Consider the following 144,179-nt stretch of genomic DNA (forward strand, 5'->3'; position numbering starts at 1 on the left):
CGGTGCGCATGCAGTACGGAGAGCATTGCGGTGCGGTGCGGGACGGGCTGGCGCCCCGGGCCCGGCTCCACTAGGTGGCAGAATGCCGAAGGGCTCCGCGCTGCTGTCCTGGAGCCCGGGCGGATTTAGCCCTGCCTCTACGTATTGTCTGAGGACATGATAAAATGCGGACAGTTTCCTGGAGTCCTGCCTGCCCCGCGTTTCTTACTGACTTTGTCATTAATAAAGCAGAATCGGGAAGGATTCGAGGGAGGTCTGAGACACAAAGGAGCCCGGTACGGTGACAGGGTAAGAGGGCACTTCTTGTCTCGGCAATCTACTAGGAAGAATTGCCAAGGCAAAGAGGAATGCTTTATGAAAGCGCTGCGGGGTGTTGCGAGAAACGGTGAAATTGAAAGTGTCTGCAAACTTTGCAAAGAGTAACAGCTGGTTAAATTGTAGTGCAAGGTATAAGTCCTTAGGAAAGTACGTTCGCTGCTTTACAGAGCAAGTTTAGAGGGCAACGGCTGCATGATTAAGAAAGCATGGCCTTTTCCATTCGTATTTTTTAAGTTATAGAAATGAAAGGACACTGGAATGTGTAAATATCAAATAAAGCATCAAATAAAATTAAGTCTTCTACAGAATTAAATCACATGTTCTTTTTTCTTGCTTCTTGTCATCTTTATCTCTTTTGAATATGCTTTCTGCTGCGCACTATGAAAACAGTGATTTTGTTTGTATGTCACACACACATAAAGCTTCAGAAACAGCCTTAGTGTTAGATCTGGGTTCTTGGGCTAAACTTACTAAAGATATAATTTCAGTTCCCATTCGTCTCGGTTCAGAGGGCCTGACAGAGAACTTGAAAAACTGAAGCAAGTGTATTTTAAAGTAGGTGTGATCGCGCTTGCCTCGCACCTTTCCCTGAGCTGATCTCCCTCTCCCTTACGCCCTTGTGCCGCTGCGCTCGCCCGCGGGACCGCGCACAGGCATAGGGGTGGTGGAGGGGGCTTCTGGCCCCGGGTACCCACCAAGGCCGAACCCCGCTAAGCTGGCCTCGGCTCCTGCGGGTCACGGTAGGTTGCAAGCAGGCGCCCTGTGTATTGGGACAGGCTCTGCGGTGAGGAGCTGCGCGCTCGGGAGGGCGAGGGGTGTCCGCGCTCCGACGGGGCTGTCCTCGCTGCGCTGGACCGAGGCCAGAAGGCCCGTCTGGAGGGGTGGTTTCCCCGCCTCGGCACTTGGTCAGGAGAGGGGTTCAGTGTTGGGGAGAGGCTGGAGAGCCGGGGTGCGTGACTCGGGAAGATGAGTCGGCAGGTGGAGATAACGGGCTGGGCGAGAGCCGTCGGGGAGCCGGGGAAGAGAGGGTGCGGGGGGAGCGGCGGGGCGCGCCCGGTGCGCGGTGCCGGGCGCGGCGGGGAGGCGGGGGAGGAGCAGCGGCGGCGGCAGCGCACGGGCTGAGGCCCCAGCCCGCCCGCCTTTGAACCGGGGCAAAGCAGAGGCGGGGAGAGGGGCCGGGGCAGGAGGCGGACGGTGACATCAGAGCGGCCGGGCGGATAAGGTGGGAGAACCGCAGGAGCGGAGTGGGCGAGCGAGCGAGGAGTCAGCGATTAGCGGCTGCCTCCGGGTCCCCGCTCACCGCACCTCACCGCACCATGCAGAGGTCTCCCCTGGAGAAGGCGAACATCTTCTCCAAACTTTTCTTCAGGTGGGAGCCCCGGCGCGGCGGGACGCGGGCGGGCGGGGGCAGCGGGCCGGTCTGGGCAGCGGCGGCGCGGGGAGCTCAGCGGGGCTCCGCGCCCCCCGCCCAGGCCACTCGGTGGAGAGGGGCATCGAGTACTGGGCACCAGTTAGCTCTGGAAAGGTCTGTAGGGAGAGCGATGGGAGTCTCGCTTGTTGACGAGATCACTCTTTTTTTTTTTGTTTTTGCTGGGGTTTTAGCACCAGGAATGGGCTCTGGCAGGTGTCATAAACCTTCGCTGGACCCGGACAGATGAATTTATGACATAATTTGAGCAACCTTTGGTAATTGCTCAACTAGTTAATCTGTTATTTCACTGTAAACTTCGAGAACACAGTGGGGTGGTAGGGAGCAGAAGGGAAATGCTCTCAGAACAAGGATTCCTTCTGTTTGGCTGTTTGAGTGTTTAGCATTTGCTCAGTGTGCGAGTGTAATATATGATCTTACTGGAAACAGTTCCTTGTAAGCCTTGAAAATGTTCTCTTACAAGTAAACTTCCTAGTGCCTTTTCTTTCTAAAAACTTCAAGTAAAAAGAGCAGGAGCCAGTACCAGTGCCTGGGCACAATGTACTTTGTAAGACAATATGGAAGCCTGAATACGTCTTATGTGACATCGCTAGAAATGACACTGTGAACTGGAAAGAGCAAATAATCTTTTTGGCATTGGCCCACGCAACACCGGTTTTGCCAGAGTTCCCCCTTCTGTTACTGGAGGGTCTTTTTCATGGCAGAGAAGGGAGGGAGGAAATCTTGTGTAAGGTGTGAACATGGTAATTGAAATGAGAGTGCGTGGTGTAAAACTGTAACATTGTCATGAGGTCTCTGCTTGAAAAATGGAGGGCTTTTAGCTCACTTTTAAATTCTTTTGGGATAGCTTTCAGCAGGTTGGTCTGTATGTTTTTTAAAGTTTCTTAATGGTAGGGAGTCTGTATGAGTCACTGTTTGCCTGCCTCCCCCCACCTTGGCTCATTTTAGCCAGATATGATAGAGGGGGATGATCTCAAATATAACCTGTTCCTAAAGTTTTAAAAACATCCAGGTAAAAGTGATGATGCTATAGGTGTTTTCCAATGGTGCTGCAGTGGGAAAGAAGCCGTGCTTGCTGTCAAATACTGCTAGAACCAGGAGCATAAGCAATTACAAATTCTCCATAAAAGATGCTTCAGTCAGTGCTCCTGCCAAGTATAAGACAGAAATCTGTAGGAAATAAGTCTGTATATTAATTTAATTGCTCAAGGGGCCACTTGCTCTATTTAATTTTATTTGTTTATAAAACTTCTATCAGAGTACTGTTCTCCTAGAACCTAGGATGCTGCAGGTGTGAAGAAAAAAATCCAATAAAGCAAATATATTTCTGATTCCTACCATAGTGAAAGTTTCCATGTCTGAAACCAGATGCAGTTCATGCTTATTAAGTACATAATTAACCATCCAGAAGCCTGAGCTCGTCTTTAAAATCACAGTCTTTAAGTCAATTGAATGGTGTTTTAATCATGCTTATCATGCATGACACATTATATTGTACCAGCTATTGGTCAGGTGACTGTAACCAAAGTGATGATAATAAAGCATAGGAAGTTAAGGAGATATTCATGATGAATATTAACTAGAGCAGAGAAATGGAAAAAAGATGTATGGAGAGAGATTGCTTCTTTTCAATGATAATGAAATAGTTGCTTTCAAATACAACACAGTACATGTTTCAGTGAAGTAACTTTTATAAGAGTCTGCTATGCATTTATGTGGGAAGTACCAGTCTGAATATAATGTGATAAGTTGAAAGTCATGTTAGCAGAAGTGATGTTAAAGTATTAGCTATTATTATTCGGGAAGTCTTGCTGATAAATATATTACTACTATTTAGTATTGTACAAGCTGTTATCAGCTATAAGTCTGTAAACCTATTGGCAAGGTTTTTATTGCTTCATAATCTATCCTGTTTGTGCTGGAGAGATAGGTTTAAATGTGTTAAAGTCAGAATGTAGCTATTTGCTCATAACTGAATAATTTATACATGTTTCAGTATTCTTTGTACCTTTTTTCTTAATTCTTTATGCCAAAAAAAAAAAAAGTGAGAAACTGTCTTGGTATACAAAGAGTAGTATCTTATAGAAAGTGTTACCTTTTTGTTGTATTAGTGATAGTGATAGTACTGGGGCAAAAAAAAAAAGAAGATAATTGCTAGGAGTGGTTATGATAGAAAGTAATTAAAATTTGAAATTAACCTTCATCCTAAATTTCAAATACTTTTGGTTTAAACACTGAGCTTTGGTGATTAGGAAACAAGGTGTGAAAGCAAGTGGTTTGAGATCTTCTGTTAGGGGCACACTTAGAAAACACTAGATACTGAGAATTTGGCGTCTCAGAGATTGTTTTGTGTTTTGTTGTATTTTCCTTATTACATTTTCAGAGTTGATCTCTTTTGTTCCCAACCACATGCAAGACATTGTTTCTGTGCATTGGCAACTTTTTACCTTGCTTAAAGAAAACAGAGTTTTATGCAGAAGCAGTCAGATCATCATATGATTAGCTTCATATACATTGTGCAGCTTCACTTTTGTCTTTATAACCATTACTTATTTTCTCTTGGAATTTTGGAGTTTTTCAGGGTCAAGGCCATACCTTTTGTCACAAACAATATCAGACTACTTTGCAGTCACCTAGTTTTTATTGAAGATTAACTGAGATCAGGAAGTCTTGTTAATTAATCAATTTTTATCTGAGAGCTGGCACACAGAGTTATTGCTGGAGTTTCAGAAGTGGCTGCAACTATGGGACTATTCTGACTTTATTACTTTTCTTTTACATGTAAATTTAGATATTACAATACAAGTTCTCAAAAAGTAATCCTTGTGCTTGTGTCCAACTCTTTAAGCATATACTTTTGCTTTGGTACCTATCAAACGTGACAACTCTTGGCAAGACCTAGTACTTTAGTGCCTGATTCATTATTAAATCCAAATGAGAAATACAAACTAACCCAGCTTTTGTGTCAAGTCTTCTCATGGATTCAATCAATCAGATCTGCTCTAGTTGCTTCTTGCTTTCCAAACCAGAGAAAAAGAAATCTATACATTTATACAGCTGTCCAGTGGTTCCTAGAACAATTTAGCCTGCAGGGGATAAATGTTGGATTCATTCTTCTGCCCTCCTGTGTGTGTTGTGAGGGCTAGGAAAAGGAATTCAATTCTACACCTCACCTCTTCTAGGAAGTAGGACCAAGTGTTACCAGTGTTTGGCAGTGAGGGTGTTTTAGTTCTACACCTCACCTCTTCTAGGAAGTAGGACCAAGTGTTACCAGTGTTTGGCAGTGAGGGTGTTTTAGTTCTCTATCTCTGGCTCAGCTACTTTTTAGAGCATAAATCAAAAGTGATTCTGTACTCTTCTGAAAAAGAAACTTCTTTGCAACTCCTAATTCCTGGTGTGAAACTTCTTATGTAGTCTGCTAATAACCTTTAAGGTGGATAACAGAATTCAGGACTTAAGGTTTGAAAGTACTTAGCCTGTATGCTACAATAATGTTATTCTATCACTCTTTCTAGTTTAATTCAGTCATAATTTCAAGTTTAAGAGTGCCTTGTACAAGATAATTTCTGTCTTGAAAAGGTATTCTCATGAGAATTAAATTGATTCCCTTCGGAGAAAGGAACTAAAGCCAAACGTTCCCTAGGCAGTGCATGCTCTATCCTTGAATTGCATATCTTAGCATTTAATGCCAACAAGTTGCTTAGGATTTTCATTATTTAATTGAGAATATGTGTTTTCCTTGAGAAGTTTGGGATTTAATGTGTGCATTTGTACTCAAATTTTCTCCTGAAACTGTCTCAAGTTCCTAAAAGTCCCAGATTTTGTATAGGAAACTTAAAGGCCTAATTCATGTCTATAAATTTCACTCTGGGGGCCAGGTGTCTCGAAATTGTCATAAACAGTATGTATTTGGAGCATCCCTTAACAACAATACCTAACTGTAGCATTTTGGTCATCTTTCCTCTTTGAGTAAGGAGCCTCTGTGTACAGTAGCAGGTGGATTGTATGGCACAATGTTATGCTCATTTGCTGGGGCAGTCATCTTAGACACTTATAAAAAGCAATTTTTCTATAGTATATTTTTAAAGCCCTGTATGTGTCTAGCCCTGATGAGCTGCCTTTCACTGATCCCATGCAATCATAAATCCTGGCTGTTAGTGATAGCCAAACACAGATGCAGCTGCAGCACAGATTATGGCCCTGTGAGCCTGCCTGATCATTTGTCTGTTGCCACAAGCGGTCCTTGGAGATCCACTGGTCTGCCAGCCCTTCAGACCTGTCTAAAACAGCAAGGTGTCAGTGCTTCTGGAAGTCAGATGGTTCAAAGATGTTTGTGCAAATTTTGGACACCTTTTGAAAATTTGACTTCTATTGCTATTTCCAAGGTAAAATATGAAACTTGAAGTGAACTGGAGAAAGGATGTAGGGTCTCCTACATTCAAGTAATTTCAGTCAGAGGAATACCTTCTTTAACAATAAGGCTAAATTGTGTCCTTGGCTCACCCTGATACTCCATCTTTGGTCTAATGACCAAAAATGCAAAACTGGCATAGCACAGGGACCTTCTCTGGCTGCTTTATAACTCTAAAGCACAGATGCCTAGGTCAAGTTGCATCTGACTTCTGAAATATATTTAAAGTCTGTTTTCTTCCTGAAGGAGGCAGACTTACTATCTTGATATTCAAAATGAATTATCAAGCATTTGAACTATTTTCAGACCTTTCTGTACCTTGTTATTTTCTACAAGCTTATTTGATTTGGGTGAGATAGAAAGTAATCCATCCAAATCCTTGATTTTTTTTTTTAATACTGTAGGCAATGACATGGTTAGTAGATTTATTATCTGTATTATAGAGGCTTCTAAATGCGCTAACAGAAATTTGAAGTCCGCTGTACTAAGCAAAATATTTGATAAAGAAGTCTGTTTTGAAGATCTTGAAGTCTAAGCAGATAGCACAAAGGATGGGTTAAAAAGAAGTTTCCTTACTAGTTCTGTAGAGAAGAAAGTGGTGTATACAAGGATTGTGATTTTTCCTGGAAGCATGTGGTGGAATCAGTGCAGTCTGCCTGAGATCTCCTGTCCAGGACTTTGATTGCACAAGGGTATTTCTGGTGTGACAAATTTATTTCAGAATATTTCTGCAGTGAACGATTATCACCTCTTTCATACTGAAATCTTAGTCTCTGAATATCTAAAGTTTTGGATATGCTAAATTTCGAAGTGGTGAGAATAGTGTGACTTACTGCAAGAGGGTTCTACAGCTTGCTGTTATGTTGGTTTATCTTTTTTCCCTTCACCTACCTCCCCAGCTTTGCAGCATATGTGTGTAGGTATAGCTGTGGAGGCAGGATGGTGCCAACTTGACATCCAGGTAATCATGTGTCACATTATGTCCTCTGAAATAAGTAAGTTAAAAGTGAAAATTAACCTGTATATAAGAAGACACATTGAAACATTTTGCCATGTGAACTTGTAGATGGAGTTCAACTGCCTTCCGTGAGAGTGGGGGTATGCCTGGGTGAGATGAGCAAGAACTCAGAGGCTGTTTACGAATCACTCCCTCTCTTATAAGCAAAAGGATCTGCATGAGTTTTTCAGTCAGCAAGTTGCCAATCCAAGGCTGCATTGTCTTGAAGGTCCCCAAATTAGGAGAGAATAAGTAGGCGTTTAAGACATTGTTTTTCAATTTAAACCAGAAGCCTCATGACTGTCAGATATAGGTAGGCATCCTTCCTTCCAGAGAGGATAGGCAGGAGGGAGAATTGATCCTATAAGGCAGTGCTTGGGGTGGGCTGTTGCAATACAAATGTCTTGACTCCATGGGCAAGGTTGTGCCTGAGGAGAAAATCCTAAATGACAGCAGGTAAAGGTACTTGGGTTTAGGTATATTCCCATATTTGAATGTTGGTATTTATCCTTTATTGTTTTCCCCAACTTTTAAAATGAGGGATGTGAATCTTTGTTGTATTGGAGTCATTCTGATATCTCACTTTAACTTTCACCTTAACTCATTTTAAAGTTAATCTGTAAATTCTGGAATGCATTTATTTCTCTAGAGGTAATAAATACAAAGAAAACAAAAGCACTAAGCTCCCCCCACTGTTGCTTTTCTGAAAACCCAAGACTGTTTTGGAAATCAGAAGATATGAGGCATTTTCTCATTAGTTTACAAGGATCATGCTGAGGAATAGCATCATCAAATACCCAGGATACAGAGAAAATGGCAAAGAGCAAATAGTAAGAGAAGCAGCACCTAATTCAGGATTGATTCCATATTACTGTAATGGTAATTTACATTTAGATACTTGGTACTAAAATTAAATAAAATGCAACTGTGTTCACCTGTTTGTTTATACCTGACCACATATAAGTCATTGGGGTTGGACCAAATTATAATTTTGAAAAGGGCCATTGCACCTGATGTGCAACTCTATGCTATTTTATTATGAAATGTATCTTTAAAAATGCATGGCTAACACAGTGAAGTGCTGAATTGGGTGAAATTTGTTTCTATCCCTTAGTGGCATGTCTGGGAGATTTTAAAATTCAATTAGATCATGAATAACACTGCTCTGCAACACTTTTGCTGATGCAAACTTGCTGTAATATTCTTTGTTCTTTCAAAGGGCTAGAAGAAAATAAGTCTTTCTCTTATTCTTGCTGTGGGATATATAATTGAGAAAAAGACGGAAGATGAAGAAACATCCTCTCCTAGTCAGTCTAGCTGTAGGTGTATGCTGAAACAGCCTTAGAAACTTTGTTCATAGCACATCATCACCACTGTTATTTTGTTAGCTTCTTTAAAGAAATATTTTAAGCATATCTTGCACTTGACTTAGGTACCTAAACAATTGACAGATTTCAATACAACTAATATATTCTGATGGTATTCTAATGGTATCCTTCTATCTTGCACAACCTAACCCCTAATGTGCTTTGTTTTCTCTCAAAAATAGCTCTCAGTACTTCTGCAAACTGAAATATTTTGATTACCTTATTAATTGTAAGGAAAAAGTATTGAATTTCTGTTACAAAAGCATTTAGAGATTAGATAATAATTTGAGTAAGTGTCACTTCACAAAAACGGGGCATAAAAAACAAGCCTTCCCCAAGAATTGCTCTGGAGTAATCCTAATTAAGATTTGCTATTGAAATCCTGGGGTTTCAGCAGAACATTGATTATTCTTAAAATGGTGCTGCTCACAGCTAGTGGCAGAGTCAATAATATTGCAGCTAAATGTTTTCCATGTCAAATGGAAATTTTCCTCATGGGAAAGAATTGTTTATTAGCGAAGAAATTAAAATCTAAATTTTTGTGGTCCGGGGGAAAACAACAACAAAAAACCAGAAATCAGTAGGGTCTGAATTTACCTTCTGTTGTTGAAACCCTGCAATAATTATATTTTAAAATTAAACTGTATTGCATTTTTTTGTTTATAAAGGGGGAAATGCTAAAGTTAATATGGTCTTCAGAATATATAGTATGCTGTTTCAGTAGGTTACTATTCAAAACAAAATAACTGCAACCCTACTCTGTTGAGAGTAGCCAAGGGGCAGGAATAAGTCTGTTGTGCTCCATGGGCATGCTGACTTGTCCCATCTGTTAGCAAGGATCACAAAAAGCTAGGGTCACCTTTTACAGCTGCATTACAGGGTGCTCAGAGAAAACAGCTGGTGGTGCAGACACTCTTCTGGAGAAACAGTTTGGGGTGTAGTAGAGCTGGCACTTCCAGTATAAAGTCGGCAACAATTTACAATTTGCTGCCACTGCAGTGATGCGTATCTTTTGTGAGAGGATGGGAGTGCAGAGCTTCTGACAGAGTCTGGTCAGAGGGACTCTTTGGGAGTGTCTGAGATCTATGTGGTACGTCAGCCTTTTCTTGCAGCTGGTAAGAATTCATGGCTCTACAAACATGTTGTGAAACTTAGGCTCCAAAGCATCATAATTATGGCTTGATTATGTTCCTTCCTCCCTGCCCCCCCTTCCCCCCTCCTTAATTGTTAGGAGGAAGGATAAGTTAAAGCCAGAGGCACTTTTCGTTCTCTCTCCATGGAATTTTAGGTCCAGTTCCTTAGGAGCTGCAGTCACTATGCTTTATTATATTGTGCACAGGTATTAATGGTTTGTAGAGGGGAGTGAAACCATGGTTGCCTTTATGCTGCTCAGTAGATGTTGCTGTGTTGTGCACAGAGAAGCTGTTGAAATGGTAGCAGTCTGATCAGTGACCGTTGTAGGACAGCTGCTCTGTTTTGCTGTTCTTGGGTAGCCCAGCACCACTGTTCTGTTACTGTCTCAGCAACCTGTGCTTGATTTGAAGAGCCCAATGGAGCTAGGGTATTCCTGTGCCTAGGAAGAAGATCTGGGCAGTTGGCTTAGCAACACAGATGCTCCTTCTGTCTTCAGTGACATGCAAAGCAGCCTTAAGGGAGAGTCAAATCCTATTGACAAATTGTCTGTGTTAATACTCTCTGGAAAGCCAAAGACATCTGTCCTATTGATACAGTTTGCTTGAGTGGGATGAGTCTGAACATGCTGTAGAAAGCAATAGCTGTAATAAGAAATCTGTTACATACTGCTTAAGTAAATGACAAAGAAATGGTCATTAGAAATCTACCAAACAGTATGTTATATATACATATATATATATATATATATGATTTTTACGTATCAAGTTCTTAACATATTTTTTACTACAGGCAGTAGATAATAGATGTGGAACTTGCCTTCTTTTCTTCTTTCCTACTGTACCCCCTTGAAACTTGTTCCCTGCTGGGTGTCGTATGTGTGTACCCATAATAACATTCCTAGTTAGTGGCAAAACTCTCACAGCACTGCAGGTTTCTCTGTGAAAGGGTTCATTAAATGCCAGCCAGTAATCCGATGGCATTTGCTAACATAATGCTGTAAAGCCAATCTGTTTCCCTTCCTTCTTGCTCTCTTCCTTTCAGAATAAATTTCTCTCTCTCAACAACCTCAGGAGAAAACTCAGCATTAACACTGACCAATCATTTCCAATAAGCCAAAAAAATAGAAGAGCCATATTCATTGACAAACTCTGAGCTATGTCACCTAGTGTTATGGAAACATGGATAACTACAGGTTATATTGTCAGTTAAAATAAATTCATAGCCATTTTACATTTAAAATCTTTGCAAAGAATCTAGAATATAATGGCAATTTGGATACTATAGAAATCTGGCAAAAAATTGGTTTTATGAGATATTTATGTATTTTAGGTCTAGTATATTCCTTTTAATAAGATACAAACTACCTGCCACAGCTCTTGACAGCACAGCTCAAGCAGCTGTTGAAAATCCACCTTGAGACAAACATCATGTCAGGCCAACTCCTCCCACGATTACTACTCCAACCCGAAGCCACTTGGCACAGTGCACAAATTGGCCAGGTCTAGTTAGGGTGGGACTTCCAAGCAAGGCCAGGGTAGCTGGGAGATGAACAACTCTGTGCAAGCTGTGCCAGCAGTTTGCATTAGGAACCTGGCTGCAGACTAGGAGATCCCCAGGGGAAGGTGTCAGCACTGCTCCTTTAGCTGGCTGGAGGAGTTTATCTAGCACAGTTGCAGCTACCATGATGAGCAGTGAGATGAGGATGAGGACTGCATATGACTGTATCAAACATTGACTTGGGAGAGGAGGGTAGCTTAGGAATGACATAGTTTTGATGGCAGTGATAAATGCACCTGGTTAACACAGAGTTAAGCACAGAGTAAAACGAGGGACATTTCTAGAAGTACAGTAGATCTGCTAAGCATGCTGCCTTCCCCAAATGATAATACAGCCACTCAGCTCACTTTCTAAATGCAGTCACATTTTGTTAGTTCAGGCTGTGGCAAAATGCCAGGGTAGGTGTTAATCAAAACTATAAATAAAATCAAATATGTGGAGGGAAACAGTGTAATAAAAAAGTTTTCTCAAAACATACAAAGTGAAACTGTAAGGCACTTATCTTTTGTCAGGTTGGGGATTGCTTATTGCAGTATCAAAGCATTATTAAGGGGCTCAGGAAGGTTATTACTTAGCTACAGTGTTGTGAATTAAAGAAGTTGCCTAGGAAGTACTGTTACTTCCTTGCATTGGCTGCAGTAGTGGTTTTGTGTCTCATAACTTGTATTCATTCTGTCATTACTGAAATATCTACATATACAGGACTTCGGTGAAGCTGGTTGATGAGAGTTTCTATTCCTGAATGACAAGGATTAGCCAGTTCTCCACGAGATGTTCACAAAGCCAATAGCAACTGGCCCTTTCTGTCTTCAGGAGCTGGCAAAATACCAATCAGTACCTGATACACCACTTGCAGTTACCGTGAAAGACTTTCACATAAGTGTTACATGAAATTCAAAGGTTTTCTTCTAATCCATTTTATCCCTGAAAACATTGGCCCTTATTTCCAGTAGTTGTAAAGTTTATGGGTGTTTTACCATCGCCAAATGGTAAAATGAGAGTCCAGTGACTCTCCAAAGTGGACTCTCCTAGCTGCCTTCCTATAGCATAGCATGAATCACTTGTTATTTCTCAGCTACAGTGGCGTGAAAAAGTGAGCTAGAAGTCATATGATTCATCTGAAACCATACTATTATTGCAGAAATGAAGGATACTCCTTCCGTTTCTTAGAGCATATTCTCTTTGCAGTGGGTGTGATATAACCATGCACTTGAGAAATATCTTGGTGCTTTACTGAATTATGGGGATTATAGACTGGTGTCTCATGTAATTCAAAGCTTCATTAAACATTCAAGTGTGCATGTGTGTGCACACAGCTGCACACAGGTAGTCTTCATCTGTTGTGTTAAGGTCTTTTTGCACTTTTGTAGTGTTTAATGATGTTCTTTTACCTTTGTATCAACTTCTTTGCACCTTCAGAGGCTGCAATTGAGAATGTTGATTACTTGGTGTGTATGACGTGTTCTTACAGGCATACAGGTAAGCATATCCAATAAGCTGTTTTCATTTTCTAAGTGACTTTGGGAAACATTATTGCATATATATTGTAATTTTTTGGTTGTTGTCTACAAAAACAGTTTAAAACAAAAATTTTGAAATAATTGAGGTTTTGCAGAATTTTATTATAATCATGAATCATGCAGGGTTTTTTTACAAACTCTGGTTTACATATGGAAGTATGATAGCAATCAACCACAAGCTACTTCTTTTGCAGGCATTTCATTATTTTAAGGAAATATTTTTTATCAATGACAGTAAAGCAGAAATACAGGTGGTTTCAAAATACACCATTAGTTCAAAACAGTTCTTATGTTTTGATCTAGTCTTTTGCTTTCAAAAAGATTTCTGAACACAATTTGGTGAAAAATTTTGTATAAATTGAACCTTGGGGATTCATAGGCCTTTTGGAGCTGAATTGTTTGATAAAATTAGTCATGGCTTATAAAGATTTTCTCTATAGAATAGACATTCAGAGTAGTCTTTTTCTGCTTTGTTTTATTTCAGCATGCCCTTTAAACTGGTATTAAAAATTTAAACATGACATTTGACAAAACATGCAAAATATGTGTATATAATGGACACAATGAAGATCTTATGAGGAGTTCTGTGCAAGATCTGTGTTGTTAAGTGCATACAGCAATGTAAGATGTCATAGAATCATAGAATGGCTTGTGTAGGAAGGAATCCTAAAGATCACTGGGTTCCAACCACTTTCCGCTAGACCAGGTTCTCCAAGCCCCATCCAACCTGGCCTTGAGCACTGCCAGGGATGGGGCATCCCCAGCTTCTTTGGGCAACCTGTTCTAGTGTCTGGCTACCCTCACAGTGAAGAATTTCTTCCTAATGTCTAATCTAAAACTCCCCTCTTTCAGTTTAAAGCCATTCCCCCTTGTCCTGTCATTAGATGGCCTTGTAAAAAGTCCCTCTCTAGTTCTCCTGGAGTCCCCCTTTAGGTACTGGAAGGCTGCTCTAAGATTTCCCCGGAACCATCTCTTCTCCAGGCTGAACAATTCCAACTCTCTAAGCCTTTCTTCATAAAGAGAGGTGCTCTATCTTTCCAACTCTCTAAGCCTTTCTTCATAAAGAGAGGTGATCTATCTTTCTAATCATCTTCGTGGCCTCCTCTGGACTCACTCCAACAGGTTCCTGTATTTCCTATGCTGTGGCCCCAGAGCTGGACACAGTACTCCAGGTGGGGTCTCCCCAGAGCAGAATAGATAGGAATGAAACTTACGTATCCACTTTACTATAGTTCTGATTTATTATTTGTTTATATGGACATAGCACATAGCATATCTGGAAATACAGTACAAAGATTTCAATCCCCTGTTCATTTGTCTCCTACTGAATCAGTAGGAAGTTTGGGGCATGATCGCACCCCAAAACTTATAAAATGCAGGAGTTTCACAATTATTCTTTTAGTATTATATTTGTCAGTATAGTTTTGTAAATACAATGCAGGGCTGCACTATATTTTGTCATATATGTGTGGGTATGTGAATGCATGTGCACTTGGACATACTTGGATGCTGTGGATAAAATATTCAGGGTGAGACAAAGCAACTCCAGAATTAATGTTGGAAATGTTTCTAACCTTTTTTTTTCTTTTGTATTTGCTTAGATGGACAAACCCGATTTTGAAAAAGGGTTACAGGCGACGGTTGGAGCTGTCAGATATTTATCAAATCCCTTCTTCAGACTCTGCTGATAATCTATCTGAAAAACTGGAAAGGTATGAAAGATTAATTAAATAAATTTGTTTCAGGAGGCACATTGCAATTTTCATTACAAAGCTTTTTGATGAAATGTTTGAATAGCGTTGGGTGCAAGCTGATTGCACACAGTTGTACTTTGGACGTGACTGGGATCCCTGGTGCAGATGTACCACCTAGATGGTCTAAATTACGATATACAGGTACCTGTGATATCTGCCGTTGATCACAAAATCACAGAATATGCTGAGTTATAAGGGACTCACAAAGATCATCAAGTCCAATTCCTCGCCCTAAAGAGGACATCCCCAAGAATCACACCATGTGCCCAAGAGTATTGTCCAAATGCTTCTTGAATTCTGTCAGCCTTGGTGCTGTGACCACTTCCCTCTGCGTGAAGAACCTTTTTCTTCATGTCCAACCTAAATCTCCCTGACACAACTTCAGGCCATTCCCTCAAGTTCTGTCGCTGGTCACCTCAGAAAAGAGACCAGTGTCTGCCCCTCCTCTTCCCCTCATGGGGAAGCTGTAACTGCAATGAGGTCCCCCCTCAGTCTCCTCTTCTCCAGGCTGAACAGACCAAGTGACCTCAGCTGCTCCTCATATGGCTTCCCCTCGAGGCCCTTCCTCATCTTTGTGGCCCTGCTTTGGACACTCTCTTATAGCTTTATATCTTATATTGTGACACCCAAACCTGCCCAAAATATTCAAGGCGAGGCTGCCCCAGTGCAGAGCAGGGAGGGACAATCCCCTCCCTTGCCCAGCTGGCCATGCTGTGCCTGATACCCCCCAGGACAGGGTTGGCCCTCCTGGCTGCCAGGGCACTGCTGCTCAAATTCAACTTGCCATTGACCAGGACCCCCAGGCCCTTTTCCATGGTGCTGCTTTCCAGTACCTCATTCCTCAGTATGTCCGTGCATCCAGGGTTGCCCCATCCCAGGTGCAGAATCCAGCACTTTCCAATGCTGAACTTCATATGGTTGGTGATTGCCCTGTTCTCTGATTTGCTGAGGTCTATCTGCAGGGCCTCCCTGCCTTCAAGGAAGTCAACAGCTCCTCCCAGTTTTGTATCATCTGTAAACTTGCTCAGTATCCCTTCCTGTCCTGCTTCCGAGTCATTTATGAAGATGATGAAGACCACAGGGACAAGGATGGAGAGCCCTGTGGAGCTCCACTAGTGACAGGTCCCCAGTCTGACATCACCACATTCACTATAACCCTTTGTGCTCAGCCCATGAGCTCACCCACTGCATAAAGTGTTTATCCAGCTGTGGGATGGACATTTTTTCCAGAAGGATCCCGTGACATAAAGTATCAAAAGCTTTACTGAAATCCAAAAAGATCGCATCTACTGTCTTCCTATGGTCAGCTGGGTGGGTTACCTTGTTGTAAAAGGAAATCAGGTTTGATAAGCAGGACTTTCCTCTCATGGAGCCGTGCTGGCTGTGACCGATGACTGTGTTGTCGTTAAGGTGTTTTTCCATAACCCCCAGAATAATTTCCTCCATAACTTTGCCAGGCACTGAATTGAGACTGACAGGCCTGTATTTTCTGGGGTCTTCCGTCTTGCCCTTCTTGAAAATGTGGACAATGTTTGCTGGCTTCCAGTCAGCTGGGACTGCTCCAGATTCCCAAGACTGCTCAAATGTCATTGAGAGAGGTTTTGCAATGACATCAACCAGCTCTTTGAGGATTCTTGGATGAATCCCATTAGCCACCATAGATTTGTAGGGATCCAGCTGGAGCAGCAGATCCCGCACAATTTCAGGGTGATGAGCGAGGCTAGACTCAGAGTTTCAATGTTGGTTCCCTGGAAAGGGAGACAGCAGAAATACTGTTCTTTCTTCCCAAAATAACCTTGTAAAACCTTGGTTTTCTTCAACAAAATAGCATTCTTATTTTCCTTTGATACCACTGTAGACAGACTACTTGTTTCTGCAGAAATTGTACTCTGAATTTTGTCATTTAAGCTTTTACTATTTACCCTATTTCTGTGGGTCCTAATTTAGAAATTGTGCTGGACTTGTGACTAACTCTTACAATAGAGATGCCTAAATCCATTCCCTCTCCACCAGCTGGTGGTGTAGCTTTCACTGGTGTTTCAGGGCAGCTTACATCTGCCCTGTTGTGCCCACCCAGTCAATTGTAATTGCACTGTGGTATAAGTATTCCAAACCAGTGGAATTTATTGAGAACATTGGTATGCTTATGCATTTTGACAGTTTATAAATGAAATATTCTGGTTATCTAATATTCTGTTGAAAAATGAAGAAAATAATTAGTTGACGAAATTCTCAGGAGTGCTTTAATCTGTGAGTCGAATTTTTGCTGAAATATATGTTCTCTGTACACAACATTGCTTCTGATCTAAAATTTATTATTGAGAAGAAAGTTATTGTCCCAGCAACAAGGTTAAAAATAGTGCTGTGCAGTAGAAAAGTCACATTTTTGATGCTTTGTTCGTGCTTTCTTTTTCACAAGACTGGAAGAGCTCCAAAACGTTTATTTGCCTATTATTGTACTTTGGTTTTAAGTACAGCAGGTTTCTTTAAAACATACAACGTGACCTTTTAATGAAATAATTCCCTGCGGGGTGATGTATGACTGAGTATTTAAAACTACCAAATATATGGCTGAACTAGGTTTGAACTTTTATTGGTCTATCAAGTCCATGAAGAACAGATCCTTGGGGTTTCTGCAAAGCTTTCTTTCATTAGCCACCTTAGCTAAATCTCCTTGGATATACTTGAGTGAATTGAAGTATGTCACAGACACAGACCCGTGTATTTGCTCATACAGCTTAATGGTTCTGGTTTTGGTTTCTTTTCAGAGAATGGGACAGAGAGCTGGCAACTTCAAAGAAGAAACCCAAACTCATTAATGCTCTTCGACGATGCTTTTTCTGGAAATTTATGTTCTATGGAATAATTTTATATTTAGGGGTAAGAATTGTTCTCTTCAGTAAGGTTTTAGTGTTCCTTAAATAGATCCAAGTTTTAGGGACTGCTAAATTAATACAGAATATTGTGTATTACTTACAAAGGTGATAAATACAGAGGTGTATTCAGGGGCTTTCATTAAAAAACGTTTTTTCTGATAATATCTTAATATTTTTAAAACATACATATTAATAGTTTTCAAATGTTTCTAGTGCTGTTAGTGCTCCCAAGTGTATGATCAGGAACTTGATGTGAAAGTCTGAACTGATTATGTTTATCACCTTTCCAGCATGTTAGCTAGGATTACCTTGACTTACTAAATGCCACCTGTTTGTTTGACAATCCTATCACTGGAGTTAAGAGCTGTGAAAATAATTTATTGCTAATGGTTGTCTCACTAGGTGTGTTGTGTAGCCAGACTGTAAATCTGAAAATTGCTGTTAACCAATGTGCACGTTAAATATCTGTGTTACTTCCAAGTTTCTGTGATTGAGTGGTAAAAAAGAGAGTGTATCACCTCTATAAGGAGGGGCAAGGCAAGTCGGGACTAAAAGGATGTTGTGAGGGAGAAAATTAGAAGGGCTAAAGCCAAATTGTAACTAAATTTGGCCACTGCCATTAAACACAGCAAAAAAAAGGTTTCTATAAATACATTGGCAGCAAAAGGAAGGCTAAGCAGAGTGTCCATTCTTTGAGGGCAGGGAGTAGTGTAGTGTCAGGGGGATACCCTTTAGGTACTGGACCCTAAATTGTCTTTGTCCAGGTAGGGCAGTTAACTATCTAGGACAGGGCCCCTTGCTATGTATGTATGATAACCCTTCTCTCTCCGCTCTTTCACCATTTTTGTCAGCTCTTCTCTGGGATGACATCTTGACCCCTACTCAATCATGTCTTTTATGTGCTCCTGTGATGTCATTACTGCCTTTAGATTTTAAACTTTTTTTATTCACCAAGCCAACAACTCCTTATTCATGATAGGTTTGTTTGTAAAAAAAAAACCCAACAACAAAACGGTTCTACAAATGTAGCCTACCATACACTGTAATAGGTGCACCTGCAGAGTCTGCCAGCCGGAACCTTTGCACTAATGCATTCCTGTTAAAAGTTAAGCAGTGTCTGAGGGCTTTTGCAGGCAGTCTTGAGGATAACACCCTTTCCCAAAGTTTAGGCAGTGTGTGTAGGGATGCATGTGCAGGGATTTATCCTTGTGGACTTTTTTAATGGAGTACAATTTTAGACTGGGTGAGGACAGAACAAGACTGCAGGATTTTTGAGTCATATTCTTTGGTTGTGTGTATGGGGTTTTTTAAAAATATCTTTAAGAAATCACAGATATGTGCAATTAAACACATAGTAAACGAATCTGTGCCTTTCACAATGAACATGGAAAGATTAAATCTTAGTTTAATTTCTTGATTCTATTAGCATTAGTCTTCATTGTATTTAAAGCTTTTTAAATTGAAAGAGGAATTGTAAAAAAACCAAATTGCTCCTTAAGCTGCTGGTGTTCTTTGCAGGGCTTGCTCACGGAAATTAATGGGAGCTTTGCCATTAATTTGAAAGGGGACAGGATGTTGTGCCATACTGGCATAGGTGTAACCAAGTTGTGTGTTCTTTTGATCTTCATTTTCCTTTCAGCTCTTCTCTTGTCTAATCTCTGAGCTGTTTTCATGACATCTTTCTCGGACTGTGGTTTAAACTCTGCTGACATCCCTGCTGTTTGTGTAGTTGTCCTTTCAACTGGCATCACAGCTTTGCTCTCATTAGGTCTAGCCTTTTTTCCATCTCTCCCTTGTCCCTGATGCGCTGTAGGTAATGATGTTATTGCAGGGTGGACACTTGTGCTCTGGCCCCCTAGAGTACTACAACTCCCCCTCATAAATAGTGTTATGTTAGGCCCATTGAGTTACTGCACTTGATGTATTTGCTCCCTTGCTGTTTGAGACAGTTTCCATTCCTCACCCCATCAGAATATGAGTCTTGCAATTTAAAGAGAAGGTGTTACAGTGGTGAAAGAAAAATCTTTCTTTTTAGCTTGATACCTGCTAACTAACTAGGTACTTTGCTGTGAGGATCAGTTTGATTCTATTTGTATTTTGGTCTTATGTTTATCGCCATGAAATTTGTATTTCCACTCAGGCACAACAGCTGCTAACATTAACTTTGAAGTGGTTTTAGTATCATATCCCAAAGGACCCTAATGAGGATTTCCTGAAGTTCTTGCATATGGGTCACGGGTGTGAGTGAGGAGGCAGGGAGGGAAGCACTTCTTGGCCATATGCCAAAAAGAGATGTGCATTATTGTCTTCAAATGCAGAGTGCTTGAACATATGGGGGATACATGTAACATAAAAGTTGTTTTTGCGTAAGAATAATCATACCCGGTCAGATTAGCACAATACCCTGTGTCATAATCTCATTTCTCTTCAGATCTTTGCTCTTTTAATTAAGATTTCTGTGAGGGGGACGTTTATGGGTTTCTCAGTGGCCTATGATGAATGCAGAGGGAAGAATAAGGACAGGTAAAGGCAAATGACTCTCGAAAACGGAATTTTCTGTTAGGTGTACAAATTCCATTCTTTTTTTCAGGCAGGTTGTTCTAATCAGTTTATTAATATTTATATCAGTGGGTAATTTCGAGTTTACAAGAGGAGAAATGAAAACCAGGTAGTTCTGCTTTGATTTGTATGTAGACTAGATAATATCTTTGGTTAGCAAGCTGATAAATCTCCACTGTAAACCAGTGGACTTTTATGCCCCATGAGATAGCGTATGACTTGGCTTATTGCCAGCACTATTCTAGTCTGTAAATCTTCTTTTTTTCCAGCAAGTTCGGAATGTATGCAATACATTTATAGTCACAACAAACACAGCAGCAGAACATGTCATTTTCACTGGAATAAAAGTAAACACAAAAAAAATTTTGCAATTTTAAGCCTATATAGAAAAGCTTATCTTGGAATCTCCAAGAATATGAAAGCACTGTATTGTCCTTGAGAGGTGAATGTTTTGTGAGTTTTGGGGAGTCTTGGTTTGACGCTTTGGGATGCATATGGTCTAAGCACAGCTGTCTTGGGTCATGTGTTTTTTAATAAACACTCCTCCCTTTGCCTACTAATAACACTGAAGTCTTTGTCAAAGCTGGTTCCTGATTCACAGCATTTGTGTTGGGGAAGAGTGGTGTTGGATTTGGGTAATGTAGCACATAGTACAGGTATGCTGTTTGAGATGTAAAATTCTACCTCTTCTGTGGAAAAAGTGAATGTTGAATATCAGCTCCGCCAACAATGACATTCAAAAGGGATTACAGTACAGGTTATAGAAGTACTTGGGATTGCTTTTGTATAAGAGAACTCAAAGGAGACGAAAAAAAATTAAAGGGGATTTATCTAATCTATTTATCACAGTAGAACATTAATTACAGCTAAACTTCACCAGTTCCCTTCTCTGAGTCTCAATGGTGCTCTGTGTGGTTTTCATCTGGAAGGCAGTACTAATAATTTCTTGGCAGAATTTAACACATCTCTATAAAAAAGAATTCAGTAGTGTCTTGTTACTTTGGAAGTATCAGATGCTTCCTGCTGCAACACAACAGAAAGAAGGATAAGGAGATGCATTTAAGTTCATAACACTATGTAGTTTTAAACTGAACATAACGTGAAGCAAGTGAAGCAAAGGAGCACATACATACTTCATGTCCTCCTGAAGCTCATGCAGAAGACAAAGCAAAATGTTAGACCACAGCACACGGGTGATTTTTGCAGTTCTTTGGGAAAGACTGGGTGAAGAAAGAGGAGGCAAGAGGCAGAGATGGAAAAAGATGAGGTTAGAGGAGTGAAAATATGGGAATGATGGGGTAGGGAGGGAAATGGAAGGCATAGGTGAGGTAACTCTGGTGCGATTTAATTACAATGGCAAAGGAGACTGAGGACAAATGTAATAGCAGAATAAAGTAAAGTCAGGGCTTTATCAAATCATTTGGATACCTTGTAGTTTAGTGGTTTGACCTTACCTCTTTCTCTTCTCCTATCCTGGTTCTCTACTGTACTGCTCATCCCTGGATGGGAAGTGCTGGGCCTCCAATGCAGGAGGGACTGTTTTCTTTCTGGGACTTTTGTTAAATTTGCCTCCCCTACCATTTACTCCCTCTCCTCCTGCTTTTGTTAAGAAACTGGATACTGTTGAGTAGGATGAATAGGATGATCCAATTATTTATACTTTTATTCTGTTGCTATTTCAATTTTTTTTTTTTTTAGCTGTATTCTCACTGTCTTGTGAGAATGGTGGTGTTCATTTTGGGAGTTCCGAGGCTTCTTGTGTCCTGTATGTCCAGTAAAGTGCAGTGAGAATTGTTCCCTAGGGACCAAAACAGAGATCCAGCCTGGTAAACTGGATTCGGCTAGTCCATTACAACTCTGTAAAGTAAATGTGGAAGCTAATCTCAGTTGTCACTTCTGTAGAAAATGATCAAACAAAATTTATGAGCTAGATTTGCTTTGGTGGAGTTGCAGGAGCATCACAGACTTAGACAGCAATGAGTTGTCTGCTCTCCTGTGCAATTACTGCAATTTTCTGTGGTTTGCACAGCAAACAGGCCTGACTTCCTCATTTAAGATATAAAACTTTAAATCTCGTTTGGTAGGACTTGAAATTGAAATGTTAGCCATTTTGAAAAAAATTAACAAACTGCTGACCAAAATTATTTTTCTTGTTTCCCTCTACAGGAAGTCACCAAATCAGTGCAACCCCTTCTTCTGGGGAGAATAATAGCTTCCTATGATCCGGACAACTCTGATGAAAGATCCATAGCCTACTACCTGGGCATTGGCTTGTGCCTTCTCTTCTTTGTGAGAACACTAGTTATGCACCCTGCTATATTCGGTCTTCATCATATTGGAATGCAAATGAGGATAGCCATGTTTAGCTTGATTTATAAGAAGGTATTTGTTTCATTTACACTCTAAACCAAGCCTCTGTCAGTAGCCTATGTAACTTTTAGGCTACTTTGTTGAAAGATTGGTAGTTTTGTTAAGGTACACAAAGTACACAGAAGAACAATGTGGCTAACAGTTTCTGACAGCTCTCCATTCCCCAGTCCAAAGACTTAAATACCTGTCTACAGCTGGTTTGACTGAAATCAGTCTCTGTGAGTTCAGACTTGCTGGATATTTGGTGAGATACCTTAATTGTTCTACCACTGTGCTCCTGTTAAAAATATTTACTGCAAAGGAAGAATAACATGCTGGTGGCCAAAGAATATCTTCAAAAGAGAATTAAAGGTGAAGATTTAAAGAATAAGTGTAACATTGAAGGGATTGAGTTTGAATGATACTGTGTGACATCTCTATAGCATGAAGAGTCAACCCATCACATGTTCAAAAATACAAAGATTTAAAAAGTAACTTGGTTTTACCAATACCCAAAGCAGCTAATTTAAACAAACATGTTAGTTATTCTAGTATAAACTCACTGTGAAAGCATCTTTCAGAAATATTTGTCAAGAGGGACAACAGTAGGAGATTTTTGAGGATGCACAGCAGCACACAGCATGCATGCTTAATTAAAGCTTGCATTTGCATATATATATCTATATCCATAAAATATTCAACAGAAAGCAAGGATTAAGTCAATAAATAAATATTTTTAAAGCAATTTTAATGGCTATATTGAATTCAAGTGACATAAATAACAAGTTTAATGAGACTTTCTTTATAGCATAAACAGATAAATGGATTATTATTTATACTACTGTACCATTGCTTATCATTTTTATATTTATTTATTCTGTTTTATGGAGATAATTTAGATGACCATTTTTATATGGTTTTGTTTTCTTTTACAGATCTTAAAACTGTCAAGCAGAGTTCTAGATAAAATAAGTACTGGACAATTGGTCAGTCTTCTTTCCAACAATCTGAACAAATTTGATGAGGTGCGTCATCAGTTGTTTAATTCGCTTGGTGATCCATCAAATACAAATGTAACCCTTCAAGCTATTCATGACAGATATTAAGGAAGGAAGGAGCATAAATGAGGAACTACACTGAGTGCTCATTGTAGACTAAATGCTCATTCATTACTTTAAGAAAATGTGTTGGCACATGGTCATAGAAATGCTCATTCTGATACTTATGAAATCCTTTCTCTCCTATGCTGATTAAAAGAAGAAACCTAAAGAACAGCTACATCATAAAAACATGTTTGTTCTGCAGTCCAGTGAAAACCTGCCAGGAAATCTCTGGGTTAAACAGTTGGTTTCAAAGAAGTCAGAACTTGCTGGTTCAGTCTTTCCATCCTACTTCCTGATGACTGTATCATTTTACTAAGGTGATCCAGTCCATTTCTGTCATTGAACAAGCAATGAGGTTCAGCCCCCTGTTCCTATTATTACCCAGTCCACTCAAAGGGATTGTTGATTGAAGACTGTGTTAGGAAGTCTTAGAAGTCTGTCTTAGAAAATCTTACAGAGTCTTCTGTAAAACTTCTCTTTTGTTAGACTACAGTAAATCCCTGCTAATGCCTTTAGGAACTGGAAACTCTATGAACTTCTGTTCTTTATGTGTGTTTAATTGGCCCTTTGGTAGTATAAGATTTTCTTCCCATGAAAGACACAAGATCAGAGAGACTGTAGAGACGTGGCTGGAACTGCAGGGTGTATTTACTTTAAGCACTGTATGACTACATAGAGTAATGCCAGCTAGTGCTGCGCAAGGCAAGTGGTCTGTCATTGCAGCAGTGTGGCTGCAGTAACACAGACTCCTGTGCACCTGATCACGGGATTCACTCCAAACCTCCTGAATGCGAAGGAATGTGACTGAGGTAGGCGGCAATCTGCTTTGAATTGGTTGTGTACAACATACATCTCTTCACCAAAGTAATATTTGCCTTCTGTATCAGATTAACACCCTCAGAAGATTCTTACATGTATTTTTCTCATCTTACAGTGGTTGAAAAGCCAGCATTGATGCCAAATTTTGTTTACTTTTACAAAGCTGTGACTTTTCCTCATGCATATACGTAACAAAGAGACAATTGCAGATTGAACTTTGCCTTAGAAAAATCAAAGTTTAGGTGTGGAATGTATATGTATTGCTGCCCTGTCATCATAATTAACACCCAGAATGCTATGTGCTCAGGATCAAAAGTCCTCCTTTATAAACTTGTTTTTCTGCTGGAAATATTTGTACCATTCTTCATTACATTTCTCAAAGTGTCACTTTAATGACTACTTCCTTTTCTTGTAGTTTTCAGAGCATGTCTCTAACTTTTATTATTGTTTTCTACTGTGGCCTTCCATAGGGTCTTGCTTTGGCTCATTTTGTATGGATTGCACCATTACAAGTGGCACTGCTGATGGGGTTGCTCTGGGATATGTTAGAAGCTTCTGCATTTTCTGGACTTGCTTTTCTAATAGTCGTGGTCTTATTCCAAGCCTGGCTGGGACAAATGATGATGAAATACAGGTGACAAGAATGTTCAAAAATATTTCAATATATTTTCCTGAAACACATTGGTTTTAAGAAGTTTAAACCACTTGATTAAGAGACTCTGGTTATAACATTGCATAGGATGAGTCCAAAGAGTGTTTTCTGTGTACGGAAAATTACAAACAAAACTTTACTTATTTAGCAGCAGGTGTCTAGAATTAAAAAAATGAAAAGTCTAACATGGAGTAAATAGCAATAAAATTAGATTTAGCATTAAATCTAGAATTTTTATAATTAAAACTCCTTGCTCATTACTTGATTTATTCTTTTTAGAATTCACATTTTCTCCTTTTAAAACAATTACTGGATTTATAATAATTCCTTCTATATTCTTCATAATAATTCTGTTAAAGTAAACATTTTAAGTAGAGGCATATATGGAAGCCGTTTTCATAAGATATAATGGGATACAAGCTAACTATGCAGGATGAAAAAGATGAAAATTAACCTATTGCCTTTTTACTTTGTAGGAATAAGAGAGCAGGAAAGATCAATGAGAGACTTGTCATCACCTCAGAAATAATTGAAAATATACAGTCAGTTAAAGCCTATTGTTGGGAAGATGCAATGGAAAAAATGGTTGAAAACATCCGTGAGTAAGTGTGCTCATTTGTTACACAAATTTTTTTATGTGCTCAGAAAAAAAAAATTAGGTGGCTATGAACATCATCTGTGGTCATGTTAGTTAAGAGGTAAAGCAACAACTATTAATCCTCAATAAACTAACCATGCATTCCCACACTGCAGCTTGGATTTTTGTCCCAATTTTTTTTTTTTCAAGTTTACTATGGAGGTGAGAGTTTTTTGGTTTTTTTTTAAATTTACTTCCTCATTTGTTATAATGATGTTTCAGTGGTTAGTTTGCACTGGTAAAACAATTGTGGGATGTGTGTTTGTTTCTGGCCAACCCTGTCCTCATCTTAAAATAAAAAGCCCTTTTGTGACGGTTACTTAAGGCTTAACAGACGTCCCTATTCTGTGGTGAAGGAAACAATATGAATCCTCTGCTGCCATTTTCTGAGAAATGCAATAAAGCTGGTTATAAAATTTGCATACAAGCTGTGAAAGGAATAGATTCATGTATTTATCATGCACATTTACATTAACATTTATTGTCTGTAGATGGCCTTGTAGAATGCTTATCTCCTCAATTAATATAAGGATTGAACTGTAACTACCAGACCTGAAAGAGAAAGGAGGTAAAAGTTAGCTGAGACCTGTGAGAAGGAAGTCTTTGTTACCAGCAAGAAGTCCTGGGGAAAGGGAGGAGAAGTGACATATTGATTGATGGGTGATGCTGCATTAAAGCTCTCCCATGTGTCCTGTGTGTTTGTTTAGTCCTTTACAGAGAAATAAAATTCTGTGCCAGGTGTGTGATTGGGAAAATAAAAGAAATATAAGTGTCACGTTATCATGTAAATAACAGACATAAAATTATATTGTTCCACAAACATCTTCTTGTTCAGCTGCTTTCTGAAAGACAATCCAGGCAAAGAGTTCTTTACCATTAGAATTTGTAATTATTTACTATAAACAATTAGAGAAAACTCAGTCTGAATCCAGGTCATGAGTGCTAGCTCAAGGATGGAACTAGTTTAGGATTTGCCTGATGTCATTAGTCACATGTATTGCTTTTAGGAAATTTGTGAGCACATCATGCTAGCAAATCCTCTAGAAATTAACTAAATAAACTCTAGTCCACAAACTGGTCACAGAAACCTGGAAATTGGACTGTTATTTTATTATCTATATTTTCTATAATAATTTATAGTAAATTTTGTAATGCTGCAGTTAATTTTTATTGTATGATACATGGATTTTTAAAAGACAAGAATATTACAAGATCAGAGTACTTCTCCTATGAAGAAAGGCTGAGATAATTGGAATTATTCAGCCTGGAGAAGAGAAGGCACTGGGCAAACCTTGTTGTAGCCTTTCAGTACCTGAAGGGGGTCTATAAGAAATCAGTAGCGGGATGTTTTGCAAGGGTATATAGTGATAGGACAAAGTCTATCTGCCTTTGTACTGAAGGAGGGTAGATTTAGATTAGATATTAGAAAGCAGCTCTTCTCTGTGAGGGTATTGAGGTGCTGGAACTGGTTTCCCAGAAAAGCTGTGGACGCCTCATTCCTGAAAGTGTTCAAGGTCAGGCTGGATGGGGCTTGGACCAGCCTGGTTTAGTGGAAGGTGTCCCTGCTTACAGCCAGAGGCTTGGAACTGGATGATCTTTAAGGTTCCTTCCAACCCAAACCACCCTATAATTCTATGATTCTTCTGTACTTTTTTGCGTCATACAGCAGGTCATTTGGTGAAGACATCACCAGAGCAGGTCAACCCAGGAATATCAGTTTCAATTGAATTTGGCTGCTGAACCAGCTCTGCCAAACCTCCCCATCATTTGGTTTGTTAAGGTGCTAGGAAACAAGACCTTGTGCTTGAAGCCATGTCTGTGTTTTAGCCAGTGTGTTATAACTCAGTCATCACAAAACCATTTTTACATGCTGCCATTTTCTGATACAAGCCAGTTTAATCAGCTTCAGAGACACCAATATGGGCTGTCTACTGTGTGCCCTCTTAAGTCTGCACTGAAAATAACTGTTCATGACAGGTGCCTGAATAAACATACCTGCACTCCTATGGGCTATGCAATGTATTCAGAGGAGCAAAAAAACACCCCAGCAAACTGTTGCTCTGAACCATAGCACAGCACTGGAAGGTTGGAAGTGTCTGTACTTTGCCAGCAGAGACACATCTTTATGTAAAGCGAAGGATCTCAAGCTTATGTATTTAGTACTGGTTTCCTGCAGCATCACTGCAAAAACAGGCCTACACTGGCCTATACTCTGTGTATGCACAAGGCTCATAGGGTCCCTTACATCTCTTTCCAAGTACCCATATTGCATCAGCAGGACCTATCCCAAGCAAGTGTGTAATCTACAGAGCTTTCAAGGCAGACAGAAACACCTCGCAAAAACTTTGGCTTGTGGCTGCATCATTCTGTGGCTGGTACTTGGGAACATACTGAAAAGGGTTAGTGCTTTTCATTCTCCCTCTTTGGAGCAGGGCTGTGTTCTTCAGCACTGGGGGTCTTTTTGATAGCTTCTATCCAGACATTTATGTGGGACTGGATGAGCACCAAGTCCCAAAGTCTTTGTTATCCCTATTCGGTGCTGCCACTTGCAGTTTCATACAAGCTCTGGAGGGACTTAAAAGGCCTTTTCTCCCAGGGAGTAGCTCCATCATGGTGGTGACTTGTGTGTCTGGCTATTTTATTCAGCCTTCTCTTGTGAAATATAGATTTAACAAGAAATGCTAGGCACTGTTCCAAAACGGGCTGAGCTCAGATTTTCTGTCAGGGATTTTTAAGTTCTCTTTGGCTGACAAAAGTTGGTAGGATGCTGGATGCACATAGAATTCTCATGCATATGTGATGGGCAGCTGAAAGGGTGTTTCACACAGCATCTATGTGGACGAACTTTGGATGCAGACAGTGGGTCAGTATAAGAAGACACATAAAGATTATGGTGCTCAGCCTTGCAACACCAGGTCTTGCCATCGGTGATGTGACTGCAAACTTCTGCATGGTATTCCAGTGGTTATAGCACTCACCCAGTGAATGGGCATCGTGGGGTCTAGCGCCATCTCTAGCCCCTGTTAATTGCTCTTGCAGGGGAGCAACTGCTCTGTCACTGCAGCAGAGGTGCTTCTGTCCAGGCAAAACTGAGCTGCAGGGCACCTGGGGTATGTGAAGTGAACAGAGTCAAAATGAGAGCAGTCTCTTCAGCAGAAGAGAAATCTTCAGCACTGTGAGTTAGAGCTCTCAACTCAGAAAATTATTTATATCCCCTGGATTATTTATCTTTTTGTTTAATAGCTTGCTATAAGATGCATAGACGCTGTGGAAACAGCTAGGAGTAATCACTGATTGCGTTCCTGACTGCACAGGAGTCAGTAAGCTTCTCTGTAGACTGAGCTTTTATGGAGAAAGGAAGGTGGAGAGCAGACTCCTTGCCTTCCACCTCTTCAAACTGGGGTTAAGTGACACCTTAATTCATGGGTGAAGGTGTTAGTAGGTTGCCACGCAAAAGAAGGTGACCTTACAATCAGGTTGTCTATTGTAAGGTTTTTTTATGGTAACATATAGTTAATCTGGTGTTTCAAAGTATCTTTTTTCTAGCGGAGTTATGCATCTAAATGACCAGATAAGTATGGGATGATCCTTCTGGGAGTGCATCACATACAACAGTGTTAGATGCTGAAGGTTGGTTGTGCCAGGAACTGCAGAGGCTTGTGGTTTATTTGGTATCCAATCATGACAGATATTGTTATTTTCTCTGACATCTCTGAACACTGATGTCAAAATTTGACTCTGATTATTTGCAAGGCCCAAAAATAGTTTGGAGTGTTACTTTATAGCTGCATTTCTAGAAAATAAGAAGGATGAGTGAGCCTCTGAGTTAATTCTTCTGCCAACAGTTCCATCCAAAATATTCGTAAATTGCAAATTGTGACATCCTACACTAATTATTTGTATTTTTTTTTTAACAGAACTGAACTGAAGCTTACCCGTAAAGCTGCGTATGTGAGATATTTCAACAGCTCAGCCTTCTTCTTTTCGGGCTTTTTTGTGGTGTTTTTAGCTGTGCTTCCGTATGCTGTGATTAAAGGAATTATTCTCCGAAAAATATTTACCACCATTTCTTTCTGCATTGTTCTTCGAATGACAGTGACCAGGCAGTTTCCCGGCGCTGTACAGACCTGGTATGACTCTATTGGAGCAATAAACAAGATACAGGTAGGGTACATAGACAAAAATCTTCCCAAGTACGTAAGCTAATTCTTTATATCATGTTATCTTGTCAGCTGATCAACAAAAGCACACAGCATTTATGCAGACTTTTTAAATATATGTTGCTTTGACTAAACACCATGAAATGTCATTATAAATCTTGATATTGTTCCCCAGGCAGCATAACCACAAGAGTCTCACGCTACCTGCTTGCTGCTTTTTTTTCAAAACAGTGACATTTAGTTAGTTATTCTCATTGCAGAACAAGGAACTTAATAAAATCATGAGTTGTGATGCTTAAGAGATGTTTTTCCTTCAGTAAAGGAAGTTAAAAATTAGGACATGTTTTATATAGCATGGCTTCCAGGAGTCACAGATCTTGCAGTCACAGATCTTCTGTTTTTCTAGATACTAGTGGCAAGAACAGCAGGAGATTGTGTGTTTTATGCAGATGTGCATCTCATTCATTATGAGTAGCAAACATAATTAAGGTACCAGTCAAATAATTATTACCCACCTTACCTACTGAGATCAATTGCTCCTGTACCAGCATGAGACTCTTATCTGCAGAGTCAAATCAGAGTGGATTCTCATTAACTCCATCTTTTTTATCTGCTGTTCTGAAATTATTCCCTAGGAAAAGAATTCTTACACTATTTGGGGTGAAAGCTTAGACCTTTTTCATTACATATTTATAGATGTGGGGTGTTTTGTAGAACATAGGTTTTGTTATTTTTAGTATGATAAAAATAACTAGTACAAAACTTAAAGATCTTAATCAGATGTCTGAACCTCAGTCTAGAATAAGAAATAAGTGTAGGATTTTTATGGTTTTCAACTGGGCAGGAAATTCAAGAAATCAAGCCATAAACCTTTCTATTTGACGTTCAGAAGACTGCCTTATTTGGTCCCATTATAGGCTTTTCTTGTGCTGTCAGATTCCCTAGGCATTAGTGGAAGTATCCTGTCTCTCCTGTTTCCTGGAAGAGTGTGTCCAATGCCCTGGACAGAGTCACAGAATTGGCAAGCCCAGTTGCCACACCATTGCCTTCACTTCACTGAATGCTTGTTTTTGGAGATTTTAGCAAATGGGTGCTCCAGAATCCATAAATAATCATCTCTTTGTGGCAGGTTCAGTAAAGTCCCCATAGACAGACAGGACAGAATCCCAGAACACTAAAGTCCTTTGCTAGTCTTAAGAAACATAAAGAATAATAAACCACTCACACATCTCTCTGATTTAATTTCCACATCAGTTTAGAGAGTTGACTGGGCCAGGTATATCCCCTGGGTCATTGTATTTTCACATGTTTTCTAGACCATGTTATTTCAGAATCAGTGTGCTCTCTCTGGCTATCACTGCTCCAGGAACTCCACTGGATGACCCCTTTGTCATGAAAGCATAGCTATAACTTCCTTTTTTTTTTTTTACATAAACCATGTGTGTTTTGCTTTACAGTTTTTCACTTCCTGCTCTTTTAATCATCTGCATTTTCCCTTCTTCTTGTTCTGCTTCGAAAATTTGGAAGTGTACTGTTGAGAACTGATTTCCCCATGAGTCTGCTTAGTTTTTCCACTGTATTGCCCATGTAGATCTATTTGCTTCCACATAATTTAAGAATGCAGAATTTGGAGGAGACGATATCTACAGACTATATAGCCTTAATAAAATAATGGAATAGAGAGGCTGTCTTTCCTACATTAGCATAGGCTTACTCTTACTTCCTAATGCTGTCCCAGAAGTCAACACGAGCACTGGGTTGCTGACTTGTGTCATTTGAAATTACACTACATCAGTGCTGCACTTGGCAGGATCATTATCTGCCTTTTATTTTTGTTGGTAGAGAGATCATTCCAACTCTTTTAAACTCATGTCGTTTTGGAAAATGAAGGTAGCAGCATGTAGCTGCTTTGTTTCACTGTTTACCAGAGTGCTACCTTCTACATCTTACTCCAAAACCAAAGCTTTATTTGAAAAGGGTTAAGGTCAGAGGGTGATCTTGCCTGATACAAGTCCTGAAAGCAAAACAAGTGCCAAGTTTTGATATTCTTTCTAAATCAGAACCAAATGCCCTTATGGATATGTTTTCACTAGCAATGAAAGAATTGGTAGGTTCAGAAACATTTCCTTCTGCATCCAAAACATATTGTATAATTTATGTTTATGCCTCCACTGAAAGCACTGCAAAAGTGCCACCAGAAATATTAGTGCTGTGTGTAGGCAAATATGTACTGCTTTGTGAGATATGACCTTGTCCCTTACTGTTTTATCTGCTTTCATGGTGTTTCTAGGATTTCTTGCTGAAAAAAGAATATAAAGCTCTGGAGTATAATCTAACAACCACTGGGGTTGAGCTGGACAAAGTAACAGCTTTTTGGGATGAGGTTGGTACTTTTACCCAAAATTTATTAAAATACAGAGTGTTTTTTTTTTTTTTTAATATTTGCCATGATGCTCTCTAAAAAGAGCAGCCTACACGCTTTCATTTTAACTTGCTTCAGCTCTCAGCAGGCAAGGAATACTTAGTAAGTAATTAATGCATGGTATCAAATTATCCACAGTCAAGAACCTTTGGAAGAAACCTTTTAGTGAGTGTTAAGGCCTGTAATAAGTAGCTATTACTGATTTAAGCCAGCTTGAAAACAGGATCAGGCTGTGGCATGTATAAACATTGGAAAACAGTTCTATAATAAGCAAATTTTGTTTGTGTCCACAAATTTAGGCACAAGTCCAGTACCTACATTGAAAAATATTTAAGAATATTTAAGAATATAATGAGTATTTTATTGATAGGCAAAGGAACATGAGAAAAATAAGTTCATATGTTTTCATAAATCCATACTATGATATACATCTCTGCATATGCATGTTTTATTTATTTTTTATGTACATCAGATACATATCTATGTATGTTGCAGGGAATTGGAGAGCTGTTTGTAAAAGCAAACCGGGAAAACAACAACAGCAAAGCTCCTGGCACTGACAGCAATCTCTTCTTCAGTAATTTTCCACTTCATGCCTCTCCTGTTCTTCAAGATATAAATTTCAAGATTGAGAAGGGGCAGCTATTAGCTGTTTCTGGATCTACTGGAGCTGGCAAGGTATTTTTGCTTCTGCTGGTTGAACAAGAGTCCTGATAATTATAAGGAATGATACTGTGTTGTTACCTGTATTGTTACTGTGTTCTTATTATCCTGTGCTTGCTGCAGAAATGATGGCTGCCGGAAAAAGTATGGATAAACTGCAGGTTTCACTAAAATAGTTATTTGAAGTTTTATTCTGTGGCCAATATGAGATAGAGTTTGCTGGATATTTTTTGTAATAGAAGGTTACAGAATTATAAGGTAATAGCAATTTAATGACAAAATGTTTTCCCATTGGAAGTAAAAGGAAATTTTACAGGAGTAATGCAGACTGAAACCTAAAGTTAAGGCTCAGGGTGAGAATCTCCCTGCCTTAAAAAAAAATGAAGAATATAGCATAGATATTCAGATGGCTCAGTGTGCTAGAAAGTTTTTTTTTTCCCTGCCTTGCTAACATTTTAAGGAAAAATTTGAACACAAGATAGTTCATAACCTGATAAGCCTGACAAGAATATAGCCAGGTATGTGTGCCCTGGACATGTGGTGTACCTGATCACTTAGCTCTGGTTCCTACAGTGCCTCCTTTGGGCTTCCTGAGACCCATGTGAAAGCCTGGGGAGATGCTGCTGAAACTGGCAGTTTTCTGTGAAAAGTTGTGGTTTAGATTATTCATCATTTTATTACCCCAAAACGTTATCAGTGCATTTAGTTTGCAGATGACACAGCCAATTAACATCATTAATATGAATGAGTTGAACTGTGATACTCTTATTCACTTTGAACAGCAAGTAATTAGATGAGTCTTTCATCTTCACTGGGTTTTTTGAGGAGATGTGAATGTTAAAACAAATTTTCATTATGCTTCTCCTGTTTAACAAGTTATAGGTGAAAATATTATGATTTCATTTACTTACATGGGGTAAAATCTTTGGTCTGTTGGAATCAATGACAAAGGACCCATCAATTTCAATATGATCAAGGCTTCTTATTTTTCAGTAATGGTCCCCACAAGAAAGAGAAAGAGACTCAGAACATGAGATTGTTCTCAAGATAATAAATTAAGATGCATTTTACTGTGATACTTTAGAATTAACAGAACAGTTTATCTATGGCTATTGCTAATGCTGGTAATTGTAATATAGAAATGTGAACTACAAAATGCTGAAGGATATATGTATATCTCCTTTATTCTGCTACACAAGAAATTGAGGAAAATTCAGATTACACTGAACAGCTTATATGAGTATATACATACCAAAAAATTTGCACTTTTCAAGGCAATAAAAATAAAAGCCTTATAATATTATCTAAAAAGTTACAAAAAATAAGGTTCACCTCCCACTCACCACCCCCTACAAAGTACTGCCCTTCCTTTACAACTTCTTAATGTAAGGTTCCTTCATGTTGCTTGAGGCCGTACTGTATATTCCAGGAATTGTCAGGCCTGTGAAACAGTCTGAGCAACTATTTTATCTATAACAGGTATGAAGCCTGACATCAGCTCTTTAATATCGCTTCAGTATTAGATAGGGTTTGTTTTGGTTTTGTTTTGTTTTTTAATTTGTGTTATATGGCACAAGATACAGTGTACAAAACATACCCAGCAGCTGTCCTTTGCAAGATTGGAAGCTTCCTACTCAGCATTTTGGAAAAATCAGATTCTGGTATAATGGAAGGAATCTCGTGAGACTCCCCCAATATATTGTATAGCTTGCAAAAGGATCTCTGGGTTTGACAGCATGAAACTGTGACTTAGACAGATTTTTTGGATCTTTGGCTGTTACGTCCCAACTTTGTTGACTGTTTATTAATGATAAGAACACCACTGCAATGGCTCTGTAACATATTTTTCCATGTATTTCTCAATTCTATTCTTTGATCTAGTAGCCAATGATGTGTGACAAGGTTACTACAAGCTACTGATTAACTTTGAAATTATAACATGTCAGTACTGAAATTGCAATCAATTCTTTTATGGAGGGAAATAGTAAATATACTTAGGTCATGCATTCACGTAAATGAGTTAACAGTTGCAGAGGAAAATTCAGATCATACTGAGCAATTGTATATACTTACACAAAGAAATTGCATTTTTCAAGGCAATACAGATAAAATACTTATGAGCACTAGCAAAATGTTAAACATGAATTATGTTGTACAAAGAGCAAACAAAATAGTCACTGATGATGGGAAAAATCAAATAGCATTCTCTATAAATACTGGTACCTTCTGTCTGTATGTGTTTCACAGATTTTCACCTTGTAAAATTATTGATAGCTTCATTAAAATGACATACTTTTGCAGCAGCATGCCTTTTTTACAAGATATCTTACACAATTTTTATCGTTTATTAAATTAAGTTTCTCTCATATTAGAGGCCTTTCAGAATCACATGTATCATGAAAATCTCCACTAACTGCCATTTGAACTAAATCAGTACTTGCAGGAACACTCTTGACAGGACAAATGTGCCATTTAAGTGACTTAGCAGAGTGATTCTGACTTTGTTCAACATTTCTTTGTTGTAGAGATCTCTGACATACTAATCAAATGTTAATATTTTTTCAGACTTCTCTTCTGATGTTGATAATGGGAGAATTGGAGCCTTCACAGGGTAAAATTAAACACAGTGGAAGGATATCCTTTTCACCTCAGGTGTCCTGGATCATGCCTGGAACAATAAAAGAAAACATAATTTTTGGTGTATCTTATGATGAATACCGCTACAGGAGTGTCATCAAAGCCTGTCAATTAGAAGAGGTTAGTCATCTAGGACTTTTAAGACCTGTGACCCAATCCAAGTGAAAAACCCCAAAGAAAAAGTCAGGGAATGGGGCTAGGTGAGAAATTTCTGAGATTTAAGGAACTCAGCCTGGCATGCCAATTTTGTGGAATTACAAGTCATCTTGTTGCCAGCTGCTTGGAGAGACACTGACACTGACAGTTATGGTGGTTTACACAACTGAAGCTAAGTAAGCTGTCTCAGACATTATGTGGTGTCTGCCTTCTCAGCCTTCCTTGCTAGTTAAAAAACTGAGTAAACACACTGATGTTGAAGAAATTATGTACAAATATATTATTCCTACAATTTTTTGTCACATTTCTTGTGACACATCTTCTTTGTCACATCTGCATTATTTAGTGAAAAATCTTGACTAAAGTTGGGATTTTTTCTGTGTATACACTAAAAGTTCTTACACTGGAAATAATTTCAGGATCGATCCTTATATGACGTGTAGCCCACAATGAGTACAATCACGTTAAAATGTCTTTGTATGTATTTCATGTTGACAGAGGGTAGTATAGGAAAATATATTTTTCACATGGCAAGATACAAAAGGAGCCAGTATTTGAAACCTTTGCAAACTTTGCTATGCCTTAAGATTTTGCCTGTAATATGCAAATAGAAACAGTAAATATTTAACTGTGCTGAATAGAATTTTTCTTTAGGCCACATAGTGAAAGAGATTTTTCCTTAGCACCAGTAAAGCAAGACACTATAGCCAGTCTGTTTGAAAATAAGATAAGGTTACTGCATTTTATTTCAGAGCAGGGTATAGTTAAGCACTGAAGTAATATTTTCCTATCTGTTTCTGGCCATAACAGCTTATGTTTGGATTTTTAATTTAGTTTGCTGGAATTCTCTTTGGTAGCTCCTCAAGACAGGAGAATTAACTACTTCTGTGTCAGGCTTTCTGAAGACTTGTCCTTAACCCCAGTTGTGAAAGTTGTAGTTAATGCCAAAGCTCCAAGAAACAGCTGGCTTCAGCAGTTCAAAACTGCCCTTGCTCAAGGAGGCTTCCCAAGCCAGGTCCTTCCTAGAGCAGCAGGTGATTAATGGTGACTCAGTGCCTCAGTGCTGGTGGGACAGCTTGGTGTCTCAGTGGTCATGGGATGGCTCAGTGTCTCAGCAGGCTGCAGCTCCTTTGTTCTCCAAGCAGGCTCAATCAAGCCAGCTTTCATCAGTGTTGGTGCAGCTCTGTGCAGAATGATATGCTTCACTTCCTAGCAGGGCTTATTATTTGAGATCGGGTTTGATACTTTTTTTTTCTTCTGGATTGAATAAATTGGGCTGGCCTGAAGAGAAGTCAGAATAGTCTGGAAGAATGCCAAATGCATTGCTATTATTATGCTTTCTTGTCTTGTTAGCTTTCATGTATTACCAAGCAAGACTCAGTATGGCAGATTGAAGGATGGGTTTCAAATACTAATTCCCTGTTTATTCCCCAGTGCAACCTTTTCGGGGTTTATTATATTAGTGCTTTGCATTGGAGTTGGGTGTGTGTGTTTGTTCTCCTTCTTCAGAAAGGAGAAACCAAAGGGTTTTTGCCTAAGTGAGTTCACTCTGCCCCCTACTCTGCAACCTTTCTAGGTAGTTATATATTCCACCTAAAAGCAGGCCTGCTGAGTCTAGTTCTTATGTGGAACCCTTAAGAAACAAAGGATTGGTGATACAAGAGAGTTTATTTCCTTATTGCGTATATGCTCCAAGTCAGTTAACATACAGCTCTTAACAATGGCTAAGTCCAACTTATTTCCAAGCTCCATACTCACCAAAACCTTTTTGGAATGCAATCTTCTTTGACTCAGTGGACAAATAGATGTGTTAGTAAGGCAAAAAGTAACATACCTGTGAAATGCCCCTTTTACTTTGTCATTTCCACCCTCAACGTATAGAGGAAGCAAACTGAAGATCTAGTCCTAAATTTGATGTCTTTTCCCCTTCTTTTTTATTAGCGCCAATAAAATGCTGCAGGTTACTCTGTGTGGGTCACATAATACGATTTACGTGGCTTTGAGGCTTCCAGACACACAGTGAGTAGCCTGCTCTTGTTTGCAGCAGAACAGGATGCTGAAGCTTGGTAATGTCATGCAAGGTGCTTTCCACTTTGGTTTAGGTCTATAGAGATATGCAAATGATATCACAGAGTTGTAACTTAAATAATTTGGGGTGTATGAGAACTTTCACAAAAGTCAGTGCTACATTCTCCTGCCTGACTTTTTTGACTGGTATGTAGTTAATTTACTAAGGAGTTATCACTTACAGCCTCTTTAGAGTTGGTAAGTATGCAAAGTAAATTTATCTCTAAGTAATTATGAAAGATGGAAAGTGCAAGTAGGTATTTCCCAGAGCTTTACATACATTTAGGTGTCCAAGAATAGAATTTTCCCTGTATGGGAAATTAGATCTTTATTCAGAGGTTAGAATGTGTTTTATGTTAGATTTTTATTCTGTAAAGTTGTAGAGAATGTCAAATCTGTTTATGTCAGCCATTACCTAAACAACAGGTTTGCTTTGGTATGTTTTTCTTGAATGGAAGAATTTGTTATGTTGTTCTAAAAGATATTCCAACAGCTTTACTTTTTGTTCTATTTGTGTATGGAGCCATCAAAAGGAAGGTTAAAAAGATGATTTCTTCTCCAGTTAATTTTGATTAATCACAAAAAATGTTACTGAAAAGCAGTGAAACTGTGAGCAACAAAAGGATTTTCTTTTATTTCTTTTATGAGCTTACATAATTTTATAGCAGTTTAGAGTGCTGAAATGGGACATATTTTGGTCCAAGTAGTTCAGGTAGCTACATTTGTACTTCCTTAACTCTCTTAAGAGATTTCTCTCTTCAGCTTCTTAGTCTTGTTGCCTTGATGCAATTCACCTACCTTCCAGTTGTGCCATTGTACCTGTTCATGATGTAATGTGAAACAGAAGGTGAAGATTAAAAAGAAAATTGTTATGATATATTGGAGATCTGCATACCTCATAATACTACACCAAGATAGTTTGACAGTGTGTTGGTGTAGGGCACAATGCACTAGGATGTCAGTCTCTGCCTGAGTTTACAAGCTTAATTAGTGTATACGTGTCTCTCAAGCATCCTTTTTTTCATGCATGGTGCGGCTGTTGTCTCGCCCAACGCCCCTGACACAGGTGCGTGACCGGGTGGTCAGATGCAGGGAATTGTCGTGCAGTAGACACTGTTTTGAGTCTACGTGTGGGAAGCGTGTGTTTTAATGGTGCTCCTCAGAGTGTAGTCCCACTTGATGACACATGTGACAGCAGTAGAGTGTCATCGGTTTCATTCATGGTCCCTGGTCCTCACAGCTCTTCTCTGTAGCGTTCTCTGGGACATGGGGATAGCAAAGGCAAGGGACACCACAGTGCAACCCTATCTGAGTGTATGAGATCCAAGCTGCTGAAATGATCCATAATGAAATACAGTCATGTGTTGAAGGTTCAGTGAGGGAAGTTTGTTAGATCTAAGTACCACTGCTTCTCATAATTTCAGGATGTCACTGTACAGGTACATAATACTGAAGAATCATCAGGAGGGTTCTCAACTGCATCTCCATGCATCAGAGAAAGTATGCCTAAGGGTACTTTTTAAACTTCTCTTTTTATGTATATTTTTTATGGTAGTGTAGCTTGTTTTATATGTCTAAAATTATTCAGAACTGGATTACAATTACATTTCTTGATTATATTTTTCCTTTCAGAGTAGGTAGGGCATCAGAGGAGTTAAAATCATGTTTTACTATGTTGTAGTCTGCAGTTTGTAAATGGGAAGATGTTAAGAGAAAAGCAGTAAAAGGTGAAAGAACAAAAAAGACTGCTTTGGAGTTGAGATAAAGGGACTGTAATTAAGAGCGACATTAATGTTCTTGATATCCAAAAGAAACAGCCTTACTGGCAAAAATTCTTTCCAAAAGCCTAGCACACACTGAATATGACTGCAATGACATGTAAGTTGTGTGTAGACATGGCCCATATTTTTGTGTGATGCTGAGCTCAAGGGAATGTCAATACATTTAAATTACATGATACATTATGTGAAACATCACAGTAAAAAGTTTTCAAGATGCATAGGATAAGGGCTACCTGTTCCTTCTCCACTGCTTCCTTGCTCTTTTTTCCTTTTCTGGAGAAACAGTGATTATTTTAGCAAGCAAGAAAGCAGGATGAGTGCCTAATTTAATATGTCTTCTAAAATTAAGGTCCCAGTAAGCAAATAAGAAACTGAAGGCATTCACCTCCTAGATTAAACCATTCCAGCACAGATCAGTAGTCCTTACCATTTGTCCTTTATTTAGAAGCTTTTATGAAATTAATTCTTTTAATGAGAGTACTTCTGAGTTTGTGGGTATTACCTCTGAAGTCTTATGTTGGCATGATATAATAGAGAGAAGATGTAATAGGTATGGATTCTGAGTGCATTTTCTAAAGGCAGTCCCCATAGGCAAGTTTAAAGGTACTCAAAAAGTAAGATAAGATGAATAAGTGCCTCAGCAGCACTTTTGACGAAGTGGTTTACCCTTTTTATCAAGTACCTTTCACCACATTCATAATAAAAAATTATAGCAAGAGAGCGTGAACTTTTGGCAACACTTCAAGTTAAGGACGAAGTATATAGTAAAAGCTACTGAGAGATGTGAACTTCCTGAGTTTGTATGTCTGTGGAAACTTGCCACTAAATTTGAAGTAATTCTAAAAGTATGACTTCCCTAAGGATTATATTAATTGGAGGTTGTATTAATGTAATGGCAGGGATAACATGAATATAAATGGAAATTTGTAATATTTAATTTGTAGGGGGTAATTTGGTTTGCAAAATCCTTTTTACTCATGTTATGAAAAATGGGACAGGAATGTGACTTGATTTTCAGAATCAAGGTAAGGTTGAAAAATCAGTATTAATAGCCTGCTGTATGCAGGGTATGGGATTTTTGTTTGATGTTAGCACTTGATAAGTTAAAAAGTCAAAACCTTTGGACAGTTGAAACAGGAATTTTCATGTTTAAATGCTGTTAACATTGAACAAACTCATCCTAAGAAAAGGCATTCCTCCAGTCAAGACTACAGAAGCAGGCCTGTTATAGTTATTCATGTTTAAAAATAAATAAGCATCGTATCACATTTGAGTGGGTCCCGTAGTTCATGAGTTTTGAAGCCATACTTCCATGACTTCCAGTTTTACCTTTCTGTTATATAAGATAGATATTTTTCCACCTAGTTAATTCATTTGATCCTTCAGCAGTTACCTAAGAGGCCATAAACACATAATGGCAAACTACCTTTGAGAGATTACCACTCTCTAAGTAAACACATGTTCTGATTTGAGAGACACCAGCTGCTCATGAATGTAATGTTTAACACGGCATGCAAATAGAGGAAGTGTTTCCGTGTGAAATTGAACTCTATAGTAGTACTAAAGAAATTTGTGGCTACATTCTGTGGAGCCGGGTTTACAGGGAGTGCAGGAGATTCATTTTCATCTAATAACTAGATTATGGAAAGATTAACTACAGAAAGAGACAGTCAATAGGCCAATCCCAGGTTTGTGTTCCTGTGTGTTCAAAGTCTCCTTGCAAAAGATGATGTCTGTCCCTGGGTGAGAAGTTCACTGCAGTGTCAAGGATACCCCAAAACGGAAACACGTCCTTGCATCCCACTGTACTGCTCCAACGCCTTTTATCTGTGTTGATTTTGGGTTGGTTGGTTGGTTTGGGTTTCGGTTTTGTTTTGGTTTGGGTTTTTTGTCACATGACTACATCAGTAGGTGTAGAGAGGTTATTATGTCAGTGAGTAAAATACTTTGTGCCCTGATTTTGAGCCTTGTTTTCACAAGGGAAATTTGCAGGTTAAAAAGTGTGTGGAAGAGAGGAACAATCAAGGGTTCAAGTCCAGAACAGAGTGCTTTGTGGTATGTAATTCTCTACAAGAGGGTATTAAATGTTAGCTTGGTTATTTAATCAGATACACTTCCACAGTATAATTATGTGAGAGCAAGTGACTTGACTTGTCTTCACAGATGGGGAGAGCCACTGTCGAGGTGAAGTTTATCACATCTTAATATAAACAGCTAAAAGAGTATAAATGCCACTTTCAGACAGAAAGTACACATAATATGTCACAGATTCACAGAATATTCTGAGTTGGAAGGGACCCACAAGGATCATCGAGTCCGACTCTTAAGCCCATACGGGGACTCAACCCACAAACTTGGTGTTATCAGCACCATGTCAAACCTCCCACTACCGAACCTCCCACCATTGCATCTCAGACATGGGGGTAAAAAGCTGGCTACCTTTATGCTTTTTCCACTCTACACTGGTGTGATCCACTGGCATATGCAGACTCTGCTACTTGAAATTCTTGTCTGTGGCTCAAAATCATTGGCAGGTCAGCTGTGAAGCTGCAGACACAGTGAGTTTGCTGGGTGGAAGTTATAGCAGGGGAACATTTCAATTAGAACAAACTCCCAAATGCACGACTTCAAGAGGTTTATCAGTGATCACATAAATATGTATAACAGACCCCCCTGGCAATGTTCTCTGTTGATATAGTTTAATTAAAAACCTGTTTCAGTCAAGACAGCTCTCTCCACCCCTTTCCCTGTCTTAGGTACCGGGCTCTGGACTGATTACCTTGGATGTTGTCCTATCTTCTGTGTCTTTTCTGGAATCATATTTAATTCTCTTACCCTGCGTTTAACCTACCCACATGCAGTGCACTGACTACTTCATGTTTCAAAAATCTGTTCCACGGAAATATTTCACCACAGAGAAAGCAAGTTTTGCCAGCATTCATGTGAGTTTTGGGTGAGCCTGACACTCTGTTCAAGGTCACAAACTGTTGCAAAAACAAAGCTTATGCTTTTGGATCATGAATCCTTCAAAAAGGTTCAGCTAAAGTCTAACAGAAGCCTTGGCTTATGGAATCACAGGGAGAGAGAAGAGAGTGACCTAAATAAAATAAAATTTTAAAGAAACCTGATTTGAAATACTTTAAAGAAATCTGGTTTTCTGGCTTCATTCCCAGGAAAACGAGGATTCAAGTATATTCAGGCTGGTTACCTAAAAGCCAAGATACGAGAAATTATTGAAAATTCATCTTTTAAAAAATCATAGAAGTGTTCTGTGGTAGGTATGAGTCTGGAACACAAGCCTTGATTTCAAAACTTTAAAAATTCAAGTTTTTCAGTTTAGTTCTTATCCGTCTTATTTCCAACATTATTTATTTTCTGAAAATCAGGACAAAGGAAAGCTATACTTTCTGCAGAATGACATTTCTTGTTTGTTACCTAAAGATTTTTAGTAATCACTGAATTCAAATCCAGAGGTCTGTTTCAGTTACATTTCTACCTCAATGGTATATTAGAATTGAATATGATTGCTTGGAAGTACACAAATAATCATGTTAGTGAGAAAGTAGGTAGCAGTTAATTTTCCCGTTATAACTAAAGAGAAAAATTATGACATAGAGTGGAATGGTATTGCAACTCCTGCTTGAAACCCCTGGTGCTTCTTCTGCTTAACTTGTATTCAGCTTTTTATGCAATAAAGATTTCAGTATTTTTCTTCAAATTTAGTGCAAATAGTCAGTCTACAGAAAAGGAATGGCAAAGTGTATTCAGAGGCAGTTTCTCTAATACACAGAGAAAAGATGATGATGATGATGAAAAAGGGACTACTTTGGTAGCAGTGAACAATGTTAATGGCAATGAAGAAAAGGGAGGGGATAGAGATGACTGTAGAGGTGACTGTAATAAAAACAGAAGTGAAACAGAGAACTGAAATAGAGTGAAGATGAAATGCAGAGTCAAGACTGCTGCTCTGTTCCATCAGTTTCATGACTGTTTTGTCTTTTATGAGGGAAAGCAGAAGAGAGATGATCAAACCCCACATAATTAAGGACAAATTTAAGGAAGAAAAAGAAGTCACATAAATAAAATACTCAGGTACTATAATTAGAACCTCTTGGGCAGTTTGAGTAACTTTGGATATACTAAGCAACTCTTGGTTCTTAGAGACTGTTCTCTGTCATGCTTTATTATCTTCATTGTTGCTAATGATTTATCAAATTATTCTGATAGCAATTAATCTCTACAGAAAAAGACTTGGAGTGTGAAGTCCATTCTGGAGTTTCCTTTTTTAATAATAAGCCCATATTTCCTGTTCATCCTGAAGCTGTTCTGGCTGTATTCTTCTTCATCAAGCCTGAAGGTATTATGAGGGCCATCCCTTTGCTGCTGAGGTAGATAATATGGCATTTACACTGCAAAAAATGCAAATAGCTATTAAAAAGGGTACCTTCTCCTTGAGTGTGCAATTTGAGATTTTTTTAGCTTCTGATATTAGAAGCATCCGCAAAAGTAATTAATGTCTGTGGGATCTGTAGGGGTTTTCATGTATGAATAGTTACCAACAGGTTTCTCAATTTAAGCATTTAGAAACAGATATGTTAACGAAAATCCAGTGGCTACTTCATTAATATGCTGAGTCTTGTGCCGTTCAGCATCATTACATTAGGTTTGTCCCTGGCTTGATTTCACTTCCTGCATAAAATGACAGCAAGGATGTATTTGGACTGGCCCTACGTACTTTTTTACAATAGGTCATGCATGTTCCAACAAATAGCATTGTGTGTCTATTGGACTTCATTACTTTGTTTACGCCTTTGGAAGAAATTACTAAACAGTTTTTAATTGTTATAATTACAGCCTGAAAAGTTCTTTGTCTGTTCCATGCCATATATTATCTTGAGGTGAAGGGTAGAGGAGAGCAGAAGGGGAACTCATTAAAAGTCTGATTAAAATTCCATGTTGACACACCTGCAAAGAAATATATCTGATGAAATCCCACTACCATTTAAAGCAATGGGAACCCTGGAATGAATTTCAGTAGAGCTAGGATTTTACCCTGTTTGCAGGAGAAGACATGCTGGGCCCAGTTCTTCCCCTGGATTTTTTCGGAAGGAGTAAAACCAGGAAACAGCAAGGGCACCAGCACCATTACAGGCTGCAGTACTGGTAGAAATGGGAAAGAGCTGAAATCAGCTTAGAGATCTGGATATTTAACTGTGGAAATCCCTATGTTAATGTCAAAGTTACAGATGAATAACATGACTCCTGCACACATAATGTGACCACAAGTGATCTGACCAGGTTGTCTCAAATAAATGCTGGAAAACATTTTATGCCAGAATTTCACTTGTTATCTCTAAATACTTCATGACCTATAGGAAGGTGTTTTTGTCACATTCAGAAAATTTTTCTTAAAAACTATTGCTGGCACATTCCTCTTTCAGCACATACTTGAGCTGTTATGTTAGTGACAGGGATTTGCTTGTGTGACTCCTTTTACAAGAGGGAAATAACTAGTTAACGTAAGAATAATTTAAAAATCACCTGCAATAGATTTTCCATACATGGGAGCATCTTGATTTTAAGGTCAAAATCCTCTAAGTCAGGAAGTAAATGCTATTATCAAATTAAAGAGTTTTTGAGAATCTCCCATTTCCTGACAGACCAGGCAGTGAATTTCTAGCTCTTAAGTGGCTGGACCCTTCATCTGTCACTGTTCCAGGTCTGAACAGCATTGTTCACTCTGTTCCTGAGGTCAGGGCAATTTGCAGGGGAGGAAGAAGGAAACATTTTTTGGAAGGACTTTTATTTATTTATTTATTTATTTATTTTGCAAAACCTCAGAGGCCTGGAATGCCAATAGGTTGCCCAACAGAGAGTGATCAACCATCAAAATCACAGCAGGAGTCATCAAAATTGGATTGTATCTGGCTTTGTATGAAATACAAACTTACAGAGGGCAGCTCAACTTAGAATCCCAGGTAGTATTGCCCTGACAGTGCTTCAGGTATCTTCCAGTCCAGAAGCCATAGGATTTCTGTGGGTGCTGCAGAGGGCATGCAGACAGCTGAGTTCCTGTCTGCCTCATGGCTGCCTGGGGGGATGAGACCCCAAAACAGGATACCCCTTCCAAAGCACGGCCTAAAGATTGCTCTCAGAAGCTCAGATTTTGATGGATAATGCATGCCACTTTTTCCCCCCAAAAGCTGCGCTGAAAAGAGAATATGTGTGGTGCATGAGAACACTGGAGATGGTTTTGTCTGGTACTGGATGCCTCAGTCAGCTTCCTTGGCTGTGGGGGATCCCTGCCTTGGGAATGGGAAGATGTGCACAGGCAGTATGGTGCTGCTGAGCAGTGATCACAGGCCCTGGGACCTCCTGGCATAGTCAGGGATTCCCACTCACTGCATGACAAACTGCCCTGAAGTTGTATCCCCTGGAGGCCTAGGTGCCATGAGGCACAGGAAGCTCATCCAGCCTGTGTTTCTGGGAAAAGTCCCTTGAAACTACCTCCACCATAGTGATAGTGGTGTCACTGCATTGCCTTATGGATGTAGGTCCGGTAAGGCTTGAAGGCAGAATTAATATTTTTTGTTAGAGCAACTCTAGAAGTAGAAAGACTAGACAGCCTTCAGGCACACGAGCCGTTCTCCTGTCTGCTTGTCTCCACTTCCATGAATTTCTGTGGTTTGCATGCATTATGAATTTCAGAGCTAAAAGTACTCCTCTCAAGAAAATTTTTGTCTACCCCTGCCAGTAGGACACAAGAGTCTCCTTTTCTCCTTTCTGTGTCTCATATGAGAGTGAAATGGTATTTTCTGCTTTTACCCCTGGCTAAAGATTTGTTTTTAACATAGTTATGAGTTCTAAGTAACTTACGGCCCAAGCAGTGGAACTTGGTTCCCAAACCTTTTGCAAACCTCGAGCATTCCTGGCTAGGAATTTAGTCAAGCCTTTTTTAATGAACCTGCCTGAAATATATATTTCTCTGGGTTTTGAAGAGCTCAGAAACAGAGTTTGCTTCTTGCTCTCCTTAACTTCAGCAGCAGGTGCATTTATCATTACTTGACAGAGCACTTGAGCAGTTACTATCTTGGATTGACATTGTATGAAGGTTCATTCCTTGCTTTTATGGAGATTAGTATTTGGACAAATATTTGTCTTAAGATCTTGCATCTCATGATTGCTTTCTGCAATAGAGTGATATGTTTCTCTTATCACCATTTCTGATTACATAAACAAATGAAATAAATAAACCTCTGTGGGACTTTTTTTTTTCTTACAACTGCTATCCAACCTGTCTGTACATGACTGCACACTATGCTTCCATCCAGTCTGTTGCTTGAGTTTCATGGATATGGAAAATTCTGATTCTTAAAAAAAATTGTTAACAGGATATTTCCAAGTTCCCAGACAAAGACTATACACTGCTGGGTGAAGGTGGAATCATTCTGAGTGGAGGCCAACGAGCACGAATCTCACTGGCAAGGTGAGTATTTTCAAGTAGTGTACTGTTCCACATATATGGAATGTATTATGACTAAGCATTTAAATACATATGGACTGTGTCCTGCTAAATAATTATCCTCCAGATGTATCAGGAACTTGATTTTGCTATCAGAAATCTGAGTTTTGCTATGCAATTCTGTTTATGATACACCTGCATATTAATTTCCTGAATTTTAGAAGTTTGATGTCAGAAAAATGCTATGGCTTAACATAAGATGAATGTTTCCCTCCCTGATGCAAGATGCCTTTGGAAATTCAGACCTTTAAGTGTAACTTTTCATGTACTGAAGAAACCCATAGAAAGATAAAAATAAATATTCCAAGACCTTTCCATGCTATGACATTTCTTCAAAGTGGCGTATATATCAATATATATACCCTGTCTGCAGGTAAATGGAAAAAAAAAAAAAAAGGCATATTCCAAAAAATTTTGCTACCACTTTTGGGCTTCTTTCATGAGAAGAAGAAAAAGTGGAAAGCTGTGACTAGTCAGTACCTATGAATAACTGCCTTGTCTGTTTGACCTTCCAATGTTAGTAAGTAATTCTGAAGGTCTACAGAACAATAACATAGGTGTTTGTCTTATAAATTAGCTATGTGTTTCAGCAGAATCACTTACCTATTGTCAGAAATCCAGTAATGACAGCTCTGATGTGTCAAATGGCCCCATTTGTTTCTGTGCCAAGTGCAAATTGTGTTGGTTCCCATGCCCAGAAACACTGGGTAGAAGTAAAATCACATTATAGTGATCCGTACTGGCATCCTGTGAAAGATGTGCACATCTGTGTGATGCTAAAAGATGGGATCATTAAAATAGAGAATCTTTCAGTGTGTGTTTGTGAGACTGAAGAGGCATATGGATTGTTCTGGTTTATGCAGTAAGAGGAGAGAGGAGGGGAAGAGCAGGCAAAGCTTTCAAAGCATGTAACCCCAGAACAACAAAACCCACTTAGATTTTCATTTAAATGCAACATGGACTGTTTCCTCGATGCTATGGATAATCACGTCTGGCACTTTTCACATGGTCACAGCTCATTTCCTGGAGGGTCTCAGAACTTATGTATTTATTGTCAGCTGTAGAATAGTAATTTTTAAAACAATTGCATGTCATAAAGACAGTGACTGTCTTATATTTTGTTCAGGCTCCAGTCCAAGCTCAGCGTGCTACAAGGTGTGCAGGTATTGAGGTCTGGGTTGCAGATGAAGCTCTGAAAAGTCAGAGGTGTAAATTTAGGATTACAGCCCTGGGTTGTACCTAGGTGATAAGCTGGTGATACACTGGACATTATTTTCTTGAACTGGCTGCATAAATTTATCTGGTGTAGTCTGTGCAAAGTCAAGTGAAATGAGAATCCATGATGGCAGTGACATCAACTAGCTGTCAGGTGAAGCAGGGGAGAGATTGCGTGAGTCCATCTTCCTTACAGAGCACTGTCAGTGCCTGCAGCTACAAGCAAGGGAAAGAAAGGACCAAGGGAAAAAACCAGTGCATGTCCTGGACTTGAGTCAGCCTGCTGGCCTGGTACCCTAAAGCCCGCAGCTTTGTAGCTACTGAGTCTAACACACAAATTATATCAATGAAGCCCTGCAAACTTCTTGCTGATAAAAGTGCCCAGAACAGTGTGAAATTTGTTGTTGTGCAGCCACTACATCATAATGTATGCTCAGTGAAATCCATCATGTTAGAGGATTTTTCAATAAAGTTACTTGTTTTATTAACATAATACGTAATTATTGAGGGCTTTCTCTCTTGGTGGTTAAATATTTTCACACTATTTAACATCCTTTAAAAAATACAGAAATGCAGCTGTCCAGATTTCTTTACTAATTATACTCTAATTAATATCACATAATGATTTTCATTCTCACAGAGGAAGGCAAGGGGTCTTTTTAAACTTCTATTCAAATTATTGTTTAAAAAAAACCTCTTAACCATAGCTTTAGGTCTCAGTGAGCCATGTCCAGGTACATACAGCTTAAGGTCCTTTTTGATGTCTTCAACTGGAAATATTGTAGTCCCTTTGCAAATAATGTTTGCAAGACCATGCCTCACTAATGCACTTGTTTTTGCTCACCATTTTTTTTAAAAGTACGTTTAAAACTAAGTTCTGAGACCTAAGTCTTTTCACATGTTTATTTACATATATGCAATATTCCCTCAGGCAACACTAGATGTTACAGTAGATACTAAATTCCCATTGAAATGGTCATTGTACTGTAATGGGAACTGTCAGATTCAGGCCATAAACAGATCTTTAGGGTAACCTGTGTAAAAGACAGCTTTGTTTCATTGCACAAAAATTAATGAAAAATGGAGTTAGTTTGTAATATGGTCTGCAGAAAGAAAAGGCTTTATTGAAAGATGTCTTGTAAGCACATTTCATGTTAATCTCCATCTCCATATTGATGCTGTAGAATGTCTATAAATTAAAAGATTTGAAGCATTCTTCTTAAAATGTATTTATTTAAATTTATAAGAGATGTGAAAGTTAATTTCATTTCCATTTTTTTCTGTTCAGAGCAGTGTACAAAGATGCTGATTTGTATCTCCTGGATTCTCCTTTTGGACACTTAGACATTTTTACAGAAAAAGAGATATTTGAAAGGTATTGTATGTTTTGATAGATTGTATTTAAGAATCTCACCAAGCAGAACAAAGTAAAATGAAGGGTTTTTAATAACAGTACAAAAATACTGAAGTGATCAAAATTATACCTGTTGAGGATGTTTATTTTTAGGGTTTCTCATAGTATTTTTTGTATTGTATTTTGTGTTAGTGGTTGGACAATGCACTGTGTGGGGAACAAGCCTGTGTCGAGTGTGAGCATTAGTGCTCCCTCTTCCATCTCAACATATTGAGCCTGCTGTAATCTCTTACTCCCAGTGTGCGTGGCTTTATATCTGACATGCCTTTGTACCAGAAAGGCTTTCACTTTAAAACAACTACCTGCTTTGTAAGTATAAATTTACAAAAAGCTGTATTTTGTCCTATTTTTCTAATCACTGATCATTGAATCACCTGGAACAGCCTGCTGAAGATTGGCAGCAGATTGGCTGAAGTCAGAGACTTTTGGCTTATCCTTTTGATGAAAACAGTAAGGACACAGACTGCCATCCATGAGCTTTTCAGCCACTGTAATTCTGAAGTTTTGAAATTGAAGTAATACTCTTGAGTTTGGTAGACACAGACCTCAGTAACCCTACGATGAAAAGAAATACTTCATGATGAACTGCTTTTTGGATTGACCTGAAAATGATTAAATTTTACCCCTTTTTTGGTTCCTGCAATAAACTGCTCATGCTTTACACATCTCAGCTTTACCACCTCTTTTGCAGTTTGAGGGAGCACCCAAGTCCACTCATACTAGGAGCTGGGCAGGTAAAAGTAAATGGGAAGGGATAATAGTATCATTTAATCATGAGAACAAAAAAGTCTAAATGTTCACGCTTCCATCTTTTACAGCTGTGTGTGCAAGTTGATGGCGAATAAAACTAGGATCTTGGTTACTTCAAAACTGGAACATTTAAAGATTGCTGACAAAATATTAATTTTACATGAAGGGGGTTGCTATTTCTATGGAACATTTTCTGAACTTCAGGGTCAACGGCCAGACTTCAGCTCAGAGCTGATGGGGTTTGATTCTTTTGATCAGTTCAGTGCAGAGAGAAGAAATTCAATCCTTACTGAGACTCTCCGACGATTTTCCATTGAAGGAGAAGGCATGGGATCACGAAATGAAATAAAGAAGCAATCTTTTAAACAAAAATCAGATTTTAATGACAAAAGGAAGAGCTCCATAATTATTAACCCCCTTAATGCAAACAGGAAGTTCTCAGTAGTGCAGAAGAATGGGATGCAGGTCAATGGGATAGACGATGGCCACAATGACCCACCAGAGAGGAGGCTCTCGCTGATACCTGACTTAGAACCGGGGGACATGGCTCTGCTGCGGACTGGCATGCTCAGCCCTGACCCTGTGCTGCAAGGGCGGAGGAGGCAGTCGGTGTTGAGCCTGATGACGAGCACCTCCGTGAACTATGGACCAAACTTTTCCAAAAAGGGAAGTACGACATTTCGGAAAATGTCTATGGTGCCTCAGACAAACCTGTCTTCTGAGATGGATATCTACACCAGGCGTGTGTCTCGAGACAGTGTCTTGGACATAACTGATGAAATCAATGAAGAGGATTTGAAGGTGTGTGTTGATTTACATTCATCTTGGGTTTGGTTATGGTGTTGGTTTAGTTCAATATACTCCTCATCTGTTTTTCCTTCTTGAAAAGGACTTGACTATTTCCTTCCTAATGCAGTATTTCTTTATGGAATATGTTTTTTGAATATCTCTGAAAAATTTTAAGCTCAAGTATCATCCTGAAATCATTGAATTCCTCAAAAATTTATTTTGCCTTATTTTTTGCTCAGCTTTGAGTGCTATCTGTAGGGAGTTTCAATACAGAATATACATCTCCTGCACTTTACCTTTCAGATTACTTAGAATAAAATGAAATTTGAAACCATAACTTGGAAAACCATAGTTGTAAAACATTTATGTAAAATTCACCTGTGAAACATTAAGGCTCATGGAAAAAATAAAATACATTTGAAATACTAGCACAGTTTTTAAAACTGGACTTTGATCAAATTTGATAAATTTTTCAGATTCCTTAGTTCTTGTGTCCTGATGCAGATAATAAATGGAGGGGTAAGCTTGATTTTACTCTGGTTTTATGGATGTGCAGAAAAAACCAGAAGGTTGGGTTTTATACCAAAAACTGCACCAAAATTTCTTTTTTTCTAATACTTTCAATTGGTTGTGATGGACTAATTTCATTTTAAAAAGTGATAGCTGATTTTCTGAGGATAGGAAAATTTTCTGGAGGAGTTTCCTAGGTAGAAACAGATTTGCAAGAAAAAATTTAAATTCATAATTTGCTGAAGCACCGCCCATTTTTTCTTTCGAGTTCAGCAGCAAAAAAAAATCTCAGCATGTTTACAAATTTACTCTAAAATCACAATTGTAATTCCCATTGAAAGAAAATAGCTATTGATTAATAGTTTTTTTATTCTGGTAGTGCTGGACAAATCTCAGCTTCTCTCGTTGTCTGAAAATTTCAAATAATCTCTCGGTTGTATTTTATAGCAAAGATGGCTCAACCAGTCAGTACCTTCCTCTCCAGCCATTATCAGCCAATTTAATGCTTCAGCTCAATTATATGCAGTGAGTTAGCAGAAAGAATGATAGCATTCATATGTCAGAAATTTTTATACAGAGATACTATTATCATGCTTACTATTATCTTACTGATTTTTTGACAGGAGTGCTTCAGTGATGATGCTGAAAGCATGGGTACTGTTGCTACATGGAATACCTATTTCAGATACATTACTATCCACAAAAACTTGATTTTTGTTCTGATTTTGTGTGTGGCTGTCTTCTTAGTTGAGGTAAGAAAATCTGTGCTTGGTGTCATGTTGCAAAAAATGATGTTTGTTCAAACTGTTCTTTGTGAAGAATGGATAAAGCATCAAGACTTAAACTCATGTATGTATGACTTATTGACAACTGCTGTTAAATTAAATTGCAGTGAGTTTTCTACTGCTTAGATGAGCATTTCTTCACCGAAGTTAGTGGTTAGTGCACAGCAGCAGAAGACCCAACTTCTCAAATTATCCAGGTTATTTTCTGCTATGTGGTACCATAAATGGGAATTGTTGCCCTACGCAAGTCTCTTGTTTGCAGGTGAATAATCTTCCATTTTTCATTAAAAATTATCTTTGCAGTGTCTTGGGGACTTCACAACAATAATTGCCATAATTTTTTTGATGAGCACATACATAATTTCTGGAAAATTGCTTTGAAAATGAGTTACTAGCTTTGCTCTTAGTGAAAGAAGAGTAGTGAGTAAGGCAGAGTGCTGAATGCCTGTGATGGCAGTTAAAGATGGAAGGGGTGTTCCTGCAGCCTGCAGAGAAGACTTTTTCCAAGGATGGTGTAAAACACTGGAAAAAGTACTGAAGAATATCTGGCTGTTCATGGACATTTGACTGTTTTTCATATAACAGAAATTGCCTGCTTTTTGTCTTGTGTCTCAATTTAGGAAAGATATTTAGCATATAGAATCTCATAGTGTCCTCTTCTATAGTGAATATCCCAAATCAAGTATTTTTCAAAGGGAAGGAACATGTTTCATAGTGGGAAATCAACTAGACTGTATTCATATGTCAACTTATAAAATATGGTGCCAATTTCTCTTGGTATTTTTCAACATGAACTGAATGAAGAGAAGAATCCATTAGGAATATAGGACTAGTTTCTGGCTGATTGTCAGCAAAGGGCTTTTAGCAATTTTGCAGTGAAATTCAACCTTCCTTCTCTGGAGAAAGATGTGGCTGATGGTATTCTGCATTTACTCTAATGTTATGTTGCAGGTGATTTAAGTTAGTTCTCTTGGACCAGGAATAAATCCTGGAGCTTAGATCTAGTTTAACATCCTAGACTTTTAAACCAACTCCAGAAACAAGACAGTATTTAGATGTGTAGCTCTTCTTATCATGTAAGTTTTTTTTTCATGATAGTGGAAAATGGCTATGTAAACAACAGCAAAGCTGAATGTGAGTTTTAGAGGCAAAGAAAATGTTAACTTTAAGGTATATCAGATTTATTCCTGTATATTCAGCATATATTTCTTATGTTGATTACACATTTCTGCTTTTATTTTAGACTAAAGCTTTTTTAAACGGTTCAAAAGCCTCCTCTTCTAATTGAAAAAAAATCTTATGACAAAGAATGTTTCCATATGCTTTAAATTTTCCAGTGTGACTATTGTTGAAGTAAAAGCCTATTGGTAAATGAATGGGCTGGTAGATACCCAGCCTTAGTCCAGTCTTGAGCAAACCTCTGTGTGTGAGCTGAAGTACCATGCCAAATGTTTATGTTGTCCTGTGCTAACAGTTTGTACCCTTCCAACCTGAGACAATGAAGTGAGGCTAGTGATGAACATTCAAGAAATTGAAAGTGCTGTTTTTACAGCCTTCAGGTCTGGGTGGTGTAGGAGCTTTGGGGTGGTTCGGACGGCGACGGGGACAGTGACGAGAGATCTCTATAGTCAGATCTTGGAACATGCGGTTTATTGCAAAGGGCGTGGGTATAGGGTCACTGCTTAGAGCTGCAGCTGGCAGCTCTGAGCAGGCCCAAGAGAGCAAGAGAGTAAGCGGGTAAGAGAGAGAGAGAGCGAGAGGAATGAGAGTGAAGAAGTAGTGTGTGTGAAGAGAGAGTAAGAGTGTGTAAGAGTAAGAGAGAGAGTGAGAGTCTGCGAAGAGTGTCTGAAGTTCTGGTTACAATACAATAAATCATCTTCTGTACTGAATATTCTAATTGTCACTAACCAATCTAATACAAGATACAAATCCTATAGCATTTACATACAGCCTATAAGAGTTCTTATATTACCATAGAGTGTTACATCTTAACTTCTAAAAACTACTCTTTGGACCCCTTCTGCTGAGCTAGTAGGGTCTGCTCTGACCCTTGGACCTGCCTGCAAGCAGAGGGTATTGTTCAATCAAGAGGGGATTACCTTCAGTCGGCCATACCATTGTTTTCCAGTTGTTCAGTAACTAAGACTTGGTAATTCAAAGGTGGCTTTCATTTCGATGTCGCCTGTAGTTTTCATATTCCCAAAATCTTTTGTCAGGCAATCATATTTATAAGGCTTTCCTGTTTCATCTTCCCCAACAGGTGGGACTACTGTAGAAATTTCAGAGATGCTGTTTTAGATTTTGAATGGATTGCTTTGTATTGCACGTTCCAAGGTGAATCCATGCTGATCACCATAAATAGGACATCAACTGTACATATTTCCTAGGTTTGCAAGGTGTATGTTGTGTAGCTCTCTTTAGCAGCTCAAAACTGTGTCTCCTAGATGTAATACCCAGGGACTGAACAGCAAGAAGAGCAGTTTTGGAAGGAAACACAGAGAAAGGCTTTGTAAAACTATTCTGTGACAATATTACCTACCATCATCTTCACAGCTGAAAAAACTCCTCTGTTATGAGGAGTCAAGATGAGAACAGAATTCTGTTGGGAGATGTAAAAACAGTATCGTGAAAGAAGCCTGATTTTACAAATACTTGAATTCGGGACCATCATGGTCAATCTTGAGTTATTTACTGTAAGACCTGCAAAAGTTAGTGGGTCCCAAAGAGAAGACAAGTTTTCTGTTGGGGTATTACCACAATACATTTCTGTACCAGTGACATAAAAATGTATGGGAAGAAATTGTAAAAACTGTTTCAACCCTTAGAAAAAATGATCATAGAAATAGAGCCAACTAAAAATGTGATAGATTAGACGAAGGTCTCCAGTATTTTGATGGACAGACAAGAACATATTACAGACTAAACTCTTGTTGAATGCTGAACCATCTTACAATGGTTCTTAAAAAAAGGGTTTAATTCTACATTTATAAACTATTGCAATAGATTATGTGTAAAATTATGTAAATTATTATGTGGAATTATGTGGAAAATTATGTAAAACTAAGCAGCCAAGCAATATCAATCAAATGAATATACCAAATGTAGGTATCAGCTAGCAAGAACAACAATGCAAAAACAATAATATTAAAGGTTTGACATTCATATTTGAATAGCTGCCTTTGAAGATACTTTAGTCTTCTAGGGTCATTAAGAATATTAATCTTTAAAACTTAAAATCTGTTAAGGCATACAGTTATCATTAGGAAGGCATATCATTTTATCATACTATTAACAAACCTTTGTTAATAGTATGATAAAAAACAATACAAGAATATTTAGACACTTGAGAGTCTGATTGTCATACAAGTCTAAATGTAGCTTTCCTGGTGGGATGCACAGCATTGTTTCCGTGGAGAGAGAAGCAGATATTACAAGGTTTTTGCTTCAAGTAAGTTTGACTTCCACCCATTTATTATGCTCCCTCTAAAAACAGGTATAAAGTCAATGAAAAAAGATAAGTGAGAAAAATTACATAAAGTGATAGGACAAAATCTGACTGTGTTTTCTTTGGTCACAGGTAGCTGCTTCTCTTGGTGGGGTATGGTTTCTTCAAAAGTAAGTAGTGCTGATAATTTATTGAGAAACTGGGGTCTCCTTTTTATTAATTTTTTTTCTGTAAATAATGAATAAATTCTGCCAGAATTCTATGTGCATAGTCACTATCTTATAGTCAACAAAATGGTTCATAGATGGAAAATCTAAATACCTTGTGCAGATGGTATCTGGTATTTCTTTATGCAATAACAGTCGAATGGTTTATGCCTTGTTATTGAGTACACAAGAGTGTATGCAAGATTTTCCTGGGTCAGCTCACTCTAGGGATGTATGGACCCAATTATCTTCAATATACTGTGATTCAGAGGTGCTGGGTAAGACTTTTGCTTAGGAACATTTTAAGGGAGCAGTTTCTGTAAGACTCCATTTGTAAAATTTCCTCTGCTCATCTATGAAGAATTCCCAGAAGTTACAGGGTCGGCAGCTGAAGGTTAAAACATACTGAGTAGTGAAAAAGCCAGTGGCTTTTCCTGTGTTAATGCTTTTAATCCCTGTTTTTGTCCTGCAGCAATGGGTCTGTGTGTTTGAGTATAGGAGCATATGGTGACTTAGGTGATGGAGGTGGAGTGATTTATGTTGATTTCCATCTACATTAAGTCACTAAGGGCTTTGATTTTTACAGTATACCTAAAGCATTTTACTTCCATAATAATTCAGTTTCTTCAAGACTTAAACTAATTTTTCTGCTTAAAAGAAGTGGATATAATTTCCTGGATTATGTTTGATTTGTTAGTGATTAAACAGGCAGTAGATTTGCAAGAGACTACCAGAGCAAATAATAATTTATATTTCATACATACATGACAGTATTTTAAAAATTACTGGAAATATCTATGCTAACCATTATCATAGTTTTAAACCAAATGGACACTGGAGTACTGCTTGGTTTTGTTTAGTAAACAAAAGAGAAAAAGCACACAATTTCCAGTAATGCATTTATTTTTCATTTCCATCACACAGGTCAGCTTTGAAGGCAAATTCAACACAGTCAGAAAACAGCACCTCTGGCAACCCTCCTGTGATTGTCACTGACACTAGCAGCTACTACATCATTTACATCTATGTGGGAGTGGCAGATACCCTGCTTGCCATGGGAATCTTCAGAGGTTTGCCCCTTGTGCATACACTTATAACAGTGTCTAAAACTCTTCATCAAAAGATGGTGCATGCAGTTCTTCATGCACCTATGTCAACATTCAACTCTTGGAAAGCAGGTAACTGAGATGGGAGGTGATTGACTTATCTGTGCATTTGATTTCAATGAAATGGTTTTCACTATGTTAAAGGGCACTGTTGCCTTCCATTTACATTTTCAGTCAAGCAGAATGTTAGAAGTTTGCCACGTAAGGTAATTTGTGAATCTTTTAATGAAACTTGATTGCACTTAAATGTGACATATTTCAGTTGTCAATTCTGATTCTGAAATATCTCTCTGTAAAAAAGAAATTTGGGGGAAATAAACCGTTAACTGTTCTAGGCAATAAAAGTAGAATAACTTCTAAAGAATAGACTTTGTCAAAAACTGCAATAGAAAAGATGTAGTCAGTTACGTCGTGAGTGACAAGGAATCAGATGTGGATGATGAACAGAGCTTTTTTAATGAACAGTCCTACCAAAATGGCATAAAACATCAGTTATTGTGAATAATGGTATGCATATTCAAATTTGGGAGTTGATATAAAGCTCATTATATAACTGGTGCAACAAGTTCCATCTCCCACTGTACATGAAACTCCTATCTCGTACGCTTCTTACTGGTAAGTACTAGATTACAGGAGACACTGCTAAATGATGGTACAACAATGGGCTTCTCCTTTGTTTTCCCTTATACTCTTAACTTTGTTGTTACATGATGTTTAATACAGTAATTCTACTCAGACATGAAGAAACTGGTTACAAACTTGTGCAAATGCTGATGTGCAAATTACCTGTGTATCAGCAGGGCCTGCTGAATAAGGGGTACAGACCTTATCCTTTGTGCCTCTGTTTCTGCCCTTTTTAGTTGTTTCTTTTTTTAATTACATTTTCCTGGCTTTTTTTTTACCAAGAGCTGAAACAGAAGTTGTGTAGCCAAATTCCTCCCTGGGGAAAGAAACCGTAGCTCCACTTAACTGTAATGGAATTGCTTGTACTTAAAAAAACTTAATATTTTGTATTCAGAAACAGTTGTCCCTTTTGTTAAAGTAATAAATGTGGGATTTGGGGGGTATGAAAATGTTTGACTTTTTTTTTCCTTAATCCATAGGTGGTATGCTTAACAGGTTCTCAAAAGATACGGCAGTGCTGGATGACTTACTTCCACTTACAGTATTTGACTTCATTCAGGTTTGTAGAATAAAAGTTGTAACTTTTGCTGTCTTGTAGCCATGTAATGTTTCAGCTGTACATCTTGCAAAAGAAATCATATGAATTTTTTCGTTCTATGTATCTATTTACATAGCTGCTTATCCTGTAGGTCAACTTTATTGCTTCGTTTTTGAGTACTTGCCTCTGTGTGTACATACCTCCACTGTTTATGCAAACCACTCTTATGACTCAGGCTCGGAAGTATTTTTGCCCTGCAGACCCCTACCAGACAAGTATCCTTGCTGCTGCCCACATTCAACTGTAAATCATACAGGGCATTCCTTAGTTCCTCGTGGGTCAAGCTTACTATTTTTTGAATGCTATTCTTTGATTACATTGAGTCACTTTCGTAACTTCCCCTCCTTAAGCTCTTCTGTTCCCAGTTTGCTAGCATAACCCTTAGTTTACTTCTCTTCTGCTGAATATATTATTGACTTTTCTGTTGTCTTCTCTGGAAATGCCAGCCTTTTCTTAGGTAGAACTTGTTCCCAGAACATTTTAAAAATAGGAGCAAATCTTCCCTGGCGCTCCTGTTCCTCTCTACATTATTAAGGTGATGTACAGACCCAACCCAAACACTCTGCTGTATAGATTGCCTATCTCCATCTGTGAGTTTGCCTCCTTTATGGTCCCTACCAACATGATGATCTGATAAAAACAGAATTCCTTTCCCTATATCTTTGTGAGTAATTGATAACTTCAACTCATGACTTCAGAGAGGCCAGTGCAGCTTGACATGAAGAGATTCAGGTACATTACAGCTTTACTTCATGTCCTGCTGGTGTCATGAGGACCTGCTGAATGAGTAAACATGGACATTGGGACTCTGAATCAGCAGTATAATCTTCAGCATCAACAGTAGTTATTACCGTCTCTTCTGATATGATGATTTTGTTTCTGATATTTTGGATCTAGCATGGGGATGTTGTTCCACAAGTATGTTAGTTTGTCTGTCTCTACATTTCAAACTTTCTACAAGAAATTGACTAGTTTTTCATGTTTTCAAGAATAAGGAAAATCCCAATATTTGGCTTTTCTGTTCTGATGCCTTTCAGAGGTTTAGCTATGCCCTATTGTCCCATAGGTTCACGTTTCTCTCCTCAGTCTCAGCTGCAGAGGCTTCTAGACATGCGTGATAAGCTGCCCTGTCTTTCCGGGTTCTTCTTCTGAAGATCATTGAACCTACCCACTGGCTTGAATAATTTTAACAGTCATTCCTTCACAATAAATTCTTTCTGGTCCTCCATAGATTCAGACTTCCATGGACTCTGCTAATGAACAAAGTCAGATTCCTCTGGAAGATACAGTAAAATTATAGATAGGACTTCTTCCTTCTGCTGGTTGTTGAAGGGTCACAGAACGCGGAAGGGACGTGGGGACCTAGGATATGGAACCTCTCCAACCCATCTGTTCAAAGCAGGTTCAGCTGAAGTAGGTTGCCCAAGGCCAACCTGGATTTTGCTTATTTCCAAGTTCTCTGAGTAACGTGTTCCAGTGTTTGACCATTCCCATGATAAAAGTGCTTTTTCTTATGTTTAAATGGAATTTTGTGCATTTCAGCTTGTGCCCATTGCCTCTTATCTTCCCAGTGTGTGCCATTGAAAAGAATTTGTCTCAAGCACATATGGTCCACAAGAAATACCTAGTAGTGTCTATATAAACAGAATATATTTTTAATTATGTAAATCATAAAAAACTGCATATACAGAAACATGTATATTTTATAAAAAGATAATAAATACCAGTAGATAGTTATACAAAGCCCTCTCTTAAGGCTAAACCCAGTTCTATCAACCAGTCCTCGTTTCTTGGAGATCCTTCATGTGAGATGCTGCTGGCACATACTGCTTGCCCCTAAGGTTTAATATGGTCACACTCAAAAATTCTTAGTGAACTCACTGAACATTTATGCCTGTGATCATGACTGGTTTTCCCTAAATAATCAACTCCTGTTCGTTAATCAAATTGGCTGTTGCAGTCATTGCCACCCTGAATGCTTGCTGAGTTGCTCTGTCTACTACCACCCACATTTTCCAAACTGGGAAACAGCGGAATATGTCTCCCCGTCTGGCCTCTCTCCCAGGGCTGAAAGTTCAGCATCTGGGGCACTGCAGCACAGCACTGTGGCTCTGAACTGGGCTTCATGAGCCCGCTGCTGCCATTCCTCAACTATATGCCAATACAGCTGGCTTGTGGTTTAGATTTTTGTTTCTGCCTGTTTTGAGGAAGTCTCGTCATCTGACTTTAGACTCTGGAGTTTATGAGATAACATGGAGTTTCATATTCAACTTTAGTGAAATAACTGTGGGACCAGCAGTTAGAACAACATGGCATCATGGTGACCTTCACAAAATTTGAGTAAATGACAGAAACGGGAATTATAACAGTCACTGAGTGACTGTAATCTCAAGTAATGTGAGAGCTGTATAACTTGGCTCAATATCAGTTGAATAGCTCATTTGCTTCTTAACAATTAGAGAGAGATACAAGTGTTACTAATTTCTGAAGTTTGAAGTAATGAGTAAACACAAATCCATTTTTGCATTGCTACAGACCAGTGCTAAACAGCCTGCACAAGCATAACCCACACGTATCACCATTCCTTTAAGAGAAATGAGGAAAACAGTGAAAGAAATCGTAGAATCATAAAATTGTTTGGGCTGGAAGGGACATTAAAGATCATCTAGTTTCAATCCCCCTGCACAGGAAAGGACACTTTCCGCTAGATCAAGTTCCTCAGAGCCCTTTTCAACCTGGCCTTGAACACTTCCAGAAATGGCTCATCCGCAACTTCTCCGGGCAACCTGTTCCAATGCCTCACTACCCTCACTGTAAAGAATTTCTTCCTAGTATCTAATCTAAACCTGCTCTCTTTCAGTTCAAAGCCATTCCTCTTTTAGCTAGTTCAGCTGTAATGTAATTTTTTTCATAAAATGTGATGCTGCTATTGCATTGCTCAGGTTTCTGATGAAAAAAAGATGGTAGAAAACTTAGAATGTGCTTACCTGTTCATGAAAGACCTCTAACTTTGAATACTGGGAACTTAAATCCTTCCTTGAGTTTATGTGGATGTAGTAGCATAAGCACCCCCTGCGTGCTTTTTTCTAATGTGAAATTAGTTTTGCTTTCCATCTGTTTCTTTGCTGACTGGTCATTTGCAGTGATGTTTCAATGCAACGTTCATAATTTTGTCCAAAAAATTGTCCATTTACAGTTGGTTTATGCTGGTAAGTTTGTAGCTTGAAGTAGTTGTTTAGTGTTAAAAGTAACACCCTGATACAAATCAGAACTTTGCTATTCTATGTACACTGATACACTTGGTTTTTGTTAGATTTAGATATGAGACAAAAACAGTCTAGGTGCTTAAGTCTCTTCTAGAGTAAAGATCAAGACCAGATTAGCTAAATCTGTCTGGAGCTACTGAGGATGAGGTCTTAAAATGGTAGTAGTCTCTGGTAGGTTAAAATAGATTAACTCTGAAACAATTTTGTTTCTTTTGAGTCTTCTGACATCTTTAAACACCTTTTTATTTCTCCTGAAACTGCTAATTTGTCATACTACAGGTTCTCTTACAATTTATTTCCTGTCTTCTGATCAGGACAAGCAGTAGTGCTAGTTTCATATATGGGTTACAGTCCCTTGAGCAAGCAAAGCAGTACAACTTCCCACTTTTTCTGATCCTCAGCAAGACTGCTTTGCCCAGAACCTGCAGGAGAATGTCACTCAGCTCCTGACAGTCTTGCACACCTAGTCCAGACAAGACAGGTGGCTGCAGATATTGCAAGTGTCATTCTTAAAATTGTTAAGTGGAGAGTGAGTGCCTAGCTGCTATTGTTTTTGTGTGGCTTCATATTTTAGAAGCCTGCAATACCGATTGTACTACAGAAAACACTTCTTCCATCTTTTAGAAATATATGGCAGCTTATTGCAACAGATTATGGATCTGGTTGAAGTTATTCATAATCTTTTCATGGAGGTTTGTTCTCAGCTGCAAATCTTCTTAGGTTAGCGCTTTATGTTTGTTGAAACAGTACATAGCTGCCATAGAAAGGAGATTCACCACCAATCTCTAGTCTATAAAATTACAAGTTTACTATATCAATAGTATTTTTCTTTCATTCTACAGTTAATACTGATTGTGATTGGCGCTATAACAGTAGTCTCAATATTAGAGCCCTACATCTTCCTGGCATCAGTGCCTGTGATAGCAGCCTTTATTCTGTTAAGGGCATACTTCCTCCACACTTCTCAGCAGCTGAAACAACTGGAATCTGAAGGTAGGAGCAGCAAAATTGGTAGACTTTTAAATCCACAACAAATCAGTTGAGAAGTGATTCACCCTTTCTCCTCTTTTTTGCCTCTTCTGCAAGATGACATTGTCTTTGGGAGCAGAACTCGTATCTCCTTAAAGCCAGGGCTGTTACTGATCCAGCCAATACTGAGTGCTCTGCTGCCAAAGAGGAATAAAAAAGGCCTTTTTAAAGATGGTCTTTATCACCACTGCAGCTGAAAACAAATAGAGTCCTGACATACAGTTTTCTTGAGAGTAAATGTAACTTGCAAAATTGTGGTCAGACTTGGTATGTACCCTTTGAATTTGTTTCTTCGTTAGAAAAATTTTCAATGGATATATCTTGATCACAAAGATCTCTTATTTCTGAATAAGTTATTTGATAAATTTCCTTCCTCTTCCCCCATGAAGAGACTAAAATGTTCCAAATAAAATTGAAAACCTCATTTAGAAGTATGAATTTGCAGACCATGCACTGTTGCCTGGCTTTGCAGATCCTCAGCAAATCAGTCCTAAGTCTTAAACAGTGGTGATTCTCTTCCCTTAAGTGTAATTCTAGAGCACCTCAGATCTAAATTTAAATTTCTTTGATGTTCGCAGGGATCCAGCATTGGCTCACCACTTTTTATGTAATGCAAGATCTGCTTAAAATTACCATGTCAGTGCAGTTGAATCTGGAGCATTAAAGTACTCTGCCTGTACTAAAAAAGCTTCATATGATGGAGTTATCAAAATTGCAGGAATTAATTTTGTCTGGGGAGGAGCAGCCTTTCTTTTCTGTGGCATCTTACAGAAGGCCAAGAGCTTCCCCAAGTAGATATGAGACAATTAGTTATGTGCTAACTATGAAGAATTATTGTCATCCTTCCTGTCAATAAACTGAATGTAATTTCAACCCATTCTTGGAAAGACTTTTGTTGTATATCCTTCGTTAGGATTACTCCAGTCATGTACTTTGACAACGTATGTAAATTACACACTGATGTTACAGTAGAGCATGGGGTGGGTGTTTGCATTATATCAGAGGTATTTGCTTATGCATGTTTATGTTGTCCTAATTTAAACACTTTGCAGCTCGGAGTCCAATTTTCACCCATCTTGTTACAAGCTTAAAAGGGCTGTGGACACTGAGAGCTTTTGGGCGGCAGCCGTATTTTGAGACCTTATTTCACAAAGCTCTGAACCTACACACGGCAAACTGGTTCCTCTACCTGTCAACACTGCGCTGGTTCCAGATGAGGATAGAAATTATCTTTGTTGTCTTTTTTGTTGCCGTGGCATTTATCTCTATCATAACTACAGGTATGGTAACTTTACCCGAAAACTGAAATGGAAGTCTGCTGCTTCTTTTTAACAGCTCAGCTTTGGGAAATTCTGAGAGAAATAAATGGTTGCAAAATTTAGCATGCATTGATTTAAGTATGTCATAGTAGTAAACACAATTTAATTAAAATAGAAATAGCACCATTATTACCTGCAGTCTGATATTGTAGAGGACTCATTAAAAGGATTAATCTGAAAATAATAACAGAAGGGACAAAACTTTCATTTTCTTGATTGTAATTGCTGTAAAATTATCTCGTGTTTGAAACCACATTACTGTTCTGAGAAGCTTGGATGTTGATCACACCTGTATAGCTCAAAGGTTTTTAATAAATAGAAGTTAATGTTCCTCTCACTTGAAAATGGCTAAGACATGAAAAGTTTTAATAATCTTTTAAAGCCCACACCAGAAGAAATTGTCATCCATTCTTTAATTCACAACCCACTGATGTATTTTTCTATGTGAAGTTTTGCAAATTCTATTCAAAATCCCCTGAAAAATGACTCACCACTCCTAGTAAACACAGTATATGAATGAGAATCATGCAATATCTTACTTGTATTTGAAGTGGTGCCCATGAGGTGTAGCCAGCCTCAAACAAGCAAAAAATAGGAGTATGATGTCCCCAGAATGTTAATAGTTCATTTCTGTGGAAAAACTCAGATAGAGATTACTTCAAATACAGTTTTTTATTCACTATGCATTTGTTATGTTTGGGCATCATTCTATGTCTCCAAGTTTTATGCTGGACTTTGTGTGCAGGATCTGTTTGCAGTTTCAGTACTATGGTCACTGATGAACAAGAGTTTGATGATTTTATGGAGGAGGTTTTTAAATCTAACGATATTCAAATTTCTTTCAGCTCTACTTCAGTGTTGAAAAGGAGTTGTATAAGAGCTTGCAATTTATCAAATATTGTACAGTTTATGAAATGCTATCCTCTATTTATGTATAAGGAGCTCTAGCTTTCATTACATTTAAAAAAAAAAAAAATCAGCCACACAAATACTTCTGTATGAAAATAGGCACTTGCAGTACTTCTGTTACTAAGGAGACTTCTAGTTCCCCTACCATTCATAGGAAACAATGTTCCCTGCTGTCCTTCTCATTTCGCACTTTGTGTCCTTAGTTTGGGGTTTTTAGGAAAACCCTTTCTTGTGTTAGTCTTCCTGGATGTATTACCTGAGAAAAGGAGTTAGAAACACTTTAAAAAATATTACAATTTGTCATCTTGTCACCATTGTAACCTTTACTGTTATAAATAACAGGCCCTTGGAGCAGCACTAAATTCCTTTTCTTAATTTATCACCTTTCATGAGGAATACTTTGCTTTTATTGCTTACTTTTATAATTACTTAGATAAAAAGATGTCTATAAGCAAAACAGGAGGAGGTTTGTTGAAGAAAACTATATAAAGGATGGAGAAATCATAGAAAGCCATTTGGCTTAAATTCTCAATTCCATTTAACATGTAGTGAGGTTGAAAATCGACAGTGTGGTAGATTAAATGCTTATGTTGTATTGTATGAAGTCATAAAGGAAAATCCCTGGAAAATCCCATGCTTGTTAGAGCGTACAATTAAAGCTAAAGAATATACATCTGCATCTTTGTGCAACACTAAGGAGAACGTCCTCTTTTTGTCCAAGAAATGAAAATGTAAGCCATTTTGAATTTTAAAGTTGTTAGCTGTGTGTGGTGTTTTAATTACATAAGAGTAATTTCACAGATTCATATGTGTTGGAAAAAGGAAAGTCAAATCAAGATTGCAGAGATGTGATTCTGTTTACAGCTTAAGTACCAAGATTTAATTTTTTCTTCTGCCAAAGCAGATTAGGGTTTCTAGTGAATTCAGTGCCAAAGCCAGGTGTTTAACTGTGATTTATCTCTTAGTCCTTTTTATGATTAACAAATCCATGTTTTCTCCATGAAATAAAAGAGGAGAGAGTATGAATATGCATTTTAAGATATACATGCTAATTTTCTGATTTCTAATGGCTTTTTATTTGCATAGTAATTGAATGTGTTTTTCTCTCCACAGGTGATGGACCAGGTACAGCTGGAATTATTCTTACTTTAGCTATGAACATCATGGGAACCTTGCAGTGGGCAGTAAACTCAAGCATAGATGTTGATAGTTTGGTAAGCATAAAATGTACCATGCTGTGCTTTCTTTGGAGGAATTGCCTTTTTTTGTTGATTATGGTTGTGCAGTGAATTATCTTCAGAGCTGAATATCACGCAGATGTGTCAGAAAAGTTTCCCTCATATGTTTGATAGCAAAATACTGGCTTTGGGACAGCACAAACTGAGTTCTTCCATGAAGTTTTCCTGGTCTGGAATAGGCAACAGCAAATACTTGCATTTGAGGATTCAGATTGCAGATGTAGCAGTGATAGGAAGACCTCAAAAAGGCTTGGGCTGTTTTGTTATGATTATATTTCCTGTATTTATATATATAATATAGCTTCCTTGGTCTGCTTAGCAGCTTTGCATAGCAGATCATGATGGATGTTTTTGAGTTCCTTTCACCCATTCTCAATAGTGATTTAAAAATCTGTCCTTGACTTCCCTAGGAATCTTTTTCTGGTTTTATGTAAAATGCCCTCTGACATAAGACTTTGTAGTTGTATGTAATTCTAATAGGTAGGATTTGGTTTAAAACAGAGTATTTCACAAGGTTAGCCTCTCATTGCCAATTTGTTGAGGTGTGAGAAGCAGACAGGAAACTTATAAAAGAATATGTTTGTTCTTACAGTTTTCATCATACGTTAAGTTAAATGTATGAAAATTTTAGATTTTATTTTAAAATGTAATAGTTACTTATCTCTTTCAACTTCATTCATTCTAGGATTTATTTTAGACAGAATTTATGTAACAAAATACCATATTCTTATAAACAAAAAAAAAAAACTGGGGAAAAAAATCTCCCACATCCAGTCTTACCCACTCTGAACCCTAAATTAGCTTCTCAAGCCAACCATTTCAGTATTGGAAAACAAAAATATTACAGCAGATCTTAGAGTCCATTAAATCCTGATTAGTTGAAATGAATTGTCATATTAAAAATGTATAATTGGGGCAGATGGTGACAATTTGCAAGTCCAAAATTAATTTTTTTTCAAATAAATGATTCAACTAGATTCATCCTGAGAAAAATCATTAAGAGCCTCAAAACTGGGAATTAACCACTTACAGCATCTAACCTCTTGTTTGCATATGTGCCTGCTGATAGTCGAGAAAGCTGATGGCCATTCAGCAGTGTTTCCTATCCACCAAATGTTTTATGCTAGCTCTTTCATTGCTTTGTTAGAACGGCCTGTCTTGAAGGGCAAGCACTTTGTGAAAGGCTTCATTGCTGTAACTACAAGACCTGCTGAACAGTAGTTACGTGACTAATAATGAAGTAAAATGTGATGTTGGTAAATACAGAATTTTTAGGGTTGGGAGGGATCTGTGGAGATCCTCTTGTCCAACCCTCCTGGCAAGGCAGGGTCACCTAGAGCAGGTGACGCAGGAACTCCCCACAGCTGGGGATTGAATATCTCCAGAGAGGGAGATTCCACGACCTCCCTGGGCAACCTGGTCCAGTGCTCTGTCATCCTCAAGGTAAAGAAGTTCTTCCTTATGTTGAGGTGAAACTTCTTGTGTTTTAGTTTATGGTCACTGCTCCTTGTCCTGTCACTGTGCACCACTGCAAAGAGCCAGCCACCGTCCGACTGACACCTGCCTTTGAGATATTTATATGCGTTAATGTGATCCCTTCTCAGTGCTCTCTAGACTAAACAGGCCCAGCTGCTGCAGTCTCTCCTCATAAAAGAAATGCTCCAGACCCCAAATGATCTTTGTGGCCCTCAATTGGACCCTCTCCAGCAGCTCTTTGTGTTTCTTGTACTGAGGAGCCCAGAACTGAATACAGCACTCCAGACGTTGCCTCACTAGGGCCGAGTAGAGGGGCAGGACCACTTGGTGGCCATACTCTTCCCTATGCACCCCAGGCTACCACTGGCCCTCCTGACCACAAAGGCACACTGCCAGCTCATAGTCAATTTGTCATCCACCAAGACTCCTTCTCTGAAAAGCTGCTCTCACATAGGTCAGCCCCCCAAAAACCACAACAGCAACAACAATATTCATTCACTCGGCTCTCATTTGTAAACGCCATCCCCTGTAAGGCAGAATGTGATCACTCTAACAATCTGTATACAAATCATGTGTGCATATTACATAGCTTAATACAAACTGAAGGTGTTTCACAAGAGCAACAGGAAGCCTTACTGTAGGATTCCGAGGGTGCTGGACACAAGAGTGTTTTAATAAAGAAGAACTTCCCCTTTTTAAAAGTACAGTCATGTTAAAATGTCACCTATTAGTAGCAATAAGAAAGTAACTCCCTTTCCCTTGAAAAGGAAGTCTCAAGTTGCTCTAGACATTTCTGAGTACTTTGCTCTGTATTAAGACAAAGAACTGTACTGGAACACTGGTTATGTTATGTTATGTTATGTTATGTTATGTTATGTTATGTTACTTACAGCCTTCTAAGGTCCATCATTTTATAGGTGGATCCTCTGGATATATTTTAGCAGTGGATAACTGCCCACCCTCTTGACATGAATTTTTAGGTATCCCAGATGAGAAAATAATAGATATTGCTGGCAGGATGGTTTTCTTCACATTCAAAAGCTGCTCCTGTGCACAAGCAGATAAAAATAGCTGAATGGTGTCAAGATAATAAAACTGCTTCACTGGGTGGTACAGATGTTTTATTTCCTACTCTGTAGTCTCTGCATTTAGCACTTCCCTCTTCAAAGTATTTTACAATTACTTGGCTAAAGATGTTTTGCAAGGGCTTGCCTGACTTAGTAGTCTATTTATTTATTTTTCTGTCAAGAGGTAGTTTGAAGCTCCCTCCCCACAGGACCAGATTGACTAGAATCGACACATCTCCACATGTCTCCAGTTACAGATACGCACGCACCGCTCTAGTTGACATCACTCTTGTCCTTCCTTGAGCAGCTGTGATATCTGTGTTTACAAGCCTGCAGAAAAGCATGCCTGAGTGAATAGCCCATTTGTAGGTAGCAGTCTTTGGTTGTCATATAAGCTGGAGTTTTCTGCAAGTGGTTGAAAGCCACGTCCAAAGGAGTAGCTGCTGAACTTAGTACATAATATAAAGCTCCCACTGAGTTGTTTTACAAGACATGCAAGGTACAGGACATCAGTGAAATAAATGCAAACAAAAGAACAGAAAGACAGGGGAACAGGGAAGCAAGATCACATGAAAAAGGAAAAAATGTCCTGAAACAGTTGCTGGCCAAACAGATGGGTAGGTGGCAAATTTGATTTTATTCCACACAATCTCCTTCTTGAGCTTTCCATGACACTGGCACACAGATTGAAGAAATCTGAGTTCCTAGGTTAGGTTTTATTTCTACATACACAGATATTGTCTTTGAAGCAATTTTTTGTTGAACAGATTTGGCTTTAAATTAAAAATCCCTATTGTCTCTTAATACCCCATAATGGTTTACTGGTTTTGGCATTTCATTCTCTACAGCCCTGATACTTTGTCTGCTCTGCCTTTATTTAAAAACAAACAACCAAACAAACAAACACCCCCCCAAAAATCCCCCACACTCCCCCCCCAACATATGTGGTCACTCTGATAGCAATCGACTGTTTCATTTAAAGCCAAGAATTAGGCTAGATTTATTGTTTCACTTTGATAATTTCTGCTAATATCACTTTAGTTGGTTTTCAGTCTTTTTCTTATCCTTCTAGGCAGTCTTCTAGTATTTTGAAATTTTTTTTTCCTTTATAAGGAAATGGAAAAGAATTTTTTCGGTAAGTGCTGCTTTCACAGATAAGCATTAGCTAGTCCCAGTGGACTTTTTTAGTGCTTTATAACCTCCTCTTTCACTGATGTATATCCTGCAGTAGCAGTGCTTTAACTGTGAAGGACAGTTCCTTTTATCAGGGAAAGAGAAAATGCCATGATTTTACTGTTGCCAAGATTACTTATATAAGGAGATATAAAAAGAAACTGCCAAGGAGATATTAAAGCCAAACTTGCTAAGCCTCACAGTGCCCAACCTTGTACATCAGAGATGCTGAAGAGTTGAAGTAATGCAAGGTAGAGAAAAGGACCAAATTTAAAAATACAACTGTGAAAAATAATGGTGCTTTTAAAGCTGATTTTCATGCTTTTATATTCCCATACTATTTCTCCTTTAACCTGTTCAATTGTTTTCTTTTTATTTTTTAATCTAGGGCATGATCTTAATATGGTTTTTTACTACTGTTTGCAGGAAACCTGAGAACACTGTTAATTTCCAAAGTTTAAGTAGAGTAAATACTTGACTGTAAAATCTGCATCAGAATGGCAGTCTTTAAAGTGAGGTGTTGGTCTTCTGGAAGGGAACAGAATGAAGAGAAATTTTTTAGACCATTTTCTTTTCTGCCTGCCTGCATAGCAGTGTGAAAATGAGAAAAAAGTCAGTAGAAGTTTTACATGAACTAAGTAGTTCATTTTTTCAGTTCCAAAGAAAAGTATAAGTCCTATAAGTGCACCCAAAATGTAACAGCAGATGATGTAAAACCATGGTACAACCATATGTTCTGCCTACAGAGCCAGTTTTGGCAGTGACTTAATGCACAGGGTTTTGTACCACATGAACCATTGGACCAATCTCCCACAGGATCTCCCAGCTGCACACTGCGCTTTCCAGGCAGCGTGTTTGTGAGGAGGTGATGTCTTGCACCACAGCCATTGAATACTGTGTGTGTCTGGTCTGAAGAGAGCCACTGTTCTCTTTTTAGGAGAAGATAACACAGAGCCTGATTAAATTAACTGTATTAGCTTACTTGTAAAAGAATGACTTCTTCCACCTTCTGGAAATATGTGTTATATAATTATGTTATGGATTCTCCTTCAAAGTTAAGAAGAGTTTAAGTGATATTAATTAGAATAAATTAAAGAATTTGCAGTGCTATTAAAATCTCTGTAAAATACAATCAGGCAAGGCTAAAAATAGTGTACTATGCTATAGACTTAGGGATGAAAATAGTAAATATACTCCTTTGTTCAAAAGTACTAGTTAAAGAACATGAATATAGCTGGCACAGTACTGATGGGAATAATGGATAAGAAGCTTGCTGTCACCTATCCTATACCTGTCATTATGAATGACAGAATATTTCTACCTGTGAAAGGAAGAATGGATATTTTTGTAAAATGTTACTGACATGCTACATTCTGCCCAGATTTAAATCATAATTCAAGCTATAGAACAAGGAATTCAGAATTGATTTTAAAATTATTAAACTGTCTAAAATATCTGCATACATAACTGATAAGTCTGTCATGAGAGCTAGGACATTGGGATTAAATTTTCTTTTGTGTAGAAAGGCTCTTCATCCAGCTGGCTTCATAGCAGACATTAGACAGTGTGTAGTGCTATGATCTCTTGGGCAGTTATGGGGAATCTCTGCCTGTACGAGCATTCACAGTTCTTGACGAAGCCAAGAAAGACCTTCATTTCTAAAATGGCTATATTTCTATAAAGCTAAGTTTTGTGAAAACAAAGGTACTCTCAAACACCTATTAAAATAACTGCATGGTGCTCATTGTGGGATTTACTATTGACAGTCAGGGAGAAAATTGTCAGCCGGATCCACGGTCTTCCCGTTTGTATCACCAAAATGAGCTGGCATATGTACGTGAACATGATGATGACCATGCTTTTCCATCTTGCACAGTGGTTGAGATGGAAATAAGAATTGACAGGCTTGTGTGTTAGCATGCTTTTTTAAACTTCTGTCACAATTAGGTTTCAAGATGCTGAGATGTAAACTATGATCCCAGAAGTCCCTTGTATTTGCTTCAACATAGAAAATCTACCTAACAATGTTTCAATCGGGATTGAAGAGCAAAAAGGAATCCTACGTAACATGTCAAGTAGAAGCACTTCACAGAAGGAATATAAAAGCAGTTAAACAAAAATTTACAGAGGGTTTTCCACGATACCACTAAATAGAGACATATTTCTGAGAATACAGATTAGAGATCAAATGTTGTTTACAGGAAAAAGTTTTTGTAAAACAAGGAATCTAATTAATTAATTAGTTGGACTGGGGAATTTAGGTACCTGAATGTAAACGGAAGTCACGTCTTTTTCAAGTAAGGAGCTGAAACTTGTTTCCTGAACAGGAGAAAAATAGGACATTTTGAAGACTCCAGGACTGCCAGCATGAACAACATTCTCTGTCAGTATGGTAGAAATTACAGCCTCTACAGAATGGATTTTAATGTTAACCTAAACAAGCTATGTGTTGGAGGTCAAGAAGTAGATAGAGAAGAGAAACTTAACAAAATCAGAGTAAGGCTCATAATCTGGATAAATACTTGATCTTACTTTTCACTAAAAAGGCAGTGTCTAATCTGTGATCTTGAAAGTGGAGCAGAAGGTAGAAATGGGATTTATAATATCTGAGGTGGGAATTACATGCAAAACCAGCTAGAACCTGGTCTCCCTAAATATCCTGTAAAGTTTGTGGAGGGACACACACCTGTGACCACCTGTGAGTCAATCCATCTAAGATCAGAGTCTTCAGCTAGGGATGTTTGGGTTCTGCAGTTGGACATTTCACTTAAACATGTGAAACCAGACTGGAACAATGCCATCCATACCAGGTAGAGCAGACCTCACCTCCAAGTGTTCAGGAAGAACTGGCCAAGAAGCTGGAAATCTGATAATGGCCACTTCAAATATATAAAACAAGCTGGCAGTGGTGGTGGCATGTGATAAAATAACAACTGTCAATTTTTTGTTGAGAAGGAGAAATGAGAAGTCATTGATACCACCATCAGTTTGTTGGTGTGATAGCAGCAGTCTTCAGAAACTATTTTTAAGACTTAATTGAAAATGTGGTGCTTGTAGATTGGAGTCAGGTTTGCTGACACTAAGGTTGCATCACACTACCCTCATAAATGTGTCTGATGATTTATTTTCCGGACAAAAGTAATGTAACAGATCTCATTTGCCTTCAGGAAAGCATTGACTGTGGCTCTGTTTCAGGAATTATATAAATGAAGGATATAAGGATTATTACAAGACCTGTAAACTAGTTAATGAGTTGGTCAGAAAGGAAATGGCATTAAGCTCTAAGTATTAACCTGTAGGGAGGCTACTCAACAAAGATTAGATTTCTGACTGAGCTCATTTTAATCTTTTTTAAATGCTCTCAATAAAATAAAAAAGTGTGTTGAAGAAATGTGCCAAAGGCAGAAAGGCAGTGTTGGCATAAAGATCCTGGGAGTTGAAATGTATTAGGTGACCTCAAATGGCAGATATTAAATAGATTTCAGTAACAAAAGTGCAAATGCTTGAATTTAGGGACTGCTAAGAATAACCTCAGTTTTAAGTGAGGATCTTGGTTAGAAATGGCTGAAATGGAGAAAAGCTTGGCTGACCACCCCTCAGTCAAACATTGACTGTAAGATGAGACTGTGAAGATAATAGTGTATGATCCTAGGATGTGTTAATGCAGCTATTCCTAATATAGATAGGGAAGTACCAAGGCATTTGTATAATGTCCTTGTGAAACATTGCCCAAAATGCTGTGTACATTCTGGTCAGACAGGAAAGCTTGATTTGAACTGAGCTGTTTGGAGAAGGAGAACATATATTAGGAAAGAGGCTTAAACCTGGATTTTCTTTAGTCCTGGAGAACAAAGGATGACCAGATCTAAGGTATCCCTCCATAGATGAATGGGGAAAGCAGATAGTAAAAGGAGCTCTTCAGAATTTAAAATTAATAAAGTTATAACAGCAAAGTTGTCCATAAAGTAAAAAATATGTTTTCTGACCACCCGAGCAGTGAAATTGTAGTGAAGGAGAATATTTATTTATTGATCCTTGACCCATTTAATACAAGTAAGATAAGAGGATCCTTTCTAGTCCACATTCTTTTGAAAATTCACCAAGACTGCTACTAGCAACTTCTGTCTGAAGTTCATTAACTACAAGACTTTATTATTTCACCTAATACATATAATTACTGATACAAAATTCATTATCATGGAACTTACTACTAATTTTTTTAAACTATAATTTCTCATAAATACTCAAATGTTACTGTCTGATGATTGTTCCTCTTTACTTAATGCTACTGCTTTGCATTTTTCAAATTCCATGCAGTCTGCTGATCTTTGGAGATCAGTCATTGTTCAGAGAACTTCAGGTTTTGGTCAGCTCCATACCTTCCTGAAGGAAAGAGTTTAAGTGACCCATGTTGTTTTTATGATTATCCTTTCTTTTCATAAATACAAGTCATCACTTTTCAAAATAGATATTTAAAGGTAGAAAGAGCTATTATGTCCATTTATAAAGGAAGCAAGAGGAATCATATGTTGGGCCAATGTCAGTAGTGTAAGTGCAGTGGAATCTAGAGCTCTATACAAGAAGCAGTGTACCTTTGAAGATTATATCATAGTATAGCTGTTGTGGTTTAAGACCATTTAAAGAGATGGACACTCTAAAATGAGTTACCTCCCCTTCGTTTCAACCAATCTCTTTCCACCAATAAGGAAAAAATGAGTAGATTTAAGTGAAAAAATAAGAGTTTACTAACAAGTGAAACAGCAATGGGCAGTAAATAATAACAGTAAATAATCACTAGCTACAAAACTGTTAAATCTCATGAACCGCACAGGAGCAAAGAGACACCAAAATGCCACGGTACCACCCCTCCCAAGATGGCAGCCCCCGCTGCTGGCTGTGTGTACGGAGACAAAGGGAAAATGGCACCAACTCTCTCCCCCAAGATGGCACCCTCCAGGTGACCACGCAGTCCAGGAGACAAAGGGGAAAATGACGCATAAAAAAAACCCTCCTGGGAAGGGGGGAGCTTACAGAGCTGTTCTAGTGGCAGGTGAGAAGTGCCAGTGCGTGGGGGTGTCAGCAGCACTGCCGCCTCCTCCTGCTGCCGGCCGGACTCTGCCAGTGCTGGTGCTGGTGTGCTCTGAACTGTGCGTGTGTCGAGAGGAAACTGCTCTGTTGGTGCAGATGTGGGGTGACCCGGCCCCCCAGGACCTGCTCGAGCTTCACTGGCAATAGAGTTTGCAGAGTTCACTCCGAAAGCAGTTTCTAATTGCAAAATGCAGTTTTTCTGAGCCGCTACTGTTGGAAGCCCAGAAACCCACCGGAAGTGGAGCCTCCGCCTTCAGAAACGCTGCCAGGCGCAAGAGGGACTCGGCTCGGCTGCCCTGACCTTTTCAAGGGACCAGCACCTCCCAACTGCCCCGTAATTCCAGTTCCAGCCACACCGGGTCCTAAAGAGACATTAACAGTTTTTGGGTACAGATAGGTATGGAATTCAGTGATGGTTTGGGTTACTCGTGACAGTAGCTTACACAGAAAATAGACTCACTGTTATGGCTAGGAATTAGGAACAATTTTATTTCATTTGTTTTGATAGTTCAGTATGAATTATAATTAGAATAGTGTTTGTTTTGATTTGTAGATGCGGTCTGTCGGACGAATATTTAAACTCATTGACATGCCAACAGAAGAGACAAAAAGCACTAAGCCACAGAAGAATAATCAGTTTTCAGATGCCCTTGTAATTGAAAACAAGCATGTGAAGGAAGAGAAGCACTGGCCATCTGGGGGCCAAATGATTGTGAAAGACCTTACAGCAAAATACGGTGAAGGAGGAGCTGCTGTACTAGAAAACATTTCCTTTTCAATAAGTTCAGGGCAGAGGGTAAGACACTGTTTTGTTGTGTTTTTTCTTCTGTTAAGCTTAAGTATAGAATTGTCACAAACCTATTCAGTGACTAAAGAGGATTTTGAGTCCGACAAGGTTTTCTAAATTAAATTGTTGCAAAACAAAGTATCTTCTAAAGTAACTGAAGAACAGAAATTACTTGGGATAAAATACATATGCAACAGTTTTCCAAGTTGTGTTCCTGTGCCTGAAATTCTCCTGGTGTGGAGAGGGAAGCTTGCTGGTGAGTGCAGGTGCTGGGGACAGCGTGACCCAACGGGGCAGGGCACGAAAGAATACTGGCTGCCGTGCCAAGGGTAATGCACCGCTGGCTTCAGCGGCCGGAGGGTGGAGGTGCCGTCTCACCCATTCCATGAGGGCTCTACGCCACCCTGAATTATTATATTACAGACCGTAAACAGCTCTATTCTTTAGAGGATTGACAAACCTCTGATTAATCTTCATGCGTGTTTGAGGTTGTGTTTAAGAAAGAGCTTTGGTTTCAGGACAGCATTTAGGTAGAAGTTTAACACTTTGCTTCAAGTTCATGCTAAAGGCCCATCCTTGGTGGAATAGGAAGAAAGGCTTGTGATTTCCTGAGCTGAAGCCATACAGACGAAGAGGAGATTTTAACTGACCCAGGTAAATGAGAAAACAGGTTCAGTGATAGCTCCCTAGCCTTGACATGAGGCACATCTTCACTCCTAAATTGGATAGCACCATCTTTGCCAAGTTTGGTAGATTTGTCTTGGTTTACATGAACTGATTGTTTCATCTACTAAGTTTGAGGGCACCAAAATTTTGGACCCAGAGCTCTGACTTCCTGTACCACCATGCTGAAACCACTCTGCCTTTGAAAGAGAGACACCTGTGATTCCTGGAACATGGAGATGCAGGTGCTGCTGCAGGCTGGGGGATTTACTTCCTGGAAAATCCCTTGAAGCAGTGGAGTAGGGAAAATAAAAGATACTTTTGTACTGTACAGAGAGAGGGTAGAGCAGTAAAAACAAAAATCTTTTTCTCGAGGGCTGTGATTCAAGTTCAATAATGAACCCTGGACTCAGGTGCTCCTTAAACTGGAGAGGATTTGTCTCTATCTCATAGGTAGTACAACAAGCAGGAAATGGACGAGCTGTCCTCTGCTGAGGGATGGAATGGAATGGAATGGAATGGAATAATCATCTAGTCCCACTGCCTTACCACTTAATGACTGTCCAGAAGTTAAAGTATCATCAAGGGCCTTTTAAAGACTGACAGGCTTGGGGCATCAATCACCTCTTTAGGAAGCCGGTTCACGTGTTTGACCACCATCTTAGTAAAGAAATGCTTCCTAATGTCCAGTCTGAACCTCCCCTGGTTCAGCTTTGAACCATTTCCACATGTCCTCCCACTGGATCCCAGATCAGTTGCACCTCAGCCTCCTCTCCAAACTAGACAAGCTCAAGTTCCTGAACACTTCTCACAGGATGTTCCTTTCAGCCCTTTCGCCAGCTTTGTTGCCCTCCTCTGGACGCATTCACTCACCTTCACATCCTTCTTAAACCGCAGAGCCCAGAACTGCACACAGCACTCCCAGTGAGGCTGCTCCAACGCTAAATAGAGTGGGATAATCACCTCTTTTGCCCAGCTGGTGATGCTGTGTTTGATCACCCCAGGATGGGGTTTGCCCTCTTGGCTGCCTGGGCACACAGAGCTGACTCACGTTTATCCTGCTGTCAGCCAGCACCCCCAGATCCCTCTCTGCAGGGCTGCTCTCCAGCCTCCCCTCCCAGTTTATATTTGTGCCTGGTATTGCTCCATGCCAGGTGCAGAATCTGACATTTGGACTTGTTAAATTGCATCCAATTAATCATTGACCAATGCACCAAACTATCTAGATCCCTCTGCAAGGCCTCGTGTCCTCAAGGGAGTCAACAGCATTTCCCAGTTTGCTATCATCAGTAGCTTTGCTAATGGTGCATTTGACTCCTGCATCCAGGTCATTGATGAATGTATGGAAGAGAACTGTCCCTAGGATAGAGCCCTGAGGAATACTGCTATTGACCAACAGCAGCCAGATGTAGCCCCATTCACTACAAGCCTTCAGCCAGGTCTTCACCCAATGCACTCTGAACCTGCTCATCCCACAGCTGGAGAACTTGTCCAGAAGGATGCTGTGAGGGACAGTATCAAAAGCTTTACCAAAATCCAGGAAAACTACATCCACTGCCTTCCCTTCATCCACGAGGTGGCTGACTTTACACAGAAGGATATGGAAGTAGTTAAACAGCCCTTTCCCTTTGTGAACCCATGTTGACTCTGCCTGATTGTATTATTCTTTAAATGCCTTTCACAACTTAAAAAAAAACCCAAAATATATATTATTATGTTTCTTCACATCTTAGAGATAAAGAAAATTAGCACCAACTGGGCAGGTTGAGGACTTGCACAGGTGCTTAGGGGTGTCCAATGGCATGATGTGTGCTGTAACCACTGCCTCTGCCCCAAGCTACCCCACTAATGAGAGTTAGGGCCTTTATTTTCAATTATATGAAAGTGGAGTAGCTTACTAGGGTGATCCAAATGCACTCCCTACTTAGTTTTTGGTTTCTGGATGTGATTTTGCTGACGGGGGCTTCACAGCAAAGTGAAGGGAACAGGCACAAAGAGCTGGGCTGATCGGTGCAAAATAATAGATAAGCAAATTTCTTTCCTTCAGCTAGGGGTAGGCTATCAGATTTTTCATCTAGTTAATCCTAGAAAAACAAAGAAGAGTTTGCCCAGTGTTTGATTCAGACCTTGCTGTAGACTTTTATCATTCCAAATCAATAGCATTTGCTATCCCATTGAGATCCATCTGGACTGTTCTTCACTGCTGTGACCTCTAAGGTTTTTGCCTTAGTCTGTGATTAGTATGTGAAGAGTATTAAATGTTTGATTGTATGATTTCCACTGCAGGTGGGCCTTTTAGGAAGAACAGGTTCAGGAAAAAGCACTTTACTTTTTGCGTTTTTAAGACTGCTGAATACGGAAGGGGATATCCAAATTGATGGAGTCTCCTGGAACACGGTCAGCGTGCAACAATGGAGAAAAGCATTTGGAGTGATTCCTCAGGTAATGAGATTATTGTATATTTTTGTGCCTTTATATTCATTGGTTCTGTATCCATATGTACATAGTTGCTTTTAAGATGTTTGTTCTTGTATGCTGAGAAACAAAACACAGATTTGGTGAAAAGGAGAGTGGCATGGATGGGTGGAAGGATGCAATGATTCACAGCAAACTTTGCATTTTTAGGGTTTCTCTGCCACTCCCACAAGAACTCTTCTAGAAAAGGGAAGGTACAGCACGCTTGAACAGAAGTGTTTCTAGCCTGCTTCTCCCTGCCTCTCTGAGACAGTTTGCATTTTGATACAGGATAAGATAGTGCCACCTGAAGAAAAAAATACAATCAGTGTTCTCAGCTACTGTTTTCTGAAGGTCTACATCACATGTTATGGTTAACGTGGATACTGTACATCACCTGTTTTCCCTGGCAGACTGATGGCAAACACATAAACCTAGGGCTTCTGAGTCCCTTGCCAATGTCCCCACCACTGAACAGTGTCTTATATCAGTTATAGCTGTGGATTATCTGTCTGAAAAATGAATGTTATTGTCTGCATACTGAATGTTATTGTCTGCATACAGTAGAACTAAAAGGTGATTGCTCACTGTAAGGGTAGGAATGAAAATTGATGGAATGAACCTCATAATTTTAATGCTTTTGTACTTTTGTTGTCTGTCCTTACCAACAACACTGATATGTGAGTAACACATATTGACCATCTCTTCTTTGACAGTTATACATTGGATAGTTCTTCAGTTTCAAAACATACACAATCTCTTCCATAACTGTTCATTCCTTTGGAAATCTGTGACTGTGGCAGACTGGTTCAAGTAACACTTGATGGCAGTCCTACCAATGAGTCACTTGTAGTATCAGGGGGCAGTGGGAGACCGGTTGCAGACCAGCCTGCCACGCTGTGAGGGGCCATGCAGTCTGTCCTGCCTTTATCCATCCTTGAGTGGCTACTAGCCCCAGAGAGTGAAAAATATGGTTTGATCTGTCACCCTGGATGACCTCCTCACTAGGAGTGGACTGACCAAGGTGACAAAGCATCCCCTTTTAACCATTAGCTGCCAAACCCTAATTGTGCTATTTCCCCCATCCTGTCCCCACAGTAAAGCTGTTTCCATATGTTTTCTGTGAAGATTTGGTTTGTTCCCAGATAGTTTCCCATCTCAGAAAGGTGGTTACTGTCTTAGAAAGCTGGTGAGTGTATGTGTAGTATAAAGCTGTTGTACTGACTACATGAGGCCCTTAAAAATAGTTGAAGAGACTCTGGTACAGCCAGTAGTTTAACATAAAAATGCTGTCAGTTTTGAAGCTTTGGTCACTGTTAAAAGACACTGAAATGTTCATGCTGGAAAAAAAATGGCCTTGATTTTGCAAACACTCAGAATTCAATTTTTCTATGTGATGATCAGTTTTGAATTGTGATAGCTTCCCTTTCAAACATGTTACTCTGTAGTAGCCCGAGTGCCATTTATTTAGAGTAGGTATGCAAAGCAGGCACAACTCTTTTCTCTGTGCATTTCATGCTCTGAAATTTCCTAGAGGCAGCAATTTTTTAGCACTTCGACCTTGTCAGAACAGACCCTTTCTTCCCTGCCACGTTACACCCTCAACAAACCAAGCCGAACAGAGCAGTGTTGAGCCTGCTGGTTGGATTCATTCCTTACCTGAGCCCTACCGGTCACACGCTGCCTGCTGAGCTGAGGCTTGCTTGGCAAGCTGTCATTTGATAACTGACCTCTTGTCACCGTTTCTATCCTCTCTTCAACATTTTCACATCTATCTATTCCTTTAAACTTTTATTTCTTTATTACAGCTGGTTCAGTTCTGCAGAGTGATTGTTGCTTGCAAGTGTGAAAACATGTCCCCCATTCAGATCAAGGCAGCTGTGCAGCTGCTGGTATTCAGTTTGGAGGACAGGTATGTTATACAGCTGTCCTCTCAAGCATGGCTGTATAGGATGAAGGATGCTTTTACCAGTATAAGCTATGTCTGCACTGGAAAATTTTCCTGTACATCCAAGTATAAATTTCTGTATTGAAAGGGGCTTGCTTATCTCTCCAATAGGCATCCTTTTGCTCTCAGCCTTTTGCCCTTTGGGATGTGGTTGCCCAGCAGGGCTTCTGCTTTCCATCTCCAGCTGTCCTTGGGACTGCATGGACTGAGAAGAAATCTGAATGCTTGGTAACAAGTAGTCTCATTGTCCCTGTGAAAAATATGAGGAATAGTTCTCATGGCTGAGTACTCTCTATAGTCACTAATGGTATAGAAAACATCACTATGCAGCCATCAGCAAAATGCAAGAGACATTTTTTTACATGAGCAGTATAACTTGCCCTTCTGCTAGTGAGGTGCCTTGTTAGTGCATTGTTAAGTTTACACATTTAGTTCATGTTTGCAAGTCCCTGATACATGGATCAATGCCAAATAATCCCAGCCCTCCATTCTCTGGGAGGTCATGATAGTTGCCAGCCTGTTTGCATGCTTCAGCTCGCAGCACTTGTCCCAAAGCCTTGGCAAAGAACTGCACATTATGCCTCAAAAGTTCCCACATTCAGAACAAAATGAAGTTTTCAGCAGCACTTTCCCAGCAGGAAAGAGAAATTGCATATGCCACCCTGCCTTTCCCAGCAGAACAAAGGGAGCCTTTTGTTCTTTGCCATTCACCTACCGCTTCAGAATGGAAAAAAAAATTGTCCTTTCCTTTCCTGGGAGGCTCTCCTACGGCAACACCTGGATATTCACTGTCTCCAGGAGAGGCTTCGCCAACAAAAGGAGAATGGAGCTCTACCTGAGGCATGCTTCCTCCTGAAAACTTTCCAACACTCTCCTTCTCTTCCTTAACCCTAAATTTCCCAATTTAGTAGAAAAGAAGTGCTTTTCCTCTGTGGGAACCTCACTAATGCACAACCACATAGCACACACAGCATCCTAAGACACTGCTGTCCACTCCGTGCAGGCTGTGCTGGAATGATCTGCAGGGTGGTCAGGGATCACACTGAGCAGAAGCAGAAACCCCTTGTTTCTTTCAGTGTCTCAAATCTGGCTGTCAGTGCCTTGTAGTGGTGCAAAGGGTTAAATCATATAAAATATATTTCCTGAAGCTCCCACAAGAAAGTTTCTTCCTGTAGCTTCTCACATGGCTGTGCCGCTGAAGCACAGCCTGCCTAACACTGCTGCTACAGGCTGTTTGTCATTCTACAAAACAATTGCTCCACTGACACTAGGCTGTACCTTTGCACCCATTATCCCTTCTTCCTGGACAGGCCTTTCTGATGATTCTTCTGCAGGTGTTTGCCCACCACATTTCCAGAGTGAGGATTTCCAGATGCATTTGCTTTCAACACACTAAGGCTTTCTTGCACAAGTCCTTGTGCAGATTGCATCCTGCAGTATTTAATGGAGTCCGATTGAGAACGTGGCTTCAGAAATTTGTCTTTGAATGGAGAACAGGAGACCTGCAGATGATTTCCAGTTAAAATAAGTGATGAGAAACCTGAGACTCATGAGGTGCTGTTAGCTGCAAGGAAGAGGATGGCTTCAGATGTTTTTAAGTGCTATTCCATGCATCCTAGTGGATCTCACAATACTCCATATAGAGTTAAAATCAAGCTTAACATGGAGAACAAGTTTTCTACAGTTTGCAGGACTGCCAGCTGACAAAAAAAAATCAAATTTGTTTTGCTCCTTTGTTTACTGAAGAAGTGAAATTTTGCAACTTTTACCTTTGTAGTTCCAGTTTTTCAGCAGCCATCACATTCTGTTCATTTTATCTGTCTGTCTCTGTCTGTCTGTCTGTCTCCAGCCCTATTTCTCATACCCTTCAGACCTGCTTACTTTTGGAGGTCATGGCTGCTTTGTGGTGTGCCAGCACACTCCTGCCTGGTGCAGCTGCCGAGCAGGGCCACTTCCCAAGGTGCTCCCACGAAGGGTCCTGCAGAGCCTGGCTGCCTGCAGGGCATTGGGATGAGTCAGCACCACCATACTGGGGAGGCTCCACTGCATCAGACCCGTGCACAGAGCAACTGGGGACATTAATTAACAACCCCACATGCTCATGCTCATATCGGGCAGTATATAGGTTGTTTTCTGCATTATGGGTTCAGTGTTGCCAGGAGCACAGCACTCATATTTACTGGTAAGCTCTGTGGGAGGCAGATGTTTTGGCGTCTTCAAGGGAGAATGTTACAGAACTGGTCCCAAAAACTTTTCAGGTTTTTATTGTTTCTGTGCTCTTATTTTTGTCTGTAAATATTTCAATGTCAATGTAAAGTCTCTAAAAGACACTTCTGAAAACAAGTCCTCTAACTTTGCACCTAGTACTAAAGCACTCACATAGTAACTTGGTTTTGTTTCATGTTGATATTGCTGCTATAACACAGACAAAGCAGAGGAGGCTACGTGAAGGTCATGCTGCTGTTACTCGGAACGTCTCTGTGTGTGGGGCTGCTGCCTGGTTCCAGCTGATGTTACATTTGTTCTTTGGCCCCGAGGCATGTGGGAAGAAGGGTCCGTGGGTCTTGCTGAGGACCCGCACACAGGTTACAGCAGTAGCTACTCACAGCCGGGATACTCTCACTCCTACTCTCACTCACAGCCTCTTTCAGCTGATCCTGAACTCTTCTGTAAGAATTTTCTTAGGTACTCCAGGGTCTTGATTCTCCACGTAACACATAAATTGCTTAGGAAGCTTATTGCCACACACACCAGGAGGCTGTAGCCACTAAGGGGGATTAATGCCCTTCAGAAGGGTTGATTTGCAATATTTGGGGTGGTCAGAACATAAACACAACCATATTTACATTTCCAAATGTTTTGCTTGTGGGTGGATATCAGGTCTAAGAAACTATTTGTTGTATAATCACACCCGTTATCATCCTGTGGGAGTTTGAACAAGTGACTGAGAAGGAAATGCTGATTTCCAGATTTGCTGCCAGTCTACCCAGCCATCCATTCACCCATCCAATGCTCTCCTTATTTCTACTTCTTCCATATTTATGAAAAATGTAAGTCCTTCATGTTCACTTTTGGGTGTTTTTGTTTCACTTTAGACTTCTAGTTTTTAAGAATGTGGAGAGATTTGTTTCTGCTTCTCTTCAAGTAGACTCTAAACTGCCCAGGTGACTCACATGGTATTTACTTAAGTGAACCCCATATGGTTTCTAATGAGCTGGGGGGCAGGAGGTGTTGAAATGGAGAGAGAAGTACCAGAATTCAGGACAATGAAATATTTACTTTGTGGGGATGAAAAACCAACCCTGCTTTTGGGAATAGCTTGCTTTTAGTGACCTGCTTCTTGAAAGCACAGTTATTAGAAATAGCAGCAGCTTCAAAAGAAAGTTGTACCCTTTATTGCTCTGCCTGGTGCACTTCAGCAGGAATGTTATTCAGCCCTATCTTCTTTAACTGGTTTGTTCAGTTAACTATTCTTTACGACTGAGAGATGAAAACACCTATTCCATTAGTTAAATGTATGGGGCTCACACTGTGAACAAACCCACGTCTGACACTGTTGCCACAGCATTATTGTTTCCACCGCACCCATTACTTGGAAGAACCTAATCCTGCTGTAAATATGTCACCCCACTCACACCACCTAACCAGTGCAGGGCATGGGAAAAGGACTGTGCTGTACTTCACTGAAGTTTGCACTGTTATTAACAATAACAATTATAAGGGAAAGAGTCTACTCTTTCCCCATTGTCTCTACAAAAAGTACTTCAATTATTAATTTTTAGCTGTGTGTGGTTCTGCAGCTCAGTCAGTGTGTTGAAGGTATCATTGCACTTAAATCCATCCCACTGAGTGCACAGCACCACATTGCAGCTGCTTTTCTCCTCTGGTTTCTTGAATTAGTTATTTCCTTCTCTTTTACACCAAATAAGTTGGCAATGGCATACATATCTTAAACAAATTAATTAATTTAATTTATTTTCCTCTGCAATGTTTACACTTTTAATTAATCATAATTAAATTATTAATGTACGTGTGTGTATAAATCACTTTGAAATCTGGTGAAAGAATGCCAAGTTCCCAGGTTGGATAGGATGGAAACTGTGGTAGACAGGCCAAGGGCTGGGAAAGCACTTGCTAAGTGTATTCTCTCAGTTATTTTCTGCTGGTACAGCTAGTCCTTCACTTTTGGTAGTGTTTGACTACCAAGACTCCAGGAACTTACGTGGCTGTGAATCACTGGCATTTCAACACATTTTCTCTAAATAAATACTTTGTTTAGAAAGACAGAAGAGAATAATTGTCTCAAATTTTTCCTCTTGGTATTTGTTGTGTGTGTACAAGGAAAGAGCAAGCAAATGGTAATATTTCTCAACAAGGCACTTAAATTCTTTGAGAGCAAGTTCTCCCTGTTACAAACAGCAGGTGTACCTTACAGCATAGAAAAAAACGGTTCCTTAAGAGATGTTGTGCAGCCTCAGTGTCCCTTGAAGAATCTAATTTCCATCAGAATCTGACACACCCACCCCATGTAAAAAGAGATTAAACAAATATTTAATTCTGTCAGTCACTGCTTCTTGAGCTACAAAATGTGTATATCTAAGGTATGATCGCCTAAATCTGCTTGTCTGAACTGATGGGGAAAGCAGAATGGAGTAGTAAGCTTCAGATCGAGAAGGGCGTGTTGTCAGTCCCCGGAAATGTGCATCCTCCTCATCTCCTGAAGCGGAAGGCAGGCGAGGCAGGAGGGAGCAGGCAGCGAGCACAGCCCTCGGTGTCCGGCAGGGAAAGCTCTAGCAGAGTGGGTTGTTGCCGCTGCAGTCATGAACCAGGTCGCGCTCTGTCACAGTTCAGTCATGCGACAGTGAGAGAGGGAAAGAACATCTTTTGAGATAGGACTGGGACATGGTGAAATGCCAAGGGACAGAATGATGCTGAGATGTGTATTTGGCTACAATTTATTAGAAAAAGAAATCCATTGATGAAAAATAACTGAGGACAATGTCCCTGAATTTTAACAAATAAGCAATAGGGGTTTTTTCTCTCTAAACAAAACTGTGGAAACACACACTTTAGTTTGATTTTTCTTTTAATGTTTTAATATGTTTCACGTAGTCAAGAATCAAAAGTAGTTTTAAAAGATTTGTTTCAAAATGACAATACAGGAAATGTTTTATTCTGAAAACTGCTGAAATTTGGGGTTTGCTGGTTTTCAGACAATTTTGGCTATGATTTTATTAAGATAATTGACAAAACCTTAATATATAAGGGTTTTCAAAATCACTTTTTTGGAACAATATTTTTAAAAAAAATTAATAACCTGCAGTTAGCTCTATCTGGTAATTGCAGAAGCTTATTCTTTTCTCTATATACTTCACAATTTCTAATGTTTTATACAATGTTATCTATCTACCTGTGTCTGTATGTCTTTTTTTCTTGCAGAAAGTGTTCATATTTTCTGGAACTTTTCGGATGAATTTGGATCCTTATGGGCAGTGGAATGATGAAGAAATATGGAAAGTTGCAGAGGAGGTACAGCTGTTCTGTGTTATTTGTCTCCCTCTGGTGATGTGGTTACAGCAGGGTGCAGTGTAGGTCAAATGATTGTCATACTTTACATTTATGTAGAATCTTAGGAAACAAGTGCGGAGGAAAGGTCATACTGTGCTACAAACCATATAAATTACGTTTTATATAAATAGTTATTTCAATTCTCAGGCCAATGTGAAGCCAGCTGAGGGGAGCACTCTCTGGCAAGGCATTCAGGCTTTTGTGCTACTTGTGTCATGGAGCTTCCTCTGCCATGGAAAATAAGAGTCATGGAATGTTAGATTTTCGAACCTGAAGGTTTTCTTCTAATATTCTGTTGAGGTTTCAGCAACATTTTTTTTTTCCAATTCCCAAGCTTAGGGGCCAGATTCTGTTTCCATGTTGCACTGGTTCTGATGCCTTTTCCTGGTCTTAAAATCAAGAGGCATACACGGTTAGAAGGGGAAAAGGGATTTTACCTTGGTATTTATTTTAAGGATCCTTAGCTACACTACGTCCAGGTCAAATGCATCGAAATGTACCCTTCCAAATGTCCCCCCCCAAAAAGACCTGGTATAACATTATAGGTTTTACTAATTAGCATATCTATCAAAGATTCCCCAATGAGAGGCTCGAGTGAGACCCCCTCCCCAAGGAACCTTCCCATGGATGGTTCTTAGTTTACAGAATGTGTTCTGGAGAGGACCTTGGGGTCTGGGGCACACTGATCCCTAGCTATGAAGCTTCTAAAATGTTTAGTCTCTCAGCTTGACAAACAAGTCCAAGAATGTAGGCAAAAAGCACTAAGAATACAGAAGTTGTAAAAAAGGTATAACAGGGGTATGAAAGAAAAGGCAAAAAATCATCATGGCATCAGTCCCACACACTGCAATTGTCAGGTGCCACCTCTTGGCTCTGACAGTGCTTCATGGGTTGCGGAAGTGTCCATAATTCCCAGGAAAAGTCAGGGGAGCATTACAGGAGGGAAAAGGCCGCAGCCTAGAAAGTGGATACCTTTTTCCAAGGCACAGATGACCTAATTAATACAGACCTAACCATGAATTGGTGCCATTTTCCTTTTTCGTTGCAAGTCTCAAGTATCAAAAAATGCTTACAGGTGTGGGACTTAATCTGAAAGCTTCCTCCTTTCCTATCCAGGATGTTAACTCTGTCTCTGCTTGGTTTCTTGGGTTTTTATAATTTCTTCCCTACATTTGGAAAAGAGGAAAGTAGACGTGTTCTGTGAGTAATTTACTGCCAAATAAAAATATCATGATATTTTTGTTCAGATGGTTTGACAGCAGCTTTTCAGACAGTCCTAGCAGAGACAATAGCGTGCTTAGTGCAGTGTGCTCAGTGCTGTTTCTCTGCTTCTCTGAGACTCAGGAAAAAATTGAGTGTGGATCAATATCCCCTTTCTTGAAGAAGATAAGCTCTCCTGCTTTGGAGGACTGTTTCCAGTGTGTGTTTGAATTGAGCTTGGGATTTTGAAAAGCTAAACCTCATTTACAATGGCATGAAAAAAATTTTACTTTGAAATGTTTATCATTAAGGAGTTTGGCAAATCCATACGTGATACTGAGGTTTTCATTGTGCAGGCAAGAATGCAAAGCAAATAGAAAAAAGAAAGTGCTGTAATGCTTTTTACTAGGAGTGATTGGATTGTTTACCAAGTTCATGCTCTTGAAGTCTGGCTCGGCAGTGGCAGTGAGTCAGTGTAACTTTGGGAGCACGGCACAGACATTGTCTGTCAGCTTATTCCAGATCCATGTTGACTGCTGAGGATTTAGAGGATCCTCCTGAGTTCAGCATCAGCTTTTTATGCTCCTTGCAATCAACTGCAGAGGACAAGGCCTTATCTGATGTTTCATTTTTTATTGCCCACATATTTCAGCACCTGGATCTGTCAGACTTATGTCAACTTGTGAGCCTAAGTCTTACTCCTGCAGTCAGCTGTCTGAGCCCTACAGGTACATGGAGACACCTTGTGCAGTTGTAAGAAGAAAGCACATTTTCCGGCCATTAAATGCAAAATTTCATGAAGGACACAATGTGTGTTCAAAAGAGAAGCGAGGAACAAAACACTGACCTTTATTTGCTTACAAATTAAAGCACGAGCTCTTCAGAAACACAACAGATATATCCATACACCACAGTTTAATATGGTTTCCATGTAAAGTGAAAACACAAAGTAGGAATTCAAATTTTTTGTTTTCCGTGAATGCAAATTAGTTGCAGATCAATAATATTTAAAAAATCCAAGGGAGGTGGCCTTCATAAATTTCTGGGATTTCAGTACATTTTTATAGTGTTTTATAGAGCCATGCAACTCACATATATTTCCTAGTTCTCATATTTTGTGAAAATGTCTCTCTGAACTCTGCTGATAAGGCCAAGGAGCACAGTTGGTTTGGATCTGTGCAAGATGGAAAGCTTTGCTTTGGGGTGTAAATCTCCCAATGAGAGTAAACAGGAGCACTGGAAGAAACAGTCAGAAAATATCTCCTGGGCTGGACTCTGGTTTCTGGTCCAAAGTCAGCAGCTTCACATGGCATGGGCACCCCTCTAAACTCTTTGTCACCAGTGCCGGAAGGAAGCCCCTCGTGCCATTAGTTTAACCAAAGTGCACAAGGCCTTTGGGGCAGCGAAAGGACCACATGGAAACACTGTCAGAGCTATAGAGACAGTGGCCATGGTGAGCAGGGTTATTTTCTCTGTTGCTATAATGTCACATATAAATTTTCGTCATTGCTTTTTAAACTCCTAGCAACCAAAGAAGCCTGTTTTCCTTTCAAAAATCACTTTCCTTAGCATTTACAATGATGTAAATGACTGCTGCAGTCAGCAGTAATTATATCTTGCCAGTTTTTCATGTCCTTTTTTTCTCTGGCAGGTTGGGCTGAAGTCTGTAATAGAGCAATTTCCAGGCAAGCTTGATTTTGTTCTTGTGGATGGAGGCTGTGTCCTCAGTCATGGCCACAAACAGCTGATGTGCCTCGCCCGGTCAGTTCTCAGCAAAGCTAAGATCTTGCTGCTCGATGAACCAAGTGCTCACCTGGATCCTGTGTATGTTTTATTCATTTGTTCTGTTTTCTAATATGAAGTAAGAAAACCTGTGAGGCAGCACCATCTAAAGAGACCTTTTGTAACTTCCCTGGCCTGTTACTAAACCTGATTTCAGTAATGTATGTTGGTAGTTCTGCATGGAGGACCAGGGAAGCCTGGTTACAACCTTAGCTCTATGGCTGATAGGTATTTTCGCAGCAGAGGTGCAGCTGAGGCACCTCAGAGCTGTGTCCCTGAGCGTGAGCTCTGCGACACACAGCCAGGCTGTTACACACTGTGTAGTTATGAGCATGCACATTGCAGTCTGAATGCCAATGTTTGTTTGCCCTTCAGAACTTCCCAAGTGATCAGGAAGACCCTGAAGCATGCGTTTGCCAACTGCACGGTGATACTCTCCGAGCACAGGCTGGAGGCGATGCTGGAGTGCCAGAGATTCTTGGTGAGCGTTTCTCATAGGCTCGTTTACTGTTGTCTCCCTGCATTTGATGAACGTGCAGAACAGACCAAGTGGAAATGATGATGTTTTCTGGATTGATGGTGATCATTCAGGGAAGTTGAGCAACCTACCCACTGGCAGAACAGCAACAGGCTCCTGTTTGCTCTTTCACCTGAGCTGTCACAGACATCTGTGTTCAGATGGGCTGGGTCTTGCTCTGGAGAAGCAAGAAAGGAAGTTTCAACCAGAAGGAAAGTTGTGTAGGTTATCCAGCTGCTGATCCAGGTGCCTTATATTTTTGATTGGCTCAGGAGATCCAGAAAAATCTCATCATCTCACAGAGCTTTACAATTGCAAATGCAGAATCGGCTGCACTTGAGCAACAGGAGGCTGCCTGGGGAAGAGGGGTTTCCTAATATGTGATGATCAGAATTGCTGATTTCTTTCAACTAGCCATGTAAATATTCCCTTCATGTTTAATCACAGGGACAAATTACTGCAGTCCTGGGATATTTCCTTTGTTGTATAGAAATGGTTAGTAAAGAAAAGACAAGTTATGTAAATTGTTCTTAAAAACGAGGTTCTTCCCTCTGTATTTTCTTCACTCTTCTATAAGATGGCATCTAAATTTTATTAGCAGAGTGAAACACTCTGGTTTTCCATGTCTATTTGATTGGGTGCATTAGTATGGCAGGAGGAATGCTACCTGAAGTTAAAGCAGGCTAGTCAGTAGGCAGGTTGTGCAACCTTTTGGATGTGCTGCTCCTCTGTTTGTGCTGGACTCAGCCTTGCTCCCAGCCACTGTGGCAGCAGAGCCCTAGCAGGCAGGCAGCCTCTGCCCTGAAAAGGCTTCCCACCCTCCAGAGCACATTTTAGCAACAGAGATTCAAAAAGTTCTCTCCTGTCAGACCTGTGCTCTTACCCAAAATGTGCTGTCACTGCAGTGCCAGCGAAGGAGCCTGATTTTAATTTGTCTCTTGCCTGACAGGGGAGACTGGCAGAGCCTTACAGGGCAAACCTGTTGTCTCCTTCAAACAGAGGTGAGCAGTGCTTCCTTGTTTGAAGAAAGCAAAGAAAGCCTGGCGCCTTACTGGCAGCCTTCTCCCTCTGCTTGCGATAGAACAGTTAACGCTTTCTTAACTGGGCAGTTCAGCAGTGCCAGGGAAATGCCACGGTACTGGGAGTCTTCAGCAAAGGGACTCAGAGGTAAAACCAAGTCACAAGGAGAAACCAGCCAGTCCAGTGGTGTTTTGTAATTTGGGCAACAGGCACCTTTTCCACATATTCGAATTTTAATGTATGTTTTTGTAGTCGTAATTAGAAATTGCAAACTAGAAATTAGAAATTGTAAATTGGGCTTTTTCTATTAGAAGATGTTTGCCATGTCTTCATGTCTCTTCCCTGCTCCATTAGTTGCATTAGCTGAATTCTGTCAGCACCTCCACTGCTCATCTAAAGGTGTGATGTTTCTCCAGGTAATCGAGGACAATAAATTGCGGCAGTACGAATCCATCCAGAAGCTGCTGAACGAGAAGAGCTCCTTCAGACAGGCCATCAGTCACGCCGAGCGCCTTAAACTACTCCCAGCACACCACAGAAACTCCAGCAAACGCAAACCCCGACCCCAAATCACTGCCTTGCAGGAGGAGACGGAGGAAGAAGTGCAGGAGACAAGGCTGTGAGATGCTGTGTGGAGACCCTCTTTGTGGAGTGAATGGTCAGCAGTGCCCCATGATGACAGGACCAGCACTTCTGAACCTCAGCCATGGACAAATTCAGCCTTGCAGGAGGTGTTCACTGCAGCGACCACATGAGCATGTGGGAATTTCTTCCCTTCTGTGATTAATCATGTGTAAGATAGTACATTCTTTGAGGTTTTGCCACTTATAGTGGTGAAACCAGATTTCCTTTGAAAAGCTGCTCTGATTGGATGCAAACACAATAGTAAGCAGAAGTAACCTGTCTAGCCTCACATAATTGTTTCAGAAAACTTTTAGAAATGTTCTTGCTGGGGTGAGAGAACTAGACAGCAGGAAAAATGTGAAAAAAATAATCAAACCTGGATGGAAAATAGAAAAATCCGTATGTAAAAACCTTCTTTGGATATACTTCCTGCAAATGAATTAAGGGACAATATCAGCAAAACGCACAGAAAACTTCCTCCTCTTTGTTTTCCATGCAGCAACAGTAATTTCAGCTTAGCAGGAAAGGCCAAATGCCACGTGTGTAGGTGAAAATGAAGGAAGAGAGGATATTGACTTGGAAGCCAATCAACATCCGTCATATCTCCACAGTTAAGGGAGAATTGATATTTCCTCTTAAAACCTAGGCAACTGTCAACCTGACCCTGCACACACTCACAGTGGGATGAGTGCAGGCTGACATCAGTATCTAGCAAAAGGTAGGACTCCTGGCAGTGGACCTGTAATAGTCTGCACAGGTCTGGCATCTTTACATGCTTTTTACTTTGGCCTAACAACAACAACAACAACAACAACAAAACCAAAAAAACCCAGAAAAACAACCCAACAAAAAAACCCAACCTCTCAGAAGTAGACTTTAATAATGAAATTAATTTTTATACTCTTCTGGTTTGCAGTTTTATTATGGAATTGAATGTTCTCTAGGATATTTTATTTATTTTAATATTGTTGCAAACTTTTGCTAAGGAAATTATGTATTTTAAGAGTGATTACGTACTATGAAGAAAAATATATTTGTACAAAAAGTTTTATATTTGGAATGTTGCAGGGAGATTTTGCTACTAGTCTTTGATGTCTCATTATGCTAGAGCTGTTGAAAACGAGGGCAGCCCCAGAGTTTGGCCAGGTACTGTCCAATGCTGTCTTTGTACACCAAAGTATTCTAGTGATACAGGTGTTTTAGATTATTTTTTTCTTTAAATAAATTTTTAAAAAGAGAAACTGCCTGTATGACGCATTATAACATTCCCCCCAGCGGAAGTCACTGTGGACCGATTCTGCTACTTCCACTTCAGCCATTGCTGCCTGTCAAAAACACGGGCATAATTTTTAATAACTGCTTTCTGTTCTTTACAAACGCTGTGGGTAAAACGGGCTCTCGGGGCTGGCTCGGGCCGGCCGGGCGGCACTAGGTGGTGCTGCGGGGCTCAAACGCTGCGGCGCGGGTTGTGCTAAGCCCTGGGTCCCTCTCACCGCCCGTGCCCTACAGCTGCGAAGGGCAGCACAGGCAAGGCTTGGACTAAACTCTTTCAGGCGTCCTGGAGCAAGAGCTGGAGCTGCGCCGCTGTCCTGGGCTGCCTCCGGCTGGGCGCTGGTGCTGCTCAAGGTGCCCCTGGGTCCGGCTGAGCCCGCGGGCACTGGAGCTCGCTCTGGAGCTGCTCACCCTACATCACTCTTGTTTCCTTCTAGCTCTGTTCCCCATTGCATACTTTCTGGCCTTCATTACACATTCCCTCTGCAAAGATTTGTTGGTGGTTTTTTTCCTGCCCTGTCCCTCATACTGTACTTTTATGCTTGTTTTATCTTCTAGCACTTACCTGGATCTCTTTCCTTTCTTTCTGCGAGGACACCTCCTTATATGCTGCCTGATCTTCTCCACAAAGCAATGCCTCTTGCTCACAGAGCATTCTGGATACCCTTGGGTCTCAATTTTGCCATGTCCCTGTTTCTTTGCCACTAAGCTCTGCTGGCTTTATAACAATGGAAAACCAACTGTGTTTTGGGGTAGCTTTGATTCACTTTTGAATCCCATCTCCACTCCCCTTATCCCCTCAAACTGTTCACCTCACACTATTTGTCCCTTTTCTCACGTAGTCAGCTCTCCATTTGTACAGATCTTTACAGAGGATATGGCTAAGCCTGGCCGGGAGGCCCGGGCTGCTGCAGTGTCGCCAAGTCCGAGGAGGCGTGCCAAGGATTGCTCTTTGTCAGGATGTTACTCAGAGTTACAGCAGACACACCAAGTGGGGGAGTTTATTATCTAAATAAACAAGATGATCAGAAAGATCAGCAGAAAAGAACCACTGTGCCATTAGAACCAGCGCATGCTTCAGAGCTTGCGCAACTAATTGTTCATGTTTTGTGTCACTGCCGGAGTTAGGAGGTGGTAGGTAAGCTGGACTCAGCAGACAAGGACACATTTCAGGAAAGAAAAGGTGGATACAGCAGGAGCATGTAGTAGATGGGACATGTGGAAGCTGCTGATACAAACACTCAGAAGGAGGACTTCGAAGGAAAAAGTAAATCAGTTGACTGATTGCCCCCACCCTGGACTACAACACTCACCGACACAGCTTCTGCCATCAGTGCCCAGCTACCACCATCACACTGCCTGTCCTAAAGAGCCCAGGCAAGATACTGCCCTCTGAGGGCAACTGAGAGAAGAGTGTGCTATTTCTTTCAGCTCCAAACCACTGCTTCAGCTCCTTTGGAGTTCAGGCTGGAACAGGAGGTAAGTTAGTTCCAGCCTGCATGAGGAGGACACAGCCTCTCCTTCCCAACAAAGCTTGAGAAGAGCACGTTACCTTCTAGGATAAGTGTTCTTGTACTTGCTGTCAGGGGGTGACAGCTCCCACGGATGTTTGCCTGAAACTAAGCTGGGAAGTTGCACATGCTGTTCGTGATGGAAAATGGAGCACAAGAGGAAAGGGAAAAAATAAAAAAGAAGAAAATGAGGCCATAAACAGTGGAAGAACAAACAATGACCTTCATAAACACAGGCTGAGCATTATTTAAGGGAATTTTTCTTCTCACGTGCTTTGCTTTGCATGCATTTGATAAAACAAAACAGATATAGAAACCACTCCTACCAGAGCACTTTGTCATTAAAACCACCTATATGGAAATGTGGGTGTGTACAACATACAGCCAAAGAGAAGAGTATGCTGACTTTAATACTTCATGTGGAGATTTAATTTTGCTAGGAAGAAACCAAAAAGACAAAGTTGGAAAGAGATTCTGTAGCTGTCCTTAAGTACAGTGGAGAAGGGCGGCCACACTGCTAGTACAGCACTGAGAAGCTCTTGGGAGAGCAAAGGCTAAGCAAGGATCACCTAAACAAACTTGAACTATGCACACTTACCCATTTTCATAAATCTTACATACAAAATAACTACACAGCTTGATAATCATCATTAGCGGGAACTGCCTCAGTACCTCGTCAAACAAGCCCGCTATTCCAACAAACTTTGCTTTCACAGCTGCTTAAATGGTGTCTTACCAGCTGTGCTTTATTCATTAAATACCCATTTCTAAAGTCTTTCTTAAAATCCACCTCCTCCAGTTCCATAAGGCTCAAATCCCTCAGCCTGTTACACCAGAGCTGCTAAACACCTGATAGCCTCTACACTTCTTGAATTCTATCTACCCTATTTAAGCAACAGGCTTAAGTTATTTCTTAATAACTTAAGGCCTTTTAAAGCATTTCCCCATATTAATTCTGAATTAGTGTTAATTGCTAGAAGTAATTTCAGAACTACGTAATTTGTTGCATTTTATTTACCTAAAAAGTGTTCTGGTCATTATTTTTTCCTCATTTTTCTATTACAGGTTTAGTATTTTAGCTCTACAATTACTTGGCTATGATTTAACATCTGGAAAAAACCCCACACCACTTTAGACTGATGTGTAATTGTTCATTAATGGACCGTTAGTTGCTGCCTAAAAACATCTTGCAAATTAGGCAATGCAATGCAATACAGTAATACATTTCTTTTATAAACCCCCACATTCTCCAAAACCAATTTCCTGTTCATAGGATAAACAATATTTATACTAAGTTAATTCCCCAGAGCTCATTTCAACCTCAAAATACAACCCTTGTAAAATGCAACCAGAGGTTTGAGTGATGCTACAGCCCAGTACAACCATACCTTGTGCCCCTTAAAGTCACTTTGACTTCAAGTTTCTGAAGAACAGCCCACTTTGTAACTCTAAAGTCTCTTAACTATGGTTTGACCATCATAAACATCACTTTAGCCAGATACAACCAAGAAGGCAATCCTTCCTCCTTTCTGCAAGCATTTTGACCACCAGAGGCTGTTTTGTTTCTCCAGTTTTACTGGAAAGCTGGAGGGTTTTGATGTATTTTGTAACTCACTTGAGCTGTATTATAGGAAGTTGCACCTCAGGCCTGCTGGTTTTGCTGTTGCTGATGAATGCTGCTGCCTTTGTTGGAGTAGATTTCTTCATGCTTTTAGTTTTGGAGTTCATGCTCAGTAACCCAAAACCAAAAGCAAATATTATCTGATGGATTCAGACATTTGCTTAAGGAACATATTCCATGTTCTTGTCAAGAAATAAGAACCATAGGAGAGATGCTGAAAGATTTTCAGAACTGGCTTGAAGTAGAGAGCTGGAATGTTTAGTACTTACCAAAGTTGGTGGATGAGAAGTATCTTTCATGTTTCTCTGGCTGAAGACATTGAGATGTGTATAAAGAATCTAGTGTAGTCAGATGAAGGCTAAATTAAAAGTCTTTCACTGCCTGTGGATGGATTCAACCTTAGAAGCTTCCCTGTACTTTCTGAGATACTCCTCCAAGGAGACAGGGTCGCTCTCTCTCTCCACTTACCTCTTTTAAGGCTATGGGGTAATAGCCAGGAGCAGATGCAGCGCAGATAGGCATGGCCCACCACAGCATACATCAATCCTCTCTGCTTGAGACACAGGAAGCAAAGAGAAAGGATTTTTGCCATTACTAACCCAAAGTGAGAGCAGCTGGTATGACAAATCACACATGAGGAGTGCTGAAGACACAGTGAAACCCTGAGCTCATGAACAGAGCCTGGCCTTGCTTCAGCACAACCTATCACAAATCAAGTGATAAGCCAGCAGAGAAGTCAGCATGTTCACAAGCAAACTGTGTTATGGTTATGTGGTGTTGACTGTTTGAGGGCCTAACAAGAGAGATTAGCACTTACTGCAGAAGAGAAGAACTAATTAGAAGATCTGCAAGATACTGTGTGATTAAAGCTGCATGGAGATCACAGACTGTTGAACTAACAGACAGACAAACAAAATGACAGCAGACACAAGTCAAACAGGTAAAAGATGCAGATGGAGAGTTTAGGACAGCAGGCTGAAAAGGAAGCATAATGAGGGCATTGAAAGGCAATGCTAAATTTAGCAAGAGATCTAACTTTCACACCATGATCAAAGTTACTCTGTCCTCCGCAGATTTTCACACATAGTACAGTACTGATTAGTTTTCATTCTCACAGACAATATACAGTTTTAAAATATGTCTCAAAACATGCTTTAGGACACTCTGCCCAGTATCTTCCCACAGAGAAGCACACTGCTAACTCTTGATCTAAATGAGAGCTGACATTTCCAATGTGTATTTTAAATGCAGAACAAACCTAGCTTAGAAGCATGTCAGGATTTTTCTTTTCTTATAGCTCTTAGGAAAAAAAAGTTACTATAAATTCTGATGTTGAAATTCGTGTGATCTCTACAAACAGTCTTCCACTTGTGTTCCTCATTGCTATGAAATCCATACCTGAGATTCTCACACAAGCTACCAGACTGCTGCTCACTGCTTCAGCACATCAGGGATTCTACTTGCTGAGACTCACTGCTCTGACCTGCAGTGCTTTGCAGCTGACTCATTCTGCTAAGAACCACCAGCAAAAGCAGCATCCATTTTTCAGCACAAAAATGAATAAAAAAATTAAAGTAAAAAACAGTCTCTAGAGAAATGATCTGTATTTGGTTACACATTACTATCACACAGCAAACGGAAGTCTTAGTGAAACAGCAATTGCCAAAAAACAAGGTACTTTGTAAATATATTGTGCAGGAAATGATTTCAGGAATAAGCTTCTAATATTTCATCTCTATAGAGATAACACACACACAAACTAAGAGACAGAAAGACAATATGCCATACAAAAATTTTATTGACATGAGTCTGGGATGACTGTTTTACATACAAAGGCAAAGCATTAGGAAACAGTTAATCCTTTCCTCCTCCGGGCTTAATTTGAGAAAAATGCTCCTTTGGAAATTAGAGGCATGACCATGTCATTGTTCAAGTTCTCCAAACCATCTCCCACTAACCAGCAGAAGGCAGCTAAGTCTGATCTCAAGAAAAATCTGTGCTTTTCCCTGCCTAACAGGTGAGCTATCTCGACAGCGCACATTTCCATGTTCCTAAAATTTACAAGGATGTAACTGCAACTACTGTAGAAAGAGGTTGGGGAAATACGCCCTGCATAGAAACTCCCTCATGGGAACATGATCTACCTCAGTAGTGGAGAGAAAAATGACAACGAGTTAATTTTAACTGCAACTCAAGTATCATTTTACAGCAATTACATCTTAAATCCACAACAGAAATTGATAATTACATAGTAACTCATTGCTACTACATTATGTTGGATAATACCGTAGTTAAGCTTTTGCTCAAATTCCTTTTCAGTCAAATCTGTTTCTGTAAAACACTGTTATTTCTCAGATGCTTTTAAAACACTAATGAAGCATATAAAATTTTTACAGTATACAAGAAAAACTAAGTTAATAAATGATCACATTTTCTTCAATTCTATCAAAGAGCAAGAGTCTGAGAAAAATAACTTTTGTTGCATTTTAATTTCTCAATCTCTTTCCTTTTTTAAAAGATGAAAGTTATAAAAGAAATTCATTACATTTTAGATGAAGAGAAGCTTGAGAAAAACAAAATCACAATTCAGCAGGCAGATGATGATGAAATCAAAGTATTTAATATGGCTTGTAGCTGAAAGTAATCGATCTGCAATTCCAAACATTTCAGTTATTGCCACATTCACTAATTTTTCATTAAGTGAAGATAAAACATGTCTTTAAAATGCATGAACAACAGCTTTAAGCCATTGTTGTATATATTGTGCAACTCATCTGAATGCAGGTTAACATGTGAACTTAATAGAATATATTTATGTACAGTATATACACAAACAGAATCCTGTGGTAGGTACCCCTGAATATTATCATTTAAATAGTAATTTTCATAATAAAAGAAGAAAAAGCCCAACCATCTATGGAGGAGGCAAAATGCGCATTTCTGAAGTTTAAATCAATATAATTTCCAGCTGATGTACATAGAAATAAAACTGTGGTCCTGTACAAACTTTATATTACAGGGTAACAGTTTGTTTTTAAAAAATATTTACATATTTAAGTACTTGTTCTTTGCAATAGAGATTATATGAACACAGAAAATTGTAAGATAGGCAGGTTTACTTATTGGATTTTTCTCTTTGTTCATTTTTGTGCAAATTCCAAATCTCTCTTTTTGTGTTATTATCTGCCTCTATTTGCCTTGTATTACTGCTGCTGCTTTTTTTTAGTATTCTGAGAAGGCTGGGTGACTTTACTTCTAGGAACAGGAAGAAAAGATTTAACTCTTGAAACACCCAACTCTGTCTTTGATTTACTGTTGCTGCTTTCCACAGTTCGACTGCTGCTGAGAGGACGCATTCCATCCTAGAAAGGAAAACAAAGCATTTTGTGTATAAATAAGTATCACTGTTTGACATGAAAAACAACCAACCAACCAACCAACCCAACCAGCTCCATGGAACTCTTGTTATTTACAATCTTTTGCAGTTTAGTATGAGAATTTCTTACTATTTGGTGACCAAACCATGGGTCATTTTTGCTTCTTTGACTGAAAGGAAACATCATCATCATCTTAAAATACCAAAATAAGGCAATGAGGCTTTTGCATTGCCATAGAAAAAAACTTAAACTTGAGTCTCAGATGTCTCAACTTCAGGACTTCCAAAAAAAAAAGTATATGCTCTTTCTTTTATTGCTGTGGAAAAACGACAACTGCAGCCACAGTTAAAAGGGAAAAATGGAAATTTATAGTTACAAGCAAAAAATCAGGTTCATGGCTTGAATAAAAATATTCAATTTTTTTGTACCATCAAGGCCATAAATAAGAACAAAATACTCATGAGAAAAATAATACTTCAAGAATGGAACTTGAAATGTTAGTTACATTTTAATCCATAATCATACAAATTGTTTTCTTAAAATTAGATTGTCTGGGGCTGATTCATAATGGTGGTATATCCCATAACCATCTGTGACCAAAAGTCATTAGTGTACCTTGAAGGTTCCACAGCCGGGAATCTTTGTGTGTGTGTGTGTGTGTGTGTGTGTGAATTTGCTTTGGAAGCTGCGTGTGCAGTCTCTGTCCCACTCCCCGCGATTCAGGAATTGGAGGCTCCGTGCCGGCAGAAAAGGGCAGCGAAGCCTGCCCTGGTTCAAGCCACCGTTAGCCACATCTAGCCAAGAGGATCCAGTCCAGCTGCCCCATCTGGCCTGCCCCTGCCTCTAAGGAGACAAATTTTCTCTGGGTTTCCAGCTGCCTGGATCCAAAGAACTCCAGTCAGAGCTCCAGCCATCAGGAGACAAGCCAAGTGAGAGATTAAGAGAACGGAGCAGGGGCAGCGGGGAAAAGTCTGGCATCATTTTTCCCTTTGTCTTTCAACCCACGTGAAAATCCAGGACACCATCTTGGGGGGTGTGCCCAGCAATTTCTGTTCTGGGTCTCTCTTTTCGTTTTGGGGAGTCCACAGGATTGAGCAGTTTTGCATCTGGTGGTTATTTGCTGTTGTTTCTGACTGTTACTGTTCTGCTTGTTAGTAAAAGGTTATTTGTTCACTTAATCCACTTGTATTCATTCCTTATTTGGAACCCTAAGGGAGATAGCTAGACAGAGAGGCTTCTCCTTTGAATTGTCATAAACCAAGACAGTGTCTCAAAGTACTTATGCTAAGAGGCTACATTCTTTAAAACTGGACATATTCACCCTTGCCAAACCTAGATATCTGAAGTGCCAAAATCAGGTACACTGTCAATTTTGTTCATCTATAGTCAAGAAGAAAGAGGTTAGTTAGGCCCTGACTAACACAGATCTTTTATGAGAGAATGGAGAAATTGGATCTTGTCTGTTACCATCAGCTGAATCCAGATCCCCCCTCTGGGCAGCAATATTAAAAAGTTCATTTTCACCATCAGCTACTGCTTTTCACATAAACAGTAGGAACATGAAAACACTGTTCATCATGGATCCTTATTAGTCCCTTAATTCCATCAATTTGTTTGCATCCTGGATCAAAGGTTTTGCTTTGCCTTTCTCCTTCACATACTTGCAAGCATTTTTTCTTACAGCCAATTGAAAGAATAGTTAATTATGGGTATGCTACCCTTTTAAGTAATTTGTCTCATTACCATTGATAAGATCTCCTCTGCTCATGCAGTATTGCTTTTGTTACCTAGAGGACTCTCTTCACTTTCAGAAAAAGGATGCTTTTCTGATCTCAAACCCTTCATTTCACCAGTTCTTGCTGATTCGTAAGTTCATCATTGTTACAATTGACTCTAAAAGTTTGACTTCTGCTTCCAAAGGAGTGTGCTCTTCTAAATTTTTGATATATTTGTTTTAATAATGACTAAATCTAGCAATAAAACTTGTCACTCTATTAGACCTCTTTCCCCTCTAGCAGAAGGTTGGGTTACGTTTCCCTCATTTTGGACAACATTTCCCCCCCAAAATAATTTTTTTTTAATCCTGTATGTAATCTTTTGACCAAGTTTTTCAAAAACCTCCCAAGTACCTAAGCTTGTCTAGTCAATATAATAAGCTTGCAAGTCAATATAATAATGCCTTGTGTTGTTAGTAGGAATTTTTAAAGAGAAAAAATCACTAGGAAAAATGTACAGTAGGAACTGGTAGGTCAGCTGACTTAGCCAATTATCCAGGCATCACTACTATGTGAAGCTCTGATTTGGGATGCCTGAAAATGCGTTTAGAGAGCTATTTGAAAGGAGTACACCTACTTGTGGATCTGCAAGGTTAAAATTATTTCTTTTAGCGGAGACTGTTCTATGGATTTTAAGTAAAATTACAGAAAGTATTCTAACATTCTGAATATTTGGATATGAAGAAATATGATTGCAAGGCTGGTAACTCATCTGGCCGAGATTGGCTCAACTGGCCAGAGCATGGTGCTGATAACACCAAGGTTGTGGGTTCAGTCCTCGTATGGGCCATTCACTTCAAAGTTGGACTTGAAGACCCTTGTGGGTGGGTCCCTTCCAATTCAGAATATCTGGTGATCTGTGAATGTCAGCTCTTTTAATGCTAAGGTGTGCAAGTTAATCCAGTTTCAGGACTATTTCATTGTATCTGCAGAAAATGGTGTCTCTAGAAAACAATTTATTGCAGTCAGATAAAACATCGGGATTGGCCTCCAAAAGACCCATATCAAGGGAACACAGAAGGCCTGGTAAGGGAACACAGACCACAGATTATGCCCTGGCTAAGATTAATTGAGCTCAGAAGCTCTCTTGATGTTCAAAAACACAAGGACCAAAAAAGAAAAGGGAACAAAATGTAACAACAGAGAAAATATAATTTTCCAAAGAATGAAAACTAAGCAGGACATAATCTCATCTTTGCATTTAATAGGGATGGTAGCACCCACAAACAATAATATAAATTTCTCAAAAGAAGATGACAGTGGACTTACTATATCTACCAGCATTATTCATCTTACCTTCCCACTCTGAAACTACTCTGAAGTTACTGAAGTTTGTTTACATAAATAACATAGCAAGATGACTGTATATTTCAACAAATAGTTAGGTCAAAAATAGGAACTGATAACCTTTTAAAAAAATGCTGTTATTCACAAACTTTGGTAGTACCATGTGTTTTCAGTATTTCTGCCCCTGAGAGCTTTGACATTAGAGCAACCAGCAATTTTACATCAAGAATTTTAAAAGTGGTGCTTTTGCGAACTTACTGAATGATATTAATTGAGGGGAAACAACAAACCCAGTTTTTATTTCTCTTCATGTCTGATGGAAATAACTTATAATGTCAATGTAATGTCAAAAATACTTGGCCTAGGGATATGGCTTCATGTAAAAGCCAAAACTAAATGCAAATACATCCATTGTTTTAATAAATCTTTAGCTTCTATTAAGACACATGAAAGAAACTTGGTATGGTAGTCTAGCAACTTTCCTAGGAATTATGTCAAGTTTTTTCTTGTAATAAACACTAGTTTATTATTATTAACTAGCACTAGTTCTTAGGATCCACTCAGAAATTCAGATTTTGGAGAAACTCAAGACACCTTTCCTACCGTAACATAAAACTCATTTCACCTACCTTTTGTGCTGTTGTTTTATTTGGGTTAGTACCACTTGCTGAAAATACAGGAATGTTCTTAGAGTTACTGAACATCAATAACTCATCCTTAGAATCTGCAATCTAAACAAAGATAAGAAAATGGTGATTTTTTTAGTTATTCACAGAGATTATGTTTCAATTTGCCAATTTTTTATTTTATTTTCATGGTTTCTGTGCAATGCAAAGCATAAATATCCAAAGAACTATTAAAATATCTCTTCTTTACTCCTGAGTGCATTTTTAGAAGATAGGAGATAGAGATTTCGTATTAACTATTATCAGAGGAAGATTAAACATACCAGAGTAACACTGTTCAGTGGAGCTTAAGTGCAGTTTCCCATTAAATTTTACCCAGCCCCCAGGGACATCAGAGAAAGGAATAATCATTTTCTCTTCCTCCTGCCCTGTTTCTTCCCTAGTATTTTTCCTTCCCTTTTCCTATTTTTCCTGATCAGGAAATAACCGCTAGAGCTGCTGTCCTCACTGAAAACTAGGTATTTTATCCTGGGGCAAGCTGATCCAATTCAATTCTGCAACTGCAAAAGCACTCAACCCCAACCCAGTGGAGGCAGCAGGAACATATTTGAGTGAAAGGGCAAGTTAAAGAGCAGAAGTAATTATTCCATTTGCAGCCTGAAATTACATCACACAAAGAAAGCATGCAACAGCACCCTTACTTCTGCAAGGCTCTACTAGGCAGCTGGGGAATTAACAACAGAAATTTCAGCCAAGGATGGTTCCACCCATGGTGAGGAAACTGAACAAAAGACATGACATCTATCTCCTTCCTTATCTAACCCCAATTTCCTTGAATTGTCATCAACAAGCAATTACACTTTGCATGTTATTAACCACAATTTTAAGTTGGTTACCATTTCTTTAAGCACATCCCATTCTTTTAAGGATAGCTATGATAAATCCCTGCTAACTGACTAGTGATTAGCCTGCCAGCTTGGTGCATGTGACTCATGCATGTACTGTAAATACTTTAAGAAAAACAACCCAAAACAAAACACTGTAATAAAGAGTTTCAATAAATAGGTTGAAAAATCTTCCCAAACACAGTATTTCTTTTTTTAATAAAAACTTGGTTGTCTTCTAAGGATAAACAGAATACTTAATAAAGCAAAACTAATGGAACTGCTGTTCAGGGAAGTCCTAGAGGATGTCATGCACAGCCTAACTGGACAATAGCCTAAGACTGACTCTATCCATGTTTCAAAAGATATGGAACAGCTGCTCCAGTGTGAACACAGCCTGCTGTCACAGCCATCCACTTCAGCTGTGCTAGGAAGAAAGATGAAAAAGAATAAATAGGCTTCGGCCGCAGGGAAAGCTGCATGGTATTGGTATAAAAGGAAAAATGAGAGAGATCCACAGTTCCACACTCTGAACACACACAACAGTTTCCCAGTGGGAGCAATGACAGCATGAAACACAACAAGGGAATGGTAATGCAGGAACGGCTGTTCTCAGAGAAGTGATCACAGCACCAGCCTGCCAGAGTTCAAGAAGTGTTTGGACAACGCTCTCGGGCACATGGTGGGACTCTTGGTGTGATCCTGTGCAGAGCCAGGTGCTGGATTCAACGATCCTTGTTTGTCCCTTCCAACTCAGGCTATCCTATGATTTTATGAACTTAGAAATTTGATCCTCCACTGCAAAAACCTCTACAAGAAAAATTGGTGAAGTTGTAATTTAAAATAGTATATGTTAAACTAGAACACTTACCCTCAAATGTGTAATTTATTAGTTGACTTTGGCTTTTCCCAAATAATTGAGTAATTTTCTTCAGTTCAAGCAGGGCTTGTAAATTAAAAATTTATTTTAAACACATAACAAACAACTGAATATGGTAATGTAGTAAATTATTTAAAAGCCTTGTGTTTACCTTGCTTATATCAGGCTCAGATTTGCTGGAACACATACTTTGAAGTTCCTGCACAAGATCTACTTCATCATCAGAACCAACAGACAGCCTTTGCTCCAGATTTAATGTTCTCATATGATCTTTCTCTGAAGATCTTAAAGCACCCAAACAAACAATCAGAGAGGACATTTAAATTATTACACAGAATTTTAAAATAAATATTATAAACACCTCAAAAATAGTATTTTTTTTCCAAATGACCTTTACTACCACAAATAAAACCAAAATGACATCTGATGAACTGACAGCAGTAGTTGTCAATAATTATCTCATAATAGATCTTTCTATACAAATTATTCTCTCTATTCTGAAAATCTAATGAAGGATTCCTCTGTCTAATATTTTCAAAGACTCCCCTCTTTTTAAGATGCAGCAATCAATTTTATTCCACTCTACTCTTTGGAAGTAATTCCAAAACCTTAAAAAAACCTCTGGCATATCGGAAGCATAAATATTCTATTTTCTCTGCGCCTGTGAATAAGGTAGAACCGAGGTTTCAGATTGAAATAAAGTCTCAAATGCAGTTCCCTCTAGCTAATTCATACACTTTCTCAGGGCAACTGTATCATTTGGACTAAAGTGCATGTACTGTACCATCTTGAATTGCCATTCAGCAAGCTGAAATAGCCAGAGGAGTTTTTAAAATATAATGCCAGTTGATAAAAGCATACGGTCAAGTTTTCAAGGTAGAGTAAGTGTTACATAATAGTCTTAAATCATAGACTATTCTGTAACATTAAAAGACATGCAGTACTGCAAGGTTTGAAATAAAGAAATGGATTCTAAAATTATATCAAAGTATATAAATTTTATTTCCTCTCAGGAATGAAAATTAAAAATACTTCCTTTCTGCAGATACGGGATCAAAATATTACCAAAAAACCCTATTAATCCATTCATTATAGTGTGCTGCTTTGCAACAGAATGCTATCACCTTTATTTTTTGCAAAGTGTCACAAAAAACAGAAATTAAAACTTACTTTGTGGTGAGAGAAGCTCTTTTCTTACAGTTTGGTTGCAACACGGTCTTAGATTTTATACCTGCACAAAAGAGAAGTTGACTTGTTAGTGTGTTACCATGTGTACTGATTTCTTTATTCTAAAATCTGTGATAAACAGGGATAATGTATTCCCATTTACTACTAATTATGTCAATAGAGTCTGTCAAAGATCAGAATACATCCCTTGAAAGTGTTCAGTGTAGCATTCGAAACTGCTAAAGTGGCAAATAGGGCATGAGCTGCCTAAGCTTTTCTGAAAGAGAGAACATGAGGTTTCTGTGTTAGGCAGTTGAACCACCTTTACTGGTTCTCCCCAAGAGAAATTGCTTGTCAACAAGGAAATATTTAAATTTGCTTCATGGAGGTAAAATCAAACAATTTATCTTTACCTGGAAACAGGTAAAGCATTTGATTCTGACAGTCCAAAATAGAAGACTACTAAAATTAATTGATTATTCAATTTTTAACTTATATTCACAGATATTAACTGGATTCCAAAAACATTCTCAGGTACAAGATACAACATCAACCATCCTACTTCAGGTTATGTTCATTATTTCTTAAATCCTCTGAGTGGGATTAGAGAAGTTCACAACTCAGAGAACTGGCAATCAGGACACTAGAGATGCAGTCAGAAAAAGCAGACTTCTTTCTGAACAAGGGCTGAAGAAATGAATAGCTCATTTTAGTGCTGCAAAGTAGCAGGCATCAAGCATTTTGGTCTTTTGTATAGGCGGTAATTGAGGCTAGAATCTTACTGTTCCTAAAGTGTATGTGTGTGTGTGTGTAAGCTGCCTTCTCCCTCTTCCTACATCTTCCCTCTGAAGTAGTTACTTTCTTTTCAGAAAGCAAATACTTTGATTTTTTTCCTTGGAAGTTTTTTTCTGTTCAATATTGTATTTAGTTACAACATTACTAAGTTTTCCATCTAGAAATATGTATCCCTTAGAAGAATTACATTGCTTTCCAATATATCCAGTCATTATCTCTGTGTAACAAACTGCTCGTTATATGACTTATAATATTGAGGTGAAAAGATTTTTCAAAAGTGTCAGCCACAAATATAACATCCACATTTACACACGTGCACAGACCCAGTCATATAAAGCCTTCTTTATCAAGAAACATGCTGAAGATGATGTGGAAACTTCTTGAAAACCTTACAGTATTTGTGACTACATAAAATTCTCTACACTTATTTTTTGCAATTAAAGTGAAAATCAAATCAAAATCTTCAATTTAAACCCAAAGATCTCCTTCTTCTACTGCAAGACTTCTAGATTACTCAATTTTTCTAGTAAGACTGAACAAGGGATGCATGATCTGGGGAGGAATATATTAATTTATTTTTACCTGGATTCACTCAGTAATAATTACAGTAGTGAAGTTATAAAGTAAGTGTAAGGAAACTCAAAAAAGTCTGTATACTGTAAATTTGGAGCAAATCTAAGGAGTACCAATAAAGTAATGAAGCTTCCTCTCATCTGGTATGGGTGAAGAGACTCATATGGTGTCATTCCACACAGTCAGAGGTGGAACCACTGCTTATAATTCCACCATCTGAGCCAACCTCATTATCAAACAGAAAGGGCATTAGAACAACCAAAATTAGTTAGGACCCCTCACAGTCACAAAGAAGTAATTTTGGGGGGAAAAAAGTAGACAGTTTTTTACTGGTGAACATAAATACAAGTGTCATTTAATTGACAAATTTTAATTCATGATGTAGGAGAAACATCTGATTCGCATCTACACAGTTTAACCCCCCACCACTTTCAGAACTGAAAATAAAAAGATTTACCTTCAGTATTTGTCTCCTGCTTATTCCATGACTGGGAGGACAAATGGCCTGACTTTTTGCGAGGACTTGTACTCACTTTTCTCCAAGAAGCATTCTCACCTCTTTTCTTACTACAATTTTTGTAGCTCGAAGCCACAGACAAAGGAAAATTTCCTCCCTTAAAATCTGCTATATAATTATCTAGCTCTGAAACAAAAGTAGAACAGTGTTAAGAAGAATTGACTGTTGCAAATGGTTCTTCTTGGAGTACTTTATACAACTACTTAGTTTAATGGCTGTAAATGCTTTTAACCCCACCACCTCCCTTCAGAACTACAGTTATGTTTTGTAGACATTTTAGAAATGGAAGGAAGCAGTTAAAAGCCCCATAAAAGCAACATACAACTACTTGGCTTTCAGACAGTTCACTCTTACCTGGTCTGGGTAGAGGACAGCCATGCAAAACAGCTTTATTTAGCAAGATACTGAGAGCAGCCTTAACAACAGCCTGTTGCCCTTGGCTAGGATTTTTTTTGGCTACTGCTTGTCCTGGTATAGATGGTCTTTTCACAGAGGCTCTGGAGAGTATGGCTTCTTGTACTCTGGGAGCTATCACAGCATTCCATAGCTTGGACATCCACCTGTAGTACAAAACCAATTCTTTAACTTCAAAAACAATTATCAAAACCTGTGATTTTATACTTTGGTAAAGTATCAGATTTTGTATTTTCAAGAAGCACCCCATTTCAGAGAGGGACTGATTTTATTTAAGGTAGGGTTTACTTGTTTGTTTTATACTAAACTATTTGATCTACATTTTTTTAGGTTGCCTTGACAAACTTACCACCTGATGCTTTTTCTCCTTCAGATATGGACTATAAAACATTCTTTTCATTTTAAGGCTAAAGAAATGCCCCAGAAAGATGAGTGTTCATATATATATATAAAAATTATTTTAAAAAGTGCATGGAGAAACTTCCATGCTTGCAGGTGTTCATTCCTAGCCTATTTGCTGCCAGCATGGGAAAAAGGAGGTATTCACTTATGGTTGCACCCCTTTCAGTACTCTTCAATTTCCAAACTTGTCCAGTTTACAAGACATTTCTATTTATACATCTGCCTTGCTCTCACTCTCCTTTTGTTTATTTGATCTATGGTGAACTGTGTTTCCAGGATGCTGTGGATTTTCCAGATTGTCTGGTTTAAAGACTGGGTCTGATTTTGATTCAAAAATTTGATTAAAAGGGACATGAGTCTTCTGTGACTTTTGCTTTTCTAAGAGAGAAGCATTACATTGTATTAGCAAAGAAGTGAAAAATTTGTGTTAGGGAAAAAATAAAGTTATTTCTTGTAACTTAGGAGTTCTCTGGGGATAAAGGCTAGAAATTTCAGACTTAAGGTTCAGCTCACATCTACAACATACACTGAGACAATCTTTTTTAGACCAACTCCAACTCTTTTTGTTTATTCTTATACTCTCTTACAAGAAGAAGATGATAAGATTGAGTCAGACAGTTTGCATTAAAGGTCTGTAAGAAATTATAGGCTATCATGCTGTGTTCAGCTTTGCAGAAATCTATTCAGAAAATGTGAAGGCTAAAATGTCTGCTTGACTTAAATGGACCATTTTGCTGGATACATTGATGCACTGAAGCCATCTTATTACCTAAAATATTATGACGACTTTTTTTGGGGGGGAAGAGGGTTTCCATTTCTTTTTTAAATTTAGAATGCATGAATTATTTGAAAGGTGTATTTTTGATCAGTTGTGAAGCATAAGACTGCGCTTTTATGGTCTATAAATGCTCAAAGTACTTGCATAAGCTTGATAAACATTACTTAGAAAAATAATTAGTATAGTTGTTAAAATACAATGTAAAATGTGTATTGGAGATGTTCCTTGAAGCTTCCTTAGCATAATGTTCTAGATATTATTCCATAGAGTTACAGTGTGCTTCTGCTAGCTAAGCTACTAAAATAAACAATTGCTAGTATTTTAGTCATAAAGAACTATCTTTTTAATTTCTGCCTATGTAAGCTTTCAACATTTTCCAATACTGCCAGTATAAATGGTCAGAAATGAACACTGCAAAGATAGAATTAATTGAGGCCATTCTAATCTAAGTTAACAACTGATGGGGATGCTCTATAAACAAAACTCAAACCTGGTATTTAAATTCAGTTTTAAGTTTGTGCTCATCTTGATGAAGTCCCCCATTCTTTGATATAGCTGATACTTAGGAAAGGTGTAACACACCCCTGCCTCGATAAAGGGCTGCAAAGTGAAAGTCGTTCCTGTTGGAACATCATCTTCAATTCCCTAAACCTAAACCAAGAAAAAACGTAGTTAAAATTTTCTTCATTTATTCACTCTACTCACCAAAACAGGTGAAGATACACGGAACACACAGCAGGAAAACTATTTCCTGTCACATGTTCTCTCTGCCTTCCCTTCCCTTCTGCTGCTGCTTCTTCCTCTTCTCTCATGCTAATACTGAGCCCAGAGTGAACCCAGTTTGTAGATAGCTGTCTGCTGTCCTAATGAATTGGACTGACTCAGAGAAGCTTTACTAAATGCAAAAAGCAGCAGAATAGCACAGTGGACAGGAAGGGCAAGAGGACAGGAGTAGTTAATTGGATTGAAATAACAGCAACCAGTGAGCTGTTAATTAAAAGCTATTTAATACATGACCACAATCTCAGCCATCATGCTGCTAAACTAAAAGTGCCCAGTAAGAGCTCACTGGGGCTGTGCTTTCAAAGTGTTTATTAGTGGATGAAAACTACATTAAAATGAGAAGTCTGATGGCATATGGGTACAATAAAGGACATTTTAGGGTTGTACTCAAAATAAAGCATTGTGAAACCAGTCCGAGTTACACTGAGGAGAAATCCAAACTCAGGAATGTATAACTAAGATATCTAAAGAATAGTTTTTCTGTCCTCTAATAATGCCACTGCAATAAATACATGATTAAAACATTTCAGAGGACATGATTCAAGAGGAAGATGGAAGATAGATGCATGGTATGCTTTATTCCTTTATTTCCCAGCACGCATAAAATTTCAAGTCAATGTTACAGCCACATTTAGACTTTGATAATTACTCTGAAGATTATCTAATCTGTACTTTCAGAGAATAAAAAGGATAATGAACAAGCAAAATGTATGAAGATCTGCAGACAGAACATGAAATGAGACAACCTCTGCACATGTTAAGCAAAGGCCCCTGGAAGAAGGGTCAGCAGAAACTAGTACAAGGGAAGGGACAGAAGTGGTGACCTGCCCTGTGAGAAGAGTTATGTCACATTTCCAAATGGTATACTTTGAATTCTGAGTAAGTCTGAATCTTAATTAGGGGCTCATTAAATTTCTGATATAGCCAAACAACATCTTAGTGTGAAATTCGTATCATTTAAAATTCTATAACTATTTCTTCTATCATTTGCTAGCATTTGGAGTTGGAATGTGATTGGATGTTTATGCAATTGTAGGCAAGAAAAGCCAAAATTTCCATAATTTAAAAAAAATTTTTATGTTACTGGCCAGCTAGCCATATGTATAACTAAACGCATATACCTGTCCTACTCACTAAGACAATATATCTCTAAACTATATGTATGTTTTAAAATTATACCACATATTTTAAAAAGTGAGAAATCATTCTCCAAACACAACTTCAAAAGGAGACTTTACCAACTTTTCAAGCTCAGAATTCTTGAATCTTTAAACCTCTGTGTCAGAAAATAAATGAAAGATCGCAAGAAGACTGACTTTCGCACAGTAATAGACACCCATTGCCCACTTGCGTCCTTCAGAAGTGCCCTTCTAGTAATTAAATAGCCAACAGAAGTTTAAAACTTTCAGCAACTTCTATTGAAATACTTTTCTAAGGTCGCTGAGTCAGCAGGGTTTTGGGAGAAACACAACTACTACATTTGTGACAAGTATCTAGTTGGCACTGAACAGCATCAAATAGGAAACAAAATTCTTACTTGACTGTTGCTTGGCTGTGCCCTGGAACCACAGGACAAGAGAAGAAATGCTTTGGTCCCATAAGTGCTTCAGGTGCTCCTAGACGTGATAAGCAAGAGTTCAGCTGGTGCCAGACAACAAGAATCCAGTCTATGACCTTGCACACAGGATCACATGGAGGAGGTACTTTGCCTCTGAACTGCAGGGAGAAAAGATGTTTGACATGGCATAAGACCAGAGCTGCAAACACTTCCCTTGAAACCCCAGGAAGGCTTGGGGTTTTTTTATTGCATGTGTTGCTATCGAAAGATCAGGAACAGTCAAAACCAGGTCAAACCCTTTTAAAGAATATATTGACATCTTGCTATATTAAAACTTATTTTCCCAACTACACTTCAAAAGATATATCCTTATCAATAAACTGACATACCTTTACTTTCTTGTGGGAAACCAAGACAGAAATTTTGGTAGCAGTGCTTTTTCTACAGTGTTTAGGATTACAAGAGATACCTACCATATACAATGCAATGTATATGATATAAATAAGGCATATGAAAAAATGCCCAATCACACTGAACAGGAATATCTGATCCAGACATATTCTCAGTGGATTTTCATATTGATTTTAGATCTAGTAGCAATGAAGGAAAGATGTATCCCTCCAAGACTTGTGTTTTTAGTATGCCTTGTTAAGGGCAAATTATGTAGTGCCAGAAAAATCTCCTGTTTCCTCTGATTTAAAATTACAGTCTTCATCATCCTAATCCTAGGATTATCCTCTGTAACATTTTAAATTAAAGGAAGCATTAAAAGATGCACCAGGGTTAGTAATTGACAGCACTGAAGCCAGAGCCTCTTGACAGAGTCTATGGGTGAACTTAATGTAGAAAAATATTTAAACTGTTCCCATATATCCTAATAGTTCAAACTAAGGGGAAAAGAGCTTTTCACCTGAAAATATGAATATTAAGGCACAAACAGAGCAATGAACTTTGAAATAGTCTATGGTTCTAACAGTAAATGTGCTTCTACTTTGATTTAGATTTTTATAACAGATTAATCTTTCTACTATTTTTGACTTTGAAATCCACTATTTTCAGTCCCATACCAACTGGCATTTGAGTTTACATGTGGCACATGTATGTATTTCAAAAAATGTGCTACCACACTGGGCATTTCAATATTTAATTAGGGAAGACACATGGCTTTTTTCTCCAAATAGCCACCATCTGCATATATGCTTCAGAAAAAATAAACTTAATGAGATTACTACCAAATTCTGTTCAACTTCAATCAGAGGTAGGAGCCTATTACATGGTCAAATTCTAACCGATGAGACTAAGGATTTCTTTCAAGCCTAAAAAAATAGCCATGTGTTATGTGATGCTGCAAGTTCTTGTATCCAAACCAGTTTGGCAGAGTCTGTCTGATGCAGCATTTGACTATGAGCAAGTCCTAACTGAAAAAACATAATCTAAGAAAAGTAGTCTATTAAGAGTTCCATAGATTACAGATGATTCCTTTTTTTTTATTCTGTATTCCTGTTCTTGCAATTAAAGAATACTTTGGAATGTTTCTAAATTTCCTCATTATCCTGGCTGAAATGTTCAATTACCACACATTTCCTCTTCAGGATCTCTTTGAATCAGTAAGCTTTTATAGATGAGAACTGTGGCAAAGGGTACAGGAGATGACATCCGCAAGGATAACCAAGATACATCCAGCTGAACACTCAGAACTGACAGTAGGTCTGTTATTCCACAACAGGACTCTTTATTACTGACAGTTTTTTCTATTCCTAGAACAATCTCCCTTTTTAAGCCTGCTAAAAACTGCTGCCAAGATTATTTTCCTTTGCAGCTGTTTTGATTAAACACCCTCTGCCAATGTCTAACACTGCCTGACTGTCAGTAATAGCTGCTATCACGCTCAAATGGTATTCCAAGTAACTTTCAAAAGTCCACAATTCTTCTTTTGCCTGTATCTTTCTTTTCATTTCCCATCTTCATTTATTTACTAGTATTTACTTTTCTAATTGTATAATTTGCCTGTCCTTTGATTTGAAAATCATGGAAAATATTTTTTCTGCTTAAAACTTAAACAAAACACATATATGACTATCTTATTTCAGATATTGAGAATAAATTATTTGAAAAAGAGATTTTATGTCTGTTTAACTGATTCTTACTACCATTCTCAGGTAGAAGTTGAAAAAAATTACTGAAGGATGTTTCATGAGGGGACAGGCAAGTAGCCACAGGATCATTATTTGCAACCAACCAATAGTTTATGCCAATCAGTCATGGCCATATACCTTTCTATGAATCCAAGCACAACATTTCCAGATACACAGCCTGTATCTTCCTAGAAATGAGTGCTTTTTTCCCGAAACAACTTAAGTTATCTGCTCTGCTTTTGGCATTACCATTGTACATATTTCACAGAGCTGGTGATGAATGCAACTGCTGAAGCTGATTTGAGTTCTTACCTTGTTTATAACTTTCCTCCTTAAAATCCTCTGAAGCAAGCCTCGCATTGGCTCCCCATCCCACCTAAGTTGAACCCAACGGAAATGCTGCTGAACCAGCAGGTCAGAGCCATGAAGATGGCACTTTGCGATGGTCCCCAGTAAAAAGCAGTTCTCATGAAAGTAAAAAGCACCAGAAACTCCATTTGCTAAAAAGGAATCATAAAACACTTAACTGAAATACTCACAGCCTTGACATGATTCATGCAAAAGCACGAAGCAGTGACATAACTAGAAAGGAAAAAAACCCCACAAACCACCACCAATTAGCTTAAAAACATGCTATCTTTGTTAAGGACAACTGTTCACAATAGTATACAAAAACTGAAAAAATTACATTTTTCTCCTGTTCCCTGTTTGTTGTATATTACAATAAAACTGTACTGTAGTAAAATCATTTCTGCAACCCAAGTTCTTTAAATACCTCTTTGAATAGTGCAGGGATTTTCCGAACTTCGATTCTCAAGAGGTGCTAGAAAATCTCCTAGTAATTCAGACAAAGCAGCTCTCTCCAGATTTTCTAAAATCACAATTGTTGTCTTGTTTACAGGAGGATGTTTCACCGGGATCAGACAAGCTGAAAGAGAAAAAACCCATTAATGTCTACTTAGGAAAATTTACTTCTATTTATGCATACAGAATTTACTGCTACCGATGCAACGAAGGATTTTTAAAAAGTTTTTTTCCTTTTTAACTTGTTTATAGGAGCAAACAGACTGGATAATAAGTTTAAAATTGAAAGCATAAAATCAAACAATAGAAAGAATATCATACTGTATATTAAGAAAAAAATGAAAGCTATGATTAAAATAAATTCCTGAAATGGCTATAATAGGATCTTCATAGATAGGAAAGATTTCAGTACACTGAATATAAATACAACAGAAAAGATAGCAAGGACCTCTTTAAACATTTCTTTCATTTGCTGTAATACATCTTAGACTTTTAACATGTACTCTTTATACCATGTAACGATAAAAGGTTTAAGAATAGTCCGTGTTTATAAGAAACTTTATCATTCTATGAGATAGTAGCAAACGAATAGGTAATCTTCTCTTCAAAACTTCCTTCAGTATCTTTAAGAAACACTCAAATAATCAGAGCTAATATGAGGCAAACCCAGTAGCACCTGAATCTAATAGGCATTAAAATGACATCTATTCATTTTTTTCAAATTTTAAATACTTTCCTTTAATTTTCCTGATTTTAACATCTTATTGCTTAAAAAAGACACAGCTTTACAAGTGTTCTTGTAACACTAAATCCCAGGTGAATGTTTCTGTAATACATATATAAAACAAAACACTTATCTTGACTATACTGTGCCCTGCATTGTTTAAAAACCATTTGAAGGTGGTACTAACAATGGTCATTAAGGAAATTGACATGTAATAAGACAAAACTTACAGCAACTGACTGTATCTGAAAATTGCTATTTATTTGCAGTTTTCTGACTATTACTGCCCTGTTTTACTAAGAGGCTACAGCTTGAGAGGAAGGAGGACAGGTACCCTCTCTGTGTCCGATGGATTAATTTAGAGGAGAAGTGCTCTCTTAGGAAAGGAGATGCAGCAAAACAATAGGGAAAGAAGCAGGCAGAAAAATGACACTCAATCAGCAGCACCATGCTGAAATGCAAAACCAGACTATTTAAAAGAGTGTGTTGCTGACACAGAGTAAAGCATCCAAAAGTAGCAGCTTTCCTAAGAGACAGTGGCCAGTAAACAAACCAAACTATGAGTGACATTCTCGCCTCCAGGCCAAACACCAAAGCCTAGCTGACTTCTGACTAAATGGTCTCCTCTCCCACCAGTGTGATGGCACTGAAAATGACATGTGGGAATAATCACTGGCACAAACTATCCTGCGAACTGTGACCAGGATTTCCACAGAGAAAAAACTGCCATAGACTGAACTTACACCAGGCAGTACATGAACAAACAGAACAGAACACTGCACGGCATTGTACAACCTGATAGGATGGCTCTGCTCATGAGCACAGACCATAGACCTTCAGCTCTGATTCAGAAGATCTGAACTAGAGCAATCAACTTTTAAAGGATCACAAACAAAGGGAAAAAAAAGAATGAGACAGAAATAAATAATAAAAACTATTAATTTTACTTAAGTGGCATGATCTTTTGACAGAGCTCCTTACTGGGAGTTCTGTCACACTCAGCTCTACCTCAGTTTAGACTTGTATCATTTGGCCCCAAGCACCTGAAAAACTATGGGTTCCATTAAAACATGCCATCCACTATGCAAAATGTTTTTATGTATTTCTTTACTTTGCACCATTAAAAATTTTCCTACAAATCACCAAAATTAGTCCTGCTGAAATAACCTTACCATTACTGATGAACAGTTCTGCAAGGTGCTCCTTGGAGAAACCAGCATCCACTTCAACTTTAACAATCTCACATGTAGATCCTGCAGCCACTTGCTTTTGCTGTGTTGAAAATGTATGTATTTGGTGAAATAGTGAAAACTCTGATTTATGGACTAATTTACTTGATATGTTTGTGCAAATACCTTCATGCAGGCCGCTATCTGATATGCTATATAATCTTGCAAACTTCCTTCTGGACCATGGAAAATGATATTACGGTATTGTTCAACCTACAGACAGATAAATATAAATATTTATTTCATAAATTATTCTTGGAAGTTCAGATTTAGATTTTTTTTTTTTTAACCTAAATGACACAATCAGCACCTAAAACACAGAATTCTTTGATTTGCACTACTGGAGTTGATAATCCTTACTATATTAGTTTCAAAGTAGACAATATTTGCATACAATATCTTGGAAATATGTTGATAAATTTATATCCTAACTTGTAAAACTACATAGCAAGCTATTTTGTTATAAAAAACTTTAGAACCTAAAAAATTTATTTGGGAAGAGTAAGTTTAGTAGTCACAAATATTTTCTTGATTTTGAATTAAAATATACATCAGAATGATGCCAAAATCATCAGTTTAAGTCACTGCTAATTTAAGGACTGAGGACTTACTGAGGACTTCATTTGCAGTAGAAATGGGATCATGTTATCAGTATGGTAGAACAAAAAATTTTTTTAATCTTAACTCTATTTTACCTCTAAAAGGTCAGTAAGGGAATACAGTCATATCTCTGTGCAATATTCCTGAATACAGCAGAAACCTGTGGCATGTTCTCCTGACAACATAAAATACTGTCCAAGGACACAGCAGAAATCAAGCAGATTCTAAAATAATTCTGATTCCATGCAATGTTAAAAGAAATGATCTATGAAAGTTCTCTCATATTATTCAATTATCCTTACATTTTGAGGTATTAAATAAAGTGTGTTACAGGAGATTTCTATATAAGCTATTCAAATCCCAAATAATTGCTTACATGAATGTTATTCTAATTTACTTTATCCTCAAAAAGTGAAATGAAATAACTTGGGAAAGCAATAAGATACCACAGAGCTTTTAATATATTTTTAAGCAATTCAGTTAATCAGATAGCACCTATTTAAAGAAGAAAGCTAAAGCCCTCACAAGGCTAAAGTTAAAGGGTAAATTTAGGGGGAACTTTAATTTAAAATAACAACTTTCATCCCATTTCATTTTTTAGAAGTCTTGATGTTCTTTCACAGAGCAAAAAACTGATTTTAGTCAAGACTGTTACAGAAATATTTTGACAAACAATTAGCATGTAGAGACAAGCTAGCTTACTACTGACCAGGCGGAGGTAATTTTGAAGTGTCTGAAGATGGATCATGGATGCATAAGTCACACTGTTTAGACAGCCTTCTTGAGGTCCTTGAAATGAGATATACAAATAACTTTCCTAAATCTCTCATGTTTTACATGCATTTATGACTGATACATACGATTTTCATGCAGTATTCTACAGCGACCTTTTAAAATTAGAGGCTACGCAAATTAAAATGCTGAATAAAGGAAAGGCATTTATCCAGCACCATTAGATTCATGGATATCCATGACATAAGCAGTATATATATTATTATATGACTGAAAAATGCAGTAGGACTTTCGTGTGCCAGCATATTTTCTAAATGTTGTAGACACTTTAAAATCTAGTCAATTAATTGGATATGATATTTCTGAGAATCAAGCAACACTGAAGAACAAAAACAGTAGCAAATGACTCTCAAATTATGTATTTCATATGGAGTGTCTTAACATTCAAAACTGAAAAATTATGACTTGAAAATTACCAAACAAAAACACTGTGATATGCTCAGCTCTATTGTTCTTCAAAAAATCCCATGGTGGCTGGGAAAAAATCTGACCTGTTGACCATGAGACGTTTCCTGTTAAAAAGAACAAATAAAAGAGAGAGATATTCCTTTTATGTGTATGAAGTGTCCTACACTCAAGCATATTCACTTACTTACAAAAATTACATGCATACACTGACAAATTTGACAAACAAACCAGTCCCATGTATGAGATGTACTAAATCATGCTATTATTTGATATATGACTGAAGATACAAGTATTTTCTACCAGTTGAGATACAAGTTAAACAGCTAGCCTGCTCTTAACATCTTTACACAGAAAATAGAGTAAAACAGAATAATTTGCCCAGTCTACTGTGACTAGGGTTCAGTTTTGCTGAAGGGAAGGTGGAGGAAGGAAGGAGACTTAAGATGAATTACAAGGATTTTCAGAAACCTATACAACTGTTACTAAGACCACAACATTTTGGCCGATTTCGCATAATTTTGAAGATTTCTCTTTTTTACCTTGCTAAGTGAAGTTACATAAAAGAGCAGTTCTGTTTACCTATGCTGATTTACAGTCTGTATTTACTGTATATTCTGCATGTACTGTAAAGAAGCAATGCAGGCTTTAAATTGTTTTTGCAGGATCACAGAACATCCTGAGTTGGAAGGGACTCACAAGGATCGTTAAAGTCGAACTCCTGGCTCTGCACAGGACATCCCAAGAGTCACACCATGCGCCTGAGAGCATTGTCCAAACGCTTCTTGAACTCTGACAGGTTTGGTGCTGTGACCACTTCCCTGGGGAGCCTGTTCCAGTGTCCAACCACCCTCTGGGTGAAGAACCGTTTTCTAATATCCAACCTAAACCCCCCCTGACACAACTTCAGGCCATTCCCTCAGGTCCTGTCACTGATCATTACAGAGAAGAGATCAGTGTCTGCCCTTCCTCTTCCCCTCATGAGGACGTTGTAACTGCAATGAGGTCCCCCCTCAGTCTCCTCCAGGCTGAGCAGACCAAGTGCCCTCAGTCACTCCTCATATGGCTTCCCCTCAGGGCCCTTCACCATCCTCATCCCTCTCCTTTGGATGCTCCTGAATTGCTTTTTCTTGTATTGTGACATCCAAAACTGCACACAGCACTCAGGGTGAGAATTTAGTTTCATCTGAGATACTGATTTCTCCTCTGGAGTACTAGAAGTACTAAAAGACTAATTAACATAGGGCCTCATGATTCCCAATAATATATTAAAGTGCATAATTAATTGTGCCATACACACAGCTAAAAGTAAGGAATGCTTTCATACCAGCACTGTTCAAAGTTTCATAGCTAGTATTGGTTTTCTTAGTCTAAGCTTTAAAAGATGCAGTAATTCAAAGATATTTTTATCTTATTTAGAAGATTTCACAAATTCGAGAACACCCCCAAGTTTTGCTTTTTTCATTAACACCAGTATTGATACCTAGTTTGACAGAAGATATACTGCTTGCACTGAGGCCAATGTTGGATTCTGCAGCACTATTAAATGACAGGTCTTCTAGGCTCCTCCATCCATCAGAAGTGATTGCTTGGAAATGGTTTGTCACTGCCTGACTCACTGCTTTTGAAAAATCCTCCCATGACATCTGCTTGCGGATATTTAAAGCACATATTGTATCAAATTCCTCTGTACCACAGTGGACTGGTTCAATGCCACTGACTGAAATCCTTACAGGTAAATTAAGAGCATCTGTTGAAAAACAAAACAGCAACAATGAGAAAAACTGTAAAATTCAATTTAAAATAATCCCATCATTATAAGCCAATAACATCTAATATTACAAAAGAAAGCTACAAAATAACTCCTTCTACAGAGAAGCAAATGGTAAAGAACAGCACAGGTCACCACCACAAAATCAGAGCAGTGCTGAAAATACCAAGGTATTTTTTTACAAAAAAAGTTCAGTATTATTATGCTTAAATAACAGGAAGCAAGACAAAATTTACTTAATCTTGTATTTCCTCTTTACAGACTAATTACTTATAAATTAAGACAGATGGTAGGCAGTGTCTTAATTTTTCAGTTTATTGTGTTTGTGCGCATTTTCTTTATCAATGGAGAAAATAATTTTCTGGAACTAGTGCACAAGTGAAAAGCACAGCTGAGCCAAAAATCTTTACGTAAAAAGCTAAGAGCTAAGACAAAAAATGCAGTTGAAAGGGTATATTTGATTTGCTATAGAGTATTTTGACAAAATGTTAAAAAAGGAAATTTACATGCATATTTTATGAATATGAACTATGAAGTATTTTAAATCTTGCTCTTTGGAATACAATTCAACAGAAGCAGCAGTCTCTGGAGATCATTTAGATGACTAAAAATGAAAAGGAAGCTGTCTTCTAATTTTCATGCCAAACAATACCTTTCAGAAATTATCCCTGAAATTTAAAAAGTACGCCATAAAAAAAACCCCATATCAGCTCATTATGAAGTCTTGCAACATGATCTTTGTTTCCCTTTTGTGTTCAGAAGCCAGATCATCAGCTGATACAAACCAATGAAGTTTTTCTGATGTCAGAAAAGCTCTGATTTAAACCCACTAGCCCTTCATAGGGAAAAGATAACTCAGAGGCATCCTTCAGATGTGGAATTGTGAGAAATGTATCAAAGGCTTGCCCTTTTGATGTTTGGACCTCAGGGAAATGAGCACAGACTGTAAGGAGTACAGAGGGTTCTCCACAAGGAAACAGGCCCCTAGGACAGAGGTACAGTACATGCCAAAACTTCAGTGCATGTGACCTCTGGCAATCCCGGCCCCCAGTCTTTCAGATCTGTCAGAGCACATCCTCCTGTCCTACAGGGGAAACTTCACTTGAGTGGGAGGAAGGTAAAGGATGGTACATACACACCTTACCCAAAAACACGGTCTTGGCTTAAGGTGTACAGAAGAAGAGAAAGGGAGGCCAAAGATTCTGACCTGATAAAAGCCGTTGGATTCACAACAAGCATGACCAGAGACACTAAGACTGATGGAAATAATACAAGCATTTATTTAACAGGCTACAGATTCAGCCATCAGAAATGTGCTTCAGTCTGACAAAGAAGATGACCATGGAGGAGTTTCTAATAGAAAGTGAGCTATGTTCCCCTCTGAACCTGCAGTAAAATGATAAGAACCAGGATTTAAAATAGCTGAAGAGGAAAATCAGAAGCAGCAGACAGAGAACATCCTTAATTTGTTGATAATCAGTGAACTTAACTACCCACGTCCCTATATCCCACAAGACAAACACCAAAAAAAGGTGAAAAAATAGAAAGCATACAAATCTACAAATGCCATACAGAGCTAGATATATTAGAAATACAAAGATATTTCTCTGTATATATATATAGAGCTATAGCTAGATTTATACAAAACTAGTGAGAGGATTAATTAAGTTCTGTCTCAAGAAATACACAGATCAGCCTGCTCTACTGAATTTTGAGAAAACTTACAGAGAAGGAAGAAAATGACAGGTTTCAACAGAAGAGCAATCTTCTTACAGAAGTTACTGATGCTGGAGAAAAGTTCTTTGATGTTGTCTCTAAGACATATTTGAAGAATCAAACAAAAAATCCCCTCAATGATAACTAAGTGACAAAATAAACTATGCTCTAAAAAGAGATTCAGATATATGACTAGATGATCATCTTAGCCTGAGGAAATTTGACAGCTACCCACCACTACGTGACTGTTTCTGCAAGAATTTGAAGAAAATATAAGAGGGCAATAGCTTTTGAAAAAGTAATTACTAACATTAAATTCAGAAATTTTAAGAGAATATGGATGTTTGCACATTTACAATATGTACCATCTTTTTGAATGGTTTAGAAACAAAGACATGAGGAATTGAATAACCTCCACCAAAATTTTATCATATGCTTTTGCAAAATTTGGAGAATAGAAACTTGCTAGTAATTTAATGTTGTGGTGCCAAAAAAAGTGACAACTACCCTTTTCATATTTCTCATTTTTGCCCCACAAGTTCTTTACTAAAAACATTTTTATGTAGTGCTGATAGCATTTACTTACTTAAGTTTTCTAGGAGATGTTTGCAATCATCAGTAGCAACATCATGCAATGTTCGATTACACTTATCTTTTCTCTCAGCCTCTAGTCCACCATGGCTACAAAGGATTTCTAGACAGTTCTGCAAAGGTAGGAACTGTATTATTTACTTGTCCATTTGCTGCATTAAAGAGTTCTACCAACACACAGTTAGATTCCTAATTGAAATTCTTACACATACATTTCCAAAGACAACCAGCTACAGAGTTTCTATAGAATCCAAATGATGTTTCTCACAGAGTTGAAAACCAGGAGTAAAAATATTTCACAGCAGACTTGAAAGTCTCAATGATTATGAAAAAGCAGAACACACAGAGCCAGGGTTCTACTGTCTCTAAGCATCAAATGCTGATCAGCTGAATTAAGAAATTCTTACATCTGGCCACTAGTTTAGGTACTGATAAGGAGACAGAAACCCAGATATCCTGGTTTAAACATCTTGGCCTCAATGTTCAAGCAACACTAAATAAGCAACTCTAAAGCTTAATACAGACTAATAAATGAATCTATTTAGGCAACAATCCATAAAACCAGTTTTCACTTTGCAATTCACCAAGTAGGAGCTTCCATCATGACTGACACCTGAGTGGGACACAGAAGTGGGACACAGAAAAAGAATCATTTTAAAAGCACCTTGCAAGCTCTTATTTGGCAGAATTTTTGCAAGCAGAAACCTGGAATTCTGCAAGCATAGTAAGAATGCAGTGATATAAAATTGTATTTTTATTAAGTCAGAGCACAGACATCTTGTGGATGCCAACAACATGATGCCCTCTAAAAAACGTCACATGCTCAACAAAAGGAAAAATCATTAAAAGTAGAAACAACCTACTAGCATATAAATTTGGATTGGCAGAATCATACTGTAACATGAAAAAATACTCACTATATAGATCCTCCCAAATTAGTGTGGGACAAAAAAAAGTTCTCATAAAATTATATGAAAATATTGATTAATCAGCAATCAGGAAAAGGATCAAGTCCTTGTCTCTAATGACCATCATTCTGCAACAATACAGGTGGCCTTCATGAAAGCTTTGCCTCAGTTATGCTTTTAAAGACACATCCATATTGGAAAAAAGAGAAACCAACAGAAATTACACTAGTTAATACTGTATTGATAACATCTGGGGTTAACCATAGCAGGGAAACCAAACCTTAAAAACACAGAGAAGCAGCTATTGAGTATTTTGATGCAGAACAGTGCCTAGTTGCAGGTTTGCATAGTGTTACCTGTTTTGTAGCTGTTCTACAGAAACTTTTGTCAGTATATCTGACACCCTGAGACCTTTCATAAATACAGCAGTCATTCAAGGTATATCTGCCTGTGAGGTGAAATTTCACCAGGCTGTAGTTACAGCACCTCCAACTACTTAAAAAAAAAAAAGATTAGTTCACTAAGTTTGCCAGAAGGAAATCAAGCAGAAAAAACCCGCATTTTCTTGCCAGGTTAGTTTGTTAACACTATCTCTCAAATGGGAGCAATGAAGAGCAGAACAGCAGAAGGCTGAGGACTGAACTGTGAGGCTGAAAATGGGAAGTAAAGCAGAAAGAAGTGGGACAGAACAAAGAAATCAAGCTTATTTCCTTAGTAAAATGAGGATTTTTGTTGTCTCTTCTGCCTATGAAATAACAGCTCAGATGTCCTAGCAGAATTAATCTGTAAAGAATGGCACCTACCCATCTCAAAACAAAAGAATGCAAGTGTCAGCACTGCTTAAATGCAGCTATCATGCACTGAAATGAATGACATGCAGCGTACGTAATGGATTAGAGAATGAAGCTGAAGTGTTAACAGTACTTGGAGATGGCTATTAAGCTTTTTTAGCTTCTAAGTATCCCAAACATATCTCAAGTCAATAAATGCATTAAATCAAATACAATTTTATACAGTCTCCAACAGCAAAAGCAGGAGTCTGACTGCCAGCTCTATACTGCATTCATCACCTAAGAGACTCCCCTCAACCCCAAATGGAGATCTTATTAAACAGCTGATTTGGAATGTGCTTAGAAACTCAAACCCTTGAGTTATTCATGAAAGACATACATGAAGACTTCCAGTGTCAGAACTTTCAGAGAGATCACCTAGTCAAAGCAGCTTTTAGACAGCAAATGAACCTATATTCAAAGTTCCCAAGGATTATATTATTGCAGGAAGAGCCAACATACTACACATTATTTAGGTATTTGCAGACTATAGCAAATACCTTAAACTCCATCTAAATTGATATGAGTGGAAACTGGAATAAGAACCTGCACCTGCCTAACAGACATTGGTAATGGAACACTGACTTTGTAAAGCAAAATGCTGAGTAAGCAGTGGCTGTCCCTAAAAAACCGTAACTTAAACTGAATCTTAAATCTGTGTCTATTTTGAACATATCATAGTAAATTTACCAGGAAAAAAAGCAAACATAATGACAGGTATTGAACTAGGCATGTAAAGACAAGCTGATTTTTTAAGTCTTGGGCTGTATTTTCTTAAAATTCATTCTCTTCTGTGGTTAACACCCTCTATTTTCTTCCTAGGTAAAAATTTCACAGTAAAATCTGACTGACAGCTACCATATAAAAAGAAGTTCTTTAAACAGTCAGTGTTAGAAGTGCATAGCTTCTGATGTCAAAACCTTCAAGTAATATTAGATTTCCAGAAATCTTCCTATTTGTCATAAGTAGGACCTGTCAGGTCATCCTCCACGTCATCAGTTATCCCAACCTCACAAAAATGTTTCATTCCCTGCTAAAAAGGCTGCTCAAAATAATAAATTAAACAATGTATGTCTGCACTAGTCTGGTTCTCAAATTTCTTCTTCTCCCCTCCTTCACAGAGGAACTATTGTTCATAGTTAAATTTAAATCATTCCTACCTGTAACTGGAAACTATCTATAAGCACATGACATCCAATGAATTGGCATTCAGGGTGGGATTCACCTCACTGTAACTTTGAAAATCTGCATCTCAAGTAATGATGTTTCCTCTTTTTATTAATGCGCCATAAGAAGTAGACATTTAAATATGACAATTCACTCCATTTGACACCTGGATTCTGGGATTAATTGTCTGCTGGAGGTCTATCTCTGTTAAATCAAGCTGGCCTATAAACTAGGTAACAACTTAAGACTTGACATCTAAGTTGTAATTCTTCAAAGATAAAAAAGGATTTATCTTGCCTAAATTCTATCCGGTTACTGTAACTTGTTCACACAGACTAACCTTAAAGCCTTTTGATGCTGCTATATGGGCAGCAGTCCAACCCTCTTTGTCAGCATGGTTGATGAGATCTGCAGAAACAACAGGCTTTACTCTACTGCTATAGTCATCTTCTCTCTTCTCCAAATCAAAGTAGTCTAAATTAGGCTCTGCATCCATCAAACAGTTCCCATCGTTCGGCTCCCCATAGTACATAAGGAGCTTGAGACTTTCAACATTACCAGAATCCACTGCTGCATGAATTGGTGACCAGCCATCCTAAAAAAAAACAAAATCGAAAAGCACACTGCCACCAAACACATAGAAAAATGTCTGTAGACTTGTATCAGCAAAGAATCTGAATGGAAGGCTCGGCCTGGAAATTAAGAAGACAAGCAAGAGTGACACAATAATCCTCTGGGAAAACAGAGTTGCTTGTATGTGTTTTGGGTGGAAGAGAGGGAAGAAAATGTAACGGAAAAAAAATTTACAGTTTTCTCCAAGGACAGTCCAACAGATGAAGTCTTCAAAATTTTTAGAAAAGTCTAAGTGATACAGTGCTTACATGCTGTTAGTAAACTGCTTCCTTCCTGTGCATCAAACAAAAATTATTCCAACTATCAATAGTTTCATGCTGCATTGATACATTTATTAGTCAGTTTCACTGTTTTGACATCACAACTTTCTCTCACTGCAAGTCAAATTTACTTTCCAGATGCAAAATAAATGAATCATAAAAAATTTAGTGTAATAATTATAGGAGGAGTAGAACGTTCTGTGAAGCTACTACTCTTTGTGCTGTATTTTGGGATGGCCTAAAACCCACATTTATTGTCATGAGAATCTACTGACATCAGACTTTAAGAAAAACTTTAGAAAAGCACCTGAAAAAGGCAATATGTAGGTACTGATTTTGAGACAGTCCTCTTCCCTTTCTCCTCTAGATATGACTTTTTTTTTGCCATATTCTGCCATTTGCGATATATGAAAGTTTACAAGACTGGCAAGAAAGTTTTGGGGTGTTGTCCCTTCAAGGACAACAATAAGGCACTCTAACATAAAAAGTGGAAGCAAAATGCCTATCTCCACTTCTCCACCTTAAAAATAAGCCAAAACAGAAAAGTTTCATTTTACAAATCCAGTGCTGGAGAAAAGTTGCAGCAAATTGCCGGTGGAATCTGAAATACGTCAAATGCTGTGAAAGTCACATCATTTAGGAGATTTTAGACAATATAAAGTTTAAAAACCCCAGAAAGTATGATGAAAATAACAAAATACTGATTTCAAATTATTTGGCTTATTCCAGCTTTAAAGAAAAGTTTAAATAAATATTTTAATGTTAATATTCAGTACTATACAAGGTACTTTAACTTTACAAACTATTTTAACTTACACTGGTTTTTACTGTTCGATCTGCTTCACCTTCCAACAATAGCTTAATACAATCGTTATTTCCATTTTTACAGGCCAGGTACAAAGGTGTCTGTCCTCTTTCAGCAGCATGGTTAATATCAGCCTGATACATAATTAATAATTCTGCACATCTACAGCAAACAATAAAGCAATAAAATTGTCTTATGTTAGACATCCAACACCTCTTTATAACTTATGACATTTAAATATTTTAAATATTGATTTTACAGATACAGATCTACCTGTGATCAACCCATATATACAAGTATAAAGTATAATTTTGTACACATGTATAAAGACAGGTTACTTTCAACATGTAAATCTTAAACTACTGTAACTGCATTTAAAAACTGTGAATGTAAAACACTGAATTTCACAAGACTGATGAAAACTTGATGACAGCTGCTTAAGAAAAACATTCAGCTGAGCAAAAAAAGAAACATTTCTGACTACTGATATTTAAAATAGATTTAAAAAGAAAAGGGAAAAAATAAAATGAAGGACTAGGACTAGCTTTACCAGCAAAATGGACATTTGTCTAGGAAAGTAACCTGGTGGAGACAGCAAAACAGCTGTGGCAGTACCTACCATTCAGATCCCTGAATGGAGGCTACTACAGAAGGATGGCTTGGGGGGTATTGGTGGCAGCTACTGGGTTATGGAAGATGGAAGACTAAATGGACTGCTGAAGAGCAATTAACTTGAAGCTGGCATTCAGATCCAAGATCTTGTACTTCCTCACAACCCTGTAGCAGTAGGTTCAGTTTTTTTCCCAATTCTTGTGCCAGGGTTGGCACCTTTCCCTTCCCTAACCCAGCTTTTCAAGAACACTTAAGACCTCAGAAAAATCTTAATGCCAGTCAATTCACTCTGCAGTTCAAACAAGCACTGTTAATAAAGATAAGTTCCCAGCTCTCCAGCTCTGTATTTATCAGTCCATAAAAATAGAAAGCATATCAACAATAAAGCCTCAAAGCAGTTAACGCAATGCCAAATAACTACTGATTAGGAGATCACTCTGTAACAAAACTATGACAAAATATTTAAAACAAGGTAAGGTACACATAAGAATGTAAGGATATAAGAAATTACATACTAAAAAAAAAATCACAATTATTTAAGAAAATTGCCTTTTGATAAGTTTCTATTCAGTCAGAAAATCAGTTAAGTTCAAGGTAAAATGCACAGTTTTAGAGAAGAGTAAAACAGATAGCATTGATATGAATTACTTAGCTATGCTTTCCAAAAATTCTCAACTGAACAGAAAAAAAATACAAATAAAAATAATGTTCTGCCTCAACGAATGTTAGGCATACATCCTAACCATACAGTCACAAAAATCATCTTAAGAAGGGCTCATAACAAGACATTTCCATACAGCAAATCCAGACTGAGTTTTAAAGTCTGCTAGGTTACAAATAACTGGTTTCGTGTTTTACATTGTGTTTGGTGAATCTCAAAAAGCTACATTGACTTTCCACCTCAAGTTCAGGGAACTGGCCTGGACAACATGGGAAATTATTCTGGAAGTTTCTCCTAAAACCAGTTACTGATCTGGTGATTTACTAGACTAGCCACAAAAAAATAGAGTTTTTTTTCTGACTACATAACTAGAGTTAGAACAACAGTATTGTCTTGGCTCAGGAACAAGGTTAATAAAGATGTCACAGGGGACTGGTTAGCAAGTCTATGACAGACACCTCATGTGCAATTGAAAGCAGTTTAGTGCTGTCATTAACCCTGCATTAGGAGACAGACAATACTGTTGCCCCAAATTCCACCTATTACAGATTTTTTTTTTTCTGCTCCTGAACTTTGAAACAATCAACAAATCAAACAGCCTGAACCATTTGTAGTCTCCCTGACATTTCTGGCTAGCCCTGTCATTATTCCACGCTCAATTTTACAATTCAGTTCATGTTTAGTATCTAGAAAAGTAAAAGCAAAAAAAAGTGTTTAGAGATATCATATTACATAACTCTAAGGCAAAAAGCATATAAAGCCTGCAATATCACAGCACAGCAGATGACACACAGCAAAGTGTTGTGAGGGTAAGTCAGGGAAATAAATAGCTTCCTGTTTAAATGAAGTGTTAAGGTATTTATTTTAGTGAGAGAATATGAAGGGTGTATTTTGGGTTTGTCTTGTCAAGTCACACATATTTTTTACAGATTTTATGCAAAACACTGAAACACTTAACTAGATACATATTTCTGTGCTCAAAACACCAAGTGGGCATCTGCTACCTCTGGAGTAAGACTTCCAGTAAAAAATAACCATTAGTTGATGAGCTTGAAATCTCTAAGAAGTGGCATGAATCTCTGAAGATTCTTATACACTCATGGAAGACAGTCAGAAGAACAGAGATCCCACTCTTCCTCAGTGTGGGGTCAGAGGCTATCACAGTATAACACTCAAAGACTGATTCCTGTGTGTGACTGTACTAGAGTAAAATCCTTAAAAATAACAAAATTTAAACTTCAAAAGAATCAGAAAGATTAAAAAAAGCAAAGATATGTAAAACAAAGGTAAATTCTGTAATAAGAATTCTTAGTAATTCTGTTTAAAGCCTTTTGAATTTGTAATAATTTTCTCTGGAAAATGTTGCTCTGGAAACAGTTATTTAATAGTTGCTTCCAACTTCCAGTTCTATTTCCTATGATTCTATGATATAAATTATTCTAATTACATTTTGAAAAATGTTTTTAGTAATATTATTTGACTTGTACATAATTTTCCGTTTTTCAAAGTTACTGATACAAAAAAACTTAAACCTTCAAAAAACCTTGTCTTATTGTGTTAGGTATTTGATCCTATATCACTAAGGAGAAAACTCAGATGTTCTTTTGCCTCTGAATATGATACTCATATTTTCTATGCTTGAAAAAATCAGTGCAAAAATTATTTCCTTCTTCCTTTCTCTGTTAATCCCATACTATGGCTGATAACGCAAAGAAAATTAAGAAATTCAGAGGTATCGTGCCCGTGTAGACCAGTACCACACTGTAATTGGTAAGAATACTTGTTCAGCAACCTTAAGAGCTGAAATTGGAAACAAAACAAATAGAAAATATTCAAATCAGAATGGCCTAAGAACATGAATTTAAGTAGATGCTTTCAATAAATTATACTTAAATACATAAGAATGCAACAGTAATGTAATGAAAAAAGTATATAATGTAAAGAGAATATAAAATTGAGTAACAGCTGACAGGCAAAATCTTAAAGGCTTCACTTACTTGACATGTCCCTTAGCAACTGCTGAACACAAGGGTGTAAAGCCATTTTTATCAGCAGCGTCAACTTGTGCTTCTGCAGTCAGCAGCAATCTCACACAGTCTATAAATGGAGCAAAACCATAGAATGAATCAACAAGAACAAGTGGTTAAAACTACCAGAGGCTAAAGTCTGCTCAAGGGGCAACAATCAGCCAGTCTTTTGGACTACACATCACACCTTAGGGGACTGAAATAAAAGCTCAGGAAGAAGTTTGTAGGAGAGAGATGAGAATTGTCTCCCGGGGGCATCACCACCATTTTGCAAAAAGGGTTTGGGTTGGGTTCTGCTGGGATTCAAATAAATGCCCACTACAGGCAACTCCCACAGTATTAGCTATTTTACCTCCAAAGTGGGGGATCTGAATTATCCAGGAGTCCCTACAGGCATCACTGCCTACTGGCAGTTGTGACAAATATGACAGCCACAGGGGAGATGTTCACAAGCCACACATAACTCAAGCAACACGCCGGCCAGTCTTGTTTTAGGACACTTTGACTTGTGATTGCGATGACAAATAAAATAAGCTGACAAACTCAAACCTCCCCAAACCATTCCCATTCATATAGTTCCAAAATGACATCCTAAAAATAGTACCAGCCTGATTCCATCATCCCTACAGCTAATTTAAGATAATTAATTACATAGTAATTAGACTGCTTTTCATCCACAAATTGGAATATCATTTGATGCAATTAACTTTGAAGAAAACAGTTGATCTGTTCCTCATTCTTGAAATTGGCTCCAGACCAAAATAAAACAAGTCTTTTGTAATTGAAACTACTACTTGGAAAATAAGCTCAGCTACAACACCAATTATAAACTCCTGACCTGATTTCTGAGCAAGCTTAATGCATGCTGTTCCAGCACTCGGTAAAATCCTGAAGCCAAGTTCTGCTAGTGAAGTTTAACTCTAGGTATCAGAAACATTTATTAAGAACTACTTGGATATCAGAAAAATATATTAAGAACTACTTAGAAATCTGACTGGTCTAAACAATTCTTCAATGTATTTACTCCCATTACAATTTTTTCAAATACTAGTACAGATGTCATGGAGTTGATTGAATAAATAATTTAACATTAAGAAGCAGGATTTTAAAATATTCTAAGTTATTATTTTATAAATTAGGATTCTTTACTTTTGAAATAAGTAATCTGACATGAAATTTGTTGTTGTTGTAAAGTTGGTTGTCACAGTAAGTTACCAGGACTTGACCTGTAATTTTTTTTTAAGTCATAAAGAAACTCTCTGTTAACTAACTTACCAAGTCCTTCCAATTGTAAGATAGTACCACTTAAAATGAAGTTATCTTTTCATTCACTTTTTAACACAAAAATACTCTGCTAAGAATGACCTTTTTTTCTTCTTTCCATTGTCAATCCCAGTCCTATATTAAATGATTAACTTGAAAATACAGATTTCTGCTTAACATCCTAAAATACTTCTAAAGTTTATGAGGGATGTTGAAAAAATTTTCACCTAGCAGTTTCAAGTATTTGGCAGGAATACTCTGCTGTTTGTTCATAAAGCATATGTTAGCCATGCAAAAGCCATGAACACACAGAACAAGACCACCTTTCTAGAAAGGCATGGTTAATTCACACGTATTGATTGGCAGATCATTCAGGTGGTAGCTTATGTCTGTAAAAATACTGTTTCTGATGAAGCTTATCTCTGTGAAAATACTGCTTCTGAAAAGAGCTTTTTATTCTTAGGTGTAAGTGTGACCATGAGGAAATACAGCTACTTTCACAAGGCAGAACACGTGAGCTAGTAAGCTCTACGTGACCTGTTCTGGTGGCATATCAAGTGAAAGAGCAATTATCTCCAAGAAGCCTGGGTTTTCTGGGTGCACTTTTTACTGGGATTTGGAGAAGGGTAATTTGGGTCAATCCAGGCTCATTCACTCCAGTTCACACTGGTCTGCCATAGAAGTAATCAGCAGTGTGGAGTACTAGGTGGAAGGGTAGGCACTAGACAGACATTGGTGCCACTAGGTCAAAAGTTTTGGTCAAAGCAAAAGCAAAACATGGAAGCAAATTAGGACAAACACCTGGAGACTTTACTGCTCTCCTCCACAGCTGGGTAGTTAGTTCTTCCAGAGTGTTGGCAAACATCATGCAGATACATCCGGTGGCTTGACAAAGCTGACTCCATGTAGCTGTATGTTTCTGCACCTCACTCCTTTCTACTTCCCATATTCCAGTTTTTTCCTATCAATCAGGGTGCCACAGCCTCCAAATACTCAGGATAGAAGAGAATCGATTACACCATAAATGCATATGATTAGCACATAGCTGAGTCCAAAGGATATTATTTTCTCCACATCTCTTGGATTCAGAAACTCTTACTGTTTAATTTTGTCTTTCTCAACCTCTTTATGGCAGAGAACAGTCAGGATTTGCAACATCATAAAGCTACGGAGATCTATCAGCTAAGAGAACTACTGTTACTAAGTGTACAATAGACCTGAAGTGGCTCCTTCTTTGCTAATGGTCAAACCAAGACAGCCTGATAAAACAACCTGTTCAGCTATCCCAAACTAGTGGTTAAATAATGAAATTAACAGTTTCCTCATGTCCATTCAAATACAAAGAAAACGTATATTTTTACATGAATTTCTCTCAGACCTACAGAATTAGGGATAGTGTGTGGTGGAAACAAAGCATCTGCTATTAACTTCATGTGCTGGAAAAACCCTCTGCGGCAGCTCTCAAAAGGCAACTGTTTCCAAACAGGAAAGCTAAACATTTTGCAATTAGGACAGATTAGGACAGAATATTTCAGTGCTCTTTTCTTGTGTAACTCAATTTCTACAGAATGGGCTGAGAGCATATAACAGCTGCTGCCACCATGCTGGTTACAATGTGCTCTACCACTCTCAAGCTATCTACACATCTCAAACACTATTTCTTCACTGGAAATGTGTGGGGATCATTTGCTTTCCACTCTTCTCAGAATCTCCCAAACACGGTGTTTCTGAAGGGAGGTACTCATCATACTTGCTTTTATCAATTCTAAAGTTACTATTTTTTCTGGTGAAATCTTCTCCAGGAGAAACAGGAAAATCTGGTTAGTTGACTTAAAAATCTCAAAATCCATTTAGTCACTAAGTCCACTTTAAAAATATTCTCAATAAATTAAATCATGGTGTGATCACCCACAAGGATAGGCTTGTGTTAAGTCTTATGGTTAGACTGAACAATCTGAAGGGTCTTTTCCAACCTAAGTGATCGTGTGATTCTAAGGAAAAAAACCCTCAGAAACTTACCATTGGCAACACTACTCAAGACACTGAAAAATCTGAACAATAAACTATTTTATCCTGAAATGACACCAGTATCATTTCTTTCCACCTGGCTGGTTAAGAAAAGGTATTAGAAAGGACTTTAAAAAATATTTATTTCTATACACCCTTTCTTAAGACTATATAAGTAACTTCTAAAAACAAGTCTCCACTTTGAATTGCTACATATATCCACTCACTTGAGAACAAACTACAAATAATGAAAAAGGACTATATAATAAAGTTAAGCACAAAAATCTTTCTCCCAAAACATTATAAATCTGTAACTTTCAATTTTCATATAATTTATTAAGGAGACATCAACACTGCTGTTGTGTGATTCTCTCATTCAGGATTCACACAATACATTTAGTTGCTGAAATGTGATGATTTGTACAACAAAGTATTTTTCACATCCCGTCAACTATAAATAGAAGAGCAACACTATAAACTCTGTAATACAGTTTTTATCTCAGAAAATAAAAGATACTAAACAATTACAGGGTGCATATGCATATGTTTGGGTTTGTTTTTGTGTTTTCACAATTCTGTCATGTGTCTTTCTTATTTGAAATTTTGACAATAAAACAAGGAATCAAATTGCCTTTGCTGCCAGTAAGAGCTGCTCAGTAACCGTAACTGAAAATCAGGGTATTTGCTTTGAAGCAATTTTAGAATACAAGACAAGTAAAGAAGAGTTGGGTCAATTACGGTTGCTGACAAACATTAGCAATAAGAAATGGATGTAAGCTTAGATGAATACACCAAACACCCATTCAGTGAGGGGAGAATAATAAATCCACACAATATAATTACCTTGGATTCTTAAAACTGCAGATAACAAGTTGAAAAAAGGAAAAAAATCACCAAAGTTAAAAAAAAAAGTACCTTTTTTCTATTTTAAAGGTCTTGGCAACAAAAAAGAATCTCAGGTGAAAAGGCCTGGATGTTTCTAAAAAAAAAATACCTGTAGCACCTAGGAAGCAAAGAAGAATACACCATTCTGAGCAAAGGGAAAATTCCTCCTCTATGCCTGGTAGCAAAATTAACCCTGAACATGTCAGAAAAATGTACATTATCTGCCTATCTGTGGATTTTGTATCCTAACTTTAGTTTTATTTTTAAAATACTTGAGAAAAATTATGAAATAGTCTCTCTAAGTGCTATTTGGAACACGAGATCAGGGTTTTCTAATTGTGCCACTAACAAATATTTTGTTAAATAAAACCACAAAGTACTCTTGAAAGTAGTGGCTTTAATGGGACTATGTTCCTCCTTTGACTCTGAAATAAAATTTTGACTTTACTAAAAATTAATGGAATATTTGCCATTGGTATCGCTTTAGTATTCATCTTTAGTATCCAAAACAGCATAGTGATACAACTTGAAATATAAGAATCTGGAAGGTTTTACATAGGTAGAAAAAGCTATCATAATGTGCACTGTACTTTTAAAAGAAACTGCTGTTTGAGAGCCTTGTGTTAGAAGTCTGAAAATTATTGCTTGGAGTTTGTATTCATGAAAGTCGTATCTCCTAGTAACATACGTGATGCATTTCATAAATATATTCATAAAATACGAAGACTGACTGTTGAAAGGTTCAGAAATGCTACTTCCTCAATACAGAGGAGGGTTGGGGTCATGAGGAAAGGAAAAAAAACCTTTTCATTTTCGCAGGAGAGCCTAGGTAACAAATGAAGGCTATTTCATTTAGTTCAAAAATAAAGACAGCTCATTTTATTTCCCAAGTAACACACTATTCTGACATGATCTTCCATCCTTTTCACTGCTGCTGCAGAAGACCAAAACCCTGGTGATGACCTATTCTTTGCTGCTTAATCCCTGTAGAGGGAAGTTCTTTCTTTCAAGTTCCCATTGCTAAAAAAGATCTTTAGTTTCTCACAGAATATGGGGTGATAATATCTGGTAGCTTTTTATATGAAGGGAGTGGAGAAATAGAACAGATGTTCCTGCAGAATACTACCAATTTTCTGTGTTTCAAACGCTGAGTTCAAAAATTCTGCCTCAAGAAGCATTGCTTATATATATATCATGACTTTGGTCATATAATCTATATATTTCATTTTCAATTTCACATTTTTAAGAAAAATGCATTTGACCTAACTGAATATTAAAAACTTAGGAAGTAAGCTTTCATTATTTTACATGGATGCCATAACAGACCTTAGTATCATTTACCTGTATGTCCATTCGTAGCAGCAGAATACAAGGCAGAATAGCCATCTTCACAAGAGTAATTAATGTCCAGTCCTTCTTCATTAAGCAGCATTGATAATAAAGTGACATTTCCCTGGGCAGCAGCTTGGTGAAGAAGGGTGGGCCTGCCACCCAGGGGGACAGGACCACCACTTGTTAACAAAGGGGTTAGGGAGGAAGACCAGCCTGTGAGTTAAAGCAACAGAAGTTAGAGACACAAATAAAGCACTGCATTTTCTGTGTTCTTTTAAGAACTAAGAAGTATCTACAAAATGCATTTATTAGTTTAGCAAAATTTTATGATGATGCTTTGTCTATACATTAGAAGGTCTTCTGAAGAATAAAAATTGCATTCAGGGGTGACACTTGTTAATACAAATGAACTGGACTTCACTACAAAAGGTCAATGTGAAACTTTTTATGAACTGTAGTAGCAGCTGGATGTCTCAAAAAATTTTATATAATTGAAATTACAAAACTAACAGAAGTTTTAGGCAAGTTTTACTTTAAAAAAATCTTCCCAGCATATTCAAATAAAGTATCGATAGAAAAGTTTTCAAAACAAAGTGCTCATTTTCATATATAATTTTATCCTCTTTATAGTCTTAATGCAAACTCTAGTATTATATTATAATAGTATATATTTAGTATTTATATAACTCACTTGTATTTACAAAGATAAATTGCACAGAGGGCCCTTAGTGACTTCAGGTGCCTTTCAATAAGTTTGAAAAAACATGTAGAAATCATTTACACAAACAATACAGAAGTAAATACATTTATTATTGAACTCCTCATTAAGGTAACGTTCCTTTTACTCAGTGATATTTAACAATACATTATAAAATGCTCCAGTGGGAATGAATAACAGGTTATATAAATTTATGTCTGAAAGCTTTGAAGTCAATCCATTAACAAAGAATATTCAATCCAAAACTCCGAAAGCTTAGGAGTTGTGGTTAAATGTTCTGCTGACTATTTGTCAGCTTAGGAGGGACTTTGTTAAGAATATGAAGTTTGCTGCATAAGGCATGGAATATTTTGTGCATTCCTCCTTGATCAAGGACTGCAAGAGAAAATAGGAGAAAGGTTGGGGTTTTTTTTTCATATGTTCACTATTACCTTTAGAAAACATGCATTATATTTCTCTCTTGAATAAATAACTGTCTTCTATGGCCACAAATAGGCTACTATATGAGGCTGAAATCTGACAATACAAAGCAAGTTTATGCAGCTTTTAATGCAGTTTTGCAATGCCTGAGGCTGAAAAAGAGCTTTAGGGCTTCAGTTCCATTCAAGCTAAGTGCTATCCACCCTCCAACATGTTGAACTAGAGAAAGTATGCGGTAGCAGCACTACCATGCTGGGATGATCTGCTTCAGATTTTGGAAAACAAAATGAAATGCAGAAATTCCCAAAAGAATTCTACAGAAACAACAGACTGGGTACCTTGTAAGATCTCAATACATTTTAGTTAACATCAAGGCTTACACAAGAATTCATCACCTGAGCAGTACCACTGAAGAATACATAGTTTGATTCCAGTTCAAAAAACAACAACAACAAAAAAAGCTTGGAGTATTTTCATATTTGTTTCTAAAGTAAGCTAAATTTGTCAATTTAAATTAAGTTTACTAGTTTAGTATCTGAAGGAAACAAATTTTCAGTATTTCCAGAGTATTATTAGCTTCTTATTAAACTTACTTTTTTTGTATTCACTGTAAGAAGTCATCACTGCAGCTATGAAGTTACCTTATAAATCCAAATTTAAGCCAATGATAAATTGTAAAACTAACTCCATACATCTTCTTATAACTTCAGTTCTGAAGTTACCTTCTGATTATTAATACTCTTAGTAATATTTAATTCTCCAATATTTTTATTCAGAGGATTTTGAGGGTTTTCTTAAGTTTATTAAAAAAACCAATAAGCAATATACAAAGTAAACTGTACCCTTTAAGTGGCAAAAAAATATATTACCTTCAACTTCCAACATTTGAGAACAGTTAACTCTTACAAAATTCCCTAAGGTTCAAAGAATAACTTTTGGTATTCCTTTCCATTGTGAAAGTGGTTTTATTTTTTTCAGCCTTTTGTTATTCTTTGAAACTAACTGTGCTGCACCTCTTGCTATACATATATTAATGTTTTTAAAATAGTACTTGTGTAGTTTTTACTGTCTTCTTTTGGCAGTTAACCGATAGTGGATATTGACAAGGTGGCACTACAGTTACTAAAATTCTTTATCTAAGTTACACTGGAATTATGGTTATATAAATAGTATTTTGGGTTTCCTTTCCTTTTGAAAAAAGCACAATTTTTTAATGTAGTTTATTTGCTTGTTTGTTTGCTTGTTCTTAAAGCATCCTTAAGAGAAATGCCAAAATGAAAGGAATTTTTTAAATTCACATCTTAATTTTAATTTCAGCTCCTTGAAAAGAAAAATATGTTGTTGCAATTCAGTGATGAAATTCGTTATACTAGGTTACCATTAAATGAAAACCTTCTACTGAAAAAGATACAAAAATAAGTAATAACATAAATATAACTTTACATTCTATTATCAATGTGAAGCAGTATAGTAAGATTCAATTCATCCAACAAAATGCACCAACATTAGAAGATACCAATAAATAAGGGACACCATTACAGATGCAAAAAGTTAGGAAATATGAAGCACCTGTGAAAGCTTGTAGGGCATGCAGTGATGAAGGGCAGAGGGACAGACAAAAACAGCTTCTGGCATCAGCTTCAGAATGTGAGATGGTTAATTTCAGAGCTTACATCAGTCCTTCACACCCCCCCCCCCTCCCCCCTGCCACACACACTTTTATCTTCAAAGCCAATTGTAAAGAGAGAATAAATCAATCATCATAGAAATGAGCAAAATAAAAAAAATATATGTCATTGAAGAGTAACACAGAAAGCACAAAACTAAGAAGAAAGTGAAAGCAGAAATCCCAGGGGTATGATAATCCAAATGCCTACATTTGTTTCCATTTTGAAGTCTTACAGCCATTGAACTGTAGAAATCCAAACAGAGCAGAAGCATTTTGGCACGGATCAAAGGCTGCTGAAGTTAATGAAAACACTGTCACAGATTATGAATCAGGCCATAAATGTTCATTGTAATGTCTCTATGTGCAGTCTGCTTAACATTAATGAAGGCCCATGTCTTTTCCTACCAGGGATGAAAAGAGCAACATGTGGTACCATAGCCCATCTCTAAAAGATATGACCACATTACTTTAGCAGAATGCCCGTGACAGGATCAGAGCGCCCATTTTAAGTTTGTTCTTAACAGTTCCTCTTCCTAGAGCCAAGACACTTCCTTACTGAAAATCAGGCTGTTGCTCTGTTCCTAAAGCAATCTGAGCTAACTAGGAAACTCTTAAAATTAATAATACTTTAGTGATTAGGTTTTTATCAATTCTTTTGACTCCACCATAAGAAGAAACAAGCATGAATTAACTGACAAACAAAAAAATATAAAAATGAAGGATTCTGTCAATGTTCTTTAATATGTTAAAATTGTTTGGCACTGTTCTTAAAAATATAAAAAAAATCTGATTGAAGCTCACTGCTTACTATACAATAAGAGTAAGATTTAACCATGCTCTGCTTTAACTGAATGTAAAATTGAAATTCTGAACATTTTCTAAAAAAAAGTAAATAAAACATATTAAAATCAACCAGATCACTAATAAAACTAACTGGTTCTGTGCCTAGAGGACATGAAAATGCAGATATGGGAAGGAAGTTTCAGCAGTATTTGTAGTTTGTTAGATGTTTCTCACCTCAAAAAAAGTCATACTTAAAAAAGAAGCTGAAAAAAGGGAATAAGTGACATGAATTCAGGTATTACTGACCACATTATCTTAACAAAATTAGTGCTATTAAATTTGATTTATCTTTCTATTTTCATATATATATTTAAAATATAATTATTTTCTTAGCATAAAATTTTGAAGGAAATGTTTTTCCATACTTGCATAACATCTGTTGCCCTAAATTTATTTAGTTCTGCAGTTTGCTAGAACATTTGGCCAAAATAAATTATATTCCCTTAAAAACATTAAAAAAATGAGATTAAAGAATAAATGCAATAAAATACGAGCATTATTTGGGGTAAAATAATATTATTATTTAAAATAATATTATCCTGAATATTTATTTGAATATTACAGATAAAGTTATTAAGGTTCTTTGAGCCTGTATGTAGCCAGTAAACTAATACTAAAATAACATATCTATAGTAATAAAATAAAACTGCATACAGCTAAGTAGAGTTTAAGCAATCTTTCTTTGCAAACTATAGATCATGGGATATGTTTCCCACCTGCCATTGCAAATATTCCCAAAAACCAGGGTGACTTAAAAAGTACTAAGATCAAATGTTCAGAGCAAGGATTATAATGGAATTAAATCAACAACTATTTCCATGCCTCCCAAAAACAAGTGAAGGGAGTTAGAGAAAGAAAGCAATCTGAACACAAGCCAAAAAATTTTTTAAAAACTAACAATTTTTGACAAAAAGTCCTATCTTTGAGAATTTTCTCTGAGAATGGTCACACATTTCATAAGAAACACAAATTAAATATTTGGGGGCAGAGTCTGATTGAAAAGAATGATTGTTCTCCTAAGAAAATAGTTAATACCTCAAAGCACCAACTCAAGCAAAAACAATACATGGAGTTATGAAGAAAGGCACTAGTAATTTCACTTTTAAGGTATAAAGCTTATTCTTCTAATGAATGATCAATAACTATCTTAAATGATTACCAAATACCAGATAATTAATGTAATACTAACTGTTATATACACCTAATTCATGCTGATAGGATTTGTGGAAGACAACGTCTTGCCTACAAAAACTATTCACTTAGAAGCTGACTTTTCCAGTAATTTGTTCTATGTTCATAAAATCTTAGATTTTGTTCTTGAAATCATTTTTAAATTATGTTATGGAGCCTAATAGCACTTGAAGGCAAATTAAGTTTGGAAAAGATTTAAATACTGGGAGACTAATGATCTATCTGACATGGCAACCAGACTCATCTTGGAATACGAATTTAAGATGAAAATCCAGGACGTCCCTATGAAAAACAGCAAACTAATAGGCAGTAATCAAATCCCAGTATTGTTGACTCTGAGGAGTAGTAGACAAAGGGAAGGATAAAATTTCTGAGCTCACATTTTTATGGCACAGTTCAGAAAGGAGAGAGGATTCTGACAGCATGGTGTGACAACTAAATGCTAGAAGGATGACCAGGTTACTCCTGATGCATATAGAAAGTCTTCAGTGAAGTGAAATGGGAATAAAAATTGATTAATAACAGGAAACCTGGAATCTCCTATATATACACACTCAATTTTGCCACAGACTGTTTTTGGAATGGCTTCCCCAGGACTGGTGCTTGAGTTTAACTCACTTTTTAGTGGTGCAGCTACCAAGAGAAAGTGGTTGGTTACATGTTGGAAGCAGATTGGCTGTGCAGGGCTTTTATACCCTACAGACTATGATGCAGGGACTAGAGTTATGAGGGACTGAAGTACCATAACTGAACTGAGAATAACTGTTGAAAGCTTGAGACAATTCAAACATTCTTCAACACTGATGAAAGTCTAAAGTGTTCCGTAACTGTGTTCCTTTTTTTTTACTGCAGTGCAAGTCAAGCTAAAGAGGAGCTTCTACCTAATGTTCTAGTGCTACTGATCCCAGCAGGGAAATATGTTAATAAAAAGGTTTATAGGAGATCTATAATTCACTGAAACGTAGACCAGTATTGTCTTTGTTCACTTTAATGCCACCAAGAAGATTCCGTGAAGCTGGTGGCACATTAGTTAGTCCCCACCACAATGCAAAATGAGTAGCAGATACACATATTGACTCCAGATTTAAGATTATCAAGTTAGATTTTAACTTTTCAACAGCGAATTTGTGCCTATATTTGTTGAAGTAAACCTGTGAGATGCCATACATGAGTATTAACAAAGCCTACAACCAAAAAAAGATCTATAGAAAAATAGAAATAAAAATGAAACGTATTCTACAGGCATGTAGTGATATATGGGAAACTGCACTGTTATACAGGCAATTACATGTATTAATGTGCAACCATCTACTGCTGTAGCAGAATACCATAGGCCCAGCTATGCCCTATTTTTTAAAAGGGCATAAAACTCACAGAGCACAAAATACATATTCCATGGAAGATCACTTGCAGAGGTAATCAAAACATCATTTCAGGCTGAGAAAGCATTTTGAAGTCCAAAATACTAGCATAACCAAAAATATATAAAATAAATTTTTAAAGGAATTTATTTAATAGACTATAATCTGCAGCTCACTTAATTTAAACATTAGTCCTCTTTATCTTTAAAAAAAGCCTTCAATATGGAGACTTCCTTGAGGAAGCAAACTAATTCATAACATTACTAAATCAGCAAAAGAATTCCCATGCCCCTGGAATGTGTAAAAAATATAAACAAAAATTTTAGCTTCTAGAAAGCAAGAAAGAGAAAGTTACAACAAGATAAAGCAAACAAGACATAAAAGAAAACCAAAACATTATTTTTGAGGGAGACAGTTTGTAGCATATCAATCCCTTTACCTGATGCTGTTACCAGGAGGCTGTCTGAATCACATGGTCTACAGGATGAAGCACTAACAGGGTTTATGGAGGAGCTACAGGCAATGGTGGTGGGAATGACAAAGGAATTTTCTGAACATGCAGGTTGGTTCAGTCCAGGGAAGTGGGAAGGCCAGGCACCCACCTGAGATGAGGCTATGGCTGGTATGGCACAGCCTGCAGGTGCCACAGATAAATCTATAGCAGGTTTTGGTGGCAGCTGAGGTGAGGACTTAGAAATAATTTCCTCATTTATTACCCTGATTCCTTGTGGTGAACTTGAAAGAGATGAGGTCATGGTTTTGTTGTCAGTTTTTGCACTTGTATTTGGGGATCGATTACTATCCATTAAAACTTTAAGCTGTGGGTGTGGTGGAGAAGGAGCTTGTGAAAGCCCTGGTTTTTTAGGAGGAATAGGTGGAGGGTTTCCTCTGTCAATTCTTGATACACTTGGAGTCTTTAAAGTCACTCTACCGACTGGGGGGTAAGTGCCAACTTCCACTGAATGTGATGTCCCTGGCCGTGATGGAGCGCTACTCTGAGGGCTTGTAAATCTTGAAAGAACTTGGGTAACAGTATTCCGAGCTGCCTGCTTGGCAACTAGGTTGTCACGACTAGTAGGGGATACATCTCTTGAGGGAGGGCTTTGGGTTGTGTTTCCATTTTGGTCTTGATCATTTGTATTGGCCTGAAATCTAAATCTAGCTGCTTGGATTCGTGGATTTAGGCCTGGATGGCCAGCAGTGTTGGCAGATGGTGAATGCAAACTGTGTATAGATGAAGCAAGCGAGGAATTCTGAGCTGTGGCAGTTGGTGTGGTAGGGGTGCAAAGGGAATTACTATTTGAAAAAGGGGAAGCGCTACTTGATAAATCAGGGGATGAGCCTGTACTCGGTCCATTTTCTTCAATCCTGTTTTGATTCTGTGCAAGAACAGGAGTTGTGGGGGGGACAAGCTCACTAGATGAAGATTGCCGATCAATGACAGGCTTCACAAATGCTGCATTGGCACACACATTCGTTTTTGTATTGCCAGACACTAGTGGGCTCACTGTAGAAGGCTTTATAGAGACAGTCAAAGGCAACTTCTTAGCATTTTCTATGCTACTGTCCATCATTACAGTATCTGTTTGACAGGCAACAGTTCTTGAACTTGGTTCTTCTGTTTCAATTGAAACAGAAACAAGACTCCTATCGCCATTTTTCTGAGAAAGATTAGCTTTACTTTCATTCTCCTTTTTTAGTTGTTCAATCATTTTGATCATTTTATCTCTTTCTTCTCTGAGGTCACTGGTGTGTGTTTCCTCTTTATGAAGTTTGGCACGCAACTGTTCTCTCTCTGTGTCAAACTCAGACAGCTGCTTTTCCATTTGAGCTTCCATTTGTGTACTCCTTTGTTTCTCAGCTGCAAGAGACTCCTCCAATTCAGTAGCCTTTTTCTTTTCCTCTTCAAATTTTGACATCACTTCTTCCAGTTTCTGGGCCTCTTCTACAATTCTGCCAGACAACTGCTTACACTCTTTCACTAGCATCAATACTACATGCTTATTCTTTCCACGTTCTTCTTCAAGACGAGCAGATAGCTTTTTGTGCTCCAGCTCAAGATTCTGTAACTGAGATTTTTCCATTTCCAACTGTGAGAAAACATAGAATATAATTCTCATTAACAATTCTCATTTCATAA

The 144,179-nt window shown here is 38.3% G+C and overlaps 2 protein-coding genes across 2 annotated transcripts in view; one reads left to right on the top strand and one right to left on the bottom strand.

Annotated features, from left to right (window-relative positions):
• The first annotated feature begins 1,436 nt into the window (after positions 1 to 1,436).
• On the top strand, positions 1,437 to 92,701 carry CFTR (CF transmembrane conductance regulator). Its single transcript, XM_042018090.1, has 27 exons — positions 1,437 to 1,687; positions 14,335 to 14,445; positions 17,256 to 17,367; positions 22,089 to 22,304; positions 23,207 to 23,296; positions 24,664 to 24,827; positions 25,322 to 25,447; positions 29,400 to 29,646; positions 31,933 to 32,025; positions 32,560 to 32,742; positions 35,293 to 35,484; positions 46,760 to 46,854; positions 49,394 to 49,480; positions 50,338 to 51,070; positions 52,192 to 52,320; positions 55,931 to 55,968; positions 56,929 to 57,182; positions 58,214 to 58,293; positions 62,441 to 62,591; positions 63,680 to 63,907; positions 65,969 to 66,069; positions 75,451 to 75,693; positions 78,634 to 78,789; positions 86,189 to 86,278; positions 89,169 to 89,341; positions 89,675 to 89,780; positions 91,253 to 92,701. The coding sequence occupies exons 1-27, from the start codon at positions 1,635 to 1,637 to the stop codon at positions 91,457 to 91,459; spliced, it is 4,458 nt and encodes a 1,485-aa protein (XP_041874024.1). The 5' UTR covers positions 1,437 to 1,634; the 3' UTR covers positions 91,460 to 92,701.
• A 4,943-nt stretch (positions 92,702 to 97,644) lies between these two features.
• CTTNBP2 (cortactin binding protein 2) overlaps positions 97,645 to 144,179 on the bottom strand; it is an 81,511-nt gene continuing 34,976 nt past the window's right edge. The window contains 21 exon segments of the mRNA XM_042018092.1: positions 97,645 to 99,082; positions 99,084 to 99,226; positions 102,933 to 103,034; positions 104,845 to 104,977; positions 105,864 to 105,924; positions 107,686 to 107,871; positions 108,100 to 108,305; positions 111,660 to 111,838; positions 114,128 to 114,315; positions 114,591 to 114,743; positions 116,516 to 116,615; positions 116,699 to 116,785; positions 117,882 to 117,961; positions 118,381 to 118,476; positions 119,853 to 120,119; positions 122,443 to 122,560; positions 125,693 to 125,947; positions 127,062 to 127,212; positions 130,321 to 130,420; positions 135,847 to 136,050; positions 142,479 to 144,129. Coding sequence (XP_041874026.1) covers positions 98,980 to 99,082; positions 99,084 to 99,226; positions 102,933 to 103,034; positions 104,845 to 104,977; positions 105,864 to 105,924; positions 107,686 to 107,871; positions 108,100 to 108,305; positions 111,660 to 111,838; positions 114,128 to 114,315; positions 114,591 to 114,743; positions 116,516 to 116,615; positions 116,699 to 116,785; positions 117,882 to 117,961; positions 118,381 to 118,476; positions 119,853 to 120,119; positions 122,443 to 122,560; positions 125,693 to 125,947; positions 127,062 to 127,212; positions 130,321 to 130,420; positions 135,847 to 136,050; positions 142,479 to 144,129 — 4,563 coding nt within the window. The 3' untranslated portion in view covers positions 97,645 to 98,979.

This window comes from Corvus kubaryi, unplaced genomic scaffold (genome assembly GCF_017639235.1).
Source record: "Corvus kubaryi isolate FWS band 111438036 unplaced genomic scaffold, C.kubaryi_AGA036_p1.0 137, whole genome shotgun sequence".
NCBI lineage: Eukaryota > Metazoa > Chordata > Aves > Passeriformes > Corvidae > Corvus > Corvus kubaryi.

What these genes read in the sequence shown, in the direction of transcription:
- CFTR (XM_042018090.1), top strand. Translation starts at nt 1,635, where the DNA reads ATGCAGAGGTCTCCCCTGGAGAAGGCGAACATCTTCTCCAAACTTTTC. An exon ending in GAATAATTTTATATTTAGGG is followed by an intron (nt 17,368 to 22,088) that starts GTAAGAATTGTT and finishes TTCCCTCTACAG; the next exon opens with GAAGTCACCAAATCAGTGCA. An exon ending in TATCTCTATCATAACTACAG is followed by an intron (nt 63,908 to 65,968) that starts GTATGGTAACTT and finishes TTCTCTCCACAG; the next exon opens with GTGATGGACCAGGTACAGCT.